We start from the raw sequence: 107,141 nt of genomic DNA, 5'->3' as shown, positions 1-107,141 counted from the left end.
TAAAATTATAATCTTGTTTTTAAATGATGTCGGTGGTTTTTTTTTATATAGATAGTTGTTTTAGTTTTAAAAACCCTCAATTCATTCATGTTATAGATTATAGATATTATAAAATAACTATATTAATTAAATAAATTAAATTATTATAATTATATAAATTAATTTTGTTTCTTTTACAATTAAACTAACTATTTATAACAAAAAAAATTAAAAAATGTGAGTAATTTAAAGTAATACATGTTTTTGAACTTCTTCTCCTCGATCCATCGCTTTTCAACTTCAGAACCTTTTCCCCTCACTTTCCTTTTCCGCTAGGGTTTCCATTATTCTCCGATGCTCACTCTCGCACATTCTGCCGCTCCCAACTCTCGCTGAACCACGCCGTTGCTCTCGTCGCTCCCATGGCTCCGTCGCGTTCCGGCGGCGACGCATGCAAGGGCGGAGCGCCGGAGTTCCCGGCGGGGCTCCGAGTCTTGGTCGTCGACGATGACGCCACCACGCTCAGGATTATAGAGCAAATGTCTATTCGATGTCGTTACCGCGGTTAGTTAGTTAGTTATTTGGTTTCACGGAGCTTCCATTTCTCGTTTATATTCTTTGTTTTCTTACGAGGTTAAGTAGTGAGGACATTGTTCTTTCTTTCTCAACATGATTCGTCGACCTTCAATTTATCTTCCCACACTGTTTCAATCATTCTCCAGCTCAACTTTCACCTATAAAACCCTTCTTTTTTCTTCTTCTACTCTCATCATTCTTCATGATTCTCACTCCAAACGCACTTTGAGTCCCTTTTACAATCTTCTGCCTCCCACCCAGAACCCTAACAACGTCGTAAACCTCATCTCCTCCCTCCTCAAACACAAAAGTTCCCACCTTTCCCTTCTCCAAAGTAATGACATCAAAGGGATCCTCCCCCAGTTGGGTCCCCATGAAATTTCAAGGGTCTTGCTCAGATGCCAGTCTGATCACTCTTCAGCCCTCACTTTCTTCAATTGGGTTAAAAATGATTTGAATATCACGCCAACTGTGCAAAACTACTGTGTAATTCTTCATGTACTTGCTTGGTCTAGAGTGTTCGCTCAGGCCATGGAGTTATTGGCTGAATTGATTCAAATGGTTGAGATTGAGGGTGTTTGTGCTTCTTCAAATGAGGGCATTTATGAGAATCTTGTGGGCTGTACTGAGGACTGTAATTGGAACCCTGTGATATTTGATATGCTCGTCAAGGCTTATGTGAAGGTGGGAATGGTTGAGAAGGGTTTGGAAACTTTTAGGAGGAACATTGAGACTTGTCTTATCCCCAATGTGATTGCTTGCAATTGTTTGCTGAGTGGGTTGTCTAGGTTTAATTACATTACTCAATGTTGGGAAGTGTATGAAGAGATGGGAAGACTTGGAGTACATAGGAATGCTTATACTTTCAATATTATGACCCATGTTTTATGCAAAGATGGAGATACAGACAAGGTGACAGGGTTCTTGGAGAAGATGGAGGAAGAAGGATTTGAGCCTGATTTGGTAACATATAACACACTTGTTAACAGTTATTGTAAGAAGAGGAGATTGGAGGATGCTTTTTATCTATACAAGATCATGTATGTCAGAGGTGTGATGCCTAGTTTGATCACATACACAACCTTGATGAATGGTCTTTGCGAAGAAGGGAAGGTCAAGGAGGCTCATCAGCTTTTTCATCAGATGGTTCACAGAGGTATAGATCCAGATATTGTGTCTTATAATACTCTTGTGTGTGGCTATTGCAGACAAGGTGAGATGCAAATGTGTAGATCAATATTGTATGAAATGATAGGAAATAGGATTTGTCCTGACAGCATCACTTGTCGGGTTATAGTTGATGGATATGCTAGGGATGGAAAACTTCTTTCAGCCTTGAATACTGTTGAGGAGCTTAAGAGATTTAGAATTAAGATTCCTGAAGAAGTATATGATTATCTTGTAGTTGCACTGTGTAAGGAAGGTAAGCCATTTGCTGCTAGAAGTTTTCTGCGTAGGATATCTGAGGATGGTTATACACCTAAAATGAACACATGCAATAAACTGGTTGAGTCTCTATGTGAATTCAATAATGTGGAAGAAGCACTAATTTTGAAATCTGATATGGAAAATAAGAGCATGAAAGTGAATGTTGCTGCATATAGAGCTGTTATAATCTGTTTGTGTAGAGTAAAGAGGACTGTGGAAGCTGAAGTTTTGTTGGAGGAAATTATTGGTTCAGATATGTTACCTGATGTAGAAATAAGCAGGGCATTAATAAAAGGGTATTGTGAGGAAAATAAGGTTGATAAAGCTGTGTCCTTGTTGAAACTCTTTGCCAAGGAGTTTCAAGTTTATGATACTGAAAGCTACAATGCAGTTGTTAAAGTGTTTTGTGATGTTGGGAATGTGACAGAGTTGATGGAGGTTGAGGATAAGCTGCTGAAAGTGGGGTATGTTTCTAACAAGTTAACATGCAGGCATGTGATCCATGGATTGCAGAAAGCTATGGAGCTAGATGATGAGATTTTGAACCATAGTTTGTCTTAGGACAATTTTGAAACATAATTTGAGTTCTTTCCATCTATGTAAATTATCATGTTTGAGCTTCATTTTTGTAAGTCTGTTCATATTAATTTTACTCACTTATATTATAAAAATGGTTCTTTATCACATAAGAGTTTGAAATCATAGCAAATGGAAATTTCAATTTACAATTCTTGTATATGCAATGATTTTCTATGATTTCTTCGTTATTTCATCTTCCCTCTGTGGTTGCCCATTTCGCTCTGTTGTTGCTATGTAACTATTGATTTCGTTTTTATTTTACTTTTTCCATTTGCTGTGTTTGAGACTCTCTATTGTATGTGCATAACTGGTTTGTTATATTAATCCTTTTTCTTATCAATAGTCATGTATGGTTTGCCTAACTGTTCTTCAGCTAAAATACGTGTTCCTATCACATCAACTGTAGTTTTATTCTTTTAGTTAAGTATCACCAGGTTAATTGAACATTGTTTTTGATGTTTAGTCTAGTCAATGGATGGTTTTTCTGGACTTTAGAAGATACTTTTGGGTCTTTGATAACCCTTTTGTAGTGGGAGTTCACACTTTCCAAAGCATGAGCCCAAAACTCTGTATCTTTTATTTTGAATCGATATTCACATAATTGTAGTTGATACTTAATCTGTCTTTTCAGTAGGATCTGCAGGTATTGCTGTTATCTAAGTAAGCTTAAGCTCCCTTCAGCGTTGCTGTTTTCGTCTTTACTTTACTTCCCTTGACTGTGAAGGATGCCTCGGACAACCACTTTGGAGTGTTCCGGTTGCCCTCCTCTGCGTGCTTTAGCATTTGACGCACTTGGTCTCATCAAAGGTGATGCCTTTTTTGAATGCCCTTTTCTGAGTGTGTGACTTTCTTTTTCTTATCTTTCTGGGTTTGGCTTGTGTTCTTAGTTGTGGAAGCCCGTGATAAGCAACATCTCGTACTGACTCTCCAAAAACATGGAATGTATGCTCTGGTGGGAACATCTCGTGTTGCAAGGTGGACGGACAAGAGAACTTTGCTTTATTTGGAGGGTGAGTTTATTTTTCGAAACTGTGGTAAATAAGTTTAAAAGTTAAGTTGAATACAAATGAGTATTAAACAGTTAGAATAAATTGTTCATTCAACTTTGATAATGAAACATATTGATTGTGAATATAAAAGAGATGAACTAAATACAAGGCAAGTCACCAGGTATGGTGAAAAAATGCGAACTGAAAAGATGAAAGGATATTCAAATAACGAATTGTTCTTCTTTGAAGATCAGACATAGGCAGTCCCCTAAAATAGTGATTGTCAAAGAAATGCTGAATTTGAGATCACCATTGAAGATGAAAGTGAATATAATAGAGACATGTCTGAGGAGAATACCTTATCTAATTCCTTGATATCAAGGAACAGGACTGATGACACAATGAGTTCAATTTTTGATGACTTTCAGGTATCATTTTCATAAGATTGTTACTTGTTTATGTGTATCATTTGCTAATTATATTGTTCATGAACAGGGTGGTGACGCTGACAAAAAGAGTTGGGCCTCCTTCCAGGAATGCATCGACAAGGCCCCTGAACAAGTGCTAAGGTGATAAAGATTCGTCAAATTATAATATTCAACTATGGTGAATTTCCTGTGTGCCCTTGGAGGCAGATTATTACTAAACGGGATGGGAGAAAATGTTTGACAAATATAATATCTTAATATCTTTGCTTGTGAGATAAAAATTAAAATAAGCATGAAAATAGTGGAAATATATTCATGCTACTTGTCTCTGATTAACCTAACATTTTAGACTATCCGGTCATTTGGAACATGTCATACATAGCTGCATTTAACCCAAAGTAGCTGAAGTGTTAACTGTTAGCTTAACACTGTTAAGTACAGTGTTATCAATATCGGATAACGGTTCATATCGGAGACCCCAAAAATCCTTTACAGAGTTATAACGGACAACATAACAGGTTATGGCGGAAACATTGCGGTTAAAAGAAATATAATATAAATATATATAAATATATATAAATATATATAAATAACTTCAAAAACTACAAAAAATAATGAAAGTGTAGTGGCTGTCACATAGATAAAAAAATGTGGTGTGTAATTATAATGTTTTAAATGGGCCCAAAATAGGGAAAAAACCTAATTTAAGTAATTTGTGATTTTTTATTAGGGTTTCAGCGGCACATTGCTGCAAAGCATTCAATATTTAAATTATATTTAATTTTATTAGGGTTCTTTTAGGTTAAAGTTGAAATGGGCCTTTGGCCCAAAAACTTAAATAGGCCCAAAAAGTCTAATTTAAGTATTTTGTGATTTTTTATTAGGGTTTCAGCGGTACACTGCTACAGAGCATTTAAGTATGGAGACAATTTATAATTTAAATTATGAATCCATAACAGTTCATTTCCTTATAATCATATTGTGGCACTAGTGTGTTTAAAAAGATTAATTTTGCATAATAACCAGATTGATGGCATTGGATTTATCAATATATTGGGTCTAACTACAGTTTTGGTTAAACAGGTATTATAGGAATACTAATGCAAAGCCAATATGACCTGTTTCAAGTGGTCGACCATCAAATGCTGATATCCCTAGATGTAGTTACTGCAGTGGACCTATGTGTTGTGAATTTCAGGTAGTTACTTTAGATATCAGTGGTTGAAGTTGAATGTTGTTGTTTTTGGCTTGTTCAAGCAAATGTTTGTATATTCTCTTTGGATACTGAGTTGTTAATGTTGATGGTGCCAGATTTTGCCACAGCTGCTTTATTACTTCAGTGTTGACAATGAAGTGGACTCTCTGGATTGGGCTTCAATTGTGGTGTATGCATGTGAAGCCTCTTGCAATGCAAGTTTGCCTTACAAACATGAATTTGCTTGGGTACAAATTTATTCACCTGCCACAGCCTTATAGGGAAAAATAGGGAAGTGCCTTTTTTTAATTATTTTATAAAATTTTGGACACATAAGTATAAGGTGTTTTTTGTGTGGCTTGGTGGAATTATGGGGAAGGGATTTCCTTATTCCAACATACCTGTCCATTTCAATTAAATGATTGTTTCTTCTTGCACCTATCTTCTTCTGCCACTTCCATACACAACATGAAAATACATTTTTATCATTCTTGTATCACCCTCATAGAGTAGTTTCCGGATTATGTAATCCGGAAACTCATTTGAAAAAGATCTGGATTACATAATCTGGAGTCTAAATAAGACTTCTGGATTATGTAATCTGAAGTAATCATGTATTTGAAAAAAGGCTTCTCTGGATTATGTTATCTGGAAGCTAATTAAAAATTTGAAAAATGAATTCTGGATTAAGTAATCCAGAATATTATAGAGGTACATTTTTGGAAAATTGAAAATTTATGGAGGTGAGAGAAGAATGTATGGAGGTGCAGAAAGAAATAGTCCAATTAAATTCTTAGGTAAACTTGTATAACAATGGAGAAGCTGGATAAATGAGCCCATTGATCTCCATTCATGATTCGAATCCCATTTATATAGCACTTCCATTGGAATTAAACCATTTTCTATTTTAGAATTATTAAAAAAAAGTATATTTAGTATATATTTTATTTATTTTATAAAATTTAATATTATCTGAAAATTATATTTTTTATACTGTCCATGGTGGAATCTTTCTAATTTGACCATTAAACAACATCTATTAAATTTGACATTAAACAACATCTATTAAATTTGACATTATTGTTGTAGATTTCAATTTGATAACCAATCAGTTTTTTTCTTTATTTACGTAATTTTTTACTTTTTTTATATGTATATGCTTAATTTGTATTTTTCTTTTTCTTTGCATATCTAACTTTGGTTTTCCATTTTAACTGGGTTTTTCAATTTTCTCATTGAGTATTCTTTGTAACACAATTTTAACAGCATTATGACCCATATGTTCTTGAGTTATATTTTAACATGACGAATATGAGCAAAATGAACCATTCTTTTAACAATTTTTGCAAACTGACATTATTCCTCCTAGTTTTGTAAATCGTCTCTAAAAGAATTATTCCTCCTAGTTTTGAAAATCGTCTCTATAAGAGTTGGTGATAAAATAATGATAAATACAATGAAATCTGAACAAAGTATAAATGCTAGTCAATTAGAATTAAGAGAACAAGTTAAAATTTTTGCTACTTAAATTTTGACACAGGTTATACTTATGATTGTAATATATATGTTACATTAATGATAGTCATGTCAAAATTTTTAAAATAAATTTGATTTTTCTAATATGGTATAGAGTTAATTTCGGTCGAATCTCCAAAAACACATATTGTGTATTATATTAACAATGCTCATATTTTTTTTAAAAATAATTAAATCTGGAAAAGAAAGAAACAGAAATTAGAATAAAAAATAAACGGAAATGTAGAATTGAGTGAAGAATAAATCATTTATGGACAATCATAGAATTGAGTGAAGAATTAAGATGTAAATGGTAGAAGTTGAAAGATATAAATGTAAAATATACAATTTTAAATAAAATGTAAAAAAAATTAAACAAAATGAATAAATAAATAAAATATAGTTGTCAAATCATCCAATCAATAATTGATTACTAGATCATTCACGGTTCTACTTAATGAGACCTAAACACAAAAGAAAACAATAACATTAAAATTAAATTGCAGAAAAATAAAGGATTTCGCCTTTAATCATTCCAATTTGCACAAAATCTTGTAGCAAAATCCCACATGCTCAAAACGTTCATGTCTTCACTATTTCCTTGATTTCCCATACTCAGCTAAATATTACTATAATAAAACCCTAATCCTAAATCATAACTAATAAACTCTAAATCTTAAACACTAAACCCTAAATCATAGATTATTCTTTATGGAATATTTTCAAATCATACTTTAATAACATATTTTATGAATTTTGAATTTATCATTTTGAAAATTAAAAAAATGTATTATGAAAAGAATATTTTGAGATGATTTTTGTCTACGAATTTTCTATCATGTAAACACACTTTGTTTATGGAACCCTTATTTCAGAATTTTTTTTTTACGGAATAGAGTCACCAAAAATTATTAAGGATAATCCTGGTATTTTGAAAAATGTAAGGGTGGAAGAAGAAAAATGTAGGAGTTCAAAAAGAAATATCCTATTATTATTTATTGATTTAATTAAATGTTTGGGTGGGGTTATATATTTAATATCTTTCCCACCGTTATCATTTGCTTCCCCTCCAAATTTCCGTTCGCACCATTCCTTTTCCTTTTCCCTCCTCACATTTCATTTCTCCAATTCTCACAAATTTTCCTTCTTCATCACTCACACCTTCTTCTTCTTCTTCTTCTTCTTCTTCTCCTCGATCCATCGCGTTTCAACTTCAGAACCTTTTCCCCTCACTTTCCTTTTCCGCTAGGGTTTCCATTATTCTCCGATGCTCACTCTCGCACATTCTGCCGCTCCCAACTCTCGCTGAACCACGCCGTTGCTCTCGTCGCTCCCATGGCTCCGTCGCGTTCCGGCGGCGACGTATGCAAGGGCGGAGCGCCGGAGTTCCCGGCGGGGCTCCGAGTCTTGGTCGTCGACGATGACGCCACCACGCTCAGGATTATAGAGCAAATGTCTATTCGATGCCGTTACCGCGGTTAGTTAGTTATTTGGTTTCACGGAGCTTCCATTTCTCGATTATATTCTTTGTTTTCTTACGAGGTTAAGTAGTGAGTAAATCGCTGGTTCCGTGGTTGAAGCATTGTCTTCTCTTCACCACCAAGCTCGAGAATTGGTTGGCGCGATATGTTCTTACTTAATCACTGATTTGAAATGGATATTTGGAAATATATTCATTACTCGGCACATCGATAGTAGTGATCTTGCCAGTTCTACTAATATTGTCTCCAGCATATATATATATATATATATATATATATATATATATATATATATATATATATGATTCTGTGTTCTATAAAAGAAACATTACTTTCTCTTCTAATTGTTCCCTCGAGTGAAAAACCCTACTGGTAGGAGTTGGGTATGCTACTTAATGTGATACTAAAACATTGAGCTTCTCCTTCTAATGAACCAATCTTTTGAGTTGTGTTCCCCTATTCTACTTAAATCCTAAGAATTGGTGCTTGCTTTGAAAGTTGAGTTACGGTTACCTATAGGCTATATTAGGGTACAAACTAAATACCAATAGGGGCGTGAAGCCGTCTAAGTGGAAGTGACTATCATTGAGTCAATGTCGATAGACTAAGGCTTGTAATGGATGTGACAACTTTAGTTAGGAGTCTCAGTCAATAGAATAATGGAAGATTCGTTATATCCACCTCGTCCCTCACATGCAAGATTGAGTATTTCAAGTGGGGAACTATATATTTATGAGTGGTTTGATAGTTGTTCGATAGTGTTGACACGATAAGTTCAATAAATCTTGTTACGATTGACTTTGATACCACCTAAGAAAGTAGCATTAGGCAAGTCTACCCTACAAATTTGACTTGTAAGTGAGATTCGCACATATTTATATATTATAATTTAATCATATATCGAGGAATGTGAGATTTCCAACAGTTTAGTTAAAGGCTAACTGTAATTTTGCCTTTCTTCAAATCCTCACAGTGTTCAACTCTCTGATGAAGACAATTGTAAACAAATACGCAGATAGGTTTTGTACTTTATTTGGGAGGTGTTCTCATTTAGTGTGTTCAACTATGTGTAATGAATGTGTAAAGGGCTTGGTTTTTACCATGGGTTAAGGAGCTCAACAAATTTTTTTGTTAAAATCTAATGGAGAATGTTTATGATGCAGTCTATTCACCATGACCTGAAATTTCAGTAAAAAAAGTGGTGTGGAAATTTGGAAATGATTTCAATAGATATGGTGGATATAGTAAAAGTTATGACATGGATTTTTTCTGATTTGCAACTTGTCTTTCATTTGAACTATGTTTTTCTTCTTACTTGCTGTGTTTTTATCTTCCAGTTACCACATGCACTGAGGCTACTGTGGCTTTGAATCTTCTGCGGGAAAGGAAAGGTTGTTTTGATGTGGTACTGAGTGATGTTCATATGCCAGACATGGATGGCTATAAGCTCCTTGAACATGTTGGGCTGGAAATGGACCTTCCTGTAATCAGTAAGTGACCATTGTCCTTCCTTATAATTACAAGTGTCAGTGATGCTTAACATTTGAAATATATTCCGCATGGTGCAGTGATGTCTGGTGATAGTACAACAAGTGCTGTCATGAAGGGAATTAGACATGGGGCTTGTGATTATTTGATTAAGCCTGTACGTGAGGAAGAACTGAGGAATATATGGCAGCATGTTGTTAGGAAAATCTGGAATGAAAATAAAGAACATGATAATTCTGGCAGCATGGAAGACAGTGATTGGAATAAACGGGGGAATGATGATACTGAATATACTTCTTCTGTTGCTGATGCAGCAGAAGTAGTTAAAGGCCCAAAAAAGAGGAGCAGTTTAAAAGAAGAAGATATTGAATTGGAGAGTGATGATCCAGCTACATCTAAGAAGCCTCGTGTAGTGTGGTCAGTAGAACTGCATCAACAATTTGTCAGTGCTGTGAATCAACTTGGGCTTGACAGTACGAATCCCTTGCTATGTTTTTCTTGCTATTGCTTCTATTTTTTCACTCAGTTACTAGACTTAATTGGATTACAAAAAGCACAAAACACACATATATGTTTTCCTTTTGTTTATTTAAGCATTTATTACAATTTAGCTTATAGATTGTTTCTTATCCTTGTTTTAGAGGCTGTGCCAAAGAGAATACTTGAATTGATGAATGTCCCTGGTTTGACTAGAGAAAATGTTGCAAGTCATTTACAGGTTGGTTTTTAGTTCAAAATGTGAAGCAATAGTTTACCATTTCCCCCCAGAATTGTTTACATATTTTAATTTACAATATTAGATTTGCAGCTGATCTTGTTAGTTACACTGTATTTATTTTTTTGGCTTTTTTAATTTCTTAATTTTTATTGTGTTATATGACACATGCCTCAGCCTTCAGGTTACTTTTTATTTGGTTCAATGCCAGCATATTATTTTCTTCTGTCTTGATGTCAATTTCATGTTGGAATTTTGTTGTTGCAATTATATCTTCTGAGCAGAAATTACCTTCGCGGTATCTTCTATAAACTTTAAGTACCACTGCTTGATACTCTTATGTGCATGATTAGTCTTTCTTAGCATTGACGAGTGAAATGAATGGGAACCTTTTTTAAGTGATAAATGTCATTTAATGTAAGTTTACTGGTGTCAGAATTTAAGAGTTTATGACCACGGTCATTCTTTACTAACCGGAAAATATTGCAATGATTGGGTGAAGAATATTATCTCCTATTATGCAAATATTTTATCTCTTTTACTAAGTAAGGCAATGAATGTAGATAAATGAGCTTACGTGTAGTTGCTCTGAAGTGTAATTAACATTGTCGTTTGAACTGCTATATTCATTCACAGAAATTTAGACTTTATTTGAAGCGATTAAGTGGAGTGGCACAGCAACAAAATGGGATGTTAAATGCAGTTCCTGGGACTATAGAATCCAAGCTGAGTGCTACTGGAAGATTTGACATACAAGCTTTGGCTGCTGCTGGCCATGTTCCGCCTGAAACACTTGCAGCCCTTCATGCTGAGCTCTTAGGTTGCCCTGCATCTAACATAATGTCTACAATGGACCAGGCTACCTTGCTGCAAGCATCCATTGGGCTAAAACATTCCCATGCTGAACATGCTGTGGCGTATGGTCAGCCTCTTGTTAAGCGTCCCAACATTGGCACGGATTTTCTTCCATCTGTCTTAACTGCGAATGATGTGTCGTCAGGATATGGTGCATGGCCATCATCTAATAATACAATGGGTTCAGTGAGACCCAATAATAGCGTTGAAAGAGTGGGTACTCAGAATAACAACATACTGATGGATATATTAGACCACCAGCAAAGGCAGCTACCCCAGCAAAAACAACAGCACCACCACCAGCAAAAGCAACAGCAACAGCTGCGGCAGCAGCCTCTGATACCTGATCAAAGTTGTTCAATCAATGTTCAACCATCTTGCTTGGTGGTTCCATCTCAATCCTCTGACACTCTACAGGCAGTAAATAGTTCTGCTTCTGTTGATCAGAATTGCAGTTTTGGCAGGAATGCCATTATTGATTATAGTTTATATTCACAGAAATCAAATAATTCAGTTAGTGCATCTCAATTTCCCAGTAGTGACACAAAAGCTCAAGGTGTTCTGTATGGGTATACTACCCCCTCCACTTGTTCTATGAGCTCCATCAATGGCAATATTCAGCAGCTTCAAAACTCAACTTTGACATTTGGTGCTGCAAGACCTTTGCCTAGCCCTTTGCCCATGTCTGATAGACAAGATCCCTATGGTTTCAAATCGGGTGATTCATTCGATCAAGTATGCCTTAGGAATATTGGGTTTATTGGCAAAGGTATCTGCATTCCAAATAGGTTTGTGCAAAATGAAATTGAATCATCTGTAAGTGATTTTAGTAAAATGAAAGTCAATGTAGATAGCAGTGGCAACACACTGAAGGAGGAGCCAAATTTTATAAACATGCAAAAAGTGAGTCGCCCAATCGTAGAAAGATATCAATCTTGTGATCATTCAAGTGTGTTTACTGAATAGGTAAGTTGACAATTATTTGAGTTTTATGTTTTATAAGATTGTGAATATTAGTTTAACTCTACATCCTTAATAATTTTGAACATTATTTGTTATTGGAGCTTATTGTATGTATAATGTTATTTTTTTGCACAAGTAATTTAAACTTCCTATAAAATAGTATTTATTTGTATCTTTGAGTGCCTGGATGTGTATTTGTATTGTCTTTGATATTTCTCGAACGCAGATATAATAAATAACTACTGCAGAAATGTGTTGGGAGTTTATTAAAACCACGAGGAGGAAGATGTTCGGCAATTACCATACATATTTTTCTTCCAAAATACGCTAATAATTTAATACCAACTGGGATGCGTTCAACGAAAAGGTAGAAGATATTGTAGCAACTAGCAAGCTTTGGGATCACGCTAGTTCATTATTATAGTTTCTCACTCTTTGATGTTCCTTGATTATTTTCTACATCTGCATTTTTGCACAAAATTTAATTGAGTAATAGCAGAAAGTTGAATGGACTTGCTCTTTTTCTCCTCCCCCCTTGTGCTTGCTTGGGTCTTCTATATTCCTGGATTTCGCATTTCCCTGCTATAAGTTCATATCTTTCAAATTATATTTGTCATTATATTTATGTTGGTTGTGAATGCCTGAATCTTGTTTGCAACAGGTTGAAATATATTTAGCAAGAGAAGGCTTTTTCATACAGGTACAAAGTCAGTCTTCATTGGGCAATGTTCCAAATGATCGTTGAGAAGGTCTTTCCATGAAGGTACAGATTGCTTCCTCAGTCTTTTAGATGAGTGTTGTAGTTAGCTTGTCTTCATTGGGCTCTACAATACATTGTAGATTCCAATTAAAACTTGCTGTCTACAAAGAAAGCCGAACTACAATGACTTCTGAAAAACTGATGGAGAAACAATGTGTACGTTTGTGAAAAAGGTATGTTCTCATCAATTATTTGGTGCATTGTAGAGCCCAAGGAAGAGTGTCTATATAAATGTGTAGTATTTATTTATAGGTGTGTTGGTTTTCTCGTATGTAGCTGCACATGTATCTAGGAATGTTATATAATCTATTAAATAGTCTGTAGGGAAATAAAACCTTTCTCTAACTACTGTTTGAATTGATGGCTTCTTACCAGCAAAATTTTATCTAGGGATTCTTTTGTTTATAATGTTAAATGCTTGGTGATTATCCATTATGAAAGTAGTCTAAGTTGTTTGGTGTAGTATATTAGGATCAAATGAAATGTTCACCATTAGAAAGTTCCATTGTATCTTCCATTCTTTATATTTGTGGTGAAAGAATTGCTATTTCCAAATAATGGCTTGAGTGAGTAATGTTTAGCTATTTGTTACTTCATAACATGGTAAGAATCCACTTAAAGTGGAAAATCCCATTTTTCCAATTTTTGCTCTTTTGTAAAATAAGCTGGATATTAAACATAAATAAACTTAGATTTACTAAAATATTTTATTTTTGAAATGAGATGTTTTCGTGATTTTAAAAAATTATAGCTTGTGATTAATTTCTATTTAGTTTTTTTTCTTAGTTTCATTATGCAAAAGTTATTTATTTTTATCCAAATGAAATTAATTATACTAATGATTTTCTCTTTAAAATTCTCTTTAAAGATAACACCTTTTTAGTCTTTATAAAATGTATAAACTTTGACTCCAATTTGTGTAAATTTATTTTAGTCATAAACTTTAAAAGGTTGTGAACATTCTTACATAGAATTTACCAGTTGTTTATTCTATTATGACCATGATCTAAAAATTAATGTCTTTAATATTTTTTTGACTGCGTTTCAAATTAATCTTCAAACGTTTTCTATAATTTTCAATATTATAATTAAATTTATTACAATTTTTTTTATGAAAACTTTACATGTTTTGACTTTGATAAGAAACTTGTATTTTTTTTGAAAATAATTATTTAATGATATAGAAAATAATTTATAAAATTTAATTAATTTAAATGTATATAAAAATATTCTACATTTTATTATTAAAATACTTTTAAAAATAAAAATAAATTTATAAAATTATATTTTGAATTTTGAATTATTTTTTTTACAATTATTATATTACTCAAAATTTTAAATAAGTTATTCCAACAATATCATTTTTTTCGCACTTTCATTTTTAATCCAGTCATTCAAATATTTTGTATGTTCCCTTCTAATCCAAAGATTTAACTCTTTTTTTTTCTATAAATTGAAACAAATTTTAAATTCAAGTTCGTCTTATGTTTAACAAAAGGTGATCATTACAACAAATTTAATATAATCACATTTATGTATAGATTTAAAAAGTATAGAGAAATTTTTAGTTATTTGATAGATATAAATTTAAATGGAATTATAAGATAATATATCTATAATAACTAAATTATCCTTATTATTACAAATTAATTTTAATTGATTAAAAATTATAATTTTATTATAGTTAATAATTTTAATTTTTTTATTGGTTATTATTTATATAATTTTATTTTATAAGTAGATTATTATTTTATAAATTTATTATTATTATTTTATAATTTTATTATTACTTAAATAATAATACTTATTATTATTTTTATTATGTTATATTATATAATTATTTTATTATAATAAATTAATAAGCAAAGTTAATTATATAAAAAAATATAATATGTATTTAATATAATTATTTTATTTATAAATATAATAAAATATTTTTTATATAATCTGTTATATGTTTATTTAATTGATTATGTAGCAACTAAAGAAAAAAATGTTATCAAACTATCATTTTCCTAACTCACCTAACAACACTTCAACTAAAAGAAATAAATGCATATAACATATTCTACATTATGAGCAACGTTTTCTCTATATACATATTTAATTGTTCTTTCTTTTCACTTTTTTTCTAATATAGTAATATATTTTTTGTGTTTATCCTTAGTGTTGTATCTAGAGTAAAATGCAACATAATTTACACGTGAAAGAAAAAAAAATACCACCTGGCAATTTTTTTTTTTACTGAAAACTGGTAATTTCTTTTTCTTTTTTCTAATAAATATAATTTTCAAAAGTATCTTACTCTAGAATAATAAAAAAACCTGTTTTGTGAATCTAAATTTCATTTTTTAACACGTGAGTTCTTACAACATAATTTTTTCTTTCCTTTACAAAATCATAAAGACAAAAATAGACTAAAATAAAATATTTATCTTAATTTTTATGTCAATTTTTGTATAAAACAAACTTTAAAGTCAACTCACTAATAAACATAATAAATGCTTTTTCATTACAGGCTAAAAGCAAGTTTGGTATTGACTATTTTGTTTTAATTTTAAACAACAAAAATATAATCTCTTCCTTTCTTTTTAATCTCTCAAATTAGACCTAACTTTCGCATTTTTTTTACAAGTTTGAATTCATAATGTCTGAAATAACTTGGTTTCATGCTAAATACCTCTAATATGAGTAGAGAGTATATTCATAAACATTGAAACAAAATGATCAATGACAAAGGTAGTTTTTTAAAACAAATACAAATTAAGAAAAAAATATTACAATAAGATAAATGAAGTAATTGAAACTTATAATAAAAAAAATATTATCAATTGATGACAACTCATCTTATCATAAGAGAAAAAAAATAAACACCCTTATGTCTTTAGTTAAGTTAGACTTAAAATAATTTAAATAATTTATTCATCATTTATCTTCATTTTCTGTTTAAAAAATTAAATTTAATAAACTTATATTGAGAAATAAATATAAAATACAATAAGTGCATTTTAACAAAACATTTCACTGTTTAAGGCATTTTAATGTGGAAAGTTTGATGCCAACAGAGGAGTTTAAAGATTCCATTTTCATGTAATTTGTGTCAGTGGCTAACAGACTTCATAAATTAATGTTACCAAATTGGTTTCACTTGGTTTTTGTTCTTTGACTTTTTTTTTATTCAAAGTATGGAATTAATTTATGAATCAAACTACATTATTTGTCCTTCAAAATCCAAATTTCTGGATATGTCACTCAGATTAAGGTTATTTTAATGGCCTTAAAAAATAAATAAACAAATAAATAAATAAATTTTAATGGCTTATATCCTCTATCATCTTCTTCTTCATGTGGTGGACCATCTCTCTTTGTCTTCTTCTCTCACTGTCAAATCTTTAATAAATTAAAATAATTAGAACATTTTAGCTTGACTTTTTAGTGATGTTCATGGTCTCTATTTACCAGAACCAGAAAAAACAAATAACTATTAACATAAATGATTTCATAATTAAAATTTTAAGATAGAAAGAGGAGGATTAATTGAGTTTGACATGTCTATATTTTGATATTAATGTTTTTGTTGTAATTGTTGTGATATGTTAGCCATTTTCATTACAGACTTGAAATGAGCTTTTAATTTATTTTTCATTTTTAAGAAGTTAATGATTTTATAATACTTTTACTTTAATAATATTTTTTCTAATTTTTTCCAATAAAAATTGTTTTTAAAATAAAAAACCTTTTTTTTAATTTATTTTATGACTATAGTTTTATTTAATATTCATAATTTTAACATTTATGTTATATCAATTCGATGTAATAGAAATATCTTATTCTTATAAAATGTGGACTTTAAATTTGAGATTCTAGTGATAGTATTGGAAATGTCTGAAATTAGGGAAATGAATATATCAAACACATTGAATGAAGGTTGTGGCATGTACAACTATTTACATTAAACTTTTTGGTTGAAAATTAGCTATAGACATAGTGGTGGTTGTTGATGAAGAGACTTGAATGTACCTAGACCAATTGTATTCCAAGCCTTTTTAGGTCTCTTTTGCTTTCAAATTTAATATTCACCAAACACCCTCTTGTACATAAACATTCATATGAAATTAATATAAAAAAGTTACATTTTTTTTCTTAAAAGAGATGTTTCTTATAAGAGATGCAACTATGGTCACTCAAGTACTAATGGGATCATGTATATTATGTTTTTAAAACTTGTTGTAAGTGATACAATTGAGCTCAGTCATTGGAAGGATACTTAAGTGTGAAGTAAGTACTCTTATAAGTTTTCTATCGGACGTGAGTTTAATCTATAGAATTATCTCGTACGAAAGTTTGCTTCAAAGAAAATAATAGAAATATACACTTAAAACAAGAATATAAACTAAATAAAAAGGGAAAAGAACAAGAACATCTCGACGATTCAAAGGAAACAAAGAAAATAATGGAAGAGAAGGACTATGAATTGATGTAAGATGTCATGTCACTCGGAGAAGCTCTAAAATAGGTGTTGATAGAGTCATCACTCGATCCAATAATTCAAGATAGGACTCAATTGAGAAGATAACTCTTTTTACTAAAAAAAATATCTTAATTCTTTAATATATTAAAGTTGTTGACAAAGAAAATAAAAAGTAGTAATTATAGGATACATAGTCGAAATTACTACGTAGATGTAATGTAAATGCACCTTAAAATTACATTGAAATTTAAACCTAACATCTAATGGCTAAAAATTGATCTATCCTAGGGATGAAAGTTCAAATTTCAAATTTCAAAATGAAATCAAGGAGAAAATAAATTAGTTGGCCAAAAATTGAGGAGAATGCATTTAATGCTTAGTTATGCTCCTTTCCCATTTGTCTTATCCTTTTTTTTGTTCTAAGGTGCATAAATTATTTCATAAGGCATGTCAAGTGAATGAAGTTACGATCGAATTATGGTGCTTGAATCTTTATACTCTTAAATAGAAAAAGTTGTGCCTAAACTACGAGTAAGTAAGTATCTGATGTAACAATTGGTGTCAAAACCAAATTCATGAGTTTGATTATTAAGGAAAACCTTTTGCTTAACTTTTCTTTACCTTGTCGAATGAATCCCATGTGGGATGAATGAGCTTCTTAGCCCTCTAATGTTCACACCCTACCTTATTGAGTTTCATGGGTTTAATTACAAAAATTGTTATTTGCATCTATTTTACTCAAGAAAGAAAATATAACCAATTTCTTAAAACGTCAAAAATAACAAATCATATTATTTTATTAAGATATAATTATTATTTTATATATATATATATATTTTAAGTAATTTACTCATAATTTATTGTGTATGTATTATGTTAATAATACATAATACACCAAGTTATAATATTAAGATCTAAATCTTATAAAACTTCCTAATTAGAGTAGGTTGTGTCTTACACTGAGTCATAAAAAAAATATTTTTTATATTAAAAAATATATATTTTTACCAACAATCAAATAAAACATTAATGAATTTTTTTATAAGAGTCTTGCATTGAAATAAAAATTCAAACTTTTATTTAAAAGTGATATGACATAACATAACCCACACAAATTAAATTAAAATCTTTAAACTAACTTTTACAGTAAAAATATCTTAAATATGTCATGCAGTGCAATTGATTTTAAAGTATTAAGTTACTTATTTATATATTTACTGCTGAAATTGTATTTAATATTTAAAAATAAATTATATTATAGATAATAATAACAGAGTTGTTGTAAGTGATAATATGAGTAGTAGTTAAGACAATTTTATGTTTTATTTTCTAAATTTATTATTTATTATATTTATTTATTTATACGAACTAAATATTGTAGTGACGTGTAAAATATACCATATACAATTAGTAACCTAGGTTCTACGTCCTAAATATTTGAAAGTTAATTAATAGTCATTTCACAATTATATCGTACTAATTCTATAAATACTTTACCTTTTATCATTCAATATAAATATTTTTAACATTGTCAATTAACAACAAATATACCAAATATAATTTAAAAAATAATATTATGAAAAAATGATAAATGTATAAGTATACGCAACAGGACAAAACTATATAACTTTCCAATTAAATTGTGATGCAGATTATTTTGTCAGTTTTCAACCAATTTCTTGATGAAAGAAAAATGAAATAAAATACAAAATATGTGAAACTATGTAGGACACACACTCACACACGTTTACGGATACGAGTACGAGTACGGATACAACACAGATATTGATACGATATATATACGAAGATATTCATAATTTTTAACAAAGATATATATAATTTTTAAAATATGTAGGATATGAAACACAAATTTATATATTATAATTTATATAAATTGATAATAAAAATTTATGTGTACAAGTATGTTTTAGTTATAATTTTATATAATATTTTTAATTTTTAAAATTATATTAAAATTGTTATATTTATTATAAATCTAACAAATATTTTTTGAATCGAAGATTTTATCAATATTGTATACAAGTATCTTACGGATATACCGTATCTTACCAGATGTGGGTATCGGTGTCGAATACGTGTATCCCCGCCCGAGTAATATATGTGAAATGAAATAAACCAAAATGAAGGAGACGTGTCCCACCCAACCAACTTCCTTTATATATTTCTTCCCTTTTTTCAACGGAATTAACTCTTCTTTCTTCCATCCTTCTTCTTCTTCTCCTTCTTCCATGTGTTGATGTCACTCTGAAAATCTGCTTTCTCACTTCCAAGATCTTTCCTTTCTTCTCCTCTCTGGGACCTGCTCTCAGTTTGTTCCAACCCCATCACTTTTTCTCCGCCCAAATGGAACAACAAAGAGATTTGGCACTTACCCAGATGAGAAAATCCGTTGAGAAGCTTGGTTCTTCTGCAGAGGTTAACCCAATCTGTTATTTTTCTTATGCAACCTACTCACTCTGTGTTTCTAGTTCTACTATTGTTCTTGATTCTGTTTTTGTTTTTATTTAATTTTTGGTTAAAATTGGTGTTAGTTCTTATTTTTAATCTTTGCATTTTCTTATAGTATGAATGTGAAGTGTTGGTGGCTTTTTTCTTTTAAGTTAAATTAGGTTTCATACTCAGAGTTCGTTAGGCTATTTTAGTGTGAAACCATAGCATATATATCACTGTAAATAGTTTTATAGAGTTAATTTAAGTTTAAATTTTTAAATTACACTTCTGATGTGAATTTTTCCTTCCTCTTTGTGGAACTAAGAGTATTCAAGTGAGAGACAAAATTCTTAATTATGAAAGAAAGTAGTAAAATCATTGTTATTTTTTGTACTTGGGAACTTTTTGAGAGTCTAGAAGGATTCTTAATACACTAAAATAATAAATGTTATTGCATGATGCTTTCTGAAACAATCATTTTCATCTTTTTTCACTTTCCTTTTCCATTCATATTTCAAACTTTTCTCTCTTTTTCACTCTCTCTGATTCATAGTATTGTACACATTCTGTAGGGGTATAGTGACCATACACTGATAAGGTTTTTGGTTGCTCGATCAATGGAAGTGGAAAAAGCAGCAAAGATGTTTGTGCAGTGGCAGAAGTGGAGGAGTGCCATGGTGCCTAATGGATTCATTTCAGATTCTGAAATTCCAGATGAACTTGAAGCAAGGAAGATCTTCTTGCAGGGCTTGTCTGGGGATAAATTCCCTATCATGATTGTTCAAACAAACAGACATTTTCCTGCCAAGGATCAGATTCAGTTCAAGAGTAATTTCCTTCCCTTCTTCAAACTCCATTCAATTCCAAACTCTAATTTTTTTATGAAAAGAGTTTTTAGGATTAACCATGTTCTTAGTCTGATGAATTTATACATATTTTCTCATTAGTTTCAACACAAAAATCATGTTCTGTGTCAACTCTGTTTGATCTAGTTGGTAAAATCTTATTGAGTTTATGTATGAGTCCTCAAATTTATCTTCCTAAGCTTTTTTGTACCAAAAGATTATTGTTTCCTTTTGATCATTGGTTAGAAATGTGCAATTATATAATGATCCTATTAAAGAGATTGAAGATATACTTAAGTCAGGATTTTATTATCATTTATCTTTATTTTCTATTAAAAATTTTAAAAGTAACAATTTTATATTAAAAAATATATGTATAAGGTACCATAAATGTATTTTTTAACACAACTTTTCACTGTTACATGTATTTCTTCATCTTTTGGATAACCATGTTATCCTTAGGCTTTGCTAATAAATAATTTCAGGATTTTATCATCATTTATCTTCATTTTCTGTTTCAAAAATTAAATCTCATAAACTTATATTGAGAAATAAATATAAAATACAATAAGTACATTTTAACGAAACATTTCACTGTTTAATGTATTTTTCAGAAGTGAATGTGGAAAGTTTGATGCCAGTACATGGAGTTTAAAGATTCCATTTTCATGTAATTTGTCTCAATGGCTAATATTCTGAAAGACTTCATAAATTAATGTTACCAAATTGGTTTCACTTGGTTTTTGTTCTTTGACTTTTTTTCTGTTCAAAGTATGGAATAATTTATTAATCAAACTATATTATTTTTCCTTCAAAATCCAAATTTGTGGATATGCCACTTAGATTAAGGTTATTTTAATGGCTTCTCTCCTCTATCATCCTCTTCTTCATGTGGTGGGCCATCTCTCTTTGTCTTCTTCTCTCACTGTCAAATCTTTAATAAATTCAAATAGTTAGAACATTTTAGTTTGACTTTTTAGTGATGTTCATGGTCTCTATTTACCAGCCATAGAAAAAAAAAACTATTTACATAAATGATTCCATAATTAAAATTTTAAAGATAGAAAGAGGAGGATTAATTGAGTTTGGCATGTCTATATTTTGATATTAGTGTTTTTGTTGTAATTGTTGTGATATGTTAGCCATTTTCATTACAGACTTATGAAATGAGCTTTTAATTTATTTTTTATTGCTAAGGAGTTAATGATTTTATAAGATTTTTACTTTAATAATATTTTTTTTTCTAATATTTTGCAATAAAAATTATTATTATTATTTTTTTAATTTTATGACTAAAGTTTTATTTAATATTCATAATTTTAAAATTTATGTTATATCAATTCGATGTAATAGAAAGATTTTATTCTTATAAAATGTGTACTTAAATTTGAGATTCTGAAATAAATATAGACATATTTAGTAAATTTAAGATTCTGGAAGAATGCTAGGAGTTTGCATATGATCTTCAGGGAACTTTTAAGAAAGAAATTTTTATGTTTTTATAATTTTTTTTATAAATAAGTTAATTTTAATTTATGGAAATGTTTATTGTTTTCAAAAAAATTTAGAAATTTTATGAAAAAAATTATTCAAAGATATATATGTGATTAAATAGTTGGCTCTTGCCATTGTAAGCACATTGAACCACACATGTTCAGTCTTTTGAAAGGGTGTAGACCTTCAAGCATCACCTAAAACAAAAAATGAGGTAAAACAATAAGAAGTCAAGATACAATGTAACTATAGAATATGTTATATTTTCCTTTTCATGCTTCCATATTATTTCTCCATATTGTTATATTTGATGATTATCAATTTAGTAATTCTTAATTGACTTTTAATTTGGTTATTGGGGGATTGATAAAATTGTTTCACTACCTTCTTTAAATTTTTCAAGTTTGGCTGACTGTCCTATTCTGTTCATTGATTCAGAATTTGTTACATATATGTTGGACAAGACAGTTGCAAGGTACTGTGATTTCACTAACACTGTGGTGCTTTTATTTATAATAATTAACCTATTTTACTTTTTTTTTATGGTTATGTGGTGATAGATGATTGTTTAAATTGGCATGTCAATCTAGTTAAGATGTAAATTTTTACAGTGATACGTAACATGATAGCTTTTACTTAATTTGAGATGTCAGTTTTTACCGTGATACAATTTTTACTTAAAAAAATAATTGACCTATTTTCTGTACATTGTAGAAGTATTCTAGCTGCTTTAGGAGAGGCTCATTTACACATGGATATCTGTTTTAGGACTTAAATTGAAAACATCTAAAGTGATGTAATGAAAAGAGGGAAAATGATTCAAATCCAAAGAGCATGCAAAGATTATCTGAATCAGACAGATCTTTTTGTTATCAGCAAATAATAAATAAAATAAAATGAGACACTTCAGGTTGTCCCAATCCTTATACAAATAATTTTAACACAAGCTTTTTATCACCCAACCGACTGGAGATTTAACAGACATTACAAAACATCTACCACATTAATATATCATAACGAGATACAAAACGGTACATACAATAAGAGAGAATGAGGTGAATTTGATATTTTGTTTTTTAGTGCTTAAAAACTAAATTTTAGATAGTAGAGGTGGAGGTAGAAGATGGTAAAGTGCAAAAAAGAATATGAGTAACACCAAAACACAAATTCTTTCTTTCTACATTTTTCTCACCCCATACTATTTATTGATTCATTTAAATATTCACAAATCATTAGGAGAGAGTTCTAACTAGGTAAATTTTTTTGAAGTTTTGGGAAAGCACATGTGTACTTGTTCTGTTACAATATCTTTGCCTAATTTTTAAAATAAAGGCAATTCATTGTTTTACCTCCTAACTACAGTAAAGGTTGTATTATCAAATAGTAATTTTCATCTGTGCTCTCTCTTTATTCTCTTAATCTGATAGAATGTTAAGAAATTAATATTTGATGTTTTTCAACTTCAGTGCTTTCAAAGGAAGGGAAGTAGGGAATGAGAAGTTGATTGGGATTATTGATCTGCAAAATATTTCATATAAAAATATTGATGCACGTGGGTTGATCACAGGATTTCAATTTTTACAGGTAACTTCCATTTTTTTTCCCTTGAAATTTGCATGCATTATTATAAATGCCAATATGTAAAATCAGACTTCCACTTTATTGTAATTTTGGTTAAAATCCCTGTTCATATCATGTCTGAATTGGCATCAATATAGTGTGGCATTTTATCAACATTCATTGGAAAGATGAACAGAGGATATAATCTAATATTTTTTCTGTTCTTGGTTGAACTGCAGAATTACTACCCTGAACGTTTGGCAAAGTGCTATATTTTACACATGCCATGGTTTTTTGTGAGTGTTTGGAAACTAGTTTCTCGTTTCCTAGAGAAGGCTACCTTAGAAAAGGTACTTACTATATCTTAAGAGGAAATTTTATGCTTGTGCACACTTGTCATTCATGGCTACATGCATCACCTCTTTTCTAATCTCCCATTCTCCATTCTAATTTTATGATTCTCATAGTTTAATCATATTTCTGAACCAAATGAAAATCAGCTACATAATCAGAACTCCTTTTGAATCAGAATTGGGACATAATGTCTGAATGTGACACAATAAGGTAGATTTAGTAACAAATCATATAGATACTAGGTTTCTATAAGAAAACTAATATTAATTTTGTGTTTTCTAGTTCTTAGTTGTTTCTTTTTGTACTTATGATCTTTTAATTTATCTTTTCTTATTCTAGTTTTTATGAACTTTTATTTTACATTATATCTCTTTAACTAGATCTAGAATGAGTCTACTGATTATATATATTCAGACTCTTTGTTTTGATCCAAGTAAAGAAAAGAAAATAGAAGAAATATTCTTTCTCATATTTTTTGAGGTTTAAAGTTTGGATAAAGAATAAAAATCAATTTTGCGTTATACTACATGGACGGAAAACATATTTAACCTTTTAATAATTGAAATGACTTATAGACGAAAACATATTTAACCCTTTTATTAATTGGTATGAGTGAAGAATAAAGTGAAGGTTACACATTCAACCTTACTTTTGTTGGTACCTAAAAAGTATGGTATTTGAGTTTTGAATTTTGTTTAACTTGAATGAATTCCTTAGTTTAAGGGTCTAAATGCTTTATGTTTAAGTTCATGAGGTTTTGATGGTGGATGCAGATTGTAATAGTGACGAATGAGGATGAGAGAAGAGAGTTCATAAGAGAGGTTGGTGAAGAAGTTCTCCCAGAACTATATGGTGGAAAAGCCAAGCTTGTAGCTATCCAAGATGTTGAATTGCCACCACTGCAAAATGGATCAATAAACTGATTAAGGTGATTTGCCTCACATGCAGTTATGTCCTCTATCATTGGAGAGAAAAAAAAAGAGAAATGATTTTCTTCAAATTAAAATTACTTTATATATAAATTAATTTGTAAAAGTTCTCTTATATAATTTTTCTATTTTTTATTTATTTTTAACTTATGTATAATCTATTTTAACATATAAAAAAATATTTTCTTTTTTCTTATTTTTCTGAAGTACAAGTTTTTAAGAAGAAATTTAGAAACTCTAACCCCTATTATCTATCACAACTTTCTTTCACATAAAATTGTTAAATAGAAGTTAATCTTGTCAAAAAAATATAATTTCATAATTTATCTATTATCCATGCAATTTTATAGTCTTGTTTTCTTTATATTGTCTTAATTCACCTTTATTTTATTCCAAATCCATTATTAACTTTGAAAGTAGTTGTATGTTTGTTATATTAGAAAAAAAATGTTCCTATTTTTTCTTTTATATAATAGTAGAGGTAATACATATACTAAAATTGAATTATTTTTCTTTTTCTAAACCCAATTTAAAAACATATTTTTTAGCATTTAAAAAAATATTTAATCATAAAATTTGTTGGGTTAATTTTGATTCATTAAGTATTGACCAAAATATCCAACCATAAAACAAAATGGACACACTTGTTCAAATTTGTTTTATTAATGAATAGATTGAATGAATGTAGTTATAGATGAACTAAATTGATGCAACAAATGAATATAATATGACTTACACATCCACATAATAAAATGTTGCATAATTTTTTTTTTAAAAACATAATAATTTTTATTATTTGTTATTCTTATATATTTTTCAAATAATAAGATACTATATATAAGTATATGTGTGTATATGTAAAAGTAGTGAAAACCAACATCAAACATCGAAGTGAAAAATTAATAAGAATACTTTATTATTAAAATAAAATCACTACCCCATTTTAAAAAGTAATTAAAAACCATTTATACAATTGTTGCCACTCTTGAATAATTTTTGGATAAAAGATAAATTATTATACAACTATATAATTTTTTTTAACACTTCTTATTCCTATAACATAATTTAATTGAAAAGGAGAGATGAAATAAACAATAATTTAAAACTATTAATGAAAGTAACAAAAATAAATATAAAAGTTATTAGACTCTATAAACCACGTGAACAAAATTGTTTATATGTCATTTTAAGTCAATAGGTATCTTTTTACCTTCCCAATTTAAATTTTCTCATTAAATAATTAATTCTTAGCTTATGCACTTCTCACTATCTTAAGTAATTAATGTTAGAGAAAAATATAACTCACTATTTAAAAGTATAAATAAAATATATAAATTTGATTAGATATCTTTTTATTTTAAATGTAACATTTCTTTTATTAACCAAAGAAAAAAAAGTATTAGAAATATATTTTTAATGCAATATTTATTGTTCTCATGTTTACTTACTTTCTTTAACAGGTGGAGTTGGCTCTCATTCCTCTGACCAGTGTTAAGTTCATTTGTCATTGTGATCCACAACTACACTAATATTTAGCAAATTCCAACTTATTTGGAGAATTCAATCTAAAGACATTGAGTTTCTCATAAAAACAAATAATATATAATGATAAATGATTGATAATAAATTAAATTATATAAATATTGTGTTCTTATAATATCTTACATTTTTATTAATTTCATTCTTGATAATTTTTTTATTCATTAAAATAAAAAAAATAAAATAAATAAAATGAGATACTTTAAGGTTATCCCAATTCTATACATACACTTCAGGAGTGTCTCGATCCTTATACAAAGATGGCTAAGGTCAACATGCTCAACACTCTAAATAATGTATAAATAATCTTCTAAATAACTTTTCATGCTTATTTTCTATTTGAAAAAATTATAATAAAAAACATTATAAAATAAAATTGAGTTGCCAAACAAGAAAAAAAAATTAAAAAACTTTCTAAAGATTGAGAAATATTTATGAGTCTATTTTCACTATTAGAAAATTACTAAATAAAAACTAATTTATACACAAAATAATTAGTTACTATGTTAACTAAATTAGATACTATTTTATAGATTAAAAAATTATTAGTATGTAAAGTAGTTTTTAAATTAGTATCTATTTAATTAATTAATATCTAATTAGTTATGAAGTTTTAGCTATCAATCTTAAAATCTTACTATTTTATAGATTAAAAAATTATTAGTATGTAAAATAGTTTTTAAATTAGTATCTATTTAATTAATTAAGATCTAATTAGTTATGAAGTTTTAGCTATCAATATTAGAATCTAAATTAATTGGTAATTAATACCTTGATAACTAATTAGATATTAATTTAAACATTAATTTTTAAATTTTATTAATAATAAAAATTATTTTAAATATCAATAATTTTTTTAGTTTTTAAAATTAATATTTTATTTTATTAATATAGTAATTAATTAGTTTTTATCTAATAATTTTATTGTAGGTTGATAACTTTCTCACGTTTTATATCACATAAGTTTAATATACTAAGATCTAACAAAGGAATTCAGAAAAAAAAAAACATTAAATTTTTCAGTAAAACCAAATAAATTATATTTGATTCTAAAATAAGTAAAATTTGTAGATGTTCAAAACTTGAATGAGATATTTTAGATATAGCTTTTGTAGTAAAAGAAAGGATATTAGTGTTTACCAAACTATAAACAGAAACTTTTAGTACTCCACTGTTCTATTATCTCGTAAAATTACCATGAAGATTGAATTAAATTAATCATAAGTGATTAAAGGAGTTTAAAACCTTTATAATAATATATTGGAACTTAAAAATTCATATTAAATTAGATGTGTCACATTGTACTGGTATCTACATTTTAATCTGTATACGTAAATAACAAAAACGAAATTATATTTAATTAAATTAGATAATATTTTAGAAACTAAAAAAATTATCAGTATCCAAATTAGTTTTTATTACTGATAAATAGTTTCTAAATTGATATATCTAATTAGCTACTAATTATTTAGATTCTAAAATTGATAGCTAAAGATTGATAACTAATTAAATATCAATTTAGAAACTATTTATCAATATATAAACTAATTTAGATATCAATAATTTTTTTAGTCTCTAAAATAGTATTCAATTTAGTCAATATAACAACTAATTAATTTTTTTCTCTAAATTTAATTTCTTTTTAATGATTTTCTTTGTAATGTTAAATAACTTTATTTTATTCTAATTTTCTATTTTTTCACTTTTGATATTACTGAATATAAAAAAAAAATGGTAGGTTGAGCTTTATTCTCTGAGTTTCTTTTTGACTTTGAGGTTGTTTTGGACTTTTCCAAAGTATGAAAGTGAAGAAAAGAATGAGAATCCTGGTTCCTATACTTGCCCTCTTATCAAGGAAAAGGCAAGGCACATATACCTCGTACACAAAACTAAGGACTCAAAAATTATTTTTTATTTATGAAAAAATAGCAAGATACATAAATAATTAAAAAAATAATAAAATTGTAAGGAAATAAAGAAGTAGATGGGAAATATATAAATATTCCATTGATTTAATGGAAAATATAGTAATATTGTTATTCTTATCATAAATGTAATGTAAAATATAAAAACTTTCCATAATAGAAAATATATTGAGTTTGCATTATTACACAATAAAATAATTAATTAAAAATAAATTTTAAAGATAAAAAATAATTAGTTACTATATTGACTAAATTATATATTATTTTATAAATTAAAAAAAATATTGATTTCTAAATTAGTTTCTATTATTGATAAATACTTTTTAAATTGGTATCTAGTTAACTACCAAAGTTTTTGCTACCAGATTCTAAATTTAGTAGCAGAAACTTTGATCGCTAATTAAATATCAATTTAGAAATTATTTAACAATAATATAAATTAATTTAAAAACCATATTTTTTTAGTTTTTAAAATGGTCTCTAATTTAATCAATACAGTAACTAATTATTTTTTTCACTAAAATTAATAATTATTTAATGATTTTTTTTAATATTATTATAGTTATTATTATTAAAAAATAAACTTTAAATTGACTCAACTTTACGAAATCATTATATAATTATATACTATAAAATTTTCTTATATCAATGATATCAATGGGACGTAAAATTTCTAACAATTATATATTAACTATACCTTCATGATAGCTTATAAATAAGGGGTAAAATGTTTATAATATTAATATTAATTTTTAATCAGTAAGAGAGCTTTTTGTCGAATGAAATGGAAGAGATTGTGATAAATAAAACTTGTACACTCTAACAATCATATAAAGTTAAGTAGCCATTTCAAATTCCATCTCTAGGGAAAAGGGTCCATTGTCTAGTGCACTATTTCTTCTTGTTCTTTTATGCATCTTCTGGGTTTCTCAAACCAGAGAGGTACACTTTGAGTTTTCTTTCAGCTTGCATGTTGGTAAATTATGTTTTGATGTTTCAACTTTTTGTGGTTTTAATTACTTTGGAGCTATGAAAATGCATGTTTTTAGTTGAAAGCTGCTGCTGCTGCTGCACTTTTTGGCCTTCTGCAAGACATTCTACAAGTAAGTGTTGTATAACATGCACCAGATCTCTTGTAGTTGTTCTCACAGAATTGAATTTGCATGGTTTTATTTTGATGACTTCAGTAGTAAAGAATACAAGTGTTTAGAATTTGAAGTTTGAAAATTATGTATAACTATTTCATGATGAAACATCTTCCTATGTTAAGATTCAATTTCAAGTAGTAACAGTGTGAGTAAAAAATCTTTCACCACAATGCATTTTGCAAAGAATCATTTCACACCCTTTCATTTTTCTCATCCCTATCTCAACAACTCCCTCTTTTCTCTCACCTGCTACCTCTCTTCTCTCCCTTTAAGTGAGTTGATCTCACTTTAAGTAAGTTTGATATCGGTTGAGTAGAAATGAGTTAGAAGAGTAGTGTTCTAGTTAAGAGAGATGTGTCATTACTAGAGCATACAGTTAAGTCAAAAACAGTGATTTCTAGCCCTTAAGAATGTTGTGTCTTGATGATCGGTCTTTTATGCTGGATACATTCCTTTCCGTTTCCTAGTCGCATTAAGTCATGATAACTCTGATCTCGCGTATCTGTCAATTACCATGATCTCTGTCCCATCACTCATAAATACTATGATCAGAAATGATTCACCCATAAACACTACCGAGCTTGACCCATGACCATACAAATAGTATATAAGAAAAGAGACAGACCTATTTATTACCTTAAGGTTTTAGATTGAAAGTGGTGTCTTGACTTTCTTATATGAAATGTTCATTACTCATTGCTTTCTATACAAGAAAAAAAATCTAAACATTGGCAATGGTTTGTTTTATTTTGAAATTTAGAAATATAATGATGTTCTTGAAATTTTTTTTATCAGTGTTCTTGAGGGTTATGTAGTGATATATTTTGTCTCCATGTAGTACTTATTATTCTTCAAATCCATTATACACTCCATTCTGTCTCTCTCCCACCAAGCAAAGAATTATTGGTAGACCACATTCCCTTCTTTAAACTATCATGTTATAACAAGTAGCCTTTCCTCTACAGTAATGCATTGAATAAATGTTCATCTTATATAATTGAAATTTAGAATACATAAATAATATTAAATATATAAATTATAAATTATTATTATGATTTATAGTATATAAATAATTTTAAAAATATAAATTATAGTTTATATTTATGATAAAAAAATCATATTGCAGTATAAGACTACATTTACTTATTGGTAATTTAAAAATATTATTGAAATTCAAGATGAAAATGATAATTCGAATAAGGGACAAAATTACTAGAAAAGTAGTTTCTGAAAAAAGTTCTTAAAGATGATGACAATATATTTTATTTATATATGGAGGAAAAATATAAATGTATGCATGAAAAAATAATGCAACATAAGCTAAACAAATAGATTGCCATCATGTTCTTTATTTATGACTTTAACAAAGTAGTAGAATTTCTTTGAAGAACTTGGTATATGTGATTTATGAATAATAAGTAAACCATTTTCAATTCAAAATTTTAAGGTAATGTAAGTTTGTGGATTTTCTTCTTATATATTACTCATTTTATTTAGTTTTATCAATATGGAACTTCTAATATACTTGATTTGATTTTTTAATAAAAAACATTTGAAGTCTGAGTTTCTTTCTTGATACACCTTTATCTGGTGACAATATTCTTTTCATTATTAATTATTTTTTATCAGCAAAGAATGAAATTAGATTAAGAGGGATATAAAAGGGTATCTCAATCCTTTTACATAAACCAAATCACATTAAGAATCTCCAAGAATAAAGAGATGAACAAACACCCCAGAAGCAATAGATAGAAATTTTTGCTATATAAGCTAGACATCCTATTCCAGCTAGCATCGTGCTCATATTGGAATCCTTTTTAGTTTAAGAATATACATTTCCTAAATTTTGATCTAGTTTTGTTCTTTCAGAGGATCTGGTAATGATTGAGCACTTATTTTCCATTCACATCTAAATTTCAGGTAAACAAATCAAGTGAACACTATGTGGAAGACAATTCAAATGCATGGATTCCCAGCTACAGTGTCAGCTGAAGAGGTGAGGAAATTTTTGGAACAAAACACAGGCCCTCAAACTGTTCATGCTGTGGAGATTGAGCAGCTCAAAGAAGGAGATCCTACCACACATGTTAATGTTAAATTTACAGACAAAAAAAGTGTTGAAACAATCTTGCTCTTAGTTACTCAAAACCTATCATATGGTGACCATGTTCTAAATGCTACAGAAATAAAACATGACATTTTGCCAAAGCAGAGAAACTTTTCTCACAGCCTAGATGACATAGCAGTGCACTTTGGATGTCAAACATCCAAGAACAAACTTAGTGTACTCTGGGAACATCAAAGTGCTTCAGTCAAATTCGGGTTCAGACTGAGAAAGATGTTTATATTTTTCCATTATTTGTCAGTGGATTATAAGCTGCAGATTTCTTCTGAGAGTATGTCACGTATTGAGCTGCATCACTCAGATGATTTGACCAAGAAGCTCCTCCTTTTTCAGGTTAGTTTTCTACATTGTTCGATCCCTTACTTTTCTTTATGGTGTCCAAATCCTTATGAAAAGATTCAAGAAACAAGGACAAGTACACATCCACAAGTCATAACTTCATATGCTCTTTCAAGTATCATATCAACTAAGATTGGCAAATATATCCATATATCACCCTTTTTGGGAAGTCTCACATTGATTAACTCAGTTCTTGAAGTGCAACTTATATATTTGTCAGACTGGTTAAACAAATATCAACTCATTCTAAGATGAAATTTGACCTCATAATAGAGCTTATAGTTCATCTTCATAATTGCTTGTTCTTGCATATGCATATGTGTCACTTATATTCTATTTGACATGAAAATAATGCCCCAGAAGTATCATGAAAGTGCAGAAAATGCTTTCTGCATTGTTCTTTTCCACAGCACCATGTCAAAACCTATGTAGCATATGTTTCAGTTTTTTTTTTTTTTTAATCGTAGAAAGATGTTTCTCATTGCTGGTTTAAAAGAATTTTTTCTATATTTTTATAATTATATTAAAAATTTATATAATAAATTTGAGTTTTTTTGAAAATTAATGTTGTATTTCTCCTTTTTTAAATTATTTTAGAACCGTATTAGAATTGTCAGAAATCCAAGAAATATTTTTGAATTGGTCTCCTACTAATATCAATGTCCGATACGTGTGGACACGTCATTTAAGAGGTGTGTCTGAGCTTCATAGGTCAAAACTTAAGGACTTAACTATTTTACCTTAACATGAATCTTGTTCTGGTAGTTTTAGCTTGACTACAGAGAAGAAATCTTATTCTTCCACTTTCTCTTCCAAATGCTAGTTATGCAACGCTCCTCTGATCTATGAGAAAGATGTTTCCAAAAGCAAATATTTTAAGGAGGCTTGTGACAACAACCATTGGTTTCGAGGAGTAGATTTCACCCCATCATGCAGCATCGGACAATCTCCTACTTTATGTATTGAGCTTCCAAAAAGTGTTGAAGTTCCAAAGTTCAACCAGCACTATCGTAATTATACTGAAGTTGATGACAGTGTCTTCACTCTTGACAGACACATTGGTTTCTCTTCTAACTTCAATTTTGTTCCCATAGTGAACCCTCCACAAGGCTTCAACTTACCATACAAAATTTTGTTCAAAATCAACTCACTAGTTCAGTGTGGATGTCTTCCTCTGTTGGCAATTGACATCAATTTTTTTCAACTGGTTGACCCTGGAAAAGTAAAGCTTGAATACATAGAAAGTGCCCTGCATAAATTAGATCAACTAAAAGTGTGCTGCTATGAACCTGCACAATGGTTGGAGAAACAATATAAGAAATACTCAGAAAATGGTCTACTTCCAGTATCTAGTGCTATTTCATTGGATGATGGGTTGGTCTATGTGCATAGAGTGCAAGTAACTCCATCCAAAATATATTTCTGTGGTCCTGAAGTGAACCTTTCTAATCGTGTCTTGAGAAACTATCCTGAAGACACTGATAACTTTCTTCGTGTTTCTTTTGTTGATGAAGACATGGAAAAACTACACTCAGCAGATTTGGTGCCAAGTTCATCTTCTGTGAGCATGGACAGAGAAACAAAGCTTCATGAGAGGGTACTTGCAACACTTAAAAATGGCATAGAAATTGGTGATAAGAAGTTTGAGTTTCTTGCCTTCTCACCAAGTCAGTTGAGGGATAACTCTGTGTGGATGGTTGCATCAAGAACTGGACTTACTGCATCTGATATAAGAAACTGGATGGGAGAGTTTCATGAAATCAGAAATGTGGCCAAGTATGCAGCAAGGCTTGGTCAATCATTCAGCTCTTCCAGGGAAACAGTGAGAGTTGAAAGACATGAAGTGAAAATTATTCCTGATATAGAATTCAGAAGAGGTGAAAACAAATACTGTTTCTCTGATGGAATTGGGAAGATATCTTATGAATTGGCTCAAGAAGTGGCTAAGAAATGTGGTTGTAGGGATACTCCTTCTGCATTTCAAATCAGATATGGAGGGTACAAAGGTGTTGTTGCTGTTGATCCTACCTCATCAACTAAACTGTCCTTAAGAAAGAGCATGTGCAAGTACAAGTCAGAAAACACAAATTTGGATGTTTTGGCATGGAGCAAATACAAACCTTGTTACCTTAATCGTCAAATAATCACCCTTTTGTCCACACTCGGGGTTCAGGATCAAGTCTTCAGAAAGAAACAAAGGGAAGTTCTTAATCAACTTAAAATGTTGTCAAGAAATCCGTTGATGGTATTAGATTATATGTCCACAGGAGAGATTGCAAAGGTTTTGAAGGAAATGCTCATTTGTGGCTTTCATCCAAATAAGGAACCATTTGTTTCCATGATGTTGCAAACATTATATGCATCAAAACTACAGGAACTGCAGCTCAAAACTAGGATACTTGTTAAGAGAGGAAGAGCATTGTTAGGATGCTTGGATGAAACTAGGACTCTAAAATATGGAGAGGTGTTTGTGCAGATAGCTCACCAAAGAAATAAGCAATTTCTTGCTATGTCCTCTCTTTCTTCTAACAGATATGCATCAAACAAAAGCAAACATATTGTTAAGGGAAAGGTAATTGTAGCCAAAAATCCCTGTCTACACCCGGGAGATGTTCGAGTTTTAAGAGCAGTGGATGTACCTTCTCTGCATCATATGGTGGACTGTGTTGTTTTTCCACAGAAGGGGAGAAGGTATGACTTCCATTTTACTATTTCCTATTCCCAGAACAGCATACACATGAAGATATTGATCCAAGTGTTTTCAGATTAAAATTTCACACATAACATGTCAATTCAATAATTTATTTTCAATGTAACATAGCATAATGTACCTAAATTTCTGTTTAGAAAACATAGTATAGTTTTAGCATATTGCATGAAATTAAATTATGACAAGCTCAATTTCTTGAGGGTGGTGGAATGGTTTTCAATGCATTTTTGTGATTACATGAAAAGGACTTTATTCAATGAAAGAAGTCAATAACATTGTCTTGGATTTTCTTTTCATTCTTGCTCACAGATTCCTAGAATAGTTGGCCTATTCATTAGCTACCAAGTGTTCCTTTCAGCCACTACCATGTCAAATTGATGGAAGAGATTACATTTTCAATGTGTATGCTTTTTCTGATTTCATTTGTGTTTTCATGTAGACCACATCCCAATGAATGTTCAGGAAGTGACTTGGATGGAGATATCTACTTTGTCAGCTGGGACCCTGATCTTATTCCTCCTCGTCAGGAAAATCCCATGGATCATGCACCATCTCCAGTTGTGAATGTGGATCATGATGTTACATTACAGGTATTGATTTAACAGAAGTACAATTGATAGAAGGGAGGGAATCAAGAACACAGCAAACATAAATTTTTACCTCCTATGAGAAAAACAAAGATTGTCTATCAGATAACTCCATCCACTAGTTAGGTTAATCCATGCTGTATTTTTGCAGTTGGGAATCATTCTAACAAACTACAAATAAGAAATAGAGGAAATATACATAGCAATAGAGAAACATTGATATAAAATGTTCTTATAAAACTTTACATGTCTGAAAAGGTGACTGACTTTGGATTAGTGAATGATACTCAGCACAAAGCAATGTTATCAAAAAAGTATAGGCATTGATTTCTTTTCAGAAATTGTTGTTATAAATCTTGTTTTATGCCTTAATCTAAACTTGGACCTGAAAAGTAAAAATGTGAATCTATGAGAACATATAGCACAACTACTTTAGACAAAGAGTGAAACAAACCTCCACAATATACCTGACTCGATTCTTGCTTATTAAGAAATGAACTTTAAGTCTAATTTAACTTTATAAAACCGGTTTAGTCAATATGGATCTCCAACACTGTTTGTATAGAAATTAAACACAATCTGAGAGCTTTTTCTTATGGTTTAATTTGTTGGCAATGACATATCGCTATCTGGCTACAGGAAGTTCAGGAGTATTTTGCTCACTACATAGTTAAAGACAAGTTGGGCATTGTTGCAAGTGCACACACGGTGTTTGCTGATAAGGATCCTCAAAAAGCTATGAGCCCTGCATGCATTGAGCTTGCAAAGCTACACTCAGTTGCTGTTGATTTTGCAAAATCTGGTGTGCCAGCAGAAGTTCCACAACATCTACGCGTGGAAGAGTATCCAGATTTCATGGAAAAGCCAGATAAACCAAGTTACCAATCAAATAGCATAATAGGAAAGCTTTATCGTGAGGTGAAGAATGTTGCACAACACAAGAGTCTCACCAAACCCTTCACAAGAAGAGTGGCAAGGCAATCATACGACAGTGACATGGAGATTGAAGGCTTTGAGAAGTACACAGCAAGTGCTTGTGAATACAAGAACATGTATGACTTCAAGCTGGGGAACCTAATGGATTACTATGGTATAGAAACAGAAGCAGAAATAATGAGTGGCAATATCTTGAAAATGTCAAAAACCTTCAGAGAAAGAAAGGACTTGGAAGGAGTTAATCATGCTGTGATGTCTCTAAGAAAGGAAGCTAGAAGCTGGTTCAATGTGATGATAAAAAACAAGTCAAATTCTGAAGTTGATGATGGTGATGTTGCCTATGCAATAGCATCAGCTTGGTACCATGTTACATATCATCCTAGGTACTGGGGGTCCTACAATGAAGGGCTAAAGAGGGATCATTTTCTCAGCTTCCCATGGTGTGTGCATGACACTCTCATTCAGATAAAGAAGGAGAAAGTAAGACAGAGAACTTTTTCAATGGAGTTCTGGAGAATACTGAAACTCATTCCTCTGTTGCTGTTTTTCTTCCTATTGTGGATAATAGTACAATATCTAAGGAGTTGAATATGTAGCTCAAAGATATACATTTACTTCATGTACATTCCTTCTTGTCTTACTTGAAGAAACTTTTTCATAAAAGCTTAAGAAAATGAATTTTTTTTAAGTTAAAATTAATCTATCTATTTTTTTTCAAGTTATAAATAAACTAATTTAAAATTACAGAAAATTTTATTTCATTTTCATCTTTTACTTTTTCTCTCAATTTATGAATGAGTTTGTCAATACATACTTTTGCATAATGGTAGCATGTAAGACCTGAGTTTCATTTAAAAGCAAGTTTTAAATGAATAAAAAATAAGTTTATAAGGAAAAAAATAGATGTTTCTTGTGATGAAAATTGATTTACTCAAGGAATGTGTACATTTACAATAATGGTTGATGGAAAAAAAAATTCCACTTAGCCACTACTTGGATCAATAATAAAAAACTAGTGGCCCCAGGACAATTACCCACTTGTATTTATAGTGGGTGAAATGTGGTAGCTGAAGAAACGTTATTAGATTAGCATCTACTACATTATATTAGCTTGTTATTTTTACACAATTTGTAATTTGTGGTTAATGGGAACTTACAAGATGTACTATAAAGACTAAGAATCAGTGTGAGTTAGCAGGACTCAGCTAAGAACTCTACAAATTGAACTGAAAGATGGATTTCACAAGTAGGTTAGAGGTGTAGTTGGTAATAAGATTTCTTTTTTTGCAACGTGGTTTGGCAACAACGTGGGTTGGCAAAGGAGTGTAGGTTCATTGGCAAAGGAGTATGGCTTGCTATTTAATTGCATATGAGCCTCTGCATCTCAGCCTCATTCACGCTAACAAATGTGTTTGATTTTTTTCCTTCATTCAATGGGTCAAAATTGGTCAACAAAATGACTATCTTGCAACACTATTTTGAAGCACGCTTGTAAGTGAATATTAGATGTACTTTAAAGTTGTCATGGGGTGCACTTTGGAAATTGAAGGTCTTCCCTTCACTCTACATGAATGATGAGGACAAAGGAAGAACTTGCAAACTTGTGACCATTGCATGTGAAAGAAGTGAATTTAGTGCGTTGATTAAAGTGGGTGAGACAACCCCACTGCGATAGACAGATCGAGAGTTTCAATAAGCTGAGGGAGCAAATATCGAATGAGTACATAGACACCAAAGTAGATACTATGTTGTTACTATTGAGAACCTTGATCTTGAAACCATTGTTTTCCTCATCTCTACAGGTAACAAATAATTACATTTTCTCTTCTAAGATAATTTAACGCAGTTTTTTAGAGATACTTTAACTGTTATTCTTTATTATAATTCAAGCTTTTATTTAAAAAATCTGTACAATACAAATTAACATTAACATAGATTATAAAAATAAAATCTAATTAACGTGACAGAAATTATACCAACTTAGCACAACTTCATATTAAGGTGACAAAGTTGTGTCAAATTCGCATCACTTATCCAAATTTATAACTTTTTTTTAAAAGCAACCCAGTTTTGTTAAAATAAGAAAAAGAAATTCCACTATCGTAAAAAAAACCTGTTCTAGAAGTATAAAGCAAGCTTGCAGAGACATATATGCGTCTAATGTCAACTTACGTGTGGTCACACGTGTGAGGCAGTAGGTCCTAATCAAGGACCAGGTGTCCCGAAAACGACATGCTTCAAAACAAACACCGAATTTGGACATATATGGCTTCCGCGCTGGCTCGTGGAGTGCACACGCTTCATCCCTTTCTCTCTCTCAAAACCGTTTTTTGGATTAGATTCAGATTGTGCCCCTAACCCCACCATGGATCATCCAAATCCACCACACTCCACCACACCCAAACACGCTTCCGATTCGCTCCGCCGCGCCACTCCCTCCTCTAACCGTTTCCGCACACTCAGGTTTCGATGCTAATTACTCACTACAAACGTCTTTTCAATCGGATTTTGTATTGACGCTTATATGGAAGAAAATTGAATTGGTCAAAATTGTAGGTTGAAAATCAAATTTTAGAGTAAAGAAGAGTTTTCAGAAAAAAATTTATGAACTCAAGTGTTGTGTTATGTGTAGGGAGAGAGAAGGAACGGGTGAAGGGGAAAAGGAGGATCCGAGTGCCTCACGGAAGGTTCTGAAAGCTGACCGCGAGAAACTCAGAAGGGATCGACTCAACGAACACTTTCAGGAGTTGGGAAACACGTTAGGTTCGTTGGTTCATTCAACAATTTTTTTTTTTTTTTTACAATTTCATTTTTTTTCGGATGCCAAATTTAGGACTGATTTTGCTTCCGGAGAATCTTTCATCGATTGGTTCATTTAGAATCCGTTTGAAAAGATTCTTAGTTCTAAGTTTTTTTTTTTTTTTTAAAAATTTGTCTTAGTTTAAGGTGACTTCTTCTAGTTTTGAAAATTATTCTTTTAACCTTTAATTTAAAATAAATTAGTTTGAAATTTTCTGTTCTGCTAAAATTAGTTTAAGGGAATGTTGATAGTGATGGTGTGGAGAAGAGGATGTTGTTCGTCGTAGTAATGGTAACGGGGATAACGGTGTAGTGATAATGATGGTAGTGGTAGTGACTGAGTTGGCAGTGGTGGTACTAGAGGTAATGGAAGTGTCAGTGGTTGGTGTTAGTGGCAATAACAATGAATATAATAGCAGTGACAGTGACAGTGACAGTACTGGTGCAAAAATGTGACGGTGTAGGTGAAGGTAGTAACAGTGTCAATGATCTTGGTTGTTGTAACAGTGGTAGTAGCAATGACCATGGTGGTGGTGGAGATGATGATGATGATGATAGTAGAGGTAGTGGTGGTTGTGGCGGTGTTGGTTTTGGTGGTGGTGGTGGTGGTAACGTGGACACCATTGAGAAGTGTCATTGCCAAAGGTATCAAGAGTGTGCATTTTAAAACTAAAAGACAAATTCATAAAGTCCATTTTTCTTCATTTTGAAAATAGAGGTAAAAGTGCTTCAAATTTGAGATGAATAATTTCAACTCATTTTTTTTGCCGAACACGTTTTGATTTGAAAATTACATTTGAAAACTAAATTAAAAAAAATATACAACCACCTTGAACAAAGCATTAGTAATTTATTCTCTCTCTGTTTATATTTCTTTATTTAACATTTATAAAAGGTTTGAATTTTTGTCTGAAGTCATTTCTCTTATTATTTTCCTCACTTTTTCTCCTACCAAACCAAGAAAAAATTGTTATCCGTTCTTTCTTTATATTTTCTTTCCTCTCACTTCCATCTCTTCCAAGCATAGCATTAAGGTAACTATTATTAAAGTCAATAAACTTACCTTGCATAGAGGTTTGTGATTGGTTGACATGTGAAACGATTTAATACTTTGAGTGCATAGTCTATTATTACTCGAAGTCACTGTTATCCCCTCTTAACTAGTATGGTACCCACTCTTCTTATTGGCTGGGGATGTAGAAACAACGTATAAGAAGCATCTTTTGCAATATGCCTTCAGTTACCCGGCAAGATTATTGTTGAATAAAAATAAATAAATGTTTTTGCATTGTTTCCAATTACATATTGTAAGAATGTTAATTCTGTAATAACTATTTCAAAAGTCATATCCATGGTTATTTTAATTATTTGACTGTGTAAAAATAATTATCCTGATGGTGGACAGAAGTTAAATTCTATTTATTTTGTAGCCTCAAATTCACCTAATCCCTAACAGATCATAAAGTCAAAAGGAAGAGAAATCTGATTGATACATAGTCGATCCCCTGGTTAGTGACAGGAGGAGAAAATGGATAAAAGTTTATATTTATTTCCCTTAAAAACTTCAAAATCTCATTTATTGCCTAAGATCTAATACTAAATGACAAGAGTTGGGCGAATAATGGATAAAAGCATGTCTGTTGTGTGGATAATATACACAATTCACCTTTTTAGTCATAATCTTTGCTGGAAGAACCTACTGATATGACTGATTCTGTGCTGATAGCTGAAACAAGAACATTCTTTGAATCTTGATCTCGTGCTGTAAATGGCTAGTGCAAGTAGTTCTTTTATAATTTTAAGTATATTTGACTTTGAGGCCTCCAAGAATCAGGGGTGTTACAATTTTTCTGGTTATTGTATAGTATATTTGACTTTGAGGCCTCCAAGAATCAGGGTTTCTTTTTGTATAGACATCTTTAGTAAGGATATATATAAATATATATTTATATATTTATACAGACACACATATAGTCCAAGTTTTTATGTCCATTCCAACATATATTACCAATTTGATGTAGCATTTATAACATAACATTACTGAGATATTTATGCTCTTTGAACTAATACAGATCCGGATAGACCCAAGAATGACAAGGCAACTATCCTTACTGAAACCGTCCAAATGCTAAAGGACTTAGCTGCTGAAGTTAGTAGGCTTAAAACTGAACATAAAGCACTTTCTGAAGAGTCACACGAAGTAAGGTTCTTACTTGTTTAAATTTCATCACAAGTTTACAGCACTATCTTCTGTTTGCTTATTCCTTCTGTCAATTTTATAATTTGCAGCTAATGCAGGAAAAAAATGAACTCAGAGAAGAGAAGACATCTCTTAAATCTGATATAGAAAATCTCAATGCCCAGTATCAGCAGAGAGTGAGAATCATGTTCCCATCATGGAGTGCAATTGACCATTCTGTTGTCATTAATCCACCTTACTCTTATCCACTTCCTATACCTATCCCTCCTGCACCAATTTCGATCCACCCATCTCTTCAACCTTTTCCTTTCTTTGGAAATCAAAACCCTCATCACATTCCTAGTCCTTGTTCAATGTACGTCCCATATTCTACTCCATCTAATGCCCCAGTTGAGCCACCATCTGTGCTGTATGCTTCCACGTCCCATGTGTCCAACCAAAGGGAATCTTTTAGCAAGTCATCGGGTGATAGAAGGCCTAGTAGTGATGCTGAAAGATGTAGCAAATCTCACGATGTGGCCACAGAACTTGAACTCAAGATGCCTGGATCATCATCAACACAACAGGTAGGTTACAAAAAATCTGGATTCATGATTTTTTTTAAAATATAATTTAGTCCTCACATGTCGAGAATTCTTAATTTTCATCTCATATGATGATATCTTCAGGAATATTGATTAAAAGTAAACAATGTCCTATTTGCAAGTATTAAGAAACTTTAACCAAGTCTTGAAAATTAAAGTTGCCTCAATGCTCAAACTAACTACATTATTTTCAATTTCTGTAGGGTTGCACTTCTGGAGGAAGGAAGGGCAAGCATTCAGTGATAGAAGATAGAACCATCATAGGTGGCAGTGCTGGGAGTGCTTCAAGCCATTATTCTTCGTCTCAAGGACTTCAAGATAGCTCCAACAGTGTGGGTGACATTCCAAAGACTGATAACTGATATTGTATATGGATTCTTGTACCATTTGATCACACCATACAAGGTCATATATATATGTAGCTTAGTTTCCAATTGATACTTGTTCCTTAGTCTGAGTATAATGTGGCAATAGATTCCATAATTTCTAAAACAAAATGACCAATGGAAGAGTAGTTAAAAGAGAAGGTCAAAGATGTAGTATAGATGTATATTCGTTGGTTAACTACTACAGCATTGTAACCCTTACATCTAGGTTTCAAACTACTCACAATAACCCACCTTTGAGCAATTTGAGTGCTTGAAAACCTCTCATCACTGTGTAAATATAAATTCGCATTTTATACTAAATATTATCTGCATTTTATACTAAATATTATTCGCATTTGAGTACTCACAAAACTTGGTGAATTGTTCTACCTGTGACTTTCTCTCCATTTTTCTATGATCTCATGGGAGTTGGATCTTAGCCTTTGAGTTTAATCACTGAGGGCACCAAAACGTCCACCTTTAGATTCAAGATTTTCTTCAATTGTTTGTGTCAGCTCCAATTCACTGCAAAGAATTTAAGGCTTTTTCTTCCTACATCCCATTAATATGAAACTGCACCCCATAATATACCTTAAGTCCAAGTCCGAGATAATATTATTAGGGTCAGTATATGAGGTTGTTCGGTTGTTCGCTTTGGAGGTTGGAGGTTGGTGTTCCGTCATAATCTTGGAGAGTTGGAGGAGAAAGGAGTATATATATATAAACTGCTACGGTATTGTCCGTTTTGGATGTTGGTGTTTCGTCATAATCTTGTTCTTAAAAGACACCTTGGAGAAATGAGTATATAAACTGTCTTTATCCTCTAATATAACAAACTTTTTAGATTTCTTGGAAGAGTTTTATCTCTCTTCTTCTTAGGTTGAAGTTAGTAATTATGGAGGTATATGAAGCAAAACCTTAAGTCTTAGGTTGAAGTTAGTAATTATGGAGGTATATGAAGCAAAACCTTAAGTGAAAACAAATTACAAAGTATACATATTTTAATATAATATATATAATTCACGTTAATTAATAGAAATTTTAAAATTCCCAATAAAAACATTTAGAAAAATTTAAAGCGTAAATGACTGATTTAAATAATTTCATCCAAGCACATTGAAATAAAATTTCATCCCAACCATGCTCAAGATTGAAGATATCATGCTCAAGATTGAAGATATTATTAAAAGATTATCTAGTTTTAAATTTATCTTTAAAGAAATTAATTTATTAATAACTCATTATACTATATAATTTTTTTATTACATATTCTGAGATACTTTATCCGAAAAAGAATTTTATTACTTTAACTTTATCCTTTTGTAAGTCAACACTCAAAGTCCCGTAATTCATACTTATGCTACAAGGAGTCCTACTTCATTTGCTCACAAAAAGAAAAAGTAAAACAAGCAAACAAAGAATCTCAAGTAGCTTTGTTTAAGAAACTCAAGTTTTTCCTAAAGAATAATTGAAAATTAAATAAAACAAAAAAAATGTTGATTAAATTATGACAATAATATATACTTACGTGACTTTTTATTGTATGTCATAAAATTTAGTGGTTGCATGCTTAATTTAGTTTTCTCTATCACCAATTATTTGATGCAATTTAGTCTTGGACCAATTTGTATTCAGGATATATAAAGAGAGATTTATGATAATATAAAATTCCATCAAATCAAAAGCAATTTAATTAAATATGATATAATTTAATCAAATCATATGAAAAAGATATTTATATAATAATAACTGATTGAATAAAAAATATCTAAATTAGATGCAACGTTATAACTTGAATATTTATATAATAATAACTGATAGAATAAAAAATATGAACATTATAACTTGGATATTTATATAATAATAATCGATTGAATAAAAAATATCTAAATTTAAGTTTAAAGAATCTTTTACATTTTGGAGCTTAAAGAAATATTTTGGATGGAGACATAATTTTAATAAGAACAATAATGATAATAACATCAAAGTTGATCTAAATCCTGTACAAGAAAAGACACAAATAAGAGAGGAAACTACAAAGAGTAGAGCAACCTGACCCTACAACACACGCGAGATAATGACTCTTTTATAATCGCTATTCGAGATCAAATGATCACTGGATCAAAGTTATACATAATTACTATTCGAGATCAAACAATCATGAGATCAAAGCAATATAAAATGACTATCTAAGATCAAACAATCATCAGATCAAAGTTATACAAAATCGTTATTTGAAATCAAATGATCATCAGAACAAAGTTATGCATAATCAGTATCTGAGATCAAATGATCATTAGATCAAAACTATACAAAAGTTATCCGAGATCAAATGATCATAAATCAAAGATATACAAAATAGTTTGAAAATAAGCAATTGTCGTTCTAAGTTGTTTGAAAATAAATAACCATAAACCACCTAAAGATAAACCATCATTAAACAAAATTAAAGACTAAAATAACTATTGATATATAAATTAGTTTCTATAATTAATAAATAAATTTTAAATTTGTATCTAATTAATTACTAAAAATTTTAAATAGCGATTATCGTAACTAATTAAATATAATTTAAAAATTATTATTAATAAACTTTTATTTATTTATCTTTATTTTTTTTTACTACTTTCCCATTTTGTTCAATCCTAATCCAGTGTGAGATGGAATTGAGTTGTTTTTGCTTCAACCTTACACAGTATTTTTCAGAGTCAAGTCAGTGAATAGTTGGTGCAGAAAAAGTTATGAACTCCTTATGAAAGAAGGAGTTGTGCTTGATTGGTCAATGAAAAAAACAAAAACATTGTTTATGTTTCATCCATTTGTTAGGATCAGTACTTTACTGTGCATCTTATTATTGGATTATTCAATTTATTATTTAATTATCCTTTTACTAATGTTTTCTTTTTTTTTTCTATGGACCCACTTTATTTCACAAATATATATTTTCTTAAATTTAATTTTATGTAATTTACTTAAATATATATTTTGTGTAAAATTGTTATATGACAACAATTAAATGAATATTCCATTTTGTTGTTGTGTCTGTTACTTTTTGCTTTCGCTCTGTCTGCCGTTTGCTTGCACAAACAGACATTGAAAGAGATCAGTATCTCGTGAGGTAAGGTACACCGAAATCTATACAAATGAACCGTTAATATTTTTGTGTCTTTTGGACTACAAATTCACACCTCAATTATTCCAGAAGTTTATTGATAGAAAATTTATATAAGTTTCTTCAATCACTCTATACTCCAAGCACTCTATACTACAAGCAAGCAGTGAAAGTGTTGGTGTTGTTGGTATTGCTGATACCTTCAGTCTTCAATATTGGGTCATTTTCATTATTCTTTTGTTCATTCTTCTTGTGGGGTTGATCATGATTACTTGATAATGCATACCCATATTCCAAAAACTTTTCTTGTCTTTGATAATAATGTATCTTCTCATGGTTGAATGACTGAAGTGTGATGATCTGTATTTTACACCGAGAATGTGTTGATGGTTGCAAGTGTGGAAGATTTTTTTGTTTTTCTTTAACAAGATGTTGCATTTTTGTTCTACTTTCTTTCTTTGTTTTTTGTTTGTCTTTTCTTGACATGTTTGATCATAAACTTTTATTTATCTGTTTTTTTTGTTTTAGAAGAATGTTGTTTGGTGGACTTTATACCACATGATTATAGATGTCTGATGGTGTTCCGAGAGGTGGACACACTTTAATGGCATTTTCTTTCTTTATTAGTTTTTACTATGATATATGTTTCTGAAAGAAAATACAGAGTTTGGCATCATTTTCGAGTGTAATGGGGTGGAAGAGAGAACGGGTTTTGAAGAGGAAAAGGAAAGGTAGAGAGGAAAAAATCGAAGGATTTCTAAAGAAGAGAAAAATGTAAAGAAAACTGATTTCTACATATCAGTTTTTTTTACCTTTGTATTTTCTACAAAAAAGTTTTAACTGATTTCTATCTCCTTCTGAATTATTTTTCATTTTTTTCAGTGTCATTGTTAAAACAGTTGTTAATCTTTAACCTTCTTTTTTTTACTTTTAACTGTACTTTACAAAAACCCTTTTTTATGCTTGAATCCACACCATGAATTACAACTAGTAGCATAATTCACTACATATCAAGAAGACAAGGAATAGGATTTTACGGTTCTGTCTATACACCATTGATTTAATTGCAATTCTGTTATCCTAAGGTTTATATTTTTGTTGTCAAGCTTGTTCTTTTTGTGTAATTTCTGGAAATATAAATTCTTTGATCGGGTCTCCTTTTTGTACTTGTTGATAGCAACTGGAGATAGATTGATGAAAGTTGTTGACAGTGTAATTGTCTTTCACATTTTTTTATAGCATGGATGAAAAAATCTGTATTGAGAAGGAGTGAATAATTTTGCCTGCACTCATGATCTAACTCACTTCTTTCATTCAAAAGACATCTTGAGAATTCAGGCTAATGCTTGAACTTGTTCTTGGCATCAGTTGTTCTTATTTTTGCCTCTCTATCAGTTGTATATTTACTTGAATAACATGCATAAACTTACACTGCTTTGTTCATCAGAAATCTATGAATCTCCTTGTTAATATAAATGGATATCTTATAATTAATCCGTGTGGCATTGCTGTTTCCTTTTTTAACTTTTTTCTTGTTCTTCTGTCCAGGTCAGGCAAAAGAGTTAGCAATTAGGATGGGTAAAACAATTGAGTTGTATGGATTTCCTACATCTGTGACAGCGCATGATGTAAAGATTTTTGTAGAGAATTACACTGGTAAAGGAACTATTGCGATGATGAAGATAAGGCATGGCAAAGGTCGGATTCCAAGAGCATTTGCTATTATTCAATTCACCACAGAAGAGTATGCTGCATCTATGATGTCGATAGCTAATAACTTTTTGAGAACACTGCGGTATGGAACCGCCTTCTTAAAAGCTCGGGTACTGGAAAAAGATATTGATTCAAAGATAGGAATGAATTTGCCTAGTTTAGAAGGTGTAAAAGTGTATTTTGGCTGCCCGATTTCGAAAGAAGTATTTTCTGTTCTGGAGGAAATGAAGGATGTCAGTCTAACTTTTGGGAGTGGAAAGAGAAAGGTGCAGTTGATGTTTTCGCATAACCTTGTGCAATATAGACTTGAGCTTTCATATGAGAACATTTGGAAGGTTGAGCTGATTCGACCACGGAATAGAACTGCATGTTATCTCCTTGTTCAGGTAGTCAAATTTGTTTATTATTAGTTTAAGACAAATTTGATTTCTTAATAGACTTAATGTTACTGTGAATTGGTGTAGAATCATGACAAATACATTGTTTGGTTTTGAATTCAGGGATCTGCAATTGGAGTATGATATTATTAACTTGTTAGTATTGCTTGCTAAACTTGTGGCCTGCTCTGTCCATGGTCTAGGGTATCTTATCTCTAATATCTTAGTTCTTTCTTATATGGAGTTTTATAAGATTTTGTCCTCTATTCCATGGTCTAGATTAGTTTATCTTTAGGAAACACATTTGTGAGTGTTGATTATGGAGTATTCATACAGAAAATAATATTTTAGGTTTTTTGTTCAAGAGATGGTGATAAGGAGAAGTGGTTTTAATGTTCAAAGATGGTGTTCTGCAATTAAAATCAAAGTTTAGTGAACTTGGGACATTTATGGCTATTGGCTACACATTAATCAAGATAGAAAGGAAGGAATGTATTTATTGTCACAGCATTTGAAGTTAGTTGGCAACTCTTATATTGAAAATTAACTTTGTTCTACAATTTATATGTAATTAGTTCTCCTAATCTTAGGATTGCATGACATGCTTTTATTTGTGAATCTTTTCCTACATTTTATCATCATATATGTTTCTTTCTGTGAGTAAATGTAATACTTTCTTCCAAATCGAAGTAGTTGCTTATTTGTCTCTCAAATTTTAACTATTATACTTGTTTGTTACCCTTTTATATTGAGAAAGTTGTTCCTATTGAAATTATTCCATATAATTTCTTCTACAGTTTGTGTGAATTTTTTGATTTGTGCCAAACAAGCCAAGAACTTAACTTAATATGTATATCCTTAGATTTTACTTAAAGCCAATTACTCGATGTTTCATTATGAACTCTTGTCAAATTCTATGATTCTCTTTGTATTTTACTAAGATTGCTGTAATTGACAAATGCTTAACTATTTATTTTGCTTCAATTGTTAGTTACTTGGTGCTCCCCGGATATTTGAAAACGGCGTACAAACGTATTCGGAAGATGTATTTGTCAGTATATTTGATAATCCATTGTACAACTTCTTCAAAGATGTCCCTGAAGACCAATGGACCAGAACAATTGATTTCACTAAGGATAGTTGTATTGGACAGTCCTCCGCCATATGTTTGGAGTTTTCCAGGGAACAAAATTTACCAAATTTCAAGAATATTTTTGCTTATTATGAGCAAAGTGAGAGGCAATACACACTACAGATAGGAATACCCTTTTCTCAAAATTGGAATCTTGTCCCCATTGTTGCTCCTCAAGGTGTTGAAATACCATACGACATACTGTTCAAAGTCAATTCATTGGTTCAGCATGCATGTCTTCCAGGACCTGCACTCAATGCTGACTTCTATCGCTTGGTTGATCCACGCAGAATGCCACTTGATTTTATTGAAAATGCTTTGGAAAAGTTGTACTATTCAAAGGAATTCTGTTATGAACCTGCAAAGTGGCTCACTAATCAGTACAACAAGTACCTTAAATCAAAGCATCATCCACGGTCACCTACAATATCTTTGGATGCAGGGTTGGTATATGTTCGCAGGGTTCAGATCACACCTTGCAAAGTTTACTTTTGTGGCCCAGAGGTTAATGTCTCAAATCGTGTTCTCCGACATTTCCATGAACATTTGGATAACTTCATACGTGTTTCATTTGTCGATGAGGAGTTGGATAAGATGTTTTCAACTGATTTGTCATCACGTGCACAGAAGAAAACTGAGGTATACAAAAGAATTCTTGACATCCTTAAAAATGGCATTCTTATTGGAGATAAGAAGTTTGAATTTCTAGCATTCTCATCAAGTCAGTTGCGGGAAAACTCTCTCTGGATGTTTGCTCCTACAGGAACTGGATGCAGTGCCGCTTTCATAAGGGAATGGATGGGAAATTTCAGCAGGATTAGGAATGTTGCAAAATATGCTGCTAGGCTGGGGCAATCTTTTGGTTCATCAACTGAAACTTTAAGCGTCCGTAGGGATGAAATTGAAATTATTCATGATGTGAAGAGGACTTGTGGTGGAATTGAATATGTCTTCTCTGATGGTATTGGGAAAATATCTCTTGAATTTGCCAAGAGAGTGGCTAAAAAATGTGGCTATGATTGCACTCCATCTGCCTTTCAGATTCGTTATGGTGGTTACAAAGGAGTTGTAGCTGTTGATCCAGAATCACCTTATAAGCTATCACTGAGGAATAGCATGCGGAAGTACGACTCAGATAACACAAAGTTAGATGTTTTGGGTCGTAGTAAGTTTCAGCCATGTTTTCTGAATAGGCAGTTAATTACTCTCTTATCCACTCTTGGTATCAAAGATGGTGTTTTTGAGAAAAAGCAAAGAGAAGCTGTGGATCAACTGAACACTATACTGACAGATTCATTGAAGGCACAGGAAGTTCTGGACTTAATGTCTACTGGGGAGATCACCAATGTTCTGAAGGAGATGCTCATTTGTGGCTACAAGCCTAATGAGGAACCATTCCTTTCAATGATGCTGCAAGTATTCAGGGCATCAAAACTGTTGGAACTGCGACTCAAATCCAGGATCTTTATTCCGAAGGGAAGAGCAATGATGGGGTGTCTAGATGAAACTAGTACTCTGGAATATGGTCAAGTATTTGTGCAGTTTTCCAACAATAGGCTGAGGGATCTGTCTGATGATGATTCTTGTTCCTATGATTTGCCAAAAACTTATATGGTTGTAGGTAAGGTGGTAGTAGCTAAAAACCCTTGCTTGCACCCTGGTGATGTGCGTGTTTTACAAGCTGTGGATGTGCCAGATTTGTACCACATGGTGGACTGTGTTGTTTTCCCTCAAAAAGGAACAAGGTAATATGCTTAAGTATTTCTATTTCTACCAGTTTTCAACACTATTTTATGGAATGATACATTTCTTTCATATGTTTATGGCTGTTAAAAAATGTTTGTGTTGTGATATTTGGGAAACTAGGATTGGAACTCAGAATTTACTGGCATTATAGGGACCTAGAGAATGAGTAGAAATGAAAGATAACCCTTTTACATTAAAACTTTCCTCTAATTATCATCCACTAACATTTATCTCTCAAATGCTCTTGCATAACCTTTCAATATATTTTCCTCTGATAGAATCTAGAAAAAGGAGGGTAGCTATCAGTGTGCTCAGTGGATATATATACAATACATAACTTTACTGTGTAATACACATGAATTTTCAACAGAACAACTTTTTAACAGAGGCTAGAAGTAACAAATATTTAATTTCACACTATATGGGTGGGGGGTTGCTTAGCATGTATTGAAAATCATTCTAAACAAATATAAATTTCATGCTGTTTGCTCTGCCATATTGAAAATTGTTGCATTGTTTTTTACTCTATTTTTCTTGGTAAGGTGTCAAATCTTTTCTCATGGAGCATTGCAATACTACACTAGATAGTGGATCCTTTTTATAGTGCTAGGCAGTTGCAGTTCACTTGTTTCCTGAAATAATCTTGTAGTCAAATTTTCAGTGTTACATGAGCAACTATCAGTATGAAAAATATTTCTATTTATTAATGTATGTATGTTCTGACTTCTGCACTTGACTTGTTTTGAGAGTTTTGTTGAACATGAAATCTCTAGTAACTGTTTTCAATATTTTAGACCTCATCCAAATGAATGTTCTGGAAGTGATCTGGATGGAGATATCTACTTTGTTTGTTGGGACCCTGAATTGGTTCCTTCTGGCGAAGTCCAACCAATGGACTACACTCCCTCCTCCACTATAGAACTGGATCATGATGTCACAATTGAGGTATCATTCTCAAAGCTTCACATCCATAACCAATTTTTTATGTATTCTTTGCATTTGTTTTTGGTATTATAACTGTTACTGTTATAAATGATCTTTGTAGTTGTTTTTGCTGTTGCTAGATAGTGATCCATATCCATGTAAATACTATAATGGAATGCTTCCTTGATATAGAATAGATTATGTGCTTGCTTTCTCCATAACACCATTATGCATAGCTTGTCTTTTTATACTCCCATAGTGATCATGCACATTTTTATCTCCAAATTTCACCCATTTTTCTGTAACTATCTTCATTGTTTAGTATCTTTACTCATGAAATGAGACATGGGGAGTATTATTTTTAAGACTTTCAAATCAGAACTTCCTAGAACTGTTATTAACTCTTCCTTTTTAGTCTTGTTTAACCTTTAATCCTATATACAATGTGATCATGCACATTTTTATCTCCAAAATTTCACCCATTTTTCTGTAACTATCTTCATTGTTTAGTATCTCCTCTATATTCCAACATAATGATTTGCTAGGTTCCTTTTATCTTGTACTTGTGTTGTCATGCAGCATAACATTTTGGAGAGAAGTTTGTGACTGGTTTCTTTGTGCAGGAGGTTGAGGAGTATTTTTGCAACTACATTGTGAATGACAGTCTAGGAATAATTGCCAATGCACACACTGTCTTTGCAGACAACCAACCAGGAAAAGCCATGTCTGCTCAATGTCTTCAGCTTGCAAAGCTGTTTTCAACAGCAGTTGACTTTCCAAAAACTGGTGTTCCAGCAGTTATCCCTAGGGAACTGTATGCCAAAGAGTATCCTGATTTCATGGAGAAGTCTGACAAAGTCACCTACAAATCTCCCAATGTGATAGGAAAGCTCTTCAGGGAAGTTAAAGAAATAAGTGCTGATGACTCTATTTCATCCTTCACCCAGGAGGTAGCCAGAAGGTCCTATGACACTGAAATGGAAGTTGATGGCTTTATGGATTATGTTGATGATGCTATCTACTACAAAACCAACTATGACTACAAGTTGGGAAATTTGATGGACTACTATGGGATCAAAACTGAAGGGGAAATCCTGAGTGGTAACATAACAAAAATGTCAAAATCCTTCAACAAAAGGAGGGATGCAGAAGCAGTGAATGTGGCTGTGAGGTCCCTAAGGAAAGAAGCTAGGTCCTGGTTCAATGAGGGAAGCAGTGATGATGATGCATATGCAAAAGCTTCTGCATGGTACCATGTTACTTATCATCCAAGTTTCTGGGGTTCCTACAACGATGAAGGGATGAATAGGGATCATTATCTGAGTTTCCCATGGTGTGTTTACCCTCAGCTTCTCCAAATCAAGAAGGAGAAAATGTCCATGAGAAACTACTCTTCTGCATACAGATTGAGTGGCTTGCATTTGAATTGATGATATCTTTGGACTTTGCATAGTTGCTATTTTCCTATATTTCAATGTTCTTGTAAACAACTTCCTGTGTAAATATGTGGCTTTTTAGGCTTTTAATGATTTGGCAATTACTTAATTTCAGTATGAAAAACCCAAAATGTCTTTAAATAAAATGGGTTACATATGAAAGTACATTCTGAATTTTTTTTTCCGGAATATGTTTCTGTGTGTTTTTTTCCAGAACAAATTTTTTGCATTGTGGCTTTCTTTTTAGCCAAATTTTTTTTTTTCGGAGTTTTATTTCCAAAATACAATAATTTTTTATAAATCTACTTTTTTTTAGTTATGGATTTTCATTTCCGGAATGAAGGACATTTTTAAAAATTTATAACTATGTAAGATGTAGGTTCAAAAAGATTGGGTGTAGAAAGAATTTATCCCTAAATTAATTTCAATTGGGTATTTCTCCCTGCACCCCAACAAAGGACTTCTTGCACCCCATCATTCTTGGAAAATACTATTTACTGTTTTTAAAAATGACTTTCACATTATTATTTTTTTGAAATATTTCTAGAACATATTTGTGGAATATATTTTATGAGTTTTACATTTACTATTCTATAAAATAAAAAAATTTGTTCCAGATTATATTATGACCAAACACCAAAAATAATATATTGTTTTAACAAATTATAACATAAATTGCCATGCTTTTTTAAGTATGCTTTTTGTGTACTTAATTTTTTTTAAATTATTATTCGTTTAGTCTTTCTAAATTGTATAAATATCATCCTTTTGTTTTTATAATTACAAATTATTCATTTTAATATCCACAAATATTATTTTTAATATTTTAATTTCTATATTTAACACATTTAATCTCTTTTAATTATACTGTCTAAATTCAGATGATCTAAAACAAATTAGAATTTATAATGATTAAAAAAACAAATTTTAGTAAAAGGGAAATTTATTTAAAGATAGATGATAACAGATGAATAATTAAAATAAACATTTTTTAGCTTTTCATAAAAAAAATAAAAAAATGGGGTGACCTAAGCCCCACACTGCTATTCCTTGGCTATTTGTAGGATAGAATGACCTAAATTATGACCTAAAAGCTCTGCATTGCATGTGCTTTTTAACGTGAACACTGCAAACAATAATGTTGATTCCTTTCTTATTTTTTTATTATAAATATATATATATATGTATATATATATATATATATATATATTAATCTGGAAGCATGATGTTTAATAAACATATTAAAATGCTTCCTTAAACTCAGCATTTCAGTGTTTTTTGCTTCCTTAAACTAAACATCTCTACGTTTATTTGTGATTTATTACTTTATTAGATATTTATAAACAAATTCGATGAATGAGGTTTTTTTTTTTTCCTTCTTTTAAAGTTATTTTTTATTATTATTAAAATTCATGTTAGACTATACTGTGCCATCACTTAAAAAAAATAGTATCAAAATAAAAGAGAAAAATATATGTAAGAAGATTTGACCAAACTTATATGAAAAAATATAAGAATTTAAAGAAACTCTCAAAATGCAATTAATCGAAAATTTAAACTAAATAAAAAAAAATAAGAAGGCAAAAAAACCTTCTTTGATGCGTAGCTTCTAGGAAGACAACAAATAGAATCACTACAAGAAAATCATTAAATATACATCAATTTTAGAGACAATAAATAATTAGTTGTTATAGTTACTAAATTAGAGACCATTTTAGAGACTAAAAAATTACTGGTTTCTAAATTAGTTTTTATTATTGATAAATAGTTTCTAAATTGGTACCTAATTAGCTATCAAGGTTTTAACTACCAATTATTTAGATTTTAAATTTGGTAGTAAAAATCTTGGTAGCTAATTCCAATTTAAAAACTATTTATCAATAATATAAATTAATTTAGAAACCAATAACTTTTTTAGTCTATAAAATAGTTTATAATTTAGTCACTATAACAACTAATTTTTTCATCTCTAAAATTAGTTTTTATTTAATGATTTTCTTGCAAAAAATATCAACCCATTTCTAAATTAATAAAATTAAGCCAATTACACTTCACTCTCACATCTATCCATCCATATAAGATAAGTAATGCATTGCACTAATTTTAGTAAAAAATTGTGAGTTTCTTTAGTAAAAGTAAAGGAGATCTCTTTCAAATTTTGAGCTTGTTTAAGCCAAACAAAACCTTGAATTTATGAACATAACTTCCACTTGGTTCAAAGCAACAAGCCCCACCCTAGAAAATTAGGGTATAGCATGTTATATTATGTACGGAATGACATTATATTATATAGAATATCACAAGTGGGATTTGCATGTGCTTCAATGTGAACCTACCAAAAACAACAAAAACTTTACTTATTGGTTATTATGTTCAAACTCCCAAGATCCTTCTTTAATCTATTATATCATAACTTTAGTATATAAAATTCTCCATCTCCACATTCAAGGAAAGTAGCAAACACAAACAACTCTCTACTTAGTTTTGTTGCAACATAAACTTATACTTAGATAAGAATCTTTCGTACCCATATGTTCATAATTTATAATATATAGTATCATATCATTGCCTATAAGAACATCACTTATAATTAATAATCATCATACCTTACTATTTAAACCTTACTCCAAATCATGCACATCTTGAATTATTAACTTGATCCATCAACAAAAGTTTTTAAACCCTAAAAGTAGTTTGTTTTATTTCTTTTATTAGGTATTTTAATTTTTGAAGACAACTTTTTTATATATTAGGTACTTTGTGTCATTCCATTTTTGAAAATATTTAATATTGGAAAGCAGGTTTTGTAGGGTTCATTTTAGTGTATCTCTTCTGAGATGATATAAACTACATGCTTTTTTAGAAGAAAAAAAAGTTAGAAAGGTGCTTTGATTTCATATATATCATTTATGATTTGTTGAAATTTTATTATGACTTAAGAAATTGGAGTAGACATTATCCAATTACTTAATTTGGTTCTCTCCAATCTCCTAAAATATTTGTTTTAATTTCTAAGTGTCCTAGGTAGTTTTAAGACCTTAAAAACAAACTTACTTTGGAGTGTTGGAAAGGTAATTGCCCGAGTGAATGACGAGGGAGATTTAAGCCTAAGCATGTTCCCAATAAGATTATATAATTTTTATTTTTTTAGCCATTTATAATAAAAGAGTTGAATTGGTGTTTTTTTATAGATAAAAACAAGTATTATATATAGAGAGGTTGATGTACTTTAACCCACATATTTATTTATAAGTGAAAAAAAGATTAAATCCAATTTCCAAAAACATCATACCTAAATATTTGCATAGCCACTTGGTTGTTTCTGGATCAATACATGCGTTATATAGCTAGAAAGGCGTGATTTGGTTATCTAGACTAGAGTGTAAGAAGTTGGTGTTGCAGTCATCTTTGCAAAATTGTGTAATTCAATCTTGTACGCGAAATATGTTTTTGAAATTGTATGTTCTTGGGTAGTAATGAGTTCTGGCTTGGAGACATCTAGTCTTTTTTGTGTATATATGATTTGGAGCATTCCTTAATTGTCGCATTTTATTTAATGTAATTAGTGTGCAGAAAAAAAAAAACGTAAAATTGAGCTTGGACATTATTCTTTCGGATGGTCTAAGTGAGAGTTGTGTCTCAGATAAGATCTTTTTTAGGAGTTTAAACATATTAATGGTCATAATATAATTACATTTTGTACACATATCTCTTGTTAGTTTGTGTTTTTGTACTATGAAATATATATGTTTTTTATAAAGTTGTGAGACAGTTAAATATATATGAAATAAGACTTCTTAACTCTTAACTGTTGGTTCGTCAAGTAGTTATTAGTAGAGCATAGTTTTAGATTAACTTTTCTCATGATGTTGATTTTAAAACACAAGAGTATGTAGTTATCTTAGGTCTTATAGGTTTGGTTAAAGTCCTATTTGTTGAATTTTCTCTTTATAATAGAGTTGGAAAACTCATCAAATGTTTCATATTAATTTATTTATTATTTATCGATAAAATAAAATAAAAAATTCTGGGTTATACTAAAATCGAAGCATCCATCTGAGAAGTAGAAAGAAAATCTTGTGAATAGTTCTTAAATTATTGGAGTGCAATTATTGAAGAAAAAAACTTAGAAGAGAATCCATTTGAGGAAAAACAAAGTACAAAGATGAACCTGCTAGACTCACACCCACTCTGAAATAGAAGAAAAAAAACAACCATTACACCATCTAAGTTAACAAAAGCAAGATCAAACCATGCAAAACCTAAAAGATGGTTCAACTTTTGTCACTCCTTTTTCTTCAAAACAAGAAAAAGTTGAATTTTGTCCCTGTACTTTGTTTCCAGCAGTTGAGATTTGTCTAACAAGTGTTTGGTAAGGCGTTGGAACATCTGATGTGTGGGTTGGTTTCCAAAGTGTGTGATGAAAAGTGGTTCCATTGCAGCTCTGACATGAAGAATCCATTCTGGTATTACTTGGTCCATGCTCTTCAACCATGGTGCTGGATCTGTTAGCTCCATCCTTTCAATGCTAAACCTTCCATTCTTTTCTATCACCTTTTTCATCTCCTCTGGACTTGGTGCATAGTAAGGAAAGTTGAAGGAATCAACTTCACACTCTTCAAATACCCCCTATCAAAAACAATAATACTAGGGTTTAGTTACCATTCTGATATATATTATTGCTAAATATTATCAAAAGCAAGGTGATGATCATGATTACCTCCTTGGAAAGGTCCATTAGGATAGTTCCCATAGAATCAAATAGCATACCATTGATGATGTGAGAATGAGGCATGCCATGGGGAGCACCTTGCATGACTATGACCAACATGCCACCTGGCACAAGTTCCATAGCCCTAGCATCCAAGAACTTCCCTGCATCCACACCAAATTGATCTGCATATGCATCAACCACTTCCTTGGAAGCACTTGTGTAGTGAATTCTACCTTTGTTCTTCACCTCTTGCACCACTTCAGGTGCCTTTGACAGAAAATGGAGGGCATAAGATGAATATGCAAAGTGAATGGATGATTGGGGAAACAACAGATTGTAGAAGGAACCAGGAACCCCAGATGCAAAGTAGTTTCTGTCTTGAGGCAAAGAGCTGAAAAGGGTGTTGAAATCATTGGATGGTAGGTCATTGAAGAACACATGAAATTCTGGTGTTGTTTCAGAGTTTGAACATTGGCTTTGGTACTTGTTTTTGATGGCTTCAAGCACTTTCTGTGCACTCGTGAATGTGTTTGGACCAGTTGCACATCCCAAATCCGCCACACGAATGATCATGTTTGAAGCAGAAGCTAGGGTTTTCACATCCAGCTTCTTCTGGATTTCTTCCACAATCTTACTCTCTTCAACACTTGAACTTTGTTTCTAAACAAAAAAAACACCCACACCCTCTTAAAAATCTAAATTTAATGAAAATTTTACGTTTTTTTTGTTGCTAGACATAATAATATGAGACAAATATGTATATGGAAAATATAATAAAGTACTAAATATGCGATTATGAAGTTGTGTGGTGCCTCACTTAGGTCGAAAACTTTTATACTAGTTGCTGGAAACATGTTGGTGCTAATAATATTTTATTTGATTCAAGTTCCAATAATTATCTCCCAAATAAATTCTTCAATTTAGAAACAACAATTTGACATTTTTTTGCCCATTTTATTCGTTAGGAAAGTGAATGGTGAGAAAATTAATTATTAAATTTTGACAAAATGTAAATTAAAAATAGGAATTTAAAACTAATTTTATTTATGGTTTTTCTTGAAACAATGTAAAAACATTAATATTATTGTTTCACAGTTAATCTGTCAATCGAACTGATGTCTTTTTACATTTTCCTTTTCTAAAGTTACGTGAGACAGTGAAGAAAAATAAGAAATAATAATAAGTGAGGATGAAAAATATAAACTCTAAAAGGAAACTCAAAGATTGAAAAAAAAACAAAATAATTGATGTTTCTTGTCCTCTTATGAAGGACAAAGCAAATTAATAATTAATTAGCATGCTGATTAATTAAGCTCAACTTAATACAGAAAATCTTAACAGTAACATCAAAAAGTACATAAAGTGGCAATAATTAGTCTCGATACAAGGAATCAACATTCCATAGAAAACAAAGTACTCAAGATCATTGTTTAATACAAATCAAGACACAAACATCTTAGAGAAGATTTTTTTTCAGAGAAATCTTTAAATACATTTTAAAAGAAGAGTAATTAAACATTCTGACTTTTTTTCTTTGATTCAACTAAATGTTTTGATTTTCGTTAACAACTAAATTTGCTTCTGCATGTTTTTTTTTTCTGATTAGTGTCTTGATTTGTGGACTTGTTTGTTTTTTATCTAAGAGTCTTCGATAGCTTTGAGTAGGTGAATTTTGTGGTGTTTTCTTTAATTGTTCTTATTGCTAGCTTTGAGTAGGTGAATTTTGTGATGTTTTCTTTAATTATTCTTATTGCTTTTGAATTGACAGTTTTTTGGTGAGTTTGTAGGATATCTTTTCTAAAAAGAATTGTTTTGTAAAAATGTTGAAATATCCCTAAAATAGTACATATATTTTTTCTTGGTCGATAAAAAAAAACACTTTTTCAAATTTTCTTCCCATAAATTCTTGGTATTTTCCTATAAAATTTGTCTTCTAAGTTTCAAATTCTTAAATGACACATCAATAAATGCATATATATATATAGTCATGAACCTTGGAAACAATGAGATCTATGTATTTAGAGTGTAGCTTTTTGAACCTCCAAAAAGGTTAGTAATTATTTTATTTATCTTTGATAGTTGATGAATGGGACATTGAAGTGTGTACCTGAAAGTAGGAGTTTTTGGAGTAGCTGAATGTTCCACTTCCCCCATTTGGTGGTAATGTATTGATCGCCATTTTCACTCTCTCATCTTCAGAAATTTGGTGTGATAGACGATCCATGAAGACTCTGCCATTACACTGATCCAGACAAGAGTTTATATAGAATTATGTTGAGATGGTGTGGAACCACCACCACCATAGAAACATGCATTAATGTAATCTCAAGTTTATTTACCCTTTTCTCCTTTCATGGTTGTCTCAGGAACTTCAGATTCACTTTTAAAGATAAATTAAAGTATATATAAAGGCATAAAAAATGGCATTCTTGTGGCTTTAGGTTCAACCCTTTGGGACCATTGTTTGTGCCATCATGACCTGGTTAAGAATACTATAATCATATGGCTATTTGTTGAAACTTCAGATCAATGGCTATTCCTTTTCAGTAATTGAGTAAGGAAGGATGTTTAAAATAATAGAATATTACTGTCTATAATGATATCTTGATCTTGAAACGATTTAATGTTTTAGTTTATTAAGAATGATCGATATAGATAATATTTTTTTTTTCTTTTGAAATCCAACTAGACGTTGATCAAGACAATTTCTGTTAAAAAGCTATGGTCGTAGAGGAGTTAAATTATTGATACCCTCAATTAAGTCGGGAAGAGAGAGATTTATTGGGAGACGTTTCCTCAATTAAAAAATGTTTTTTTTTTATTCTGATATTTTCTTCTAGGCATGGCTAAGTGTTCAACAATTTAAAGTCTGAGTTTTAATACGAATTGTAAAAAATAGGTCAAATACATGAGAAAAGATGGTCAAATACAAAGGTTTTTACTAACTCACAAAAAACACTTCTAATGCAGCTCGAAGGTTGTATAGCACTTGTAAAAAAAAATTTATTCATATCTTCATCTTGATTCCTTCTTATAGATCTTCAAAGATAACCATTGCTTCAAAAAAAAAATGTTAAGATCTAGTAACATTGTCAACTACAAAGATCTTACATTGCATCTCTTCCAATATGTTTACTAGAAGCTTAATATGGGTTTTGATACGAATGAGCTTCTCTTTGAAAAAAAATAACATATAAAACAATAATAAGACTTAAATGAGCTTCTCTTTGAAAAAAAATAACATATAAAACAATAATAAGACTTAAATGAGAATATTATGTTTCAAATTGTTTCCCTTTTGAGTTTCTATATAAACGTTTTAAAGATATATTCTTTCTATATAAAATATATTTCCATATTTGTTTCTTTCAAAGTATATATGTGTTTCTTATTTTGATAGATAATTTCGATTAGTTATCAAAACATTTTTGTGATTAGAAATTTGATTATGTGCTTTGATTTTAGACAACATTGTTATTATATGTTAGACAATAACAAGAACTTTGTCTGATGCACTTTATCTATTAATACATATTTATTGAAGTAATCTAAATTTTGAAAAAACCTATCTGAAGCTTTACTTTTATATTAAATTAAATTATCTATAAGAATTAGTCAAAACTCTTCTTTCAAAAGTAATCAAGCATAACGCATTTCGTAAAAAAAAATCAATATTTATTAAATTAAAATAACAGATATGAAAGCGTTATATACTTTCTGCTCCTTCATTTGCTTGACTCACGTTAGGTTAAAATGAAAGTTTAAAAAAAAAAATTATCTTCTTAAGTGTTTAATTTAGATTATGTGGCATGTCTACTAAAAGTTAGAAAAACTACCAACTTATCACTCAAAGTTGATTTTAAACATAAATAATAAATAATAAGTAATCATAGTAACTAAATTTAGTGAAAAAAAATAATTAGTTATTATATTAACTAAATTAGATACTATTTTAGAGATTAAAAAATTATTATTATCTAAAATAGTTTTTATTATTAATAAAAAATTATTTCTAAAATTATTTTTAAATTGGTATCTAAATTAATTATCAAGATTTTAGCTATTAATATTTTAGATTATAAATTATTTTCTAAAAGACTAATAAAAACTAATTTAGAATAACAATTTAGAAACTATTTTATAAACTTTTATTAATAATAAAAAGTACTTTAAATACCAATAATTTTTTTAGTTTATAAAATTATCTTTAATTTAGTCAAATAATAACTAATTATTGTAGACTTTAAAATTACACTACAAGAAAACCATGAAATAGAAACCAATTTTTAGAGACCAAAATAATTAGTTGCAATAAGTAACTAAATTAGAGACCATCTTAGAAACTAAAACAAAAGTTGGTTTCTAAATTAGTTTCTATTATTAAATAGTTTTTAAATTGGTATCTAATTAGCAACCAAGGTTTTAGAGACCAAATTTAGAAACTAAATAATTGGTAGTTAAAACTTAGTTGTTATTTAGATACCAATTTAAAAATTATTTAACAATAATAGAAACTAATTTAGAAACCAATTTTTGTTTTAGTTTCTAAATGATTTCTAATTTAGTTACTATTGCTACTAATTATTTTAGTCTCTAAAAATTGGTTTCTATTTCATGATTTTCTTGTAGTGTTAATTTATATTTAATAACTTTTTTGTAAAGACTGTATTAAAAAGAACAAACATTAAGACATTAAATCAAATTTTATAATTCAAAATCACAAAATTATTGAAAGAAATTTCAGTGTACATCAAATTGTGACATAGGAGGTGAGACATTATTTGAAATCTTGCAAGGCTGTTTCTGAAGCAACATGAAGAAAGCACACTTACTCCTTTCTCTGTAGTACAACAAAAAGTTGTGTTTTGTCTCTGTATTTTGTTTCTAGTACTTGAACTTTGTCTAACAAGTGTTTGGTCAAACGTTGGAACATTTGATGAGTGACTTGATTTCCAAAGTGTCTGCTGAAAATTGGGTCCATTACAACCCTCACATGTGTTATCCAATCAGGTATTAGTGTTTGTATGTTCTTTAACAATGGCATTGGATTTGTTAACTCCATTCTTTCAATGCTAAATTTCCCATTCCTTTCCACCACCTTTCTCATCTCCTCTGGACTTGAGGCATAGCATGGAAGATTGAAGGAATCAATTTCAGATTCATCAAACAACCCCTGTCAAAAAAATGGCATATTAAGGTAAGGTTTATCCAATTTTATAAGTTTTCTTTAAGCCATAGTTCAGTCCATCTATCAATATTTAACCACAAAATTGGTTTATAAAATTACTTTTTTCTACTACTCCACTATACAAAGGTTAATTAGTTAGTATTTTTTAAATTTTTTAATTAATTTTATAATAAATATTTGCTTGCATATATTTAGGATTTAGTGATAGATTTGGAATTGTAAAAAATTAGCATGAAAAAACTTCAAATGCTCGAAACGAGATAACGAAGGTCGTGGGCAATCCCCAAAGGGAATTGGGGTCGACTAAAATTTCAAAAAATCCACCATTTACTATTATTTTTTTAATTTTAAGTATTATTTAGGTATTTTTCAGGTATTTTAAGCTTTTAGTTCCCATACTCTCACTTGTCATAAAATTCTGAAATTCAGTATGATGTTTTCTAATATAAATTAGATATGTATTAAACCATTATGATTATAATACATTTAAAAATTTATTACTCGTACATTACATAGAAAGATAGGGTCTTTTCTTTGTGTTTTTAAGGGAAAGGGTCTTTTCTTTGTGTTTTTAAGGGAAGTGCTATGCAAAGTTTGAACTCTTTTTAGGGGGTTTGGGACACTTTTGTTTTGTCCTAAGCTAAAAACTGGTTGTTTTTCTTTTTTCTTGTATACAGATTGGGATACCCCTAAAGTATCCCTTTAATTCATTTTTATTCTTTGCCGGAAAAAAAAAACATAATATTATGTGTTCTAACATAAAATCTTATTATTTCAATGCTTATTCTGGATATAACATGTTGAGAGGGAGAGGAGATACAAATGCAAAGAAACTCACTTAGATGTATCTTAAGCTTAAGGTAACCATGTATAACACTTTAGGATAGATGAATTATTAGAATGACATAAAACTTTTTCATATATTTATAGAATTTTTTGAAGAATATTATATATACTAATTTATTGTAGGTAGACTTTCATATATAAATTATGATACGATGGTTTCTGAACCGTCTTTATATGACATTTTTAACCGTGATTAAAGCACTATTATGCACCGGTGAGAATAAGTGAAAAAGTAGTTATATAGAAAACCTGATAATTGATTCATATTATATAGGTATGTATAAGGGTTGAACCACCTCTTAAGTGATTCCTGTCATTCAATCCTTATTGCTGATAAAAAAAAGTGAAAAAGTAGTATAATTACCTCCTTAGAAAGGTCTATGAGAATAGATCCCATGCAATCAAATAGCATGCCACTTGCGACCTCAGAATAAGGCATGCCATTAGGAACACTTGACATGACTATGACCAACATGCCACCAGGGACTAACTCCATAGCCCTAGCATCCAAGAACTTTCCAACATCCTCACCAAATTGAGTTGCATATGCATCAACCACTTCCTTGGAAGCACCTGTGTGGTGAATTCTACCTTTGTTCCATGCAGGACTGTTCCTTTCTTGCACCACTTCTGGTGACTTTGAAAGAAAATGGAGGGCCAAAGTAGAGTATGCAAAATGAATACATGACTGGGGAAACAAACGATTGTAGAAAGAACCAGGAACCCCAGCAGCAAAGTAGCTTCTATCTTGGGGCAAGGAGGTGAAAAGGGTGTTGAAATCATTGGATGGTAGATCATTGAAGAACACATGAAATTCTGGTTCTGTTTCAGTGTTTGGACACTGGCTTTGGTACTTGTGTTTGATGCCTTCGATCACATTTTGTGCATTCATGAAGGTGTTTGGACCAGTGGCACACCCCAAATCCGCAATACGAATGATCATGTTGGAAGCAGAAGCTAGTTTATTCACATCCAGCTTCTTCTGGATTTCTTCTTCTATCTTACTCTCAACAACACTTAAATTTTGTTTCTGCAAAACATTTTTTTTTTTTTACGGACAATGATACATTGACAACTCATTTTTTATACAACCACATTATAACTCTCAATACTATTATTTAAATATTTTTTGTATCATTTAATTTCAAACTTATCCTTTATCATATATATTTATTTCTAAATTCATCACATCAAGAATCGTATACAACTCTAAACTATCATCTCCTTTTTTTCACATCTCTGATTGGAGATTCCACATCGACTAAAAATCAAAGTCTTCCATTGTATATAAATGGATGCAAATCTCAACTTCATGAGTTAGTTTTACGGGATAAGTTATGCTTAAAGTTTACTTTGTAATATCTTTGTATAATGATTCTTTTAATATTTGAAACAAATATATTTTTTATATCATTCAATATTTTAAGTTAAAGTGTGTTTTTTTTTTTAGAAAATCATTAGCAAAACTTTTACACAAAAAGTACATCTCAAAAAACGTAAAAAGTATGTTAACTTCCAATACTTGACTTTTGTTTTCACAAATAAATATACCTAAAGTGTAATTTGAACTGGATTAAACCTTAAAATTTAACTTGTTTGCAAATAATTGCAAAGGTTGAAATTCATTTATAAATGAAGAACTTCCAATATTTGTTTATAAGGAAAAATAAATAAAATAAATTTCTTCATTTAAAAAACTTCTCAACTAACTTCAAAATGCTTATCATTAACTTACAAATAATTTTAGAAATATTGAGAAAGTGGGTAGGTGCACTTACACTTTGTCTTGAAGAATTGATGGGTGTTTCAAGTTTTATTAATTAATTAATTAATAAAATTAATTAATAAAATATATATATATATATATATATTATAAATAAAAAGAGAATTATAAGCTTACAAACTTTTTTTTCAAACTGCTGGTGGCTTTGTAAGTTATGGCTTCTTCAGTCTGTCTTTTGTATATCTTTCATATATGTTTTTATATAAATTAAAATATCTCTTGAATATTCATTTTAATTTATTATTTTTTGTTAATAAAAAAATCTTTTTTTTTCATTTTCTTCTTCTCTATGTATAGAGATGCATGCATGTTGATAAGTCCTTAATGAACACCACCATGCATGAATTAACTTTGCATATTTATCCATAAACCATCAAAATAAAGACATCTATAATTTAGATCCTAACTTTGTAGCTGTTATTGGCCCTTCCAAATTTCAAGCTCTAACCCTAAAACTTTGTAGTTTATTTTATTTTTTTCTTAGTTTTGTTGATGAAAAGGTTGGTGTGTGTACCTGAAAGTAAGAATTTTTGGAGTAGCTGAATTCACCAGTGCCTCCATTTGGTGCTAATGCCTTTATCACCATTTTCACTTTATCTTCTCTGCAAATTTTGTTTCATCGATAACTCATGAAGCATTTCTTTCATATAATGGAAGAGTGTAGTTGAAAGACATAAATAAAAAATTATTTTATGTGTCATAGTTAACTGAAAATAATGTTTTATGAACATGTTGAACTTTTTTTATCCTTTTCATATACGTAAACAAAATGTTCCTTATCCAAGATAATTTAAAGTAAAGCCATCAAAAATGACATTTCCTCAAACTTCAAAAATATAAGAGATTTGTTTGGTTTACCTACAACCCTGGACCCAACGTGACACTGTGTTGTTTGACAAATACTAGGTTAAGTGATTTAGAATTTAAATTTTTATATTTGTATGAAAAAAAAAATCAATTATTCTTGTATTATATACAAAATTTCTATGCATTGTATCATTGAAAAAAATTCAAATTGCATTAATCGACGTTGTTAAGGTTATCTGGAATTGGACTTGTGAAGGCAAGGGAAAAACAAAATAAAAACAATTTATACAATGTTTCTTTTGTTTATACATTTTGTCATATAAAAGTTAATATTTCATTTTCTATGATTTGTTGGAACATTGACTTTGTAAATAAAAAAAGGTTCCGATTATATAGTTATGCAAGCATAGAATCTCAATTAGGTAATCACTCCACGTGTTATTTATCATTTGACACGTTTAAAATTTTATTATAAAAAACATAAAATATGAACATGAAGGAACCGAATTGGTTTGTGATAATGTTTTAAGGATTGCTTCTTTCTGCAGTTCCATAATTTCTTGTGCCACCCATAAGTTTTTTAATTCTAAAAATATTTTTCTTTAATATTTTAAATTATGTAATCTGGAAGTCTTTTGTGATTAGTTTCTGGATTATATAATCCAGAAGCCTTTTTTTCAAATGTTTGATTAACTTCCAGATTACATAATCCGAAAGTCTTTTCTGGATTAAGATTAGCTTCTGGATTATGCAATCCAGAAGTCTTTTTTCAAATGTGTGACAGATTACATAAGTCATAGACTTATCTCAAATTCAAAAAAGACTTCCAGATTTCATAAATCTAAAGAATACTTATGGATTCAAAAACATCTTCCAAGATTAAGAGGGTGGCACAAAAGGATAAAAGGGTATTTCTATATTTGGTATGGAGGTGACACAAGAAAGTATGAAGGTGCAGGAAAAATCAGTCTGTTTTCAGTTTAAGTTTTAGTTTTGGGCTTCTATTTAGTCTTTTGGGCTTAGTTTTTTGTTGGGCTGTGGGCCTCTTTTTGTTTTCTGCTGGGCCTCTTTTTTCTTGTTTTTTTTTATACGGGATCTTGTGCATATGTGTATAAGTTTTTTTTTTCTTCTTGGAGCGTTTATCTTGAAAGCACAAAAAGGTGTCAAACTATTTGTAATTGTAACTTTCACATTTTATTATTAGAGATTATATTCATAACATACAAATCTTATTTTATAAACTTATGTTACTAAAATTATTTAGAGTCTATTAACGATTTCTTTATTGATTAAAAAAATAAATACATATATATATATATATAAATATCATATATTAAATTACTTATAATAGTCAACTTATTTTAAATTAATTATTTTTCTTTTTTATCGATAAATATTAGTAATTAAAGTATTAACTTTTTGTTAAAAAAAAGTAAAGTGCCCTATCTCGTATTCTCTCTCATCCATTTCTTCCATAAAACAACTTTATCCCTTATTATTTCATTAATGAACTTTATTTCGGATTAATATTTTTCTCTAGATATTATTATTAACACTCTTCTCTTTTTTCTAAAATGGCTTTTCATACATAACTTTCCTCTTTAAAAAAAGTAACTATTGAGAAGAATATTATGGTGGGGGAAAAATATGGTTAACGTTAATTTTCTACAAGTGGAAGCAATAAGAAACTAATGAAACTGATATTAAATTTTAAAAATCACTAAGTCTTTTTGTCCTAATAAAAAAAATTATTTTACACATATTAATATATTAATAAGATAAAAATATTTCATAATATATCAATAAAATAACAACATTTTATAAAGACAAATCTTGTCGGTCGTATAGAATTAAATTAAACTTAAAATTTACTTCTCAATATGATATTAAAGTTTTTTTATAACCTATAATAATGAAAGTTCATATATCTGATTCGAATTATTGTCACATCATTCATAAATATACGTCTTATACATAAAATAAAAACATTTCATAATCTAAACATACTTAATATTCATTTCTTAAAAAAATTATTCAACTGAAAAAAAAAGTTTATATTAAATGTATATTGAGTGGACCAACTACATAAATGTATGCTTTGATTCATACACAAGGCTTTTGAGCTTTGCCAACGACAGTATCCTAACTTTCGTTAACAATACCAAGGTCGCATTAATTTCCATTAATAAAGTTAAATTAGGTATAATTATCCTTCTAACCATTTACAAACAATACTAGGTGTTTAGATATTTGGATTATTAGATCCATATATTTAAAAAAATTAATCGAACTAATTAAATTAGTTATGATTTTTAGACTAATCTAATTGAATCCGAGTCAAACTAATTAAACTCGAGGATGATTAACTTTAATATTGAATTTACAACTTATAAATATAATTATTTTAAATAAATAAAAAATATTTTTTCTGTTATTAATTATCATGTACATAATTTTATAAATTCGTATATTTTTTGTTATCATTTTCATTATTGTTTATTTTGTACAAGTGAACTATATCTAATATATTATTTATATGTTCTCAAAACAAAATTTTACGTATTTATAATTATAAGTTATTAGTTCGAATTTTATTTTGTTCACAACCCACCCTAAACACTTTTAATTCAACATAAAATGTGTTTTGTAAAGATTTACATTAAAATGCATTGAAAAACACATGTGTTGAAGAGTATTAATAAAAAAAATTAAAATGTATTTTAAATTCTTCAACTAATGTTCTAAGCACACTAAAAAAATATTTAAGGAAAGAAATTCTCCACGTGTATTTTTTTCTGTTCACAAATTTATAACTAATACCTTACTTTAAAAAAATAAAATCATTGTCCCATAAATTCATGAATCAATAATATCTTACCTTGTTTATTAGGTGGTCCAACATAGTATAGTATTATTATATTATTATACAAATGAGACAAACACTTGTACCCAAAAAAATGAGACAAATAATCTTCTAAAATTTCAAGTAACTCCTCTCGATTCAACCACTATGAATACTTCAAGAAAATTTGGGCAAAATTAGGCACATTAAAGAAGTGTTGATCCTCTAAAAGTCTCAAACTTCAACAAATGTAACACATGGTTCATTCAACAATGATAAAAAAAAACAACTTGCTATTGCAATAAAAAAAATATTATAAAAACTATTGGATCATATTTCAACACCCCTATTAATAATTTTGTCCTTTTTGACTATTTTAAAATATTATAAATAATTATAACTTTCTATTTCAGACAAGAGTGTAACAATCTTAAACCCAGAACAATCTTAAACCCAGAACATTTAAGATTACCAAGAAGTATGTTCTTAACCTAATCCAGAACATTCAAGACGATCTTAAACCCAGAACATTCAAGATGACCAAGAAGTATGTTCTTAACCTAATCCAGAACATTCAAGATGACCAAGAAGAAGTATGTTCTTAACCTAATGTATAGTCTATTTCTTGTGTGTTCTCTAATATATACTACAATGCTTTTAACCTCTTGTATAATTTATCTCTTATCTCTTGTGTACTCTCTAATATATACTTGATTTTGTATTAAATATTGTTTTTTGTCCAAGGTTAATAATCTTTCTTATTTTACCCATTATCACAGTTATGACAAATGTGTAAGTTAACTTAATTTTACATAGGAAGTAAAGGTAGATATGAAAAAATATACATGATGTTAGCAATACCATTTCACAGCTTCATGTTCACATCCTAGCATCAATGGTTGAAAGGAATGCAGAACAAGAGTTGATGGCTTGAAAGAAACCAGTTATATGTACAAGTTTTCCTGATAGAAATCAAGCATTTTAAGGAGCAGAATCCGATACAGAACTTCTCTCAGTAACAAGGATAATTTACATGGAAATATGAAGGAAACCAATAACATTAGTTGTGTATATATTAAGATTTAAGAGCAGCACAACTGAGCCTACATTTCTCAAGGACAAAATAAAGCAAGCACAATAACAGTAATATAGTAATAGTAATAATACCTCTCACCATCACCACCATCTTAACAAACTATTTGCTCTGAAGAAAATGAAACTATTTGCTCTGAAACACAGGCTAAGCCTTGGAGCAATCTCACTATTTCAGTGGTATCATCCAGATAGTACTTAGCCTTACTGGGTTTTCGACAAACGGTGCAGGCAAAAACCTCGGCTCGCGGAGCGATTGGCCCGCCCATTGAGCTGGTGATCACCTCAAACATGTCTTCATCAGACCTGTCATCTCCTATGCACAAAACAAAATCAGGGCACATTCCTTTTTCTTGCATGGCAGAAAGTAGGCGTTTGGCCACTAGTCCCTTGCTCACACCCTGCATCACCACATGTGTTTATTAGACGCTACAAGTAAAACAATAAAATAGATCCCATGTAAAACACTTGGAATTTCTCTAAAACAGAACCACAAAGAAAAATGAGCAAAACAAATCTTCCAAGAGTGAATCTACATTCTTTATGTCTTTTTTTTCAAAAGATTTCACGTCAGACATCACTATGAAACCTGAGACCACAAATTTCAACCATCATTTGTCACCACATGAAAATGAAGTATTATTAAAAAAAGAAAGGAAAGAAAGAAGAATCATTCACTATGTTTCCTTTTATGTTATTTAAAAAGATACAGGTGAAAAGAAGTTTAATACACTAACTAGTATCTACACATGAGTAATTCTAAATTGTGGCAAAAATTTCACTATCTGGCAAGCTTTCTTCCATCAACTCTTTGTCCTTTCTCCAATCTCTGATACCCAACTTTCTTTTACTTACAAATACTCCATTTGGCCATTAATATAAGACACTTCTAATATGAACACAAACCAATGAAACCAATTAATTTAGTTGAATTTAAAAAATATATATCACCAATGTAGCAGTTGACCTTCATTATTAACTAAACCCAAAATTCACTGAACAGATTACACTTAAAGTTGTGTTTTGCTCACAAATCCTACTGTGCCTTGATTGATCACTTCAACTACAATAATGATTTTCAAATGCCTTGATGAAATTTAGCTAACTTACAGACCAGGTTTTCATATGGGATTAATTGATGCACAAATATAAGTGATGAAGCTGCCACTGAAATCAATTTCCAAGAAATAAAATGAATATACAAATACAACTCATTCCTGGAAGTAGATTGTTGTACACACCTGTGGTTTAACCTCTACATTATTCTGCCCACTCTTGACTGTTACTGGTTCATTTGCAAGCACACTCTCAAGGTGATCAAGAAGTTCCTTAGCTTGGCATGATCCAAAGTCTGGATCTGCATCCTCATAGCACCAAACAAGTGCAGTCTCCTTGTCTTCAATGGTGGATCCATCAGTTGTTTCGGTATAAAGTTTCATTACAGGTTCTGCAATTTGTTTCCAACTACAGTCTGTTGCGGCAACATGTGTTTCCCACTCTTCATCTCGCTTCATTCTGAAACCATACATAATATATAAAGCTATGTTAACTATTAAACTATACCTAAAGAAAGCACCAATGTTCAAGAGGCAACATAGATAGGTGATTTACCTTAGAAAGTACCCGTGCTCAGCTGCAACTCCCAGATTCTCACAAGAAGAAAACCATTCTGAAAGCATCTTGCGGCTTCTAGCACTAACAAGGAAAACCACGTTGTTCTTATCTCTACACAAACTACTAAGAATTTCAATGGATTTACTGCTTGGACTCTTATCAATTGTGGATGATTGAGGCATCAGTGTACCATCATAGTCAAGAAGGATTGCTCTAGTTGTTGTCCGTTTGTATGCTGAAACTATGTGCTCCATTGAAAGCTTCTTGAAGTTTGGATCAAGTGCAACAACTCTAAAGCTTAATCCAAACCCAATCCCCCACCACCTTCTTCTCACATGATCACTGCAAGTCCTTTCCAAATCTTGCAAGAAGCTTCGAGCCCAGTACCCAACATCATGAGTACTAACATATCTATAATGCTTTTCATGCCTAAGCTCCTTCTCAGAATCAGCCATTTCCAGAGCAGAGTCCATTGCATCGGCTACTGCATCGATATTCCACGGGTTCACTCTGATTGCTCCACTTAAAGATGGGGAACAGCCAATGAATTCAGACACAACCAACATGCTTTTTTTCTTGGGAGATGAAGCTAGACCCAAAACTTTGTCCAACATTTCATTTCCTTGACGACTGATGATATATTCATAGGGTATGAGATTCATTCCATCCCTTACGGCAGTGACTAAACAACACTCTGCAACAACATAGTAAGCAACTCTCTCATAAAACTTGAGAGGCTCGTCTATCAGAATCACGGGATCATACCCGGGTTTCCCAAATGTTTCATTGATCCGTTTCACTGTGGCCTTTGTCTCTGCTTGCACTTCTTTCACATCCTTCCCCCGGCCTCTAGCAGGATTGGCTATCTGGACTAGCACCACCTTTCCCTGACAATCAGGGTGCTGAATGAGAAGCTGCTCCATGGCCAATAGCTTCAAACTTATTCCCTTGAAAATATCCATGTCATCCACCCCAAGCAACAGTGTTCTTCCTTTATCAGAAAACTGTTTGATGAGCTCACAAACTTTTTCTTCAGTCTGAGGCATCCTCAAAACAGATTGAAGCTGACCCAGATGAATACCAACAGGAAGAATCTTGATACTAACAGTTCTTCCATAGTACTCAATCCCAATATAACCTCTCTTTGATTCGTAGGTAAGGCCTAGCATCCGGCTGCAACAGGAGAGGAAATGGCGCGCATAATCAAAAGTGTGGAAGCCTATCAAATCCGAATTGAGAAGGGCTCTCAAGATCTCCTCCCTAACAGGCAATGTTTTATATATCTCTGATGAAGGGAACGGGCTGTGAAGGAAGAACCCCAATTTCACCCTGTTGAACCTCTTCCTCAAGAAAGTTGGTAACACCATCAGATGATAATCATGTATCCACACATAATCATCTTCAGGGTTGATAACTTCCATGATCCTATCTGCAAAAATTTTATTCACTGACACATAAGCTTGCCACAGTGACCTGTTGAACCTCCCACCAAGTTCTGGTGACAAGGGCAACATGTAATGAAACAGTGGCCACAACTGCTGCTTGCAGAAGCCATGGTAGAACTTGGTAAACTGGTCAGCTGGAAGAAAAGTTGGGACACACTTGAAGGTCTCAAGAAGTGTCTGTGAAACCTCATCTTGTTCACTTGGATGCACCTCCTCCTTAAGACATCCAACGTAAATAACCTCTATATCATCATCCCCTAACCCATCTTTCAGCTGAAGAAGGGCATTCTCATCCCACTCAAAACACCAACAACTCCTATTCCCATCTGGCCTCCTCTGAGCCCTTATAGGAAGCTGATTAGCCACCATGATTATCCGGTCACGGTGAGCCGAAGATGAAGACGGATCAGAGCACACACTGTCTACTGGGTCGTCATCAACATCTGATATCAACCCAGCCACGGTCATAATTCTTGGAATTCTCCTGTTCATGTAACCAAATGAAGGAGCCTCTCCAGAGGCCAACTCCAATAGGTTTGAATAGGATTTTGACACCATCCTTGTGCCTTCTAATTACTCACAAGGTCTCCAAATACATTAAATACCCACATAACAAACAAGTTTAATCCTCAATAACCACCACTATTCATGTCACAAACAAGGCCCAAAACACTTTTAACCAAAAGGGGTTTGCAAACCCAGATAAAAACCAAATGGATGAAGAACAAAAGAGAGCAGGGGTGAGCCACTGAACCCAAAAAGACTATCTTTTGAGCTGTGGGTCAACTAATACTGGTCCTGAATTGGGTGAAAGAGAAATTACACAGCATGAAATGGCAAGAGGTGCAGGTGGTGAATCTGTGATGAGTAACAATGAAGGGCATCAAAGGAGAGTGCAGAACTTGTCTGAGGATGAGCTTGGAGAAAGGGATCAAAGCAAGGGAGAGATGAAACATGTAGTTAACTAGCAATCCAAGTATCTGTGTGTATGTGTATGTGTGTGTGTGAGAGAGAGAGAGAACAAAAGGAATGGAATAGATTCAGATCACATAAACAGCTACAACAAGAAACAGCAACCAAACAACCCCCCAGAGATTGATGTCATAAATGGACTGAACTTGGAAGTCAGAACCAGATGGCCTAAAAGACCAAAGGAGCAAAGGAAAGATAAAAAACAAGGAACCCAAATGGAATTAACTAACAGTTCAAGAAAATTACCAGTTTGGCTGAGTCCTGAATTCCAATTTCACTTTCATTCAGTGAATGTAAAAAAAAAATTAGAATCCACATCCATAATTCATTCCATTCAACAAAAAAACCTTCTCCTTATAGAATAAAGCAAAATTAAAATAAAATATAGTAATAATAATATAAATTACTAAGAAAATAAAGAGAAAAAATCTTGAATTATCTTTTCGAAGAGCTTTCTCACTGATCCACAATGGCCACCCAACCCCATGATATCTCTTTCCACTGAGCCTAGACAGCATGCAACAGTGTGATACTTTTGGAAGCTCACTTGTTTTCGTGGGTCAACCACTAAAAACAACTTCTTTTTCTCTTAAAACTGCATTAATCAAAAACGAAAACTTCCAGAAAACTTCCTCACCTTTCGATTGCTCCACAGGACTTTCAAGTAATCAAAATCAACGGTTTCTAATCCGTGCCACACCGTTAGCCATGTATGTGGAAAGCAGCGTGTAACGTCTCATGAGTTCGTCCTTATCCTTTGTCCTTCGGCAAGTCCGTCACCGAGGATTATGTTTCGCGTGGGACCCACCTGCGAGGGTTGTCTGAAATTAGCTGCAAAGCTCGTAGGTCGCGCCACGTTTCGCGTGCTCATTGGCTGCTGTATCCTTCTGGACACGTGGCATGCTCCTAACCGTTCATCGCTGCATTGAGATTCGTCACTGTGTTTGATACTACTATATGTCATCCTAATCTTATGTCCCAGACATGAGTGTGGCACTCTGCTGCACCGCAAACAGCGTGAACCTTTTGTGGAGCCAATCAAAAATAGCCACATCATAAGAGTCCTCACCGTTGGTGACGTGGGAGAGTGTGATTGGTTGAGTATGGTATGAGAGGATAACCTTCAAATGGGAAAATGGAGCTTCTAATTCGGAGCCCCGACCCAGTGCAGTGGACAGCTGGATGTCACATTCAATACATGCCACGTCACTTGTGGGACCCAGATGCATTGCTCAATCCAAGAAACCATTACTTTCAAAAAAATAAATAAATATATATATATATATAATTTTAAAATAAGAATCTTATTTTTGTTCTTGACTTTGTGATACCATATTATAATTCTTAAAATTGGAAAAAAGTTAACTTTTGAAACTTAACTAGCTAATAATTATCTTAGTCTTAGCTTCTATTTGTTAAGATCATAAAGATAATTATATAAGAAGTTAAAATAATATTAATTATGCATGTCATAAATATTTTTAATATTGTTTTTTTTAAATTACTATAATATAGCTTCACTTATTTAGTATATTTTTCATTTTCAAATTTCATTTAATTTTTAACAAAAATTTGAAAATAAGTACATATTTGAACATTGATTAAAATTATGATATTCTAAAGTCTATTAAATAAATAAAATATTTTAAAATTTAAGAAAAACTGAAAAGTAATGATTATTTGATTCATCTCATTTGAAAAATGTTTCTCTTGTTCATTTTTTAAATCATTTTTAAATGAATTAAAAAATTGATACAATTATACAAAGTGATTTGAATTTGTTGGAATAATTTATGAACAAAAGGGTAAGAAATGTTAATAAGAATTATGAGAGGAGAGAATTGGGATTTATGAGCAGAGAAGAAAGAGGATTTAGAAAGACACGTGGTGTGTTCCTGGAAGGCCACGTGTCGATTATTTGTAAAACTTGAGAAAATTGAAAAGAAAGGACAAGAGGAACCGAACAGGGACAGAGCGGCAATTTCACAATTTTAAATAGTGGCGGATAAGCCTTTCAACTTGTCTTCGCTGTTTCTCACTGTAAAATAATAATAATAATAATAATAATTTAAATCATTATTATTATTAATAACAAAACCTTTTTTCGATGAAGATAAGGATCACCGTGTTTTGCTTAGGTGTGGTGCCGCTACACCAGAGACTATGCTCTCTCAGGCACCGAAACTCCCTGACAGTCAGATAGTTTGCAGAGATAGAATTATGTGTTTATAAGCAATGCAGACTGATCACACTGCACCAAAATTTAATAGATTTTAGTTTATATTTTTAATCTATGAGTTTATTTTAGTTATTCGGTTAAAATTATTTTTTTAAATTAAATAAAAATTAATTTTTATTATATTATTTAAATTATATAAATATATATAAACATTATAAGCTAAATTATTAATATTTAATTATAAAATATAATAAAATAATTTAATATTTATATAAGGTTCGGACACGTCTCTTAAATGATGTGTCTGTGTCATACACATCTATCAGACACTAACACTCCTAAGACATTCATAGGATAATGAAGTATTCAATTTAAAAAATATTTGTTGAATATCTAAAAATTCTTGTACGGTTTAGACACAATTTTAAAAATAACAAATACATTAATTTTTTAAAAATCTAAATTTATTATATAAATTTTTATTATAATTATAAAATAAAAAATAAACCTTTAAATCAACCATAAAAAAATATATTTGTGCATATAAATGTGGTTTATATAAATGTGCACATCAATATTTTGTGTGCAATACATTTCTAATATACATATATATTAATAAAAAATTGAAATAAAGAAGTAAAATTTAAAATAATTAATAAACTGATCCATTGATGAGATGGGTTAAGATTTTCCGTTCATTCTCCCTCCAATACTTGGAATATTAATGATGGGTAGGACCAATTTTTTTAATGATAAAATTAATTTTGACAGTAAAAAGTATGATTAGGGCTAAAATTACATTTCTAATTGTTTTTAATAAATTTATTAAAAAATTAAGAAAGTTGGTTTGAATATAAAAGAAAATGATTATATAGAATAAATTATTAAAAAAATAAGTAGTTTATTTTTATTATTGTGTTATTTAAATGTATGAGAAGTTTGATTTTTAAAAGTAAAATAAGTTGTTTCAAAACAAACAAACAGTTGAACTCTTTAAATGAGAAAATTTAATCTTTATCAGACACATGGGAATTTTAGAACAAAAAATTAAAATATATTATCTGTAGGTTTGGTGAAAGTACAAATATCTCTAATTTATAATATTTGTAAGAATTTTTTTTATAAGAATAGACTGTAATATTTTCCACAATTTTAAGAATTCCACAATTTTAAGAAGTTCACTGTTAGAAATATTCATATTTTGTAGGATTTTTTCAACCAATTTTGCTAGAGGAATTATAAAATCTATTTGAAAATTCGTAAAGACAAATTCATTTCTTACAAATTTTATAAATATAGGTAAGATAAATCTAAAAAAATAAGAAAAAAATCTAGCAATGATTAATAGAATGTAAATAGGATTTTGGTGTGATGTATTTACATAACTAAAAACTTAAGTGTGGAAATTAAAAAACAGATCATATTAATGTAATTTTGGAAAAGTGATTACTAAAATTATACCTTTTTAAAATAATTTTTTTTCACATACTAATTTAACTTAAGAAAAAAAATGTAAAATTTTAATAGAAAATTAAACTATTTATCAAAATCACACTTTTAGAATCGTTTTATTAATGAATTTTGATATAGTTTTTATTTTTTTTTATTAATGACACTTCTTCTTTTTTATAATGATTGTTCTTACTTCAAATATCAACATAGCTGAAATATAAGTTGCATAGATGTTTAACATAAAAATTTGTCTTGCTCAATAATATATTCTAACATCATAATTACATTTTATCAATTAAGATTTAAGAAAATATAATTATAGTTAAATAAAAAAATAAGTATATATAATCTATTTACCCATCAAAATCTAATTTTAAAAAATTTCAAATCCTACAAATTTTTTTATGTAAAATGATTTGGGAAATCATTTAAACACGTGATTAAATACATATAGGAAACACAACAAAAATTTAAAACATTTAATTTTATATAACTGATTTTCATCATAACACAATTAATTATCATAAAAATTAAATATACATAAATATGATTATTCCATATTTTAAATTTGAATTTAATAATTAAAATAATAATATTAATAATAAAAATAATTACAATCGCTACACAATTTATATATTTAATAAGAAACTCATTACACTAAAAAAAGGAAGAAGGATTCTTGTATTATAATTGAGTTGACTTCATTAAAACAAAACAAAAAATATGTAATTTAAGTATTATATAAAAGGTTGACATTGTATGTTTGATCTTATCTTTACATATTTAATATACTAACTATTAATTTGATCACTACATTAGGATTATAATAATAATTATTTAATAGTTGGAAACTTTCCAACACTAGTCTTCAACCAAACATTACAAAATCACAAAATTAATACTATTATATAAATATATATATATATATATATATATAATAGTATTTGACATTATTCTACATGAAGATGCTAATATAAGAGAATTCCTTCTAATAAAGATAGAAGTGTAGGGGAATAACACACTTTGAAGAAACGCCTTTTGAAATTTTTATGGGAAGAAAGAAAGAGATATAATAATTGTTTCGAAACCCCTTTAATCGAAGCCTATGAGACATTTTTAGTTGGTCATAATTTAAAAAAGTTAAAGAACATGTTTGGGAGCAGGATTAATGTTTTGTGTCGAACTTAAAATTTGGAAAGCTTAAATGTGAGAGTTTACGAGTAATTTAAAAAATCAAGTGAGATTTTGATCATGGTATAAGAATTGATAATCCATGCTTTACCAACTGAGAAATGTCTAATATTAAATTGGATTGTTTAATTTTTGGCCATGAGTATAAGGATGACAAATATTAATGAACATTTTTATTATTATTTTAATTTTTGTTCAATAGAAATTAAATTGTACATGTTAATATAAAAATTGTAAGTATATAATATAAAACTAATATATTAACTGTTACTAATATACTTTATACTAAAATTTTATTTACATTAAAGAAATGTTACATTTAAATTTAGTAGGTAAAATCTTGGTAATTAATTTAGATAGTAATTTTTATTAATAATAAAACCACTTTAGATATCATAGTTTTTTAGTCTCTAATATAATATTCAATTTAGTCAATATAATAACTTTTTTTTTTCTAAATTTAATTGTTTTTTAATTATTTTGTTGTAGTGTCTATACATTTTTACAATATAATTATCAATTTTGAGTAAACCATACTAATATTTTTAGGTTTTGTAAGATTACATAAATATTTTCTTAACACTCACACTATTTTTTTTATAAGAATGTATTTTTAAAAAAAAATCTTAAAGGTTTTTGTAAACATTCAAGAGAGATACATATAAAGAAAATAAAAATAGAAAATTTATGTGTGATTTCACAAAATGGGAGATAGTTTGTGTGAAATATTTTACAAGTCTTATAATATGAAAAAAGAGTATTGGAATAAAATCCATAGATAGATTATATATTAGTGTATGTGGGATTGAGGCGAATTGTTTGACCTAGCTATGAATAGGTGTATGAGCAATTAATTTAAGTTTTGTCATGTCAAATACTAATTTATTTGCAAAAGCAATTGAGATGTGTGGCTCTTGGAGTGCCCCAAAGGTTGAAGAAAAGGTAAAGAATATGTTAATTTTGTATCACTATTTTGGAATGGATAATTTTCATCACAACCAACCAATCATGTCATTGCAATAGTGAAAACCTATCACAATTTCTAAATTCCATGTGTATCCCATTATAAAGCTTTTCACAATAATAACAAAGGGAAGAACACCCATCATCCCAAATAATAATAATAATAATAATAATAATAATAAATAAACTAAAAGGGACATCAAGATGGTTGGATTCGGTGTAGATAAATTTACCATTTAATTGAAAAAAAAGTGATTAGATTGATTTTTATTTTTTTATAATTTTTCATATTAAATATTATTATGTAATTAGACATTTCAAATAAATATATTGAGTTAGGTTAACACCTCACTTAATCATACGTTATTACATGAAAAAATATTATTAAAAAATAAAATAAAAAAAATAGAAAAATAGATTTTTTTTTATTAAATTCAGTTAGACCAAATTCATCTTTCATCAAGTTAAACTAAATTAGGTTGATTAAGTCATATGTTTTAAAAAAAAAGCTTACTAAAATTTGTAATTTCAAAACTTTTTTTTATATTTTTTAAAATATATTTGAATAAATGTAATATTTTAAAAATATATATTTAATTAATAGATAAAAAAATTACTAGTATTTATTTTTTAACTCAAATTTTAATATTGACAGGAATTTGACTGTTACATAATTAAATGTTTTATTTATATGATTTAATAATAATAATTTCTGCATCATATAATTTTAAGTTAACATATAATATGACTTTTAAAAATAAATATGTTATTAAATTACATATTTATAAATATCTAAATTATGTACAATTGACACATTTGGACAGTAAAGCCATGCCAATTTTCATGTGAACAAATTTTTCACAATTTTTCCTTAATCTAAAACATTTTAATAACTTTATTTCTTACAACTACTGTGGTATTTTACTGTTCCTACTGTAGTAACCTTGGTTTACTACAAATGTGGAATTTCTACTAGTTTTAATTAAGTTAATTATTATATAATTTTTAATATAGTGTTACTTATTAAGATTACATTTTAAATTTTATACATTTTGATATTTAATGTCAATAGATGCTATCATTTTTCTTTTAAGAAAAACTAAAATTTTATGTTTTTAATCCATTAAAATTTTTTCCATAAAGACTTTTAGAAGAGAATAGTAAAATAAAATTCTTTATAAATTAAAAATAATTCATATTGTAATATTTTTTTAAACTTAGGTATATTTTTGATGATTTAACTTCTAGTTTTGATTCCTTATAATCTATGTAGCACAAACATTAACGCGGACATTGATACGATACGGATACAAACATTGGGATACGTATAATCTTTAAAATGTAGGACACGGTGACGCAGATCTATATATTATATAATTATGAATTATATAAATTGTCAATAAAGATTTATATGCACAAGTATGTTCCAGATTTTTTTTAGCAGAAATATGTTTTTCATGACTGGTTTAAAAGGATTTGTTTCTTATTTTTATAATCATAATAAAAATTTATACAATAAATTTGAGTTTGTATAAAATTAATGTATTTTTCTTTTTTAAAATTGTGTTAGAATCATGCTATAACTATCAGAAATTCAACAAATATTTTTTAAATTTGACACTTCATGGATACGTGTTCTACGAGTGTCATACAAGTGTAGGTGTCCAATACATATATTTAATACTAACACATTATTTAAAAGTAGTGTCCGAGCTTAGATAATTAATTTTTTTTCTTAGGAGTTTGCATTAAAAAAACCTAAAATAAGAAGAGGAAAAAAAAAAATGAGATGCATTTAAGTATAGGAGTTGGTGGTTTGACATGATGGTCAAGGTCAGCACAATGCCCTAATCAGAGAAGGGATTTAGAGATTGTAATGATTGGAATTTGAACTTAGGTTTTTTGAGCCTGCACTTGCTTTTTTTTAATAACAAGTGTTTATTGTCTTTTTTTTTTAACATTAAATGCTCGTGTATTATATAAATACAACAATTAAAAATATTTTTAAATGCATAAATTAAAATGAATTTTGATCATAAGACAATTATTAAACCATTATTTTTAAGTGATAATCAATTGATTGTATACACAAGTAGTATTTGGAAAAACTCCAAATAATCAACTATATCTTGAAAATAATAAATTATTTTCTTATAAGACAATGATATTTAATTATTAGTGAGTTTAAGTATTTCTTTCAAATGATTTTTTCGAGATAATCAATTAAATTGTTTGATTAAATGGTTCTTTAAACCCTTTTGCTGATGTAAAAAAGAATAATAAGAATGTGGAAAATCAAGTAAAGAGAAAACCATTCATTGATATTTGCAAATAGTACAACCATTAATAAAGAAAAATAAAAAGAAAATAATAACAACAAACCAAACAAATAAGCACATTAAGAAAATATGTAATTAATGATGCAAACAATCACATCATTCCTCTTCCTCAATGTGATGTTTTTTTTAGTCTTTTATTGAATGTCATAAGACAATGTTTATTTATTTAAAATTCTAATGTTGATTAAATAATATACTATATATTTGCTTTATCATAGCAATAAAATTTGTACTGATATATTTTTCCATTTAACTTTTATTTTATTTTTTTTATTATCAAGAAGAAACAAATTTCTAGTTTATTTATCGTTAATATTAAAGATTTAATAAACATTTAAAAAGTTATATAAAAAATAAAAATTGAGATCTTCAAGGATACATATCTTATAATGAGATCTATTTGACATCTAAAAAGAGATTAATAAGTCTTTTAGATCTAATTTATATAATTTTTTAAAAATATTAAAAAGAAACTAACAACATATTTAATTATTTTTAAAATTTATATTAACATTTTTGTATTGTTTTACATATGTATTGTAGATGATTTAGATGTCATATACATGATCGATAATATTTTGGACATAAAATCAAATAATACAATGATCATCACGATCATGTTCATTTTGGAAAACTAAAACATAAGTCATTTCATATGATTTTTACAAATGATTAACACTTAATGTTAAATCAATTCATAATTAACCATGATATATGTGCTAATATAGGTTCACCGGTAGAAGGATCCAACACACCTTTATAAATAAATTGGTAATGTAAAGTCAAGATACGCATTTAGTAACATCTATTATCTACAATCACCTAATATAAAAAAAATGACTTAAATATATGATAATTTTTTTCATGTATCTCACAAATACCAACTAATGAGACCTATTCATGATAAAGACTAAGAACATGAAAAAAAAACATATATTTTGCATTCACTATATAATTATTAAACCTCAATTATTTTATATATGTGTGAAATAATTGAGCACATGCTTTCCAATGCTATATCGTAAAAATAGAACTTTAAATATGCAAATAATTTACATAAATAGGAAGAGTGGAGATATAAAATAATTCCCAATTATAAATTTTGGATATTAATTTAGATTATTGTTGTATATATGATAAAAATAAAAAGCAAAAACATTGAATATATGCATGCACTTGTAGAAGTGAGTCACTTCGTCCTTACCATCAGAGGGGATAGATATCTAAAAAGACCCAATGTTTGTCACGAGTGTCGGGTATTACGTTTTATAATACATTTTCTTTTAATATATTCTAAATTATTATATATCATATTTTCTTTTATATCAAATTTTCTTAATAATGCACGTTTCAATAAAGTACCAAAACAAAAACATTAATGATCCGACCTCAAGTTCGAAAGATAACATTGTTATGATTAATCACTGCATTTGAAATATTGTCTACTTTAGAGATTGGTGTTCCATCACGGTTTTGTCCTTAAAAGACGTATAAGAAAAGTGGATTTCCCCTAACGGAAGTGTTTGGGACACATTTTCGTTCCCACAATACTGACCTCCAAAATGGACAATACTTCATATGCCTAATAATGCTATCTTTTGGATTTGAGGTTATTATGAAGTGGACTTTAAGTCTAACCAAACCCCATAAAATTGACTATGAGATTTGAGGTTTGCACCCACTTATATACAATGAATTGTTCTAATCCCTAGTCGATGTGAAATCTCCAACAGAGGTCGAAACAATTAAGATTGTTTCAATCTTAATTTTCAAAGTAAATATTTTGTGAAACATTTTAGAAAACAAACTTTTGTTTAATAAAAAAGTTAAAATAATTTTAAAATATTAAGCTTTATTATAATTTTTTTTTATTTTAAATTATTTATCTTACATATTTTCATTCATTTTTTTTATCAAGTATTAGCGAAAGATTTAATTCATATAATTTAATAGAAATTAAATAACAGTCAGATTTGTGATCATGGAAGTGTTGGACAATATTTTTTCATTCACCTCATCAGAAATATATTTTGAAAAAAATATTCTGGATAAAATATTCTGAAAATTATTATATATGTTTTCGTATTTTGGAAATTTTTTCTTGATTTTTTTTTGTGTGAAAATTCTTGAAGTTCATGTTATATATTAGAAAAACATTATTATTACAAAGTGGACTTTAAGTCTAACTCAAACTCATAAAACTGACTCAATGAGGTGAAACTTGCACCACTTATATATTATGAAAGACTCTAATCTCTAGTTGATGTGAGATCTCCAACAATTAACTATAACTTGTATAGTTTATGAAGAAGATGAGAAAGATGGGAAAAAAGAAAAGAAAATGTGAAAGATATTGTAAGAAAATAATGTTGTGAATAGTGAAAATGTTTGGGGGAAGTATAGAATAAAGCCAAAAGAAGGGTTCCAAGTTGTGAAGAGGTGAAAGGTGCTTTAATCATAGCAATAAACCTTGACAAGTTCCTTTCAAGGCAAAAAAGGGAATCAGAGAACACAGAGTTTTAACCCTTTATCTTTTTCCCATGCATGCATGCACTTGTTTTCATACTATTTATTTTACCTCCAATGGTTAACAACTTGAACAACAGAAATACCCATACGCCAGGTAACCCCATTTGTACTTCTTGATAACTACGTTTCATCACTTAGCTTCCCACCCACTTTGGTCAATAACCATAATACAAACCCCTTTTATCCACCATACACACAATCTCCTATATATCACCACTTTTGCTTCTTTTTTCTTTCTCATTCCCATTGCTCAAATCACCACAATAATAGTAATAAACCTACCTCTCTACACACACATGGAAGCTACACAAATTGCAGAAAAGGGAACTGAAACCATTGCTTCTCCCAAACAAAATGAAGAACTCCTCAAGAACATCATTGCAACTCATCCTTTGTATCAACTCTTGATTCAATCTCACATCAACTGCTTCAAGGTACCCTAATTTCCCATTTTCTTTTGCTCTTTTTTTTCACTCTCTAAACTAACAATAATGTTCAATTACCAACAATTAAGAGAACAACATTTCAAAATGCTTTCATTTCAATATGGTTGTAATGACCAAGAACTACTACCAAGAATATGAGTTCATATTTTTTTTTAAATTTTTTTGGTGTTGATTCTAATATAGTATATATATTTCAAAATATGAAGAACCCAGTAAAAAAAATCTAAATTTGAGGAAGTGGTTATACTTATAAGTGGTAAATAGGATTTGACAATTCATTGGGTATGATGTTGAGGTGATGTTAGAACAATTTAAAACCTTGATATAGTAAACAAGACAAGGGTGTTTCTTGCTTTGGCTAGCTGCAAAATTTATGATATTTGAAAGAAAAACGTTTGTTTCTTCTAATTCATTTTATGAATGATTTAAATTAAGAGAAAATAATGTGGAAAATGAAGATAAATAAGTAGATTTTAGTCAATTTTTCTTCATCTAAATAGTTTATTAAAATGGTATTTAATTTGGAAATAACTAAAATTTTCATATTATTATAATATCTATAAACGGTTTTTGCAATGGAAAACAAGAGCAGATATTTTGAGTAAACAGTTATATATATTATATAGATTTCTTTTATATAGATATTTTGAAAGTATCTTAATCTTTATACAGATACTTAGTGTTAAACTCATATAAAAAAACTACCAAATACATGATTTGTCATTCAAAGAAATTGAACACAGATATTAAAAGTTTCCAACAACTGATACATTATATTGAACTTAGGTATAAAAGTTTCATTATTATTTAACTCCATGATTGAGTTTGATTTGAGTTCAGGTGGGATTAAGTGAAGGTGAAGAGTTTGATGCAACAAGTGGTGAAGCATTGAAGAAGGTGGTGAATTCAAAGTCCAAAGCAGCTCCTACTCCAAACACTTCTGAGTTGGATCACTTCATGGTATCATCACTACCAAATATCAGCATGCAAAACTCCATTTCTGAAAATCTTGGTTTGAGTAAAAACTAAAAACTTGTTAACTTAAAAAACAGCATTATCATTTTAGAAATGAAAAGCTTATGTTTGATTTGAACATTTTACAGGAAGCTTATTGCATGGCACTGAGCAAGCTGAAGGAAGCCATTGAAGAACCAACAAAAGAAACCAATGCTTTTATCAGAGCTACGTATCATGAACTAAAGCAACTAGATGAAGTGAATCAGCCATAACTAGTTCGAATCTCGATGATGAACTTGCTCCTTTTCTACCATTTTCTTATCATTATAGCTCTTATTTTCAGAATATTGTTATTCACTGAAGCAATCCCTGAAACTAGTCAGAAACAACTTTACCACTGTATTATATTGGTGTTCACAATTATATTATATGCTGTATATTAGAGTGATGCTTAGAATTTGTTGCATTTTTCTAAGTTTAATTATAACTAATATGAAATTTGTATTAATTAATAATTTGATAAAAATGGTATATAGTGTTGTTAGAAAATATGTAAGTATAACTTTAATACCAATTTTAAAGTTTAAATACTAAAATCTGGAAAGATAATTAAATATCAATTAAGAAACGATTTATCAATAATAAAAACTAATTTAAATCTTAATAATTATTTAGTCTCTAAAAATATATATAATTTAGTTAATATAGTAATTAATTATTTTAATTTTTAAAATTAATTTTTATTTAATAATTTTCTAGCAATGATATCAACTTAAAATAGATATAACAAAATATAATAATATCATAAATTAATAGTGTACAAAATTCTTTCACTAGAAAAAGATAATACTTAATAAAAGGTTTAATTATATTTTTAATCCTTAAAATTTGTAGGAATTTTGGTTTTATTTTTTTAAGTATAACTTTTTTTAACCTCTCACTTGAAAAATATTATTTTAGTTTTTAAATTCTAAATTTGAGATACCAAAATTTTAAATTTTAAATTCTAAACAATAAAAAAAAACTGAATTTAGTCCTATAAATTTAGTGTTTAGAGATTTTGTTTTTCAAATTTTAGAGAAAAAGGAAGAACAAAATCAAAATAGAAACTAAAAATAGAATTAAACATTAATAAACAATATTGAGTAATATTGAAATGAGTTTTTTCAAGTTAGCTAAGTCACATCGTAGAGCTTAAAACATATTTAAGAAACACCACAAAATAACTCTTTATTTTTATTAAAACGATAGAAAAAATGTTTGAATAATACATAATATATATGTTGTATTTATAGAGTTTATTTCTAAAGAAATTATATTAACCATTAATGGCTTAAATGAAATTCAACTTTTTTCTTTGTGTCATTTTCTTACATTCATAATGTGCTAAATTTTCAATTCATTTACATTGGCCAAAAATACCCAAATAGATTATCTATCTAGGATATTATCTTTAAAGAATTTTCTTAAAAATTGTAGAAAAAGAATAAAGTAATTTCTGCCATAAATTTTAATCCAAATTAGGATTTATTTAGAGATCGAATAAATTTCTCTATAAAACCTTTTTTACGAGAGATAAAGAAGAAAAACATGAAATAAACCTTTTAATTTATACAAATTCTCTTATATAACTTTTCTTCAACTTTTTTTTTTTTAACCTATAAATAAATAAATTTCATTTTATAAATAAGTTTATTTTATTTTTTATTTTTTATTATACATGTATGTGTTTCAACGGCTTCAAAATAGTTTGTTACATGAAAGAACGGAACCACAACCGCATTATCACTTTTTTCTTCCTCTTTTCATTACCGTCGTAAAAATGTGAACATTTTCTCACATAATTCAAATAACTTGGAAAGTGAACAATAGGATTATGCTTTGTACTTTGGTGTTGTACCCATTCCTGAAAAGCTTAGAAAAAATTGTCAATAAATGGACACACATGTGTTGGGAAGTGATTCAAGGTGAATCGATGTGTGCTTTCACAACTTTTTTTTTTCTTCATAACTTTTCATTTAAACATTTTTTTTTTAATTTTCAACATCAATTTAACGATACGTTTGACGTTCAAGTCTCTGAAAAGTTTTAAGAAAATTAAAAATGTTTCAGTATATAAATTGTACTACCAGATGGCCAAAAAATTGACTAGACAACAAAACCGACTAGACGACAAGACGCAAAGCTAAACGCGTAATTAAGTATAAACAAACTAACTTAAGTGATAAGCACGGTTAAGACACAATTGGGTCTTCGTTTGGACCCTAAAGCAGACCCATAACAGCCATAGCCCATCTAGAGTAGTATAAATAGCAAAAGAGGCACAACATCCAAGGTAACTATTCACTCCCCACTCTTCTGGTACTTAACTCTCGGTCTGACTTGTCCAGACCAAATAAGATTCAGCTGAAGGACTGACCGAAAGACCGGAAAGACGAGAAGATCATCACAAGAGGAAGTGTTCCGCAGGTTTAGTAGGAACATAAATGACAATAATATAATTAAGAATTCTTAAAATATTTTTAAATTTAATAGTAATATTTTATAAATTAAAATAATTTTCAATTAATTAAAAATATATAATAAACTTTAAAAAGGTTAAAAACGGTGTTAATATTATGCGTGTGGACGTGGTGCACGGAAAACGCATTACGTGGGACCGTACCCTATATATACCCTTCTCCCTCGTTTTCCTTCCTTCCCACAACTCCCGTAACCGTTCAAACACACTTTCCACACTCTCTTCTCTCAATCATCTCAGCAACAGCAACGATTCAACACTGCGATTTTCTCTGTGTTTTTTAGTTAACCAGACAGCAATGATAACCAGATCGAGAAAATTGAAGCGCAAGCTCGAACCGGAGCCACTTCCACTCATCGTCACCAAGAAGCTCCGGCAGAAGCTGCCTCGCCGGCCAAGGCAGAACTTCTCGCCGGTGCTTCTCGTCAGAAACTCTGGAATGAATCCTCGTTTCTCCATGGATTCCAGCTCCGGCTCCGACTTCGCTGCAGGTGAAGCTTCTTGCAACTCCAGCAGAGCTTCCATCGCCGGCAAGGGAAACGCGAACTCGAGAAATGAATCGTCGATCGATTCAAGTAGAAATCAGAGGTTAGAGAAGCGAAACGAGAACGAAGTGGAGGTGTCGGAGTCTTCGTGCGCGGACTCCAATTCGTTCGCTCGAGAACGAGGCAGAAGCTCAATTCTGAAGTTCAAAAGCGGAAGAGAATTTAAGAATCTGAGAGGAGAAGACGACGTTTCGAAAGTGTGCCTGAAATCGGATACTACTGCTGCTCTGAAGTTCAAAACCGTTAGAGAGAGTAAAAATGTAAAGGAACATGACGACGTTTCGTGCGGGAAATCAGTTATTACTTGCGAGGAACAGTTCAATTCGAAGTCCTCCAGTGACGGAAACGGAAACATGAAAATCTCTTCGGAGTCAAACGGAGACGTCGTGTCGTTTAGTTCCTTTGTTCGCGCGTCGTTTGAGGAGGAAAAGGATATCAGCAAGGAAAACAGAGCGTCGGAATGTGAATACTCTGAAGGTTCTAAAAACCTCCACGCGGAAGAGAATTGCGCGGATTTAATAGCGCAATCGATGACGAAGCAGGAATCCGAAAATGACGACCTCGCTGTCGACCTCACTTGCTCTGAGGATCTGTGTTTCTCGTATAGTGAAGACGATGACGAATCGGAATATTGTTCCAGTCAGGGAACCGTGTTCTCTGAATTTCATTCTGAGATTTTCGGTGAAAGCTCGCAGCAGGAGACTTCGGATTACTCTCCGTCGGTGTTCGCGGATTCTGGAAGCCAGTTTTCCGAGGGATCCGTCGGAGAAACTCCTTCGCCGACGTATTTGTTGTTCCTTCAGTATCGCAAGGAGTTCACGACTCTAGTTTCTACTTCTCCAGTGATAAACTCTTCTTCCAGCGACGAAGATGAAGCCAATGTAGGTTTCGCTTGCTTCGACTTCAGAATTCTAAGTTACTTATATTACTAGTTCTGTCAGGAATCTGTTTAGCCAAGCTCTTTCTAACTTTGTTATTATAATTAAGAGTTCTTATTCACGGTATATGTGTGTATTTGTGGATTTTAGTTTGTGAGATTCGAAGATTCTGATGACGAAGACAGCTACCAGATGCTGAGGAAGAGGGAGAGGAAGCAAGGTTTTGTGTCAAATTATGGTGAAAGATATTTCTCTACTACTGAATTCGGAGAGACCGTACTTGAGCAACGTTCACAAATGGTTCACTGGATCGTTGAGGTAGGTTTATCTAATTTCAACTCATTATGCTTTTACATTTGTGGTTTGATTAATTTTTTTTATATAGTTTTATAGAAAATAATATATATGCTATCAAGAATTTTACTGTTATCATAAAACTATTGCATATTCTTATTTAGTAAATATTGATGATTTCTGAATGATCAGTGAAAGAGGATAAGAAATTGTACATATAGTGATATTTCTCCAACAAATTGATGATTGAAAAAATAATCATCACTCAAATACTGAATCCTGTATAATAAAAACTATACAAATATTATAGATTATAAGATAAATATTTATTTAAATATAAAGGGTGTCTATGTGTTATTATTTTTTATTTATTAAATGGGTATAGATAATCGTGTTTTGGATTGGGTGAGAGAGACAACACGTTTGAAGAGAGTGAGTGAGAACCAAACTTGATTCGGTTAAAAGGTAATTATTCCGTACAACAAATTGTTGGAGTAGTGTGAGTGGCATCCAATTGCCTCATGACACGTGAGATTCATTAGGAAGAAGAATGCCTCGGCGAGTGCAGCGGCGTACTTTAGTAAATCCCTCAATGTCATGCATGCCTCTGATGCAATCATGCAACGCACTTTTCTCGTATTCGCGCATGTGGGTAGTTAATTCAGGGAGTATACATTTTGCTTTTACTTTGAGTGAACACCTTTCAACATATTAACACCTTTCAAATACACGTTTCATACCATAATAAACTAATATTTTATTCATTTTTACTTTATTTTTTAACTTAAAAATATTATTATATTATTATAAACAGTGTTAAATGTATATTTTTTACTATTTATGTGTCAACAAAACTTTTCTCCATAGGTAAGGAGAAATTATTTCCTTTCTGGTTAGTTTGCAAAAGATTACTTCCACCAGATTTTGCTAGTCTGGCTAACTTCACAAGTCTACCATTATTTAGAACGCTGATACTGAACACCACTAAATAATAAAATATATTTATTTGATATTATTAAAAGATAAAAACATTTATTTATTTTTTAATTTAAAATCTTAATATATATTATTATATCTGTGGAAGTTGTTGTACTTTCAATCGTGTCGAATTTGTTTAAAAGCCCTTTATCTTTTTAAATTTGGCAGCAATCTTGTCGAAAACAGCTTCGGCAAGAGACTATTTTTCTTGGCGTCAACCTACTTGACCGTTTTCTGAGCAAAGGATACTTCAAAGCCGAAAAATACCTTCAAATTGTTGGAATAGCTTGCCTCACGTTAGCGATCAGGATCGAAGAAAATCAGCAACACAACAGGTTCAATATTAAATCTTTACATTTCTCTCCCATCCTCTTAGTTATGTAATTATATTTGGGAAAACTATTATCAAGTAATGATATATTTACATTGGATACATTAATTTCATACTTAATAAATTATTATTTTATTATAATATAATATTTTATTAAAAAACATATAATAGTTATTTTTATTTTATGGCGTGTTGAATCTATATTGTTTGTATCACTTGTCTATGTCCGTTCGTGAAGTGATGGCTGGCGACGGACGTTGTGATTAAGGAAAATGAAAATATTTAGTACTTAACTTTTTAGAGTTTGAGTTTATTTGTCCTCATTATTCATTCCTTCTCAATTTAAAAGTTCCCTACATTATCCAATTTTACATAAATTCTATTTTTGTAAAACATTAGCCCTCTTAATGTTTAGGTTCAAAATTAAAATATATAAATAATTAGTAGAGTTAAAAACTCGCATGTAATATTTTGGTATTCTTTTTTTTTTTTTACATACACTTCCTTCTCCTATAACTCGGGAAAGTGATAATTAACTGAATTTAACAATTATTTATTCGATTTAAATTCATGAAAGTAATTATGCCCAACGAATAACTGAACTCCTTTGTGGGTATTACAGAGTGGGGCAAATCAGTTTCAACATAGGAAGCAATAAGTACAGTAGAGGCGAGGTGGTAGCTATGGAATGGATGGTGCAGGAGGTGCTCCAGTTTCAGTGCTTTCTGCCTACCATCTACAATTTCTTGTGGTATACTTGTAACTTCTTAATTTTACAGCACGAATATGACCTGAAATTCTGCATAAATTAAATGTTAGCTGATACTCGTTGTTTTAGGTATTCATTCAGACTTGTTTCTTTTTGGGAAACCATTTTTAATTTTAAAATGAATGGTTCAAGGAAAAACTTGCCTTCATGTCTCTAACAAGGAATGTCTTTTTGCCTTAAATACCGTGCACTATTTAAAAATGAAAAGGAAATTTTGTACTTGTAACTTAACATAGCCCCAATACGAAAACGCTTAGCGTTTTTTAGGATCAGTTACATTTTGGCTTTTTTTATTCTTGATTTAGGTTTTTGTTCTTCAAATTTTAAAAAATCCATAATTTTTGTGTAATTCTTACTATTATGTAGTTTATTTTCTTTTTTAATATTTAATTAATTAAATACTATTTTATAATCCTTAAGATAAGTAAGTTAAGTTTAGAATTCAAATTAACCAAAATATATAAAAATTATAAATTAAATCAAAATTATGAATTTTTAATATCTGTGGACAAAAATGACAATAAAAATAAAATAAACAAAGTAGCACATTAGAAATCGAAGAGAAACAAAGTTGCAATTTAACCTTTCAAAAAACTCTAGCGTGCAAGAAAATAAAGTCACTGTAACCCATTTCTGTATGATTCAGCTAAATTACACTCCACCCTTTAATTTTACAGGTTTTACCTAAAAGCAGCCAATGCTGATGCAGTCGTTGAGAAGAGGGTCAGGTATCTGGCAGTGCTGACACTGTCATCTCATGAGCAACTGTGCTACTGGCCTTCAACAGTTGCTGCAGCACTTGTAGTCCTGGCTGGTCTTGAAGTCAATCAAAGTTCATCGCTCAGAGTAATTGGGGTAACTACTATTGCATTATAGAACTTCCTCTTTATCTGAAACTTAGGTCAACAAAATAGGGGTTAAATAATACATGATACGGTTTTGCAATATCAGATCTGCTTCTTAATATTTTATAACATCATTTGAGCACATAAATTCAACAAAATTAGAATACAGTTGTATTTGTTGGTCTAGGTTTGCACTGAGATTGTGAAAACACTAATTATATAAATCTGCAGAGCTGTGCGGTGCCTTTTTCTTTCTGAATCGCTCATTATATGAATGTGAATAATTTATATCTTCTTTTAAGTTTTCTTCCTTTTTAGACACCTTCCACTAGAAAATTGAGAGTAGAATTTCATGTTTATAATTAATCTTATGATTTTGCAGATCCACGTTAGATCAAAAGATGAGAATTTGTACGAGTGCATAGAGGTAAAAGATAGTCCAATTTATTTTAAATTCTCAGTGTATTTTCTCTTCGATTTGAGGATGAAACCAGAAAAATAAAAACTTAAAATGTCCTGATGAAAAAGTGTCACTATACAATATTTATAACTAATCTAATCATTTTATTTCTTGAGCTAAGAAAAGCCTCAGACCACGATTAGAATGAAATAAACTGTTTCCTTTATTATCATTCACGTTCTCCTTTTATTGTCGGTTTTGTTAACGTATTTAACATGAAACCAATATTTACTTTCAACAGAGCCTGGAGTGGCTGTTACGCTATATAGGATAACACACTAGTTAGAGTGGAGGCATTGGCTATACAACTCAGTTTGGTGGCAACTGTTCCTAGACAAACGACTTTCTTATTCTTGGTTGATTCTTCATTAATACAAAATAAATTCCATTCGTTTCCCTGCCCGAGAGCAAGGGAGTGCTATTTTTTCCACATGTAACTATATTGATTGTTCTGTATATCGGTATAGAAGGAAAAAAAAAAATGTACACATTTTTTCAGAAGCCGTGAGAACCTTTCAACGGATAGGAAATACAGCTGTTAACTGTTAATGGCCTACAAAGATATTACAGGCTTATACAAAAGTTTATCTTGCATAATATTTGCTTCTTTCTTTCCTCTGCAGACATTACTTGGTCATTAGGAATCTTAATTATATGCATTAAAGCACCATTGTACAAAATGTCTACATTTTCTCTTGAAGCTTTTCTAAAGATAAGCATAGAGATTTTTAGTTCATGGTGAAATATTTTTGCTAGTGACCACACCAATAAATACACGTTTCACAGAAGTAACCAGCACTTCGGGTTACTATATGTTGCAGTTCAGATTCTTACCAAATCAAAAAGAGAAAACTACACTGTTTACTGTGGAGTGAAAATGAAGTAGGGACCATCAAAGAGAATTTCATTGCATCAAAACGCAACTCTAGAAGATGTGAAAAGCAAAGCTAATATACCTATTCTTTCTCTTCATTGATATTTTTTTTTACCATACTCTCATCGACCCTGTTTGTATTAAAACCCTTGCAAAAGAGTGACATAAAGGGAGAAGTGAATGAAGAGGTAACTAAAAAATAACAAATAACTTGTTGACATAAATGTTGACCATATTTAGGAACCACGTCTGCCAGACAAACTTCTACATTGCTATAACAGTCAATAAGACTTATCATTGTACAATAAACGCGCAAAACGTCTGACAATAACTATGCTAACTATGTGAGGATGTAAAGAATTGTGAGTAGTTATATAATTTCCAGCTTTCGGTCATCATATGAATTAATAGGAACTATTGCAGGACCCATGTCTGAAGCATCCTCAAAGTTTCTCTTTGCAAATTCATCAACACTCCCTTTCCTTTCACTATAGATCATCTCGTTCCTTTCCACCTCCGCCTGCTCAACCTTCTCCTTTGTCATCGTGCTGACATCGCCGGCCGCCTTGGCTATGGCCCCAAAGGCACTGGACACCCATGAAGCTCCAGTCAACACATAAGAATTGCTCATGATAACTGATCCGGCACTGCTTGCCTTCTGCTCTGCTGCAGCAATTGCAGACTTTGTCATCTCAGAAAGCTGGTACTTTTCATCCATTTCTTTCACCTTTCCATTCACAATAGCTGTTCCCATGCTCAGTTTGTCACTGAATCCCATTCTGCGATCAATGGAAGCAACTGTGGAAGAGGCATTTGAGGTCAACTGGTGGCGCTCATCAAAGGATTTTGCCTTGTTGATAGCATCCTTTCCTAGAATGAAACCCTTGGCAAGCATAGTGCTCATTACATCTTCTGCCTTCTTCACTGCATCAGCACTTTGGTTTGTCTACTTATAAGACCATTGTACAATATATATCAGATACTCACAATTTGACAGTGAAGAAATTAGAATTTCCAACCCTGTAGTGAGGGAAGAATTTGTATACAATTGCAGAAATTTTGAATCTAGACCTAACTGAAGAGCTAAAAGTTTACAGTTTATTTGACTTTAGCACCAAATATAGCATCCACAATATAGTCCTTTAAATCCAGTTATTAATCTAAGCTCATAAGAAAATCTTTTAGCATAGCATAGTTAGATATGCAAGATTCAAGTGGTAATTTGATTTTGCACTGTAATCTTCAGCCCAGAGTTGTTTTTATTGTGCCAGATAAGTTGCAGACATCATCAGCAGAAGATAATAAATCTAAGAATCTCTAGTTATCATTTTTTTTATCAGCAAAGAATAAATAAAATAAAATGAGTCACTTCACGAGTGTCACAATCCTTATATAAAAAATCTCAATACAAACTTCTTATCACCCGACCAGTTGGGATCCACCAGACATTACAACAAATCAGCCACATTAACTTGACTGCAATATTGAAGCCATAAATTTCAAAGCCCAAAGTCTATCAAGAGTAATAACAAAATGAGATAGAAATAAAACAACATACAAGTATTGAAAATCATATTTGGGACATATAGAACCACCATGTTCAGCAAAACTTCATGTATCTCACATTTTACCACATAAATAAATGTACTAGTAGCAGGCTAGCAGCACAGCCATGCATGATGGTCACATTTGCATGCAAAATAAATTACACAACATTTAAATGAGAAACCTATTTAATTAACTTCTTTATAAGCACTTGTACTAGAAGCAAATATAAAGAAAAAATAAACTAAGTTTCTCTATAGATTATAATTAGCTTATTAATCTATTGGAAAAGCTAATACTTACCGGACTTGCTGGAACAGCATCAGGGGGCAGCTGATACTTTTCTACAGGTGTGATTGTGACATATAGATCACCTATCTTTGAACCCTATAAAATGAAGATTAAGCATATGATTTATAAACCAAATCACTAAAATATCAGATTTTATGCAATTTCTATCAGTTTCAGGGATTGAATGAAAGGGTTAGTAATATAATGTGAGATTTACAAAAGGTAAAAATCATTTGCATAAAACATACTGTTAAGAGAACTGCTGTGTCTGCTCCCTGTGTATCCTTAAATGTAACATAAGCAACCTGAGTGCGGTCACTTTCCCTGTAGAGACAAGCATTCAGTGTTAGAGTTTAAACAATAACAATCATGAAAAAATGAGTAAAACATTAAAGTTCTCTTACCTTTGCATCTCAATATACCGAATATCACCTGAGAATGAAAAGAACTCTTGAATCTCCATCTTGGAAGTAACCAGTGATATGTTGCTAACCTTAACTGTTCTTATCTGTGAGAAATCAAAACAGAGTGAACTTGGAAATTTCACCAAGATGGGACTTCTCACTAATAAGATATCAACAAAGGACAGAGTATCCATTTGAATGATTAACCCTAAAAATTAACTAAGATTGTAGTAAGCCATAACAGGCAGTTTTTCAAACAAAACAAAACTGAAATAGTTCCATATTCAAGTCATTTTAGGTCCCAATTGTTATCAACTTAGAATATGAATCTCTAATAATTGTGAGGGTGTGTAGCTGATGTGTATCATAATGAAATACTTTTGGAATTTGCCAAGCTACAAAATGGTTTTGACTTTTCATTAAGTAATTTCTTTTGGAATTCCTTAACTGTATTTATCACAATCATTAAAATGCTGTTTTTTGTTAGATCATGCATTCTACAATCATAATGCTAACCAATGTTACTATGTAAAAATTTCTTCCTCACGTCTGACACATGAATAGTCCAATTTGGTATTGCTGTGGATTGTGGAAAAGCTTCAGCTCTTTGACCAGCATGGTCCAAAGTGGCCTGCACACAAATTTTTAGTTTAAGGTAGTTCTATGATGACATTCTGCAGAGTATGGAGTGCAAGAAGCAATGACATGTGCAGAAGGAGAAAATGTAAAACGATGAAGTCCAACAGAAAAAAAGTTATCCCTTTTCAATTTCTTTCCAAATAATCACGAAGATGAAAAAAAGACAGTCATATTTTAATCCCTAAAGCTGCAACAATGGAATTTAGTGAAAGCAAAGCAAGAACAGAACGGTATAATATAATTCCTAATGAGTCAATTCAATAAGTAAGCCAAGAGGAAAGGTTATACCAAGAGACAACATCAATGTGACAGCATCCACTTGAAAATAAGCAATTCAAATTCCATGAAGATTAATCATCACAAGTCTAAGCAATGGAACTTAATGACTTGACATCAACAACAACTATCAATCTCAGTCACAGAAGCGTATAAAGTGAAAATTCTTAACATTGTAAGAAATATAATCTGGAACATACAATCATACATGTTTAGGTAGACATAAGTGTGACCACTAACTAACTACCGACTCCAACAATTGTGGGGATTTCTATAGTTGTCATTTGTCCCACTAATCTGGCATTGCCCAGATAACAAATCATCCCCAAAAACATCAATTCAACATCAAGGTTTGATCTTTTCTGGAGGGCCAAAAAAACACCAAAACCACTTCCACTAGATCCAAAAGGGTCATTAGGAAACATTGCAGATCCAAAATTCCAAACTAGTACTTCTTATATTCATCAGAACTGCGACATCTAAACCACCACTACAAGGTTGCATTGCATCACTGAATACATAAACATGAATCAAAATAACGGCATAGTCCCCACTTGGCATGAAACAAAGACAATGAAATGCAGAAGGAGACATGAAGAAAGAAGAAACCCAGATAGGATCTGAAACGAAGTGGATCTGGGAAAAAGGGGATTGTGGATAGGTTTAGGGACTCACCGACATCTGGGATGGTAGAATGATGTGTTTGTCAGAAGCAGCGTTGGAAAGAGGCAACTTTTGAATGAGAATTGAGGTTGTTAGTTCGTTGGTTAGGTTGTGATGTAATGTAATGAATGAGTCATCATGTGACTGTTATTTGGTTTCATATGATTGATTGTGAGTGGTTGCTGTGTGGTTTTGCAGCTCATGCCAAATGTAATAAACCCAATTTTGTTAGTCAAACAAACTCAATTTAATTACTAAGTTTTTTACATTAAACTTGATCTATTTTATATGTCAAATATTTATCAACAAATACATTATAAACCACTTCAAAATAAACCTTAATAATTGAGTTATCTTTTATTGTTATATTTCTAATTCTATTATCTCATCTTCAACAAAGTTTATTACATAAACTTTTATTATGTCATTAAATCTAAATGATATTCAAATCTCTTTTGGATATATATTTGAGTTAATAAAGAGTAGTTTAGTGTGTTATATAATTAAATTAAATAATAAGAAATATTTATAAATATATATATATATATATATATATATATATTCGCACATTTGGAGAATATTATAACATTTTTTTAGAATTACTTTTATATAAAAATACAAACATCATCGACCACATATGTTATATTATTGTTTTAGAGTAATTTATAATACTTACTTTTTTTCAATATTCTTATTAAATTTTCATGATAATTTTTTTTAATTTAAAATTTATGTTAACTTTAATTTATATTTTAGAAAAGTTATTTTGTATACTAATTTATTTTATAAGTGATTTTAGAAATTTATTATGTTACATCAATTAAATTTATTACAAATTTTCACTCACTTTTTTTAATCCAAACACTTTATTCTCTTATTTCCTTTTTTACTCTTTCTTCAATTCAAACAAAGTATTAAACTTCACATCAATACTTGAGCAATAAAACATGATCATATATTCAAATAAGTTTTAGAAATATCAAACAGACACTCGCCTCAATACTCGCAGTTGTCTTACACAATAGTTGTGATGCATCAATCTTGGAAGTTCAATCCACGATTGATGATCCTTTATAGTATCGTGATAGTGGGACTAGATCATGTTACTAAAGATCCATTTGTCTTCTCCATGAAACAACTCTATCAAGACATTAATATTATCAAAATGGAAAATGGTTAAGGTACACCTATCTCTCATGTTGGTTTAACAAAAATAAATTATTATTATTTTTTTAATTATGCGTATTTATTTTTACTTTGAAGATGCCAAAGTGAAAAAGGGAAAAACAGATTATACTAATGACTTTTTTACAGGATTGAAATGAGTGACAACTACATTTAACTTTTTATGAAATTAATTTTTTCACTAAATAGAAATTATGAAACCAATTTGGAATTTGTGTTGAATTTTCACAACATCTTTGATATTGAAATGTAGTATATATTTGTAGCTTTTTGTTGAATATCAATTATATCTTTAATTGTATAATTGTCTATGTTTTAATACTTCAAAATTACAATGATTTTCTTAAGTTCATTTTGATGTCAATGGATGAATTTTGCAGATGGGTCATAACCATAATTCTTTGCAAAATGGAAGGAAAATGGATTGGCTTTTTGGAGCCGTTTTGAAGAACAACTTTGAATGTTGTGAAGATCAAATACATAAGGTTTAATGATAAAAATATGTTCTGCATAGATTGTAAAGTTGACTTGTGTTCATATAAACATATTTTTATTAGAATATTGTGCATCACTCTACATTTCAGAAGTATTTTGATGGCTCAAGTATTCAGGTTATCTCTTATTTATAACGTTTGAGAAATCTCTTATCGTTTACCACCAACTGTCATAGAATAAAAATAATTGTCTTGATATTCTTCTCTATCAATCCACAAGTTATCACTTAGTCAAGACACTACTTTGTCACTAAAGCAATCAGGAAGTCGCTTAAGCGATAACACTCAAACATATAATCATTGCATATTGTTTGAATAGTAGATCATCGCTCGAGCGATATAAGCCCAAAAATACAACATTTTAATTTCAATAGTAGAAAATACTATAATAATTCATATATCGTGTTTAAACTATCACATAATACTAATTACACTTAAAAAAATGATTGTATCCTTAGTTAAATTTTTATATCCTACCTTAATTTTCCAACAACTATACACAAATTATTTGATCTAAGTAAGAGTTAAAGTCTCATATTGAACTGAAATAGACAGAAAAAGTAAGGATCCACAAATCTTTTTGCTTTAATATTTTAGATTGAAGATAATGTTAAATTCTCTTACATGAGTTTACTCATGACTTACGTTCTAAATCTCACTATTGTCCCCTCTGAGAAACATCCAACTGTGATAATCTTTTTGAATAATTTAAAAAAAAAATTAACCATTTTAAATAATATCTGTAATATATCTTCATGGAAATTTTCCTACATAAAAAAATTACATTCATGTAAAAAAAAAGGAAATATCCATACCCTTTATCACCCAATTGATCTTACATTAATTGTTAAAAATATTGAGCACACATGCTATCATAGAAGAGATACTATTTAGCAAAAGGTATGGAGATACACAAGGAAGCCTTGGGAAGAAAGAATTAAACAAAAGAGAGACTTCTCATCACATCACATTACACAACAAAAAGAGGAGTTGCTACTCTCTTTTTGAAAACTTATTCTATGACCTTTTTTTCAAAAGAAAGAATGAACCTACTCTTCCACCCCAAGGAAGAAAACAGTGGGCTTCTTGGGCTCAAGGATCTCCACAGTCCCTTCCAACATCTTGGCCACCTTGCCCATAGTGGGCCTCAACACAGGCTTTTCTTGTAGACACCACATGGCAGTCTTGACCATCCTATTAACCATGTCAAAGTGGGCCCTGCTATCATAATCATTCCTAATCTGTCTATCTAAAATCTCCTCCACTCTCATCTCCTTGAACTTATCAAAAGCCCAACCTGGGAAGTACCACTCTTCACTCCTAAGCACAGAGTCTTGGATCTCAAAGTTCCTAATTCCACTCACAAGCTCCAAAAGCACCATGCCAAAACTATAAACATCAGCTTTTGAAGTGATTGGTTCAGCAGAATTGACCCATTCAGGGGCCATGTACCCTGGTGTTCCCCTCCTCCTTGACATGGTCACCATGTCCTCCTTTTTCCTCAACTTGGCCAGCCCAAAATCTGATATCTTGGGGCAAAAATCATCACCCAGTAAAATGTTCTCAGGCTTGATGTCACAGTGCAAAACCCACTCCAAACACTCTTCATGTAAATAGGCAATAGCCCTTGCCACACCAAGGGCTATTCTGTACCTCATGTTCCAATCCAAGGTTGGTTTTTGTTGTGGGGTGTTTGGACTTGATTGGTCTTTGAGGTGTTTGTCATTGTTACTGTGAGACTTGTTGACCCTGAAGAGGTACTTGTCCATTGAGCCACATGGGATGTGTTCATAGACTAGGATCCTTTGGCCCTTCTCAGCACAGAAACCCCAAAGCCTCACCAAGTTGAGGTGGTGCATTCTGGCAATGATTGTGACTTCTGCCCAAAACTCAGCATCTCCACCTGTGACATTCTTGAGGCACTTCACTGCCACCACCCTGTGGTCTGGCAACTCACCTTTGTAGACATCTCCAAAGCCTCCTTTGCCTATGAGATTGGAGAAGTCATTGGTGGCAGCCTTGATTTCTGAGTAGGTGAACCTCTTGGGACCCCCGGCAGGGAGAAGCTCCAGGCCTAGTGTGGTGGCCATGTCCCTATACTTGATGTACCTCTTGAGGAAGGACCAGAAGAAGGCCACCCCAGCTATGAGTTCTGCAGCAAAAAGTGTGCATATTATGGCAATGTTTCTGGCAGTGGTGTTTGAGTCCTTTGGAGGCAGTGGCAGGCTCAAGTTCACTGGGCATGTGGTTTGCATCACCTCAGTGAGGCCAATGAAGTTGGATGGTGTTGACTCAGATTTATCAACTTTGAGAAAAAAGGCGGCTTCAGTGCCTGGTGACCAGTACCCAAATTGAAGGTTTGTCCCAGTCAACCACACACAGTAGCCAGTTCCATCATATTTGAACCCAAAACCAAGACAAGTTTTATCTGTTGAGCAACCGGACTCACAGATTGTAAAGTTCCCAGCTTTAATTTCTGTCAAACTGCCATCACTGGTGTAGTTCACATAGTCCAACCTCACAAATTTGGTGTCTTGTGAAAGAGACTTTTTCCTTGTGCAACCCTCTTCAGATCCACCTTGGTTTGGGTTGAACCCAGATGGGCAAACACAATGAGTAGAACTGTTCAAATCCTCTCCAGGCACACAAATTGCATTAGACCCACATTTGCCCTTGATCCTGCACATCTCCCATAACCCTTTCCAAACCTCAACCCACTTGTTATTCTGCTCAGGGTAGAAGCTATAGATCCTCAGATTCCCATCATCATCAAGGACCACTTTCCTCAATCTGGGGTCTCCATAATCTGAAGTGAGAAAAGAGTTACCTACCATGCTCATTTTCCCTGCATCATCCATGCCCACCAAGGGATTTGGGGTGCCATAGTATTGATCAGCAGTGGAGTTGAGGACCAGAAACTGAGACTTGATGAACCTGAATTTCCCATTGCTGGAGAGAAGCTCAATCCCTGTGAAGTTCTGGTTGGGCAAAATGGTGTTGGTGGGGTTCCTGAAGCTGCTCCAGTTCCCAAAAACCAAGTTTCCATTGTTCTCAAGAACAAGTTGGGAAGCATTAGTATTGGCAGTATCCTGAAAGGGTGAACCATTGAGGAGAAGTTCAAATTCTGAGGTGATGACAAGAGAGCCAGAACTGTTGACCCGGGTGGTGTCACTCCACACAATACCTTTGGCATTAGGGACTTGAGAAAACCAAATGGAAAAGGTGAAGAGGGTGGTGTTTGGTAGGGGAAAGAAGCCTGCAGTGAAGTTTTTGTTGGTAGAGATAAGGGTTCTGTTCTGAGATGGTTGCCATGGGGAGTGTGAGGTGTTGAAGGATGAGAATTGTTGTTGGGAGAAAGAGGGTTGAAGATTGAAGAGGAGGAAGAAGAAGAGGGTGAGGAGGAAGAAGGAAGGGGTGGAGAGAGGCATGGTTTGGTCAACTATTGTGCAGTGAATGAAATGCAAACATTTGTGGTTGGTTTGGTTAAATTGAAGAATCAGTGGCGGCTATCATATTTGAGCGTGTAGACTTAGAACATTGACTTGACTCTCTTCTGTTCTATGCTTTTATCAGATTATGTCATTGCTTCATCCTCATTTTTGGGGTAAAACTTTCTCATCTTATTTTAAGCAACCATCACTTTGTAACCAAAAATCAAAAACTTCATTAAAAACTTGAGAGAGCAAGAACAGAAAAAGAACACTAATTATTTGATGGCCCTCTAATAACAACTTGCATTTGAACATCTTGAATATTCCTATTTCTGCTACCACTTGCATTTGAACATCTTCAAACAAATAAATAAACATATTTCTGCCACCACTTGCATAATTTTATTACATTCCTCAGTTTTATCTACCATTTATTTTGTTGCAAAATGTTATGAAAACCAGAATCTATGTACTGCGGCTATATTTGACTGATTTTGGAGTCACTCCAATTGGGTTCAACTTTCACATCTGAAGTGTTCAACTGTAATGTTTGAAAGAGGAAAGTTGTGTTAAATAAACAACCTTATATATGTCAGAAAAAGAACCAAAAACTAGTCTCTGTTCATACATGGAATCAAACAAATAATATAAACAATATGTTTAGTTACAGTTTATTCGTACAAAGTAAATAATAATAAACTGATTTTTTTTTTTATAATTCTGTACATAATAATAACAATAACAGAAAAAAATACATCATTAATTTAATTTAGAATAATTAAATTTATAAATTACAATCATCCTCTAACCCTACGATTAAATCCACCCTCTAAAATCAGTGGTTATTAGAAGGGGTGTTATTTTTTAATTGACCAATAATATTCTTTTCAAAAGTGGTTATTTTTTATATTAAAATATCTTTAATTAAAAAAGAGAAAAGTTAAATATCTGACAAACCATTAGAAAAAAGAGAAGAGTATTTAAATATTATTATTTTAGAAAAAAAATATTAATTAATAGGAGATAAAGTTAATTTTGTGGAAGAAATGGATGAGAGAGAATGATTGGCGGTGCATTAGACTTTTCTACCAAATAACAATTAATATTTGCCGATAGAAAAAAGAAAAATAATAATTTAATATATAAATTCCATATTCCTATTATTAGATATTAAAGGAGAATTTAGTAATTCAATATTTAATCACCTTTTGGTTGAATCTTAAATTATAATTAAAATTCAGTAATAAACTATTTATCAATTAATTAATTCTTTTATTTATCATAATCTTAATTAATTTTATGCTCACAAGAATTTTTTTTATATGTGATTTTTTTTAAAAAAAAATTTCGAATTTCATGATAGAGAATTTACAAATTTAAAAAGAAATTCACTCTTTTCATTAGATTTTTTTATTTATTATTTACATTATTATAAAGCACTTAGAGTAATTTGAACGTTCAAAAGTCAAAGTCTTTAGTATTTGAATTCATTTCATATTCCACAAATGCCCCGTAAAGAGGAGTGACAGATTTATAAGAAATATTTTGGTATGGTAAAAATTACTTTTAGGTGTACGAATTTTTTGGATATAAAATATATTAAAAATTAAAAATAATATTGATATATATTCTTCTGGCTCAAGATTTGGTCAATAAAATATCTCTCCAAGACAATAATTGGTACTTTTAATCCATTGAATACCCTATCTAACGTTATAATAATGGGTACTTTTAATCCACTGATTTTTTTTTATCCAATATTATACCTAAAAATAATAATTAGATTTAAACATAAATTTATTATTATATTGTCTAAATTAGATATTTTTTAAAAATTAAAAAATATTAATATTTAAAATTATTTATATTATTAATAAAAAAATTATAAAATAATTTTTAAATTAATATATTAATTACTTAGATTTTAGGTAATAGTATTTTGAATTTTAAATTAGTCTCTAAAATACAAATAAAGAATAATTTAAAATATAAAATAGTTATTAGTTAAAATTTTAATAACTAAGATATCAATTTAAAAACTACTTTATAAATTTTTATTATAATAAATATTATTTTAGATATCAACAATTCTTTAAATTAAATTTATTAATTATTTTAATTTCTAAAATTAATTTTAATTTAATATTTTTTTTAATCAATCTATTCACAACAAAACAAACCGTTAATTCTTTCTCACCTTTTCTCCTTTTATTCTAACCTTTTCCAAAACAAACCTTTTCTTCTTTCTCACATATTTTATTCATAATAAAATATGTATGAATAAAATATGTATTAAAGTTACATTTGTTTTTATTAATAATTGCATTTCCCCTTAGTTAAAAATATTGTCCAACATATGTTTTTATTATTGTTTTAATCATACATGTTTTTATATTAAAATATATATAATATTATTACTTTTTAAATTAAAATTTTAACATTAAAAATAATATGTATAATATGAATTAAGAATTTATAGAAGTATTACTTATCCAGCTGTATGAATATATATACTTGGGACAACTTAATGCTCGACATGTGTACATTTATGGTGAAAGGGTAAATTAGTAATTGTCACATGTTTCTCCTCCAAGGGGTCAATATTCACACCTTCTTCTACTCTCATTTGCTTATTTAATCATGTGAGACTATTGAGAGTATTAAAATAAAGGGAACGAAAATTTGTTTTTGAAATCACTTTTTAATTTCTTAAGTTGAGGGTTAAGAGGTCAAGAATTTATTGAGATAATATTATTAAGGTCAATTATCCCATCTGAAATATTGTTTACTTTGGAGTTCAGAATTCCGTTACGATTTTGTCCTTAAAATGTGTCTCAATGATGTGAGATTATTGAGCACACTAAAACGAACATGAATCGAGGTCTAAGAGGAACGAATGTTTATTTTTGGAAAAAACTTTTCTATTTTTATAGATGATTCAATGTTTTGACCTTTAGTATGTCAGATAACATCGTTAGAGTTAATCATTAAGCATTGTCTATTTCAGAGTTTGAAGCTCCATTATAGTTTCTTTTTTCCTTAAAAGATGTCTCAAACGAGGGAGGTCATTGCCTCTAACCTTAACTTCTAAAAGGTGACACTATTGAACATACCGAAACAAATCTCCCAATCAAAGTTTAAGGGGAATGAGATTCTTCTTTGAAACCAATTTTCCATTCTCACAACCTGTATCAATGTTCTGACCTTAAGTCTATTGAAATAACAATGTTCAATCAATCATCATAAACGAAATATTGTCAATTTTAAAGTTTTGAACTCCACCACGATTTTATTTTTGAAAGATGTATCAAAATATTAAAAAAGAAATATGTATTTAAATTATCATAATTCTCAATTTTTAAAGATTATTAAGTATATCAGAATACAACTTAAATTGTTAATTATGGATCTAAATATAAAAAAAAATATGTAAATGAATAAGTTGTATAAAGAATCATGACTTTATAAAAAAATTATATTAATTTGTTTTTAATTTTAATGTATAAGTCGTGTTAAAAAGCATTACTTTTAATATTTTTCATTTTTTATGTTTAAAATAAAATTGTATTTGTCATGCACCACTTTATCTCATGAGCTTCTTGGT

The 107,141-nt window shown here is 30.2% G+C and overlaps 12 protein-coding genes across 23 annotated transcripts; 8 read left to right on the top strand and 4 right to left on the bottom strand.

The window, feature by feature from the left end:
* Window positions 1-227: 227 nt before the first annotated feature.
* Window positions 228-6,069, top strand: LOC137806154 (pentatricopeptide repeat-containing protein At5g40400-like). 6 transcript variants are annotated; one of them, XR_011080311.1, is made up of 7 exons: window positions 228-543; window positions 3,206-3,369; window positions 3,450-3,572; window positions 3,806-3,979; window positions 4,047-4,120; window positions 5,063-5,177; window positions 5,291-6,069. XR_011080311.1 is itself a non-coding variant. In XM_068606131.1 (7 exons), exons 1-2 carry the CDS (start codon window positions 649-651, stop codon window positions 3,276-3,278), a joined length of 1,881 nt encoding a protein of 626 aa, XP_068462232.1. In that variant the 5' UTR covers window positions 228-648; the 3' UTR covers window positions 3,279-3,369; window positions 3,450-3,572; window positions 3,806-3,979; window positions 4,047-4,120; window positions 5,063-5,177; window positions 5,291-6,069. The 6 variants fall into 6 exon arrangements, 3 of the variants coding, with proteins under 3 accessions (XP_068462232.1, XP_068462231.1, XP_068462230.1); XR_011080310.1 differs by having other exon boundaries at window positions 3,197-3,369; XR_011080309.1 differs by having other exon boundaries at window positions 3,194-3,369.
* A 1,681-nt stretch (window positions 6,070-7,750) lies between these two features.
* On the top strand, window positions 7,751-13,391 carry LOC137806153 (two-component response regulator ORR21). 2 transcript variants are annotated; one of them, XR_011080308.1, is made up of 7 exons: window positions 7,751-8,166; window positions 9,508-9,660; window positions 9,739-10,131; window positions 10,300-10,376; window positions 11,010-12,194; window positions 12,853-12,954; window positions 13,032-13,391. XR_011080308.1 is itself a non-coding variant. In XM_068606128.1 (6 exons), exons 1-5 carry the CDS (start codon window positions 8,025-8,027, stop codon window positions 12,192-12,194), a joined length of 1,950 nt encoding a protein of 649 aa, XP_068462229.1. In that variant the 5' UTR covers window positions 7,751-8,024; the 3' UTR covers window positions 12,853-13,391. The 2 variants fall into 2 exon arrangements, 1 of the variants encoding a protein (XP_068462229.1); XM_068606128.1 differs by having other exon boundaries at window positions 12,853-13,391.
* Window positions 13,392-19,574: 6,183 nt separating this feature from the next.
* Window positions 19,575-26,696, top strand: LOC137806149 (CRAL-TRIO domain-containing protein YKL091C). The gene is made up of 7 exons (XM_068606124.1): window positions 19,575-19,858; window positions 20,446-20,701; window positions 22,651-22,687; window positions 23,679-23,796; window positions 24,012-24,122; window positions 24,900-25,054; window positions 26,516-26,696. The coding sequence occupies exons 1-6, from the start codon at window positions 19,787-19,789 to the stop codon at window positions 25,047-25,049; spliced, it is 744 nt and encodes a 247-aa protein (XP_068462225.1). The 5' UTR covers window positions 19,575-19,786; the 3' UTR covers window positions 25,050-25,054; window positions 26,516-26,696.
* A 2,631-nt stretch (window positions 26,697-29,327) lies between these two features.
* Window positions 29,328-36,987, top strand: LOC137806148 (probable RNA-dependent RNA polymerase 1). Its single transcript, XM_068606123.1, has 6 exons — window positions 29,328-29,461; window positions 29,569-29,622; window positions 31,588-32,125; window positions 32,955-34,822; window positions 35,281-35,431; window positions 36,068-36,987. The coding sequence occupies exons 3-6, from the start codon at window positions 31,610-31,612 to the stop codon at window positions 36,950-36,952; spliced, it is 3,420 nt and encodes a 1,139-aa protein (XP_068462224.1). The 5' UTR covers window positions 29,328-29,461; window positions 29,569-29,622; window positions 31,588-31,609; the 3' UTR covers window positions 36,953-36,987.
* Window positions 36,988-38,602: 1,615 nt separating this feature from the next.
* Window positions 38,603-42,659, top strand: LOC137806147 (transcription factor bHLH121-like). Of its 2 annotated transcripts, none has more exons than XM_068606122.1 (5): window positions 38,603-38,827; window positions 38,997-39,127; window positions 41,236-41,363; window positions 41,462-41,929; window positions 42,151-42,659. In XM_068606122.1, the coding sequence occupies exons 1-5, from the start codon at window positions 38,730-38,732 to the stop codon at window positions 42,307-42,309; spliced, it is 984 nt and encodes a 327-aa protein (XP_068462223.1). In that variant the 5' UTR covers window positions 38,603-38,729; the 3' UTR covers window positions 42,310-42,659. The 2 variants fall into 2 exon arrangements, with proteins under 2 accessions (XP_068462223.1, XP_068462222.1); XM_068606121.1 differs by having other exon boundaries at window positions 41,453-41,929.
* Window positions 42,660-45,322: 2,663 nt separating this feature from the next.
* Window positions 45,323-52,920, top strand: LOC137806146 (probable RNA-dependent RNA polymerase 1). 4 transcript variants are annotated; one of them, XM_068606119.1, is made up of 5 exons: window positions 45,323-45,433; window positions 46,976-47,526; window positions 48,509-50,394; window positions 51,190-51,340; window positions 51,943-52,920. In XM_068606119.1, exons 2-5 carry the CDS (start codon window positions 47,002-47,004, stop codon window positions 52,747-52,749), a joined length of 3,369 nt encoding a protein of 1,122 aa, XP_068462220.1. In that variant the 5' UTR covers window positions 45,323-45,433; window positions 46,976-47,001; the 3' UTR covers window positions 52,750-52,920. The 4 variants fall into 4 exon arrangements, with proteins under 4 accessions (XP_068462220.1, XP_068462221.1, XP_068462218.1 ...); XM_068606120.1 differs by having other exon boundaries at window positions 45,359-45,438; XM_068606117.1 differs by having other exon boundaries at window positions 45,415-45,646.
* Window positions 52,921-56,839: 3,919 nt separating this feature from the next.
* LOC137808820 (uncharacterized) lies at window positions 56,840-65,940 on the bottom strand. Its single transcript, XM_068610101.1, has 6 exons — window positions 65,801-65,940; window positions 63,868-64,533; window positions 62,302-62,642; window positions 59,577-59,700; window positions 57,476-58,129; window positions 56,840-57,384 (listed from the first exon to the last, which is right to left on the bottom strand). The coding sequence occupies exons 1-6, from the start codon at window positions 65,870-65,872 to the stop codon at window positions 57,040-57,042; spliced, it is 2,202 nt and encodes a 733-aa protein (XP_068466202.1). The 5' UTR covers window positions 65,873-65,940; the 3' UTR covers window positions 56,840-57,039.
* Window positions 65,941-69,977: 4,037 nt separating this feature from the next.
* Window positions 69,978-74,864, bottom strand: LOC137806145 (alpha,alpha-trehalose-phosphate synthase [UDP-forming] 6). The gene is made up of 3 exons (XM_068606116.1): window positions 71,639-74,864; window positions 71,269-71,542; window positions 69,978-70,428 (listed from the first exon to the last, which is right to left on the bottom strand). The coding sequence occupies exons 1-3, from the start codon at window positions 73,642-73,644 to the stop codon at window positions 70,123-70,125; spliced, it is 2,586 nt and encodes an 861-aa protein (XP_068462217.1). The 5' UTR covers window positions 73,645-74,864; the 3' UTR covers window positions 69,978-70,122.
* Window positions 74,865-84,879: 10,015 nt separating this feature from the next.
* Window positions 84,880-86,526, top strand: LOC137805738 (homeobox protein knotted-1-like 7). The gene is made up of 3 exons (XM_068605671.1): window positions 84,880-85,145; window positions 85,998-86,117; window positions 86,261-86,526. Exons 1-3 carry the CDS (start codon window positions 85,008-85,010, stop codon window positions 86,384-86,386), a joined length of 384 nt encoding a protein of 127 aa, XP_068461772.1. The 5' UTR covers window positions 84,880-85,007; the 3' UTR covers window positions 86,387-86,526.
* Window positions 86,527-88,838: 2,312 nt separating this feature from the next.
* LOC137806143 (cyclin-SDS) lies at window positions 88,839-94,326 on the top strand. The gene is made up of 7 exons (XM_068606113.1): window positions 88,839-90,061; window positions 90,209-90,376; window positions 91,499-91,665; window positions 92,284-92,412; window positions 93,108-93,285; window positions 93,658-93,702; window positions 93,977-94,326. Exons 1-7 carry the CDS (start codon window positions 88,934-88,936, stop codon window positions 94,007-94,009), a joined length of 1,848 nt encoding a protein of 615 aa, XP_068462214.1. The 5' UTR covers window positions 88,839-88,933; the 3' UTR covers window positions 94,010-94,326.
* A 476-nt stretch (window positions 94,327-94,802) lies between these two features.
* LOC137806144 (binding partner of ACD11 1-like) lies at window positions 94,803-98,597 on the bottom strand. 2 transcript variants are annotated; one of them, XM_068606114.1, is made up of 6 exons: window positions 98,440-98,597; window positions 97,397-97,480; window positions 96,850-96,953; window positions 96,694-96,769; window positions 96,458-96,541; window positions 94,803-95,555 (listed from the first exon to the last, which is right to left on the bottom strand). In XM_068606114.1, exons 1-6 carry the CDS (start codon window positions 98,443-98,445, stop codon window positions 94,980-94,982), a joined length of 930 nt encoding a protein of 309 aa, XP_068462215.1. In that variant the 5' UTR covers window positions 98,446-98,597; the 3' UTR covers window positions 94,803-94,979. The 2 variants fall into 2 exon arrangements, with proteins under 2 accessions (XP_068462215.1, XP_068462216.1); XM_068606115.1 differs by having other exon boundaries at window positions 97,366-97,480; window positions 98,440-98,552.
* A 2,326-nt stretch (window positions 98,598-100,923) lies between these two features.
* LOC137806142 (G-type lectin S-receptor-like serine/threonine-protein kinase At1g34300) lies at window positions 100,924-103,876 on the bottom strand. Its single transcript, XM_068606112.1, has one exon. It carries the CDS (start codon window positions 103,532-103,534, stop codon window positions 101,156-101,158), a length of 2,379 nt encoding a protein of 792 aa, XP_068462213.1. The 5' UTR covers window positions 103,535-103,876; the 3' UTR covers window positions 100,924-101,155.
* Window positions 103,877-107,141: the final 3,265 nt, after the last annotated feature.

The sequence above is a fragment of the Phaseolus vulgaris genome, chromosome 3 (genome assembly GCF_000499845.2).
Source record: "Phaseolus vulgaris cultivar G19833 chromosome 3, P. vulgaris v2.0, whole genome shotgun sequence".
Classification (NCBI taxonomy): Eukaryota; Viridiplantae; Streptophyta; class Magnoliopsida; order Fabales; family Fabaceae; genus Phaseolus; species Phaseolus vulgaris.
Note: the sequence above shows the minus strand (reverse complement) of the source record. Positions and strands in the feature narration are given on the sequence as shown.

Coding starts and splice junctions, on each gene's coding strand:
- LOC137806143 (XM_068606113.1), top strand. CDS start 88,934: ATGATAACCAGATCGAGAAAATTGAAGCGCAAGCTCGAACCGGAGCCA. Junction 90,062..90,208: donor GCGACGAAGATGAAGCCAAT/GTAGGTTTCGCT, acceptor TGTGGATTTTAG/TTTGTGAGATTCGAAGATTC. Junction 91,666..92,283: donor GAAAATCAGCAACACAACAG/GTTCAATATTAA, acceptor TGGGTATTACAG/AGTGGGGCAAATCAGTTTCA.
- LOC137806149 (XM_068606124.1), top strand. CDS start 19,787: ATGGAACAACAAAGAGATTTGGCACTTACCCAGATGAGAAAATCCGTT. Junction 19,859..20,445: donor AGCTTGGTTCTTCTGCAGAG/GTTAACCCAATC, acceptor CACATTCTGTAG/GGGTATAGTGACCATACACT. Junction 23,797..24,011: donor CAGGATTTCAATTTTTACAG/GTAACTTCCATT, acceptor GTTGAACTGCAG/AATTACTACCCTGAACGTTT.
- LOC137806148 (XM_068606123.1), top strand. CDS start 31,610: ATGTGGAAGACAATTCAAATGCATGGATTCCCAGCTACAGTGTCAGCT. Junction 34,823..35,280: donor TTTCCACAGAAGGGGAGAAG/GTATGACTTCCA, acceptor GTTTTCATGTAG/ACCACATCCCAATGAATGTT. Junction 35,432..36,067: donor ATCATGATGTTACATTACAG/GTATTGATTTAA, acceptor ATCTGGCTACAG/GAAGTTCAGGAGTATTTTGC.
- LOC137806147 (XM_068606121.1), top strand. CDS start 38,730: ATGGATCATCCAAATCCACCACACTCCACCACACCCAAACACGCTTCC. Junction 41,364..41,452: donor TTTCTGAAGAGTCACACGAA/GTAAGGTTCTTA, acceptor TATAATTTGCAG/CTAATGCAGGAAAAAAATGA. Junction 41,930..42,150: donor GATCATCATCAACACAACAG/GTAGGTTACAAA, acceptor CAATTTCTGTAG/GGTTGCACTTCTGGAGGAAG.
- LOC137808820 (XM_068610101.1), bottom strand. CDS start 65,872: ATGGTGATAAAGGCATTAGCACCAAATGGAGGCACTGGTGAATTCAGC. Junction 64,534..65,800: donor CCAAAAATTCTTACTTTCAG/GTACACACACCA, acceptor AATGTTTTGCAG/AAACAAAATTTAAGTGTTGT. Junction 57,385..57,475: donor TAATGGACCTTTCCAAGGAG/GTAATCATGATC, acceptor TGTTTTTGATAG/GGGGTATTTGAAGAGTGTGA.
- LOC137806145 (XM_068606116.1), bottom strand. CDS start 73,644: ATGGTGTCAAAATCCTATTCAAACCTATTGGAGTTGGCCTCTGGAGAG. Junction 71,543..71,638: donor GAGCACGGGTACTTTCTAAG/GTAAATCACCTA, acceptor GTATGGTTTCAG/AATGAAGCGAGATGAAGAGT. Junction 70,429..71,268: donor ATGTAGAGGTTAAACCACAG/GTGTGTACAACA, acceptor GTGGTGATGCAG/GGTGTGAGCAAGGGACTAGT.
- LOC137806142 (XM_068606112.1), bottom strand. CDS start 103,534: ATGCCTCTCTCCACCCCTTCCTTCTTCCTCCTCACCCTCTTCTTCTTC.
- LOC137806146 (XM_068606119.1), top strand. CDS start 47,002: ATGGGTAAAACAATTGAGTTGTATGGATTTCCTACATCTGTGACAGCG. Junction 47,527..48,508: donor CATGTTATCTCCTTGTTCAG/GTAGTCAAATTT, acceptor TTCAATTGTTAG/TTACTTGGTGCTCCCCGGAT. Junction 51,341..51,942: donor ATCATGATGTCACAATTGAG/GTATCATTCTCA, acceptor TTCTTTGTGCAG/GAGGTTGAGGAGTATTTTTG.
- LOC137806144 (XM_068606114.1), bottom strand. Junction 96,770..96,849: donor CGGTATATTGAGATGCAAAG/GTAAGAGAACTT, acceptor TTGTCTCTACAG/GGAAAGTGACCGCACTCAGG. Junction 96,542..96,693: donor ACACAGCAGTTCTCTTAACA/GTATGTTTTATG, acceptor TTCATTTTATAG/GGTTCAAAGATAGGTGATCT.
- LOC137805738 (XM_068605671.1), top strand. CDS start 85,008: ATGGAAGCTACACAAATTGCAGAAAAGGGAACTGAAACCATTGCTTCT. Junction 85,146..85,997: donor CTCACATCAACTGCTTCAAG/GTACCCTAATTT, acceptor ATTTGAGTTCAG/GTGGGATTAAGTGAAGGTGA. Junction 86,118..86,260: donor CTGAGTTGGATCACTTCATG/GTATCATCACTA, acceptor AACATTTTACAG/GAAGCTTATTGCATGGCACT.
- LOC137806154 (XM_068606129.1), top strand. CDS start 649: ATGATTCGTCGACCTTCAATTTATCTTCCCACACTGTTTCAATCATTC.
- LOC137806153 (XM_068606128.1), top strand. CDS start 8,025: ATGGCTCCGTCGCGTTCCGGCGGCGACGTATGCAAGGGCGGAGCGCCG. Junction 8,167..9,507: donor TATTCGATGCCGTTACCGCG/GTTAGTTAGTTA, acceptor TTTATCTTCCAG/TTACCACATGCACTGAGGCT. Junction 10,132..10,299: donor GAATCAACTTGGGCTTGACA/GTACGAATCCCT, acceptor TCCTTGTTTTAG/AGGCTGTGCCAAAGAGAATA.